Raw genomic sequence first — 139,330 nt, forward strand, 5'->3', positions numbered from 1 at the left:
GATAAAACTGAAGAAACTTTGTTTTCATCTTTAATGACGAGAAATATTGCTAAAGAAAGAGTATCAAAAGATGTCATTTGAAAAGCACTAGCAAAGAAATTTAATATTGTTCGTATATTATCGACATTTTCCCATTCTTTGTATTCCGTATCAAATAATTTTATTGCTTCGCTTAAATCATATTTAGCTATTGGTGAACTTCCTGGAAAATATGAAAAGAAATTAATTGATTTATTGTAAGATAAAACAAATCCTTTTATCAGTTGTTTTTCTTGGATTGATGCCTTTATAAACTCTTCTCCATCAACAGATTCAGGCGAATTTTCTATTAAATTGGTAAATGCATTACAATTCATTTTTAATAAAATATTTGTTTTCATTTTTTGTGGAATTAATGGAAATATTTTATTCCAATCAATTAACAAATCATTAAAGAATATTTTTAAATGTTCGTTTATAAGATTTGGTAAAACTTTTTCGAAGATTAAAACTATTAGATTTAATTGAACATTTTCTTCAAGAAAGTTCATAAAAACTTGTGGATCAGAATATATAAATGATAATTGAAATGTTTCACATAAAAGATAAAGAAAATATTCTTTTTTCTGATATGATTTCATTAATAAATTTAAAGTTTGTTTTTGATCTAATGATTTTAATAAAAAATATCCACCAAAGTGATTTTGATTTAAAGCAAATTTGCCGAATTCTGATTCATTTTGATGACTAAAAATGATATTTCCGTCTGAAAGTAGACCGTTACATTGAATTTTAAGTATCGTTTTATGTAAACTAATGAAAATAAATCCATCAGATTTCATGAAGATAAATGGAGGCGAATCAATTTGGAATGCATATTTAACATCGTTACAAATGTTTTGGTTTAATGCAGGTGTTATTAAATCCCCATTATCACAATATAAAGCAGGCAAATCTTTATCAAACAAAAAAGCGTTTTGTATTTTTTCATGTGTTTTTTCATGGTTAAATACAATATAATATTTCCCACATTTTAATAAATCAGGAAGAATTTCTTTTGGTATTAATTTAGTTATTGAATAATGATAAGAATCAGATGTAATCATTTGATTATCATAAACTGAAATAGTATTTGGGAAATAAGGGAAATGTGTTGTTAACATTAAATCTAAATTATTGATATCAAATATTGTAAGTTTCGCTTTATGATTATTATCTTTAGAAAAAACAACAACAAATTCATTTAATATACAAATATTTTGTACTTTAATTTCTTTAATAGCGGATGTTTTTCCATCCTTATATATAACTATAAAGTTATTTGGCGTTGATATTACTGTAATTTTCAAATTAGAGTTATGCGCAATGTTTGTAATTGGATAAAACTTTCCTTTAGAATTAAATATTGTTTTGGAATAAAATGCATCTATAACTTGATGTGATGTATATATAAAATGTGATTTGATTTGCGATATTCCTATAAATCGTATTGAACTTTGATCTCGATATATAATTCGATTTGTAAATGGTTCATAACAAAATGAAAATCCTTTTTGAGCATTCGAATTTGTTACTTTATAGATTGAGTTATTATCGTAATATGTAATTATTTCTCCTGATTCATTTATAACTATTAAGAATTCTTGATCAGAAATCCATACCATAAACATTATTGATTTGTTTTGTGTTGGTTTGCATAATTCATAAGGTGCAATTTTCTTTGGACTACAATTTATTAAAATTGCTGAACTATCTTCTTTTCCAACACAAAGAAGATGTCTCCTTGAACTATATGATAATTTACATGCATTACTAAGAGGAATACATTTAATTAAAGGCTTGAAATTCCGTTGAAATGAATCAAAGTCCAAAGAAAGAAAATATGGCTTATCATTAATTATGCATGATATAGTAGAAGGTGCAGAAAATGTTGCGCAACGAATAACTGATGGTTCATCAAAAATTTTGGTATGGTATTTGACACTTCCATCTGGAGAAATAAAAAATATCTCTGAATTTGTGGTACACAAACCAATATGATTAAAGGCGACAAATGTGGAGGAAACAATACGTGAAATGTTGGTTTCATGGATTTTATCTATTTCAAATTTATCATTGATTTTTGTAGTAAATATGATTCCAGATGCTGTTCCAAATGCAATATTTTCTTGATCAAACCATTGGACCCATGCATTTGGACCAAATTCATGTAATGATTCTTGTGTTTTTTTAATTTCTGTAATTTGTTTTAATGAATATGATAAAGAATCACGAAATAATACAGAATCGCAAGTTAAACATGCTAAAATTGGAATGCAAGGATTTGGGGCAAATGAAATAACTTGGGTGTTTTTTTCAATTTCGAAATCTTCGAATGGGAAAATTCCGCTCATTCGGATTTCGATTGTATCGTCTGCGACCACTGTCACTTTTTAAATAAAACATTTTTAACAAAAAATCGCTTTTATTCTTCGACTTGATTTTCTTCTTCATCTTTTGGTTCTTCTTGATCCTTTCCCAAAAGATGTTCAATTATTCTTTGCCTTTGATTATTTATAATGTTCATTAAATAATCAACATTTTCTCTAAATTTCCTATCTTCTTTTTCCAATTTTTTGTTCAAATCATGAATTTCGTCTTGTAATTTCTCTTCACTTTCTTTAGCTTGTTCAATAGTATCTTTTGGATCAACTTTGTTTTTTCTATTTTGAATTATTTGTTTTTCAATTTCCAATTTTCTAACTTTTTGTTGATATGCATTCCACTTATCTCGAAGCGAATTGTTTGTATCTTTGTTTCGCTTGATAATAGTGGAAAGTTGTGAAGCATAATTTTTAGATGCTCGATTATCAATTTCTTTAAATCTTTCTCTGCAGTCTTTTGTATTTCCTTTCTCATACTGAATTTCATTTTGGATCCTGTCATATTCGCAGTAGCTTATTTTGATCTCTTCTTCCATTTCTTGGTAAAAAGCAGTTCTATCATCTATTTCTGCTTCTCCAATTTCTTCTTGAAGATTTGACAATGTATTTCTTGCACTTTCGACACTTCTATGTAATTGTGCAACTCTTGATTTACTTGTTGAATTAGTTTTAATTTTGTTAGGTTTAGAAGTAGAATCAATAGCTTCATTTTTTAAAGAAATTTTGTCTTTTAATCTACTTCGTTGTGTTTTTAAAAGTTTTATTTGGTTTTGATTTTGTAATGTTTTCATTCTTAATTCATGAATGTCAGCTGGATGAACTTCTTTTTGAGGACTTCGCCCTTTTGTTGTAGTTATAGGTCTTGTTGTTGTGGTATTAATTCTTCCCTTTTTAGGGCTCGAAGGTTTGTTGTTCATCTGGGTATTTCTTTTAAATAACGTTTTTTTTTAGTTGTGTCAATTAATTTGAATGTAAATTAATATGCCAATTTTGGATGAGCTGGGTTCCAATAGAAATCACCAGAAAAATATGTGTTTGCCCAGAAGATGGAATCAAAAAATTCTTCCAAAAGCCACAAATTTTAGAGGCTAATTATGTTATTCAGTCAGATGGTATTCAAATTACAATTAACAAAAAAACTACTTTTTATTCATTTTCTCAACATTTAAAAATTAGACCAACTGAATTTGATGTATCCAGCTCAGGAGGGTATTTATTTATTTTAATAGAAGGTGAAGTTTGTTTAATTTATATATCAGCACAAAATACAGATTTTTCATATCCATTTCCAAATCATCACATTAATCACTCTTGTTTTTTTGAAATGGGACAAATTACATTTCTAGCATCATCCACTAATGATGGTCATATAATATTTTTAAATACAGACACTCGTAAAACAGAAATCATGAAATTTAGTTATCAGATTACTTTCTTTCGTATTGATTCCTCAGAAGACAAACAAATTTTATTAATTGAAAATGGGTTTGATGTTCCACAAAGTTATGAATTACAATTTTGTAGTAACGAAATCCATGCCATTCAAATCCAAACTGAAATACCTAATAACTGGGAAGTCTATATTACCAAAGGGAGTTCAAATTTCATCATCAAATCTGACGGTTTTTGGCATGATGAAACCTTTCGTCAATTTAATCAGAAACTTAAAGAAGAGCCCACAGCAGCACATTTTTCTGTGTCAGGGAGTTTCTTATGTCTCATTTTTTCGCAAAATAAAGAAATGCATTTATTCACGATTACACAAAACCAAATATTTGATGACGTAATCACGTACTCTGATCGCTATTTTCTTGATTCCTATTTCATGAATGATGAAACGCAAATTATTTGTATGACCAATATGAACGAATTAATATTTTATTCCGTTTTACCACTAAAACTTTTACAAATTTTTGTGTTTAACATTGAATATCCATCGAAACGATTTTTTATTGATGAAAACGAGAGTAATATTTTGATTGTTGATGATAAATCGAATTCGCATTATTATTATTTACCGGAAGTAAATGGATATGAAGCGAATGTTCCAATTGTTTTAGAAGAATTTCAAGAAGAAGAAAAAGAAAATGAAATTGATGGAAATGAAGAAGACGAAAACATTAAAACGAAATCCGAAATAAAATCAGTTGAAACAATCGAAAACGCAATTGATTATTATGAAGAAAACTTAGAAATGTTAAAACAACGAAAGGAATCTTTGGACGAACGTAAGGAAATATTTATGAAAAGATATAAATCATTAAAAATGAAAAACAAAAAATTAAATGAGAAATCGTTGGAACTACAAAAAATGTATCATTTGCTTTTCGTGAGAATAAATAAATTGATGGAATTGGTCGATCGTGCAGACGACGCGAAAATTATGCGAATGAATTTATGCGCGTGCATGAAAAATGTGGAAAATTTGAAGTTCCCAAAAATGGAATTTAATGCGTGCGTGGACGTAAGTAAATTTAGAGAAAAGAATTTCGTGGAAAGAATTGAAAAGGTTAAAACAAATATTGAAAAGTTGGAAATGATGAACGAATCAAAATAATGTTTGTAAATACATTTTATAAAGAATATATAAAATTTGATATGTTGTGTGAAAAGAAAAAAAAAATAGTTTTAAAATGATTTTAAAAGATAAAAACTTGAAAAATTTATCGAAATAACAATGAAACGATCGTTTGGAATTCAAAAATAGCGGTTTTAAGAAGGTTTTATTTTGCTCTTTATAACTGTTCATAAAGAAGTGGTATAATCGCATCAGGATCGCATGGCCTGCCGTAGTTTTTTTTATGACCGACAAAGTATTCATACATAATGTTACGAAGTTTCATTGGATATTTAAGTTCTGGTCTCATTAATCTTTTTATCATTGGTTGAGATTCATATATTTTTTTCAATTCATTACAATCATTCATAAAGTGCTCATGGTTGTATTCGTCAATTGCTTTGGAAAAGAAGCAAAGTGCAAGTGTAAGATATGAAACTTTAAAATCAGATCCATATGGACACCTCTGTGGATGCTGTGAAATAAATGTTACGGCTTTATCTATTTCATCAATTGGAATTAGTTCATTTTTGAAAACAGTAAAAAGAAGCTTGAAATGCCAGAAGTTAAGGTTACTTCCAGAGAGAACTTGACTGCAAAGTATCGAGGCAAGATTTTTCCCATTAGGGCCTGAGAATTCTGGGATTGCTGATTCAATTATTGGATCAAAATTATTTTTAGAGAGAGGAAGCTTTTGGAGAAGGCTTTGAATGAACTCATCTGGTGTTTGATTATTTGAAGTGTTCATGTTGAAAAGCAATAATATATTAAAAATGTGATTAAAATTTTCTGACAAGTTTTCAATTAACCGTAGTAATGACGGTTTATCTCAAAGTTTCTATCGTTTCTTGATTTCTTTTAAAGATATTTTTCACAGCATCAAGAAATAAAAATAATGAAATTAAGTAGCTTTTTTATTGTTGTTGTTCTCCTCTTCGGGATCTTTAAATTCCCATAAATATATGCTTTTGGCAAGATTCGAATAATTATCACCAGCTCTTCTAAACACACCTTTCTTTACGAGAGCAAAATGTCCTGTTGCATCACTAAATCCGCAGTCTTCAAAATAAACTATTCCTCTTGTAGTTTTTGTAATAGCAAGAATTTTCTTTGGTGCAGAAATTTTCTGTGTTAAATAAGCTTTCATTGTAGCACAACGAATGATATATCGCTTTCCATTTTTATCTTTAAAATCACTTGTTTGAGTAATCGTGTGTCCTCCAGACATAAGTGCATGTGAAAGTCGTACACAACAAAAGTTTGTTAATGATGTAAGGTTTCCTCCAAGTGTTGTACCTGGATTATCATCATCGTAAATAGTATCAGCCCACATCTTGTCAAAATCCATCTTGTTCGAAAATGAAATGATGTGATTTTTTGCCATGTTAAGAAAAAGTTTTGTTTTAATTTTTGCCTACACTTTTTTGAAGGGAGAAATTCCATAAGTAATTTATCATATGACAATTAGGTATTATTCATTTATTCGCCATTTGTCAGAGACAAGAGTATTAATATAAAATAATACCAAAATCTATTTCGAGAAAGTTTATCATAACATTATTTTTTTATCAAAATAATTTTTTATGTAAAAGAAAATAAAGACTTCAGTAGAAAAAACTCATTCCCTCAACCTGTTGTTTTTTGAGGAAAAAATGCAGGTGTAAAACACTTTTCATAGAGTCAGTCCGACAAAGCTATCGTTATAGATAACCGTTCTTGAAAAACATAAATATCCTCACAAGAACATATTATTTAATAATTATTACATACTCCAAATTATTTAGAACGAATTGAATAAAGAAATTATTAATATATTAAAAATATATTTAGAACAATTAAAAAAATAGCTAAAAATGAGACATTTTCAAAAATGGGTGCCGAAGTGGCGCCGGTTGTGATGGTATTGAATATCTGAACGATATCGACCCAAGCATAAAAATTAAAAATCGATCATTTCGAATTCAAAATCGATATAAACCATTGAATCAAAAATCAAAAAAATATCAATATCTGTATCTATAAATGATTTTAAAATGAGAAAATTATATTTTTACCTATAAAATATATAATATTTAATTATTATAAAATATAAAAGCTTTTTATAGAGGAAACCTTTGTCGGACTGACTCTCTTTTCATTCCATTGTTTTTTTTGAATATCAACTTTTTGAATGTTATAACGTCTGAACAAACATGATAAATTCACAAGAAAAATATGCTTTCACTGATCTTTTTTCCCTACCTTATGATGTCTTTTAACCCAAGTTATCAGAAAACACTTACTTTAGCAAATGAAGATTTTTTGGAAATTTCGAGTATGAAATATGCAATGTTATCTGAAAGAAAACCTCGAGAACTTTTCATCACAGATGATGTTATTTCTATTCCGTTTAGTTTTTTTAAATATTGGGATTCATTAGAAACAGTACATATTAGTAAATCTGTCAAACGCATCGAAAGTATGTCATTTAGTTCTTGCAGTAAAATAGAATCCATTACTTTTGACAACGATTCTCAATTAGAATCAATTGAAAATTCAGCTTTTGAGAGTTGCCAATGTTTAACTCAAATCATATTGCCTCAATCTCTTATTTCGATTGGCTCTTATTCATTTCGTTTTTGTATTACATTGCAAAACGTCACAATTCCTGATTCTGTTCTATCTATTGGGAAAGAAGCATTTTCTAATTGTTATCAACTAAAATTTGTTAATTTTGGTTCAAACGTACAAACTATTGCTGATTCACCATTTGAATCATGTAACGCATTATTAAATATTTCTGTTCCACAAGAAAATCAAAAATTTACAAATTGTAATAATGATGGAATTCTATATGATAAAAACATAACAGAAATCATATGTTATCCAATTGGAAAAGAAAACGAAATAATCACAATACCAAATAGTGTAATATCAATTGGAATTTCATCATTTCATGGAAGTAAAAGAATTAAATCAGTTCAACTTAACGAAAATGTTTTAACAATTAAAGACTCAGCTTTTGCTTATTGTATCCAATTGGAAAATATTACAATTCCGAATTCTCTTGTTTCAATTGGAAGTGATTCATTTTATTTTTGCAACAAGTTAATTATAACAAATTTAGGAGAAAACTTAGAAAGAATTGGAGAAAATGCATTTTATAATTGCCAAAATCTAAAAAATATTACAATTCCTAATTCATGTTATTTCTTGGGTAAAAATTGTTTTGAGAAATGTTTAAATCTGAAATTCATTAATCTGAATAAAAATATTGAAAAAATTTTCTGTGATAAAAATGGTATAATTGAGAAAAATGCATTTTTTTCTTGTGGTATAATAAATATTGAAATTCCAAATTCAATAACAACAATTGATGAAAATGCTTTTAATTATTGTGGTTTAAAAGAGATTATATTTCCCGATTCTGTTATATCAATAGGTAAATATGCTTTTTATGATTGTGTTGATTTAGAAAATGTATTTTTTGGTAAAAGTTTTAAAAATTTTGAGATTTCTTCATTCTTTGCTTGCTCGAAATTAACACATATTTCTGTATCAAATGAAAATCCTTATTTTAAAGATATAAATGGAATTCTCTTTGATAAAAATTGCGTAAATTTAATATATTTCCCACAAAACTTAAATAAAACAATGTACCGAATACCAAATCCAACTATTTCGATTGGAAACTTTTCATTTCATTCACAAACACGTTTAAATTATATTGAAATCCCGAATTTTGTTATGTATATTGGAAATAATGCATTTTCTAAATGTATAAACTTAGAATCGATAAAACTTAGTGAAAACATTAAAGCAATTGAGGAATCGACATTTGATTACTGTATAAAATTACGAAATATTTCAATTCCTAATTCAGTGATTGAAATAAAAAAATATGCTTTTTCAGGATGTAAAAATTTGGAAAAAATTGTTCTGAGTGAAAATCTTCAAATAATTTATGAAAATGCATTTAACCCCGTTAATGATATCATCGATTTCATTATGATATCGAATACGAAACTTACGAAAATAATATTTCCGAATTCATTAGTTTCACTTGGAAAATATTCGTTTTGTCATTACGATAATTTGGAAACAATAATTTTCGGTAATAATCTCCAAGTGATTAATGATTTTGCATTTTATTTTTGTTTGAAAGTTGAAAATATTTCTTTTCCAATTTCATTGAGTTCGATCGGTGATAGTTCCTTTTACATGTGTAATAACTTAAAATATGTTAAATTTGAGAAGAATTTAATAAAAATCGGTCGCGATGCGTTTTACAACTGTAATAATTTGATGCATATTCATTTTAATGGGTATCAAGAACCAACAATTGGCGCTAATGCATTTGGTAATGTTCCTGCAAAATATGTGATAACAAATGAAAATTATAAAAATGAAACATTTGCTGGATTTAATGTAACAAAAAATAAAATATGAATTTCTTTATAATTAGCAATAGAAACATAAAAGGAATAAATTCTTTAATTATGAATAAAACATTTTTTGTAATGTCGAATTTCAATAATGAATTCAAATCTTTTTAATATGTTTTTAACATCTAAGGGACATCGTCAACGATCCTTCTTATAGATAAAAATTTATATCCATGAGAAATAAAATCTAATTCCAACACCAAAATGTTTATGTCCAATTACTTTGTGTGAATATTGAACCAACCGATCAAAATACTATGAAATAAACGGTCTCGATTCAATCGGCATAATGAAACTTCATTACTTCGAAATTAATTTCGCCAAGATCGTATTCATTTAACGAACGCTCCTTACGAAAACAAACAAAATAATTCACTCATTTAATAATTATTATTCACTTCAGTGATCGCGGGGTGCCCTTAAAGTAATCCTTTTTCTCTACTTTCTTTTCCTCCTTCTTTTCCTGCTGAGGGTTCTTCTTTTCCTCCACCACAGGTCTCATTGTTGGCTTTGGTATTACCTTTGGCAGCACAGGAGCTCCTGATAATGTTCTAGCGCTTCCAGAGAATGGATTCTTCTTTTCTTCCTTTGGCTCTGGTTGTGGCTTAACAGGCTGTGGTGCTGGTGTTGGCGTTGGTTGTGACTGTGACTGTGGTTGTTTTTTACCTTTCTTGACTTTGATTATATGGCCAGGTCCGTATGCGTTAAATTTCTCTTCAGGGTTCTTAGGCTTTGTCTTTTTTTCCTTAGGCTTTGGCGGGAGGATCTCGCGGCCGTCCTCAATGCGCGTTACAGTGAATTTGTTTCCTCTTCTTCTCTCTGCTTCGCGCTTCTCAAAAGTGGAGTGTATCGGCGTCGGTTTTGTTGTGAATGTTTCGCCGCGAAGTGTTCGGCCGACTTGGACCTTCTGGTTGAGCTCTTCGTCGGATGAGTCAGTGTCTGGCTCGTTCCACTTGTGGTCAAATTGATTCACTGGTGTAGCAAAGTCACAAATGACATCTGCATGAAGAATTTGAACTGCACTTTTAGGCTCTGTTTTAAGAACTTTAAGTCGATAGATTTTGTTGTTAAACTCAATGTTAAGAATTGTCCCTTGTGTTAAACATGGATGTTGACGTAATGAATATTCTAAAATGACGCGGGGATTGGGTAAATTAAGAAAGGCATCATCTTGTGGTTGGAAAAGTGCACGCGTGGCTGGTACTAATGATGTTAAAGAGACACGAACAGTGTTATCTTCATTGACTTGAAGATATTCCATCATCCAAAATGGTATAAAAACTGTGCCTTGTTGTGCAGTAAACGAATCAACACCAGCATATACTGAAATTCCTAGAGCTGTATTTCTGATTGCAAAAAACATAACTGAAATATGTTGATTTCTTTGCATAATAGTATCTAAAACAGACTCAGGTAGAAGAATACGAGCAGATTGTTCGAGTTCTGGCCTAATAGATAAAACGCATTTACATCTGAAGTTATCGTTGAATGTCATTTCGAGTGATTGGTCGCGGTTTGGATTTGGGGCGCCCTGATTTAAACGTATTTATTTAACGGTCAACTAATAATATTTTGGCTCAAAAGAGAATTGACATACTTTGTTCGATTTATCCAAACCAAAGGAAATATGTTTTGCTTAAGAAATGGAATTAAACTTGGTTGGAAAGATTCGAAAATCAGCGGTAATACAATAGAATGGGAAAACTTAAATAATCATAAAATTGCTGAAAATCAAAGACTTGAAGATTGTATATCAATTTTCCAAAGTCTTAATAATTTAGCAGCTTCAAATCCAAAAAGCCTAACAAAAACAGCAATTTCTCATCATTGTCGACAATATTTATATATTTATCAACAAAAAGATACAAAATCATTGCAAACACAATTATTATATCTATATTTAAATGCAATACTATTAACAAACGATCCCACAACAAACCTTAGGGAAATGGTTAAAATTTATCTTCAAATGATGATTACTGATTTAAAAAACGTCGATATGAATACATTGGCAATTCTAATCATTTTCAACGAAGAAGAAAAGTTTAAGGAAGCTTATCGACGTAAACTTGGCACCTCATTTGTTGCCAACAAAATCTTCAAGATCAATTCCTTAAATTTTGATTCACCAAAAACGAATCTAGAACTTTGGCAAATCGATCTTTATCGAACCCTTGAGCTCCGTAGTATTACAAGCTTTGACAAATCCTTCATTAAGTTTCTATTAGAAGGTCAATACAAAAACGATGACTGGTTAATCCAACATTTAGTGCGCCAATATTTTCTCACAGAGATCACACTTCAAACGTTCACATCTTTTGTCAAGCCCAATGATCCACGTTCTTTAATCTTTAAATCACAATCAACCGGACTCATTCAAACCATTAACCAAACGACTAAATTCGACTACTTATTCAGTATGTGTTTTGCTAACTTACTATATCTCACACCGGGCATCAGTGCCGACTTCGATGACATCAAACAATATCTGCATCTGACAAATTCTTTATGCGACGAACTTCCCGAAAGTAACAAAAGCGTATCATATTTCTATTGGTCCGTTGTTACTGTTGCTCAACATAAGTTTACAGACAACGACAAAATCGGATATATTCAGGAACTTGTTACGCGTATATTACATTATCATATTCCTGCGCAGAAATTCTTTTTGGAACCGGAACAATTTGCAAACGAAAACTTCATTAACTTTTGGAACGATGTTAAGGATAAATATAAACCATATCTATGTACAAAAGTGACAAATGTAAATGAAATATCCGGAAATGAGCCAATTGAAGTTATTCCGTATTTGTTGAACCAAATGTTTTTGAAATTCGATTTCGAACAAAGAAAAAATATATTGTCAAAGTTGAAAAATAAGTTGAAAGATTTGGACTTTAACAATAAGGAACTAAATGGAAACGTCATCGTGGCAATGATAGAAACTGCAATGAGCTGTAACGAGTTCAGTGATCTTGAAGAAATGCTCGAGGAATGGTCGTTTGTGTGTATTGAAGAAAATGGAACTGTTCCCGAATATGTCGATTACATATGGAATGAATAAAAGTAAATATTATCTAAATGTCACTTGAATTTAATGCAAAAGTTTTGATATATTTCAAGTGGTTCCCAACGATAGAATTGAATGAATGAAAAATCATCGGATTTATATTCAAAAACTGAAGTTTCCCAAACTTTCTGCAACTACTTTGTGTTGTTACGTATTTCTTAATATAGTGAAATTAAACATAAATATTTATTATCCATTATTTTTGAAAATGATGGAATTACATTTACAAGTAATTTATCAGAATTGTTGTGTAACATTATAAATGTTTATTGTAATTCCATCAAATTTAAACATTTCACTTTTTGTTAAGTTTATGTTTATCGTTGTTAATATTAAACGTTTTTGTTCGGGGAGGTCTGTGGTATTGTCGTTCAAAACGATGAAAGAACGTAAATCATAGAATTTACCAACCGAAAACGCCAACATTTCAGAGCAAAAGGCCATAAATGCTGCTGTCTTTTCTACTCCAACTTTCTTATTCTGAACCTCTATACAATGTTACAAATGCCACTTGCCTTAAGATTAATGGAGCATTTACCTTAAAGAAAGGTGTTGACAAGAATGCAACAGGCGCAGTAGCATATGCGGTATACAACAATTCTATTCATGCTGTTGGTTGGTACAAGATGCACATAACAGGAATTGAAGGCAACGATGATGCAGACATTATGTATTGCACTGGATTCCTTGAAGGTTATCTTGCACACGAAGGAATTTACAATCATTACAACCTCATCAAAGATATCAAAGGTTATCCACGTGGACAAATTTATCCACCAAAAATCCATGATTTTATCGAGGCAAATTATAATTACACAAAACTCTCAGTTGAGGCCTACTTAGAAAGCCCATACTGGCAAAAAGTTGGTTTAATCTTACAACAATTCCATGGTATTGTAGCTGGTTATGATTTTGCAATTTCTGAATCAGGTCATCCAGAACAAAAGATGTCCCTTTTCGATCATTGGTTCTTCCAATCAGCCGGCGATATGTTTGACATTGCAGCCATTTTCAAGGATGATAAACCAGCCAAAGAATTCCGTGAACATTGTACTGGTTTAGTCAAACTTACACCAGGATATGATGATATCTATTTCGCTCATGATGCATGGAGTGACTACAGAGAACTTCATGGAGAACTTAAGGAATATAATCTTCATCTTAGTGAGAATGCAGGATTCAAAGCACATCGTGTTATAATGTCAACACGTATTGGAAAGATCTCTTCATATGATGACTTTTATATCAATGATGCCGGACTTTTTGTCATCGAGACAACATTGAATAATTACAATGATGAACTTTATAAAGTCTGTGTACCACAAAGCTTATTCACATGGGTTCGTGCATACCTTTCCGTGTGGTCATGTGATAATGGTAAAGAATGGGCAGAAACATTCATCAAACACAATTCCGGCACATATAACAACCAATATGTTATTGTTGATTCTAAGCAACTTACATTTGGCGTTAAGCCAACCAAAGACCTCTTATGGATCATTGAGCAATTCCCAGGCACCTATCGTATGAGTGATGTCACCGAGCAATTAGTGAACGATAGCTACTTCCCCTCCATTAACGTTCCCTGGCATGAAGACTTGTACAACCTTGCAGGGTACCCCGAATACGTTAAGTCACTTGGCATTTACGGTCCCTATCGTTCCTATTATGAGTCACCCCGTTATCTCTTAATGAAACGTGAAGTTCCTCGTATCAACGACTTTGACACATTCAAAGCCTTTATGCGTTATAACAATTACAAACGTGATAACTTTTCACAAGGTGACCCAGCACAACAAATAGCATCACGTTATGACCTTAGACCATTACCATCAACACCATATGGTAATCGTAACAACTTTGGAGGATTAGATTCCAAATGCTTACGTCTTAAAGAAGCTATTTCTAAGATGAGAATGCATGCACTCGCATCACCTCCAAATGATGAAAAGAATGGCATTCCAGCTTGGAACTTTACACAATGGAACTTAGAAAACACACCAATTAACTTCGATGGACTTCCAGCATTTTGGAACTTCACTTGGGAACAATTCGAATCAGACGAATTTGATATCTGCGCTCGTAAAGATGGAAAAGAAGATAATAAGAAGGACTGTTTCGCTAGGAATAAGTTATGCGGATTCTGTTATGAAACAAAGAAATGTTACGCAGGTTCTAAAGATAGTCCATTCATGGAGAAATGCGGTGGTGGTTGGTTGACCGAAACTAAAACGCCATCATGGGCATGGCCAGTGATTATTATAGTAACAGTTATTGCGGTATTAGTTTGTGCTGCTATTGGTGTGGGACACTACATGTACATCCGCAAACAAAAATTATAAAACCCATATTCACAACTTTATTTTGCTTGATGTGTTTTGAAGACGTTTACGATATCGTAAAGTTACTTAACATCACTTTAACTGTTGTTTGAATATATTTTTTGATTGTTCATCTTCATGTTGATGCGGCTTAAAGAGCTCTTCCCAATATTGTGTACCTATCATATGTATATGTAATTTGATAAGATCACCACTGTTGAATGCGTATGGGTTCTTATTCAGGATAATTTCATTATCTCCTGTGTATGAAGACGGTATATTTTATATCTGACTTCTTAATTGAGGTATCACCGTTGGTTCATTTGTTATATCCCCTTATTAAATCCATTTTACGTATTTTTATTGCTTCATCAATCTTTTACAACAAGCATTAGTATCTTTGTAATCGCAAGTCGTTGGTGACGAAAGAACAATTTCAATTACTTCTGTAGATATTCATCAAGTAACTACGTAATTAGCACCAAAACTGGGCATGCTCCTTCTAGATTTTATTTCAAGAGTATTCATGAACAAAAGTACACCAAACTGAATCCAAATTTATATATTATTTTTGAAATATGTTTTAATCTACTAAAGGAAATTTAATCTCATTAATTTATTTATTAAAAATACTATTTTATTAAAATATATTTTAATAATATTAAAACATTACTTTATTTTTAAAGAAAATGATTGATTGCACAGAAAAAACAAGAAAATTCAGCAATATAACAAAATCAAAACATCTTATTCACCCTAATGATATGTAACAGAACTAAAGCAAACGAACCCATAGCTACAGCATGTAAAAATTTAGATTTAAACCAAGTATCAAATACACAGTTATTTACTCAGAACCAATTTCCTCGTACACAAACGAGTGCATGTTGTGTATTGTTGTTCCGCCCACGATAACGTTCATATCGTTACTTGCGTATGCGATTCTTCCTTCTTCATAAGTTGCGCCGCCCACATAAAACACAATAACTCTCTGTAACTCAGAGTTAGGCGGAAGTTCTTTTATACTTTGGAACATTTGTGCGTCCATTTGTCCTTTCGAAAGCTTTTGCAACATTGTATACAACTGAGGCGTATATTGCATGAACTTGTTCTGTGATTCATCGAGTCCTATTAAGTTCTTAGCCTTCGACAAAATTGATTTCGTAGAAAACATTTGTTCTGTTTTTGGAAATTGTTCAATGAATTTATCAATTAATGAAACAAGAATTTCTCCATTTGGTCGATTATATAATGCTGATTTAATGCTATCAATATCAGCGCCTTTAGAATTAGAATATCGGAGGCAATAAAGAATGGATATCCTTAATGCGTTATCATTAGTAACGTTCATATCGTTGATGTAGGAAATAACCGCCGAGTGATGTGATGTGATGTTGTTTTCAACCGCTATGGACTGTTCCAGCGGCGCAAACTGGAACAAGTTCTCGTTCTTAATGCGATTGGAAATCTCGCCGAGGATTTCGGCATGCTTGGAAGCTAGTGCTTGCTTCTGTTGATACAGTGGATAGTTATGAATAAACTTTTTGAGTGCATCAACATCTTTGATGTCTTGAACATCCGTATGTTGAGCTTGGACACTTTGTACAAGATTCTTTTGGGCTTCCCCAAGTTCGCCATAGTTGGAATAGAGATTTTCAGCAAAAAAGCTGTCGCTTGATTCATCAACAACGACCGACTTGTTACCTGAAATGGTGATGATGTTGTTGTTTATGCCAAGAAACTCGTGAATGAGAGATTGATAGGTCCAAGCATGGAGAAGAGGTGTAAGAGGATCTGTACGACGATCAATTAAAAGTAAGAGAGAGTTTCCAGTCATGGTTTGGAAGAGATCTTTATTATCATCGATCTTCCTTGAAAGAAATTCACCAACTAATTTACACGCATTGGAGTTTGTATCAAATTTGATTGCTGCCCTTGTTTTGAAAGCGCATAAAACTGAAAAAAGTCCATCAACAATACGTGTTATAACTGGATTGTCGGTATTACTATTAAGCTTGTTAAGGCAAGATTTGACGCCAAGAGAAAAGAGCTTTTTGTTGAGAGCAAATACATCTAAAAATATTTCATGAACAACATTGACTTTTGTGGAATGATCAGCAAAGGAAATTTGTCTAATATATTCTTTGGACACTGTATTTGTAAAAAATATGTAATATGAACTAAAGTGTGGGCAGTTTAGCTCACTACAAAGATCGTGTATGTTTTGCTGAGTTGGTCTAACAAGAACAACGCATTGAAGAATTGACAAAGCTTTGTCGACTGGTTTTGATACCCGTTTTTGAAGTGACTCAATTAGAACAACATCGTGTTGTAATAATTCTGATTGTGTATAAACAAGACTTACCATATGTGAAGTCTCTTCATCCAAAAGAAGGACTTTCATATCATTGATATTCGTGAGAACGACTTCAACGTAATTCCTGAGATTTGCAACAATATCCATCTCTGCCTTTTAGTCAAAAATTTCACACACCATGTGAAAATAAAAATAAAGTATTCAATTACAAAAGGAAAAAATCTTTTAATGTTTTCCATTGTTTTTGCTATATTTCGATAAAATTAATCAAATTCATATGTTCCATATTGAACAAGGAATAGTAAAAATAATAAAAATTAATAAACTTCTAAAATAAGGAAACAATGATATACAGATTCAAATTACTTTTTATAAAAAGAAAATTGATTTGTTACATTATGTTATTTAATTTTATTTGAAATCAAAAGACATATTTAAACCAAATCCATTCAAATAAGACTTTCCGCTTGTGAAAACGTGCGAAGCAGAAAATTTCATCTTCAAGAAATTCGAATAATTCACATCGAAGCTCGCCGAAACCAATTTGTTTGTGCCCAACACTATATGCAGCTTTGATGAATCATCGATTTCAAAGCTTGCGGCAACTTTCGCAACTAACTCATTTACATTTTTCACCCTTTCGTTTCCAAGTAAAATTCCAAATTCGTTTTTGTTTTTTGTCAAATAAGAAAGTGAAATATATGCAGATTTGCTCGGATATGTAAATAATGCTGTTGTACTTAAGCCCTTCCATTGGTACTCCATGAGGATGTTTGATTTGTTAATCGCATGTTGATGTTTATTGTAGAAAATGTTGGCGGAGATTAATGGACGTGTCTTTAAAATTCCTTCAAGGATGAAATAACTTAAATGTTTGAATGTATCTAATCGAAGTGTTAATAAACGATTCATAAAACTCGTGGATGTTTGGTAATCAAAAAATGATTTGTCAAATACATCACCTGAAAATGGCAGAGCTTTAAATATGACACTACCTTTGAGATGAATAGCTGATTTAGGTGGATACCAACGAGTAATGGATGAAATGCGGATTGGACAAAGATCATCATTTGATATTGCAACTATGAACTCATTATTAGAAAATAGTTTCTGCGAACAAAAAACTAAACTACATGGTCCATCACTTGATGCAACTGCTTCCATTATGCTTTTGCCAAAGTCAATGCATGTAGAAAGATTAAATCGTGATTCTTTTTTTCCTAATCTCTGAAACACAGAAAAAACTTTACATCTTTCAATGTTAAAATTAACATGGACTTCTTGTTCTATTTCATCATGGAAAAATGAGAATAAACCATCAACCTTCTTTTGAACTTCGAGCATGTTGTTTAGGGTGGGACAAAAGCAGATCGTTTTCAACAGAATTATTGTATCGTTAATTTCTCAAAAATGATAATATTATTGTTTATAGTTGATATAACATGATATTTCCATATGACGTCATGAAGAAAATAAATTTTTATTTTCTATAATCAAAATATCATGAAATTTCTGAAGAGAAAAAAAAGTTTCTAAAACCCAACAAAAAATGAATACTTAAAAATGCCCATCATTCAAACATTGAATTGAATTCAGCTATGGAAATTACTAAGTAAAGTTCTTTTCCTTAGAATTAATCATAATAATGGGTAGTAATCAAAGTCAATTAATAATAAATTACAGTGAAAACATCCAAATATTACAGAACATAGAAAAAATTATTTTTGATTTAAACTAAAATAATATCATTGAATCAGTCAGATCTTCAATAAGTTACTATTCACCAGAATTTTCATATTTTTTATATTTATTATTTGTAGAATTGTGTATTCATATTTTGTTTCAAAAGGTAGTGAAAAATTATGTTTTGATTATTTATTAGAAATTAAGAGGAAAGAAATGGAAATTCATAATGATTATTTTAACAATATCATATGCATATTATTTAATATCTCTATATGGTAAAGAATCAGATTATCTTCTTGATCAAATGATTAAAAATGAATTGATTGATCCAACATTTTACGAAAATCAAACATCAAATAATTTTAAGTTTTATTTTCCTTCTAAAAGAATTTATGAAATCTTGAAGAATTTTAAACTACATAAAGAATTAATTCCAGAAGGAGCTTGTTCAAATGAAATTGCCAAAATAATTCAAAATGATGAAATAGAAAAACTTCAAGAAATATCATCACAAACAAATTTTAATTTTAATCAAAACATAACACCATCACTTTATGAAAGATTCAATTTTTTAAATATTCACAATGTTTCATTAATTGATTATTCAGCATTTTTTGGATCTATTAAAATATTTAAATATCTACTTATGAATGGTGCAAATTTAATGAAACAGCAATTAAATTCCATCGAAATAATATCTTTAAATATATTTATGAAAATAAAATTATTAAAATTGATGATTTAGAAAAATTAAAAATTTAAAAATTTAGGAAAGTTCGGAATTGAAAATAAAACTATTAATTTGAAAAATTTAGGTATGAAATGTATTGATTATGATAATTATTAAATACTTTTATTTTGAATAAACGAAGGGTTGATTGTTAGTGAATTTTTAATTATTAACGCTATCCAAAATGGAAATCTTTTTCTTGTTCAATATCTTCTTGGAATTATATCTATCTCAATCAATATTGATTTTATCCATACAGTTTATGGGAATGAAGAACTTTTTAATTTTCTTGTTAATAATCGATATATTGATATCAGCAAAAAAAATATTTTTTTATTTTAATTAAACTTTATTTAAGCAATTTCTGATTTCAAAATTATATATGAACAGTCACTTTTAAGTGTTACTAAAAATGGCAACACTGAAGTAGTTGATTTTCTTCTTAAACAAAAAGGAAGCAACGTTAATACGAAAGATATTTGTGTGATATATTTAAAATCTATTATAATGCATTTGGGTTTTATAATAATTTTTGAAAATTATTTAAATAAAATCAAACTCCACTTATGTGGGCTTCTTCAAGAGGTTATACAGAAATAGTTAAATTACTTCTTAAACAAAAAGGAATTGAAATCAATGCTAAAAATATCAATTCGTTTTTATCGAAATTTATTATTTTTATTGAATATTTCAAAATAATATTTGGAAATTATCCAAATTATTAGAAACAGCGCTTATGTTTGCATCTAAACATGGACATTGTGAAATAGTTACATTACTTAATGAACATAAATAAATAAAAACATTAATTTCTTTTTAGAATTAATTATTAATATTCTTTGAAATTAGAGCACATGATTCAACTATAATTATTTTTTTCAAGATTTTTTTTTATCAAAGTTTATTTTAAAATGAAATTACATATCAAATTTAATATTTACTACAAAATTTATTTATATTAAATGATTCGAAATTGCTTTAATTTCAAGTCCATTTTGTATTGTCGATAAATCCAATGCATTTCTAAAGTCTTCTGGATGCAAATATTCATTTTCATTATTATCTTGTTCACATATAACAAGCGAACCTTTTTCCCTTTTAATGTTCCGATGTTTCTTCACTATTTCGTTCAAAACTGTTTTATATGAATCAGTCGGCGAAAATGTTTCAGCAAAATTTGTGTCGCGATACTTAAACACAAGTGTTACGTTTTCATTCGTTCGACGTTTCCCATAAACAATTGATCCGACTGGATAATTGCGATTTAAATCAAAAGGACAGTTTCGAATTATAAATTTCGTATATTCGTTCGATAAATATGCGCGAAGAACATCAGTGTTAACAACACCAAAATAAAGAGGTGGATCATTTTCAACAAGGAAAAGTGAGTTCCCTTTACCTTGGCTAAGTCGTGGAAGTACAAAAAAAATAATTTCGAAATTATCACGATAAAATTCAGTGATGTATGAATTGGGATTTATTGGACCAAACAGTTGTTGAATGTGTGGGAAGGCGATATAGATCTCTTTGTCTGTCGAGAAATTTTGTAATAATGAAGATATTGACGAGTTTTGAATTTTTGGCGTAATTTCAATTTCTTTACCTGAGGTATAAATAGAGTCGCCTTTAATGTCCTCTTGGGAAACAATTTTTAATATAGACTTTTGGCCAGGGATGGAATTTGGAGTAAAAGTGAAAGATTGATTTGAATTGATGAGAATAGTAATGGCTGGAACATTACCAAAAAAGTTCACAGGCAGGTTATTAAATCGAGCATATGGTTTTTCATTTGAAAAAGAAACATTTGTGTTTAAATTTATACTTAAGAATTGAAATGTAATTGCCAAGAAAACTTGCTCTACCAATGACTCATAGTTTAAAAGGTAAAGAAAAATTGTTTTATCATTAGTAGAATAAATCATTATGAAACACAATCCATTATATTGAAAAGTATCTGATAAAATGATTGTTGATGAAAAAAGACGTTGAAGGTTTTTAGGTAAAGTAAATTTATATTGCCTTGGAGTTTGAAAAAAAGCACTTAAAAAATTTTTTACGTAATTACGTATATAGTTCATCTGTATTAGGCACCCCGTTTATTAACCCTCCCCACAAATGGCGCTTTTAATTGTGTAAACTGGGCAATTTCATAGAATTTTCTATGGTCGTTGAGAGCTTTTTGTGAATTTTACTCCGCCTCATTAGGAATGTGCAACTGCTTAAAGAGCGGAACACAACTTCAAGATATTGATTTAACTTCAATGACTCAAAATTCTCAACAAATTTTTGAATTATTTAAGAACGATGTTTTTATAGTGATATTCAATCCAGAATGGGAATCAATTTATGAATCTGCAACAACACCTGAAATTCTCAACGAATACAAATCACAAATGAGCACAGTATCTAGACATATTGAAAGTAGTGAAGAATCAATCCGTCAACTTAATTCAGGATGGAGAATTGATGGATTAACTTCATATAACCTTACATGTCATTCAAGTCGCATTTACGTTCATGTATTAGATGACAAATATCGACTTGTTGTTATAAATCGTTATGCAGACAGCTCAACACTGGAAGATGATCCTAATTTTGAAAGAACATTAAAGTTGATTGTTGAGAATGTGCACCAATCGATATTTGCCCTTTCTGGCGTAGAGATATGATTTTTTTATATGTTTATAAATGCTTTCTTTCCACTAATTTTTGTGTTCAAGCTGAGAAATAAAACCGTTACAATAACGTTCTCTATTTTCAATACTTTATATGGCAGAAATGACAAAATTTCCATCAAACAATGAATGAATGCAATAGTTTTTATCTTTTTAAAATCCTAATAGTATTGGGAAATTAGTGAATTTGTTTTTAACATTAACACTAAGTCAAATCTTTTTCTTTCATTTAACACACAAATTGCACAATAATTAACTATCTTAATGACAAATTATTTTGTATATTTCTCAAATAAATTATTTTTACAAGATGAAAATGATAAATTCAAACAAATTTTTATGTCGTTTGTTAATTTTACTAAAGAATATGATAAGCAGATCCCACTTATTTTTAATATTTTCATAAGACATAAAATTTCGATTAAAATTAAATCATTTCAAACATTTCATTCTTTAAACGAGATAAAATCATTTTGTTATTCGAATAAAATAACACAATTTAAAAAATTCAATTCTTTCATCTGAAAGTTAAAACAGAAAGGATATTTAATTTAATTTTTAATTTTTTATTTATCAAATTTTAATGTAAAATCTCTGAAATCGCGCCAAAGCCCAATGTTACGCCACTTGCTCTAATAATAAATCTTCCGAATGTTTTACTATTTGTGTGTACTTCCATTGGGATTGGCTCGTCCAATCTAAACACGACGTCCGCCAAACTGTTTTGTGGCACGAAGCTTGGGGACTTCCTTAAGATTTCTTTTGTTTTTTTATTGATCAGACTTTTAATCTCTATAATATGTAATGGGATATCCACAGCATGTCTATGGAATATCAATGAAGCGCCTTTGAGTAATGGCACCTCCATATTAAATGTATTAATTCTAGCAACAAAATTAGTTGCAACAGGAATAATTTTCTCTGGTGCAGTTAATGCAGATCCAATCGTGATTACATCAGATGTTAATTGTGTCTGCAAAACAATTTCTACAATTGTGCCAGCAGTAGCAAATTGGACTAATTTGCCATTAACATAAAGTTTTTCAACTTTAATAAAGTTGTCAATTGGAAACGCGCGAACGATATCGCCGATACACACAAATCCAGATTCAATACGTCCGACGACCGTTAACTTATTCCCATCGGTTACTTCAGAAACACATAACAAAAATGGCAAAGTTAAGTCAAATTGTGGCGGTTGTAACGAATCAATGGCTTCGTAGACAGTTGGGCCTTTATACCATGGAACAAATTTCGTGGATAATGTCTTCAAATTGATTCCTTTCAAGGCAGATGTTGGAATGAATTGTAACGCTTTCCATCCCAATGTCCTTAAGAATGTGGTCATTTTCGATTTGATGGCTTCGAATTTGGACTCGTCAAAATCAATATAATCCATTTTGTTAACAATGATGATTAATGATGTTAACCCTAAAGCTCGACATAACAACAAATGTTCTTTCGCTTGGCCTGTTTCGATGTTAGGATTTGATGCATCGATTACTAATAGTGCTGCATCGGCTTGCGAGGCACCAGCAATCATATTAGGTACAAAATCTTTGTGGCCAGGAGCATCTAAGATTGTGACAATTAATTGATTGGTTTGAAATTCGGTCATTGCAACATCTATTGTAACACCACGCTTTCGTTCTTCTTCATCTTCTGCCATTATCCATGCAAAACGATCTTCCGCTTTACCCATTTCTTCACTTGCATTTGTTATCTTAGTAAGTTGTCCATGAGTCACATTACCGCATAAGTATAACAAGTGGCCCATAAGTGTCGATTTACCGGCATCAACATGGCCTACAATTACCAAATTAATTCGTTTCTTCATTGATGAGATGGCAGCTAAAACAGATTCAGGGGTTCGTTTGCAAGTGGAGTGTTGCTTAGGTGGCTTAGCTAGGTTAAACTGGGAAACGGAGCGTGGTGGAAATGAAGGTTGCAATAATGACTTCTTTGGCTGCTTTGTATTAACAGGTTGTTTACGTTGTTTGTTTTTGCGTTTGAGTACAAAAGTACCAAAATCACCTTCTAAAGCATATGTAATAAATTGTTTCATATCATAATTAAGTTCACGTAAAGAATCAATCATTTGTTCCCTATCGCATTTGGAATAGTCATATTTCTTATCAAGCTCAGCAAAACACTTATTTAACATTTCTTCATCTTCAGGATAATATTCTTCTTCTTCCTCAAAATTTGAATCATCATAATTACCGCCTTGTTCATTATCATGATCACCGTCATCATCTTGACTTAAAAGACCGGGTGCAAAAAAGTCATTTAAGGTAACAGAACGTCGTGGTCGATAAGGTTCATAATCATCATCGTCATCGAAAGGATCGTCATTATCATAATCGTAATCATCCAAGTCATCTTCATCATAAAGTTGTTTTCTTTGTGCTTTCATTTATTTTCGCTAAGGGACTCGTATGGATCACCAGGGCGCCCCAACAGTCGTTAAATTTGTGCACTTTACAAAATTTCCATCACAAAAGGTTTACTCACCAAAAACCGACAGCCATTTTTTGGTCGATAGAGTTTCTGTATGACGATAACACTTTTCTGGCCGAAACGATCGTTTAATCATTGAATTACTTATCGGTTTTAAAACACATCAAAAAATTCAATTCGTATTTCGGTTATTTTAGAGCGCAAACATTCAGTTTGTGGAGGACATTATCTTCTCTATTTCTTCTATTGTCTTAGGACAATTGCAGCTGAGAACCTCAGATCCATCCTCAGTCACTAAAAGGTCATCTTCTATTCTTATACCGCCCACAGTATCAGCATAATGCAATGCCTTATCAAAGTTAACGCAAGCGTAATTTGGATTATTTCTTTCTCTTTCCAACCTTACCTTATGGAAATAAATTCCAGGCTCAGCAGTTATCACCATTCCTGGTCTTAATAATGTTGAAGCCTTCCATTTATCTTTTTCGGTTGTATTATAAACCAAATCATGTACATTACATCCAACATTATGAGTTAAACTATGCGGGCAAAACAGGCGTGCTACAGTAAGCATTTTCTCTTTGTCAAGTCCTTCACTTGAAGCAATCCCAAGTGATTCCAAAATTGCCATTATAGACTTAAACATTTCTCCGTTAAGTTGTTGAAATGTAAGTCCAGGCTTCACCATACGAATGAGCTCGATTTGCTTCTCAAGGAGCAAGTTGTACACAAGCGCTTGATCAGGTGAGAATTTGCCGCTGGCAGGGAATGTGCGAGTGATGTCACCCGCGTAGTGGTTCTCAAAAAGTCCGCAATCGACGAGAACCAAGTCGCCGTCTTTGATAAGACCGTCGTTAGCGGTGTAATGGAGATAGACAGCATGTTGACCTGAGCCAACAATAGTTTTGAAGGAAACATTTCGACATCCAAGACGTGCGCCATAATACTCAAACATTGTCTCAATATCATACTCGTGAAGGCCAGGCTTGCAATTCTTCATGGATTCAACGAGAGCTTTGCCTGTCTTTTCAGCAGCAGTTCGGATATTTGAAATTTCATGTGGAAGTTTTTCGATACGAGCCATGCCAGCAGCTTGAACAAAGATCTCGTTGTCGCATTTCATGGAGTTCTTGTTCGATGCTGATGAACTGTATAATTTGATTTTCTTTTGAACATAAGACATGACATCATCGAGATATTGTTTGGTAAATCTGACTTCATTGACACCGGTTTGGTCAATGATGCTTTGATTGGTTGGAATTGGACCTGTCCAAATTTCATAATGTTCGTCATAAGATGGAATATATAAAATTGTATGTCCGCTTTCGATGTCAATAGTTATTGCAGAGTCTGGATTACTCCATCCTGAGACCCAGTAGAAAAGAGCTTCTTGGAGAAAAGGTAATTCAGAATTTGAGTAAGGTTCTTTTGGTTGGTCAGGAGATTCATAAAATATAATTCCACTTGTGACATTGAAGTTCGTGCGGAACATTTCTAGTAATTTACTTCGGTGCTGTGTGAAACAAGATCCGTCCATCATCTCTAAATATGACAGATGTTATCGGAACGGTTAATATTTTGCCACTAAACGGTCGGCAATGATATAGACAAACTTTTTGAGAAAAATATTCAAAAAAGTGACTTTTAAGTTGAACAAATTTATTTTTCAGGAAAAACTTTCATAGTTTTTTTCTTTATGTTGAATAGCTGATATACAATAAAGTGTGTGAAGAATATTCTTTTAGTGATATATTGAAGAAAAAAAACGATTGATCTGCTTATTATCGAAATATTATTATTAAAAAAATATATTATGAGATTAATCTCTTGTTTTATTTGAAATTTATTTTAATAATTTTGGTTTTCAAAATAATATTTGGAAATTATTTAATACAGCACTTATGTATGCATCTGAAAATGGTTATATAGAAATAGTTAAATTACTTCTTATGATTTCCCCCAAATCATCACAAAGAAGCAATTGAGATCTCTATGCCCACATGTATTCATACATTGTATTTAATAAGTTACATATTCTTGTTTTTCCATCTATTATGCATAAACAAAACCACAGCCAATATTGTAATCAGACACAATAATAATATTTTTACTTTAATATTTTATCATTATCAAAAGCATTTGAATTATTTTAGTTAAAACATCTTAGTTACATTGGTTAATTACTTTAGTAAAATACTAAAGGTTGGAGAAAGGTTTTTGTATTGGAGAAGGGAAGTTGCTATTAGGCTTTCAAGAGACAAGTCTAAGGTTGGCCAAAAGGAACAACCAAAAAAAAAATTATGTTATTTGAATTGAAAACTTCCAATCAATTATAATTTAACCACCACTTATATAACCTAGTAATGCTATTGCATGTTCTTGCTATAGTAGACCAAACCAAACCAATATCTACTTATTATTGTTAGATCTAACAATAAATGATTTCTATCATGATTCTAAATTTTATGTTTTTGATGAATTGATTGCTTTCTGTTGTTGGTCAATTGACTGAGTCAACGACTGATATATTACAGATATGTGTGTATGTATATAATTTAAAAAATAGTAACAAACATTTCTAAACATTTATTAAATATCTATTTTTATGTTGATGATAAATAAAAGACTCTGATTATTTCCTTCATGAGAGTTTTTTATTCACTGTTAAACGTTAATTTGGCTGACTATGCTAACTTACAGTTTTATAAAATTCATATGGTTATTACTTATGGAAATTTCATTTTTACTCATCAAACATCTATTTTTGCATTGGGTATTTCTAAATCCAAACAGCTCGAACGCCCACGAAGTTACTGTTTCCAAGGCACTCACGAAAAGTGAAAAAATCGGTTGCGCCTTCGGCCGACAAAGAATTCTTTTAAAAAGTTCAACCGCTTCATTCAATCCACAGATTATTTTATCGTCCCCACAAAACCTGTGGTCTTGATTGGGCAACTTTTTCAAGTACTTTTTCTTTTTCCACACAAAAAAGTGACGTAACCGCCTAACATTGTACAGGAACAGCTGACCAAGATGTCCTTCGATTACATGTTTAAGCTTCTTGTCGTTGGAGAATCCGGCGTGGGCAAAACGTGCATGCTTTTGCGTTTCGCAGATGACTCATTTGAAGATAATTTCTTGTCAACAATTGGCGTCGATTTTAAAGTGAAAGAAATTGTTGTAGATAACCAGAAAGTTAAGCTTCAAATCTGGGATAGCGCAGGTCAAGAAAGATTTAGAAACATTACAGCAAGTTATTATAGAAACAGTTCTGCCATTATCATAGTATACGATATAACAAGCCATGAATCATTCAGCAAAGTTTCAGAGTGGATCGAGGAAGTTCGCGGTTTTGTTCCAAATTCACCTCTTCTTCTTGTTGGAAACAAATGTGATTTAGAAGATAAAAGGCAAGTTTCATATGAAGAAGGAGAAGCATTTGCAAAGAAAAACAATATAATGTTCTTAGAAACATCAGCAAAGACACGTCATAACATTGATGCAACATTCCAAGAGATTGCTCGTCAATTAATTAAGGACGCCGCAAACAAGCCAAAGTTTGAAACAGCGAATAAAATTAATATTGACTCCAAGTCATCTAAGCAAAAGGGAAAGTGCTGTCACTAAAGCGTTAATTTATGATTTTTCGGTTTTTAACATTAAATTTAAATTTTGACCTTTTATGAAATACTTCAGTTTTATATTTAGAAATTTTAATGTTTCCTTCGCGTCCTCTTGTTAAATTAGACGAAACAACAGCTGCTATGAATCTTTCATGGGTTAACATTCATTCAAATGATTGGCTAAATGTTATACGTGGAACAAGAATTTTAGGACTTGCAAGACAACTTGAATGTTTAGCTAAATACTCTATAGATATGTTTAAAGATCTTACTACATTAATGAATGAAACAACGAAAAAATATGATAATATAGTGAAAAAGATAGATGTTGTTACTGGATTGCTTAAAAATGCAAAAGTTGATCCTAAAAACTTAGGGAAAAATGAAAGTAGAACTCAACCAGAAAGCAAAGATACAAATCAATTTAGTATAAAAAGAACAATAATGTCAGAAGCAATGATCCAAACAGCTTTACCTCCACCTGATTTTTCTGGATTTAATAAAATTGAAAATGATTACTTAAAGGCAACAGGAAAAGCTACAAATAATGTAGATTTCAACAAATATTTTTCTGATCCAGGTTTCTTCAAACGTCAGTATGTATTTGAGTTATTTGAGCAGTATCAAAAAGAAAAAGAAGAAATCAAAAAAGAAATACGTGCTACACGTGCTAAAAAGAAACAAGAGTCAACAAAAACATATACCAAAAAATCAAATGTTAAAAGAACAAAAAAACCAAATGCTCAAGTAAAATATGAGCCTTCCCATAATGTCAACAAAGAAGATATAAAACCTTCTCAACCTAAAGTTAAACAAGAAGAAAAACCTCAACCAACAAAAGCACAAGATGAGAAAAAAGGAAAATTGAAGTTTATTAAAATTTTCCATAAGAAAACACAACAACAGACACATACACCACGACACCGTCAACGTACAGTTAGAATTCCAGAACCAAGTCAAGAAAATACACATGACTCTGAGACAACTTCAATAGCAGCTCCTCCTCCACCTCCACCTCCTCCCCCACCAGAACCTTTAAAATCCACACCCACAACTTCTTCTCCACCAATAACAACAAGTAAGCAAACAATTTCTCACCTTGATTTAATCAAAGCAGGGAATTTTGGTTTGAAGAGTGTGGATAAAACTGAAAAAAGACCTGCACCAATTAAAAAGTTTGATGAAGTTGATCCAAATACTTTATCGGTACAAGAAATCCTCCAACAAGCAGCTATCATTCGAGAAGCTGTAGCATGTTCAGATTCATCTTCTGAGAATGAGGAATCAGAATCATCAACAACATGGTAAATCAAGCTTACGTTTTTTCTTTAAAACTAAAAGGTTTTCCTTTTATTAATTGACAATATCTTTTCTAAAAGATTAATCAAAATATTTTATAAATTTCATTAATATCCAATTGTTTAGAGCATTTTAAAGTACATCATTAATATTCTAAACTTATCATTTATATGATATGAAACAAAAGAAAATATTCTAATTCGAACAACTTTGATAATTTATACATAAAGAACAAAATTACAATAGACATTAACTGGCATTTTATTCCTCAATAATTCTATTTCTTGTTCTTGACCTTGATGCCATTGCAGCACATAACTTAAACATTGGCGTGAACAAATTGTGAGATTTATCCCACACCGTTGGGGGGTCCTGTTTTTCACTGTGCACGTAATCGGCCTGTAGACCGTTAGCCTGACTTTTTTCGATATCGACCAAATACGTTGGCTGAAACTTTGACTGTGCAGCAATTTCCTGAACTCTTAATCTTTGAGTTCTTGAAGGCAACAAATTTGCGAACAGCGCTTGTATGAACAACACAGGCATAGTTGCTGCCGAAGTAATCATTATGACAACTATCCAATGTAAAGGGTTCGAATAAGTTCTCCATAAAGCAGAATAAATACTTCTACAAATGGACAAATTATTCACCAAATTTGCTAACAAAGTAAATATCAAATAAATTAACCAATTACCCCAAATGAAGACGAAGTTCATCGACGTATAAAACTTAGTATCAATAGTCACAGTAATTAAAACAATTAAAATCACAGAAGTAAATTGTATTTGTTGGAATTCACTTAATGACATCGGAGATCCATCGAAATCAGTGATCGAATCGATTGGAAATGAATAGTTCGCAAACACAATGATAATGATCGCTTGATATATGGCACGTATTACCCACCAGAAGAATGTTCTCGGGTTACAAAATCCTCTTAAACTTGAGTCCTTATAAAGATATGGATGTAAATACACTGTCGTCTCATCAATATCCTTATCGAATATGAAGAAGATGACAGGTAATATAGTAAAGATCGCATTATAACACATTAAGTTAAAATCATTAAGTAAACCTGCGCCTGAAAATCCATTCCAAAACAAATATCCAATTTGTATCAATGCAATAATGATAGACTTATAAAAACAAAACTGTGTGAGCCATGATGTTCGATAATATGATAATCGTCCATGTATTAACAATAACTTTGGTAATGAATTGAAACGATTAATTGCAAAGTCGGATGCAATCGATGCTTGTCGTCCTTCTTTACCAATGATCCCAATGCCAATATGTGCTGTACGAATCATCGTGACATCATTACCTCCGTCACCTATAGCTAATGTAACTTTTCCTAACGATTGAATCGCTTCGACATATCTCGCTTTTTGTTTTGGTGTAGTACGAGCACATATTACACACTTCGCTTTGCTCGCTGTCTCTGCAAACTCTTTCTTAAGTGGGCCTAAGAATTGTTCCGTTAATGGCGATGAGCCTTCTAAGACTAAATAAAAGGTTCGATTAGGTTTCGCATATTCATTAACTTCATTCAACAATTCAAGTGGATCAGCTTCAATGTTCGGATTCGTTAAGAAGATAAGTTCGCCATCATTAGAAATAAGACGTGTGGAACGCGCAATCTTAATGGATGTGTTCATTAAGTCGCCAGTGACCATCCAAACATGAATTCCGGCTTCGCGTAACATTTCAATCGTTTGTGGTACATCATCTTGAAGACGATCTTCAATACCTGCGCAGCCAATGAGTCGTAAATTTCCTTCAAATTCAGTGTAGATTTGATTCTCCATCTCTTCTCTGTTCTGAATGTTTTGTTGCGCGGTGTGAAGTCGTGATTTAAAGTCATCATACTCTGTTTCTGAGATCTCTTTATAGGCCATAGCCATAACACGTAAACCTAATGATGAAAATGAATCAACTTGTGGAACAAATTCTTCATATTTTTCAGTACAAAAGTTGGTGATAACTTCATGTGCTCCTTTGGAATATAAATAGATTTGATTGGTGTCTTGATCACGAACTATGACAGACATTCGCTTACGATTGAAAGTAAATGGTAAGACACCAAGCTTTTCAAAGGTCTTCTTGGAAAATTCTAAACTTTGTGATTCAATTTCAATTGTATGTTCAGTAATATTGATTTGGAATCCTAACCTATTAAGACCTTCAAGAAAACATACTTCTTCAGGTGATTGACCTTCATATATAAAACCATTTGGTGCATCTTCTTCTAAAATTTGCTTTAAGGAATGACATAAAGCAAGATTAAGAACTAATTGCCTGGTCCATCCATATTGTAGAACTGCTTCCTCATCTAATATGGATGGTTTTCCATCTGGTTGTTTAGGCAAAGGTTGCCCTTTCTCCGAGAGACCGTTTAACTGGAAGAGCTGTGTAAAGCTCTCATCTTCAAATATATCTTCGGCTTTTTCAGAATGCCCATAGAAATTTTTGTGAACGGCAACTTTTTTAAGACGCATTTCATTTTCTGTCATCGTGCCGGTTTTATCACTGAAAATGTATTCAATTGAACCTAAATCTTCGATACAACTTGAGTTATTAACTAAAGGGCGGATCTTACGTTGAAAATCATACATGGTAATATCATTTCTGATCCATGTAGCATAAACACATTTACAAATATCAAGAATAACTTTAAATGATATTGGAATTAAAATTGATGTAAGTAAATATGTTCGGAAATATAAAATATACTTTTCAGTTCCTGCGCTTATATCAAGGCGTAGGTATGGCGCTGTGGTTTTCATTTGATCCATTTTCCAGTTACCAATTGATCCCCAAATAATTGGAAGAAGAACTTGGAAAACAAAAAGACAAATGATACACTTGTCAAGGAACTTTTCAATCTGTGTCCATTTTGTTGGTGGTTTGGTTGAGTTTTTACCAAGTTTTGTAAGATTTCCATTATAACAAACCATTCCATAAATAAAATCAGCATTACGAAGAAATGTACCGGCTTGGATAAGCTGATTCTCATTCATTGCAATTGCACTACTTGGACCATCTTTTTCAAGGAAAATTGTGCTGTCAAAATAATATATTTCTGGATTAGGTGCACTACACTCAATAACAACATTTGTTGTTTTGAGGCCTTCTAGCCCAAGGTTCTGTGTTAATGGTTTTGCTGATCTTTCTTTAAGATTTGTTTCTCCATCAAGATTTGATGTTTCAATACAACATTTTCCATCTTCACGTGATGTATATAAAACTGCAATATCGGCGGGTGATTCTTGATTACGATTTAACATTATAATATCACCAGGATAAAGTTGTTCTGAAATTATTTCAACTTCTTGACCATCACGAATAGTTCTAAAAGGTCGTTGATTAAACCTTTTATCTTGCATATGTTGACCATAGTCATCAATACCTTCACGAATGAAAGTAATTGCGAAAATAATAACAATTGGTGCCCAGGTTGTGATTGGATTTGTTGGAGATACTTCTTCCCAAAGCTGTAAACAGCCAATTAATATGAAATAGAAGTTCATAAAACGCCTAATATGTGTCCATATGATAAGAGGAAGAAAAGTAAAAACATTATACTTGCTATTTACAACCTTGTTATTTCCGTAATGCTTGTTTGATTCTGATGAGTTTGAGCGAATGATACGATTCTCTGTTTCTTCGTGTTTGCAGCAACTCATCCCTTTTTGAAGACGGAAAACGGCTCTATTCAATTTGTTTGATTTACTCCGCTTGAAATAAGAGGAAAAAAATGTCAGCAAATTCCGGCTTTAAAGAAGTGTTTGAAAAAATATAAAGTCAAATGAAATATTACTCATACTTTAATTGGATTCTGTAACATGAATTTAGAAAATATTTTCTGATGGAAATTTCTTTTTCGCTTAAACCACAAAAGAGGGAAAACCCACGCAAAATTTGAAATGGTCAGCTTTTAATTCAGAAGAAAACCTCCATTTTCACCAAAATAAATCTTTGAATAAATTCAAATTCTGTGTGTTTTTAGATAACGGCAGAAGGGTGCCCTGTGAGCCACGTTGAAAATTGGCAAAACAACAATAAACTTTTTCAATAGATTCAAAAAATTGTATCATATAACGGTCGTTTATGTAGCTACATCGACAGTTTGTCAAACTCAAATTTACATCATGTTGAGTCAAAAAGCAGTTTTGATACATGTCAAAAAGTTCTATCGTAGAATTACACGAAGCTTTTTAGTGCACCCTAACGGATGATGAAGGTTTCATAAAATAATTCAAATGGCACTTTTTTGTTATAATCTGTAACATGTCAACTTATGACTGGAGTCAAGCCGAAAAGGTCGATGTAATAGTTGTTGGAAGTGGTCCAGCAGGAAGCACAGCTGCACTTTATATCGCCCGTGCTGGTTATAGTCCAATTGTTCTTCATGGTGAAGTCCCAGGAGGCCAACTTACCACAACAACAGAAATCGAAAACTTCCCTGGCTGGACAGGTACTGGACCAGATCTTGTCATGAAAATTGAAGAACAAGCTACAGCTGCTGGTGCCGAATATCGATTTGAGCATATTACTGAATGTGATCTTCTTACAACTCCAAAGAAGATATCAACTGATTGCGATACTCACTATCTTGCTAACGTTGTTATTATTGCCACTGGTGCAAGTGCAATGTATCTTGGTTTACCAAATGAGGAAAGATTAAAGATGCATGGAGTCTCTGGATGTGCTACTTGTGATGGACCCTTATATCGTGGCAAAGATGTTGTCGTTGTAGGAGGTGGTGATGCTGCAGTCGAAGAAGCATTATTCTTATCACACATAGCTAAGTCTGTTAAACTTATTCACCGTCGTGACCAACTTCGTGCATCTCTCCCAATGAAGAAGAAGATCGAAGCATCAACTGTTCAAATCGTTTGGGATACAATTATTACCGATGTTCTCGGACAAGATCATGTCACTGGCCTTAAGGTCAAGAACGTGAAGACGAACGAGGAGAAAGAAATTGAGTGCGAAGCTTTATTCGTCGCAATCGGTCACACACCAGCAACAAAACCATTCCGTGGCCAATTAGAATGTGATCAACAAGGATACATTATAACACACGGTACACCTGCAACAAACATTCCTGGCGTATTTGCAGCTGGTGATTGTGCTGATCGTGTGTATCGCCAAGCAATCACATCAGCAGGAACTGGATGCCAGGCAGCATTGCTTGCAGAAAGGTACTTACAGGAAATTGCTAAATAAAAAGAAACAATTCCCTATAAAATATTTTCCTTATCGTATACAATATTTACAATTTATGAGAAAGTTCTATTTGCAAATATACATTTGCGGAATTATCGAATACAAATATATTTACTTATGGTATTGAAGAACATTTGATTGATTAAATGTGTGTAAAGTTTCAACTAATTGTATACATGAAATCATTCAAATTAATTTAAGTGTTAACAAAGATATTGATATATTCGCTTTCAAATTAGAAATTTAAATTTAATAATTATTAAATTCTTTTTTTAGATTTTCAAATAAAAGTGCTGTTTTTATAATATAATGTGTTGTATAAAAGTGGCATTTTATTTTTGTTTACATAGAATATTTTATTAATCATAAATTTGAATATGGGTTTTTGAATGAATTGAGTCGATTCGGTTTGTGTTTCATAAGCTCATTCAATCAAAATGTTTAAACCGAAACCAATGATGTTTTTTGTGTCGATATCTGGTCAATGTATTCAAAAACATAAATTGAGAATTTCATATGATTTTATTCATTGTTTCATAAGTTTCATTCAAGTTCAGACGATACTTCATCTCAATCACAATTTCAATATAGAAATCACAACTCTTTGACTTATGTTACATATGTTTTATTGGAATCTCTACAGTAAGACAAAATCCATTAAATTTTATTATGTATTGAAGAAAAAAAAATCTCAAAATTCCTTACATTCATTTATATGTCCATGAATGCAATATAAGAATATTCAACTTGTTTCGAGCTTCGCTATCATCACAGATGAACAGGTTTTAGAATTAAATACTTTACACAAATAAATATTCAATAATCTGCACAGCCAATTCTGGATTCGAAAATTCAATTTCAATGCATGTAATAATGTTTATTTAATATATTATTCAGCGAAAGTATATGGGGCATTAACACCTCGTCTTGATTCTGGCATTCTCAACAAGTGGTATCTGTTTGAGAGTATCTTATTATTTGAAAATGAAGGAGGAACGCCAATTCTTTGGCTTAGCGGTTTTTCTGTATTGCTTCGTGAGCTGCACATAGCAGAGTAACTGTATTTTTTAATACTTTCAAATATAGGATAACGAAGTAATTTTGTAATTGGTTCTCTCCTAGCCGGATTTATCGTAGTCATAGCCCGAATCAACCTACAAAACTCTGAATCTGCACTAGGTGGAAATGTAATAACTCCTGATTTGATAGCAAACTCTAGTTCATCCATACCACGAACCGCCCATGGAAGTCTTCCAAATGCCAAGAAATAAAATGTTATTCCAAGTGACCAAATGTCGGCCAAAAATGGATCTGTATTCTGTCTGCTGATTATCTCTGGTGCCATAAAAGGAAGTGATCCTGCAAAGCTTTTCAGGCTTTTTCCTTTTTTAATCTTTTTACTTAGACCAAAGTCAGCAAGCTTTGGTCTTCCATAATTATCTAATAGTATGTTTGCTGGACTTATATCTCTATGCGCAATGTTTTGTTCGTGACAGTGTAGAAGCGCTTTCAGTATTTGGTAGCAATATGAATACAATTTTGGTGGTCTTATCGGACCTTCCTTTTCGATCAAATCTCTAAGTGATCCGCCTCTGCAATATTCCAGAACAATGTATAAGCTTGTATGTGTTGAATCAAAGAAGAACTCGTACATTGAAATAATGTTTGGATGACAAAGCCTAATAAGTGTTGTTGCTTCATTTTTTGTTGTGTTAAATTCTGATTCTTCTTGTTTGATTATTTTGACGCAAAAATCTTGATTGTATTTTTCTGATCTAACAAGAAATACTGAACCAAAGCCACCAACTCCTACAAATCTTTTAAAACGGTAGTTATGTTCTGGTAAAATTTCTTGTATTTCTGCAAGATTAATTTTAGGAACTGAACGAAGGAGCATGAGAATCTTTTGGTAGATTTTGGGTGTTTACAAGCTTTTAATTGTATTTCAATGCATTGAAAATATTTTCTGAATTACTTTTTGAATCCGTTGTATTCTATACCAAATTTTGGAATGACCAAATACAGGTAAAAACATCAATACGAATGCTTTTACATTTCCAATTAATTATGCACTATGTTGACACAAATAATTCATATGGAATGGGTTGGAATCAGATACATATTTGACAAAAAATTTGTTTTTAATCGGACCTTCGATCAAATTAAACCGAAATTTTGAATGGTTGTAAATGTAAAAATTGTGTTGTGTTAATTAAAGCCGGTCCGAAAAAAATTGGCCTAAAACTTACGATGAAAGAAATTTTTAACATTTATTTTGATGTTTGCATTCATATCAAAGGTTCTTCTATCCATACCTTGGTGTAATTTGTTTTAATTGCAATTAGAAGAAGAAAAAAAAAAGACAAAAACCATTGATTGTAACGTCAGCGTCATAATGACTTTTTGAATATATTTATCATCAATCCATATCAGAAAACTGTAGTCAAAAAATAATTCAATATTTATCACCAAAGTAACGCTTTTTTTGCGAACTTTACACATGTTGTAAAACACGTTGTAAAATGGATTTGTTTGTTTTCAAAATTGATTTTTTTTTCTCTTTTAATTTAAAAAAATAACAATCGCACTGACCCTATCAATGCACATTATTTCACCATCACTCTATCCAATTTTTTGATTTTATGAATTGAAAATATCATAATTTGATCTAAAATTTGCAAATTAGAAGCTCATAGATTCAAAAAAACATTCAAAAGCTTCTATGAATAAACAAAAAAGACATAATTGTTTCATTTTTATCTGCTAAAAATATTTTTTTGGACTGTACAGTCATTCAAAAACAACGTTAATTTTAATGGACATGTCAGATTCTCCATAATTGGTCGTTATTAAATGGATTGTGGGAACTCTGTTCGACCATTTAAGTTTATGATCGCAATTTTTAAACGTTCTTTAAAAGTCTGATTTCTATCGTGGCCTTTGGGAAAAAATGACCGAAATCGAAGTAAAACTTACCATCACCGAAGAAGGATACCAAAAATTTCTTGATTTATTCAATGGAAACTATGAAAGAAATGAACTTTGGAATATATTTTTAAATACAAAAGATGGAAAATTATCATCATCAAGAAAAGTTTTACGTCTTCGTCGCATAACTACAAAGGAAGTCAAAAAATATGTTGTCACTTTAAAAGGACAAGGATTTATGGTTAATGGCATTGCAAATCGACCAGAAATTGAAACAGATATTCCAAACGAAATAGCAGAATCAATAATTAAATCACCGCAAAAGCTCTTTCACTCACTGCCTGAAATCATTAAAGAGCAAATTAAGGAATGCGAAAATAGTGATTTTTACATTTATGGAGATTTTCATGATGTTAGAAATGTTGTTTCTTACCAAGGACTTACTGTAGAAGCAGATGAAATGATACTTCCTAATGACAAAAAAGTTTTTGAATTAGAGATAGAAAACGAAAATCCAATTCAAGCCAAAGAAACAATTTCAAAGTTTCTAAATGAAAACAATATAAGATATATAGACTCACCAATGGGAAAGTTCTCACGGCTTAGTAGATTACCCGAAGATCAGCGTTTTTCAAATGAAATGAAAAATCAAACACTACCAAAAAATGAATAAATTGTCACTACGCTCTCCTTTTTTAGAACATATGAAAAGAACTCTTTATATGAAATCATTTTTTGATTCCTTTTAAATCAAGATGATATTATTCTTAAGAAAATTAATTTACTGCTTTAATCTTTATGAAATTACCATCATGCGTTTTTTGCTGATGATTTGAACTAAATATTTGTTTTTAGTATTGGCATTTTATGCTGGATTTATAAATTGATAAACTATGTTTCAATGAGTGGAATACATATTAAAAGTATAGTTTTTACTTCACATGGTGAAAGAAAATTGTTTTTAAATATTTTTTGATTTAATTTCTAGATGCTATGACCAAATCAATAGACCGTTTATCAAAAAAACGCATTCAAAATTTGAGAACAAAAGGCGCCAAAACCAGTAAAAAGTGACATATCACACCCACTTCAGCAAATGAAAGCTATCCTTGATTTCTTTGCAAAAATACTTGGTTTCGAAAAGGATCCGAATGATTTTACTTCTAGTGAGTCTGAAGATAGAGATTTTCCTGATCCACACCCAAATCGTACTTTGAGAATGGAACAACTTCAATATTACTTCAGTGGAAATAATCTTGAAAATGATGAAGTTTTTAGAACCGAAATCGAGAAGAACCCAGAAGGATATGTTTCTTACGATTTCTTGCTGAAATGCAATCGTCTTCGTCAACTTAAGTCCACACCAAAGAAATTATTCGTTGCAGGTTGTGCTTCAGCTTATTTAGATGCTGATGAACAGAAAGGAATCAAATCGAAAAAACCATTTGTTTCAGATCCACGCAGAGCTTATCGAACTATACGTGTTTCTGGCTTTCGCCCATATGTGCCTCTCAGCGAGCAAGAAGAATTTTTCACAAGCATACCTGATTTTGCCGGCTTAATCGAGTACATTGGTCTTGAGCGTAGATATGATAAAGACACAGATAGATTGGTATATACAGGAACAACTACCATCGAGTTTAAAGAAGAAGGAATTGCTCAGAGTGTTCTTGAAAGGGGAATTCAATACAATTCCAAAGATGGTTTAAAGATCGAACTTTTATCAGATTTTATCAACAGAACCAAGAAAAACCTTAACAACAGAAATAACAAGCAAAGATCTCCAAGACGAAAATAAAATCAATTTTTAAGGATTAACTCTTAAATTTAAAAAGACAAATTTTTGAACTTTTCACTATAATTTTAAACAAATTTTTTTTGGTGATCCAGCTTTTAAAAGTAACAAGGAAACAGATTAAAGTTGTTTGCTGCCAAAGAAACCGATTTATGTTGTGAAAAATTTCTATCGTTCATAGAATTTCCTATCGGCTTTAAAACTTTAAATGAAAACAAGAATTTCTGTTTTTATTCATATTGATTATTAATTAAAGCAGCAATATCTTTGTCTTCTGTCTTCCCAAAGCATTTTTCAAACATTTCTCTGTCATTCATAATACATTGAGCCAAGAAAAATCTGATGTTTGATACATTGTCATTACACAATTTGAGGAATTCTTCATTGAGCGATTCTGGAAAATTACATTTGGCAATTATCTTCGCAAGTACAAGTCTTATTTGCCAGTTATCTTGCATGAGTTTCTTTGCTTCAATAGCATTAGTTTTGTCATCATCGATAAGTGATTCCCATAGATCAACTGAATAATTTCTTACAGCTGCAACCAAATCTTCGGAAAAATATATTGCAATATCACACAGCTTTGAGTGGAGAGTGTCAACAAACAGTATGGCCTGTTGGAGAAGAGAAATTTTAATTCTCCAGTTTGGGGCACCCCGCGGATCCAAAAAGTGCAGAAAGAAATTTTTGTTCGAAAAAACAAGTGAAAACTTGTGTAAATGTTGCACAAAGATTGGAGAAAACCTTACATCAAGGCAACAGTTAAGGAGGAGATCATGCTCAGACTCATTAACAACTCGTGATAAGTTGATAAGAGCTGCAGCGGAAGATTCAGCTTCATATTTCATCCCTTCTCGGAAATCAGCTAGGACAGTTTGAAAGCCATTGGCTTTTACAATGGGTTTAATGTTTCTGAACGCAGATTTTGCAGTTTCTGGATCATAAAAGAGAACTTGATAAAGATCATAACGGTCTGGACACATTTGGGAAATTATAGTTGCTGTCTCTCTTCGTATTTTTGGGTTTCGATCTTTAATAGAACTTCGGACAACATATTCAATAAAATCAAGACTAAAGTTTGAGTTCGGAAGAGCCTTGAGAAAGTCAATCCTTACTTGAGGAACACGGTCGAGTAATAAGGCGCGACAATAACTTGTTATTTTGTCGCAATGAAGAACATATTGTGATAATGTTGCTGCTAACGAACGAATTTGGGCTTCGTTACCAGATGAATCTTTAGCAATTATGTCAAATAAAACATCATCTCTGTATCTTGATGGAATAGAACAAATGGTGCTTGAAATTAATTTTGTTAATTTTTTTACAGCAAATGCCGAATTGTTAAATTGAAATGCATCGTGGAGGGCAGGCAATATTTCATTGGTAACTAAATTTAATCCATCTTGATCCAAATTATCAATAAAAATACGTGTTAATTTAGGAAGCTCGTCAATGGCCTCAAAGTTTAGCTTTGATATCTGTTGTTTTATGGATGGTATCAAATTATTAATTACGAAGGCTAATGAAAATGAAGTGATTTTTTCATTATTTCCAATAAATGGTTGGCACATACGAGGAAAGAAATCAGGATCTGGTATTTGCGATATAAGAATTGGAGGAGGTGACATTATTTTGGTATTTGGGACTTCAAGCATCAAAAAAATATCGCAACTTTTCAATGCAATTAACCGCTTTGAAATGCTTTCAAAAATTGTGGGTTTTAAACCCACTTAAACGAATCACAAAAAGTGAGTCCAAATAAACGGTTTCGTTTTACCTTCGAATTGAAGTACACAAATGTGATCCAGCTTAATATTACTTCAAACACAAAACAAAAGCATTCTGTAGATGTATAAATATTGTGTTAAGGTATGGTTAAAATCCCTCTTATTTATTTTTGGCATGCAATTTTTCATTCAATCTGGTTCATGATTTTCAAGTTGATTTTTAAACTTAATTTTAAAGAAGATGCCTTATCTAAGCAATCATTATGCGATGAGAAAGTAAAAAATTTTATAAAAATAGAGTTATTCAAAGAAATAGAGTAATATTTCATCTTTTAAACAAACTCAATATGTTTACCTTGAGAATCTCTGTTTTATCTGTGACTATACTCTGTGGGTGGGAAAAAAATTTAAAAAAACGTTTTAATTCATTTCAATTTACTCTATTCCAGATTTAAAAATATTTTTCATTATGTAAGGATGTTATATTACGTCAGAGTATCATTTTAAAAATTATTTTCAAGCGTACCTAATTCATTGGCACCTTGAAACCTGGGCCAATAAAAGAAATGCATTTCCATGTAATGTTGATTAGTTAATTTTGTTTTTAACTTTGGTTGCTAATAACACTTAATTACTTACTAATATTGTATTATTAAGAGCAGTTTGAAAATAAGTCCGCATTGTTCCAATTTCTTTCCGTGTTTCTACGTTTTCGTTATGTAATTCATTTCTCCATGATTTTAGTTGTTGATCTGTGAAATTTTGACTTTCTTTTTTAAAATAGTCTAATTGTTTGGTAAATTCATTGCGCATATCAGATAGGAATTTTTTCAGATCATTAGATTTAAATTTAAGAATTTCTGTATTAATTTCTTTTTTAACTTTACCATTTTCATCTTTAACTTTACCAATTTCATCTTTAACTTTCTTAATTTCATCTTTAACTTTCTTAATTTCATCTTTAACTTTACCAATTTCATCTTTAACTTTCTTAATTTCATCTTTAACTTTCTTAATTTCATCTTTAACTTTACCAATTTCTGTATTAACTGTTTCATTAATATCATCTTTAACTTTCCCAATTTCTGTATTAACTGTTGTAATCATTTCTCTTTTAACTTTATCAATTTCTGTGTTAACTGTTTCATTAATACCATCTTTAATTTTCCTAATTTCATCTTTAACTTTACCAATTTCTGTGTTAACTGTTTCATTAATATCATCTTTAACTTTACCAATTTCATCTTTAACTTTCTTAATTTCATCTTTAACTTTACCAATTTCATCTTTAACTTTACCAATTTCATCTTTAACTTTACCAATTTCATCTTTAACTTTACCAATTTCTGTATTAACTGTTTCATTAATATCATCTTTAACTTTATCAATTTCATCTTTAACTTTACCAATTTCATCTTTAACTTTACTAATTTCATCTTTAACTTTACCAATTTCTGTATTAACTGTTTCATTAATTTCATCTTTAACTTTACCAATTTCATCTTTAACTTTACCAATTTCATCTTTAACTTTACCAATTTCATCTTTAACTTTACCAATTTCATCTTTAACTTTACCAATTTCATCTTTAACTTTACCAATTTCATCTTTAACTTTACCAATTTCATCTTTAACTTTACCAATTTCATCTTTAACTTTACCAATTTCATCTTTAACTTTACCAATTTCTGTATTAACTGTTTCATTAATATCATCTTTAACTTTACCAATTTCATCTTTAACTTTACCAATTTCATCTTTAACTTTCTTAATTTCATCTTTAACTTTACCAATTTCTGTATTAACTGTTTCATTAATTTCATCTTTAACTTTACCGATTTCTGTATTAACTGTTGTAATCATTTCTCTTTTAACTTTACCAATTTCTGTGTTAACTGTTGAATTAATTTCATCTTTAAATTTACCATTTTCATCTTTAATTTTCTTAATTTTATCTTTAACTTTACCAATTTCTGTTTGTAATTCATTTCTCATTTGATTTATTGCTTTGCTTTTATCATTTTCCTTTTTAACTTTGATCACATTTATTTCATTCTTTAATTTTCTTAAGAATTCCTTAATTTCATTCATTACATCAATCACATAACTTTTGAGATCATCTTCTTCATATCCAAGCGGATCTTTTTTCTGATTCTTTTTATTTCCCCATTTTATTAAAGGTTCATATTTTTCTTCCAGATTTTTATACTCTTCGAACATTTTTAATCCTATTTCATTTCTTAACAGATATTCAATTTCAATAATATTATTTTTAAATTCGTTTTTATGCTTTTGATAGTATTCAAATGCATTTTTACGGTTTTCACCTCTTAGATATATATTATTAATTTCATTTTTTATATTTTGAATATTTGTATCATATTCATTAATTTTACTGAGTACCATTTTTTTATCTACTATTTGACTGAAATCATTTAAATATTTTATGTATTTTTCAATTTCCTTTTTTTCATCCATATAAATGTATTCATCACAATCGTTTTTCTTAATTCTTTTTGAAACATCTTCTAATATTTGGTCGGAATTTATTATACATTCATCGTATTTTTCCAATTGTTCTTCCATTAAAATTAAATCTTTTATTTCTATTTTATTAAAACCATAATAAGGTGTATAAGTAATTCCTTCAGATTGAGTAACTTCTATCATTTGTGAAATATTAAGTTTTATTTCAACTTTTTTTGCTGGATTTTCTGCATGAATAATTCCAATCGTTTTGTTGTTCATCATAAGTTTAAATTGGACAGATGTTCCTTTAAATTCAATTTCTTTCTTTGATGGAATTTCACTTCCTTCTTTAAATAATACTTCTCTTTTTTCTGTTCCATTATCATTATAATCAATTAAAATATCAATATTTTCATGTTTAAGATCATTACGAATTCTTTGGTAAATATCTTTAACTTCAAATAGACTATTTAATGGATTATTTGGTGTTAGCATAGCTGCAATAATGGCTGCTCCTTTTGCAATGTATTCATCACAATGAGGATAATTAGTAATAAATTTAAAAGATTCATTCCCATTTGTTTGAAAGAAATTCTGAATTTTGTTAATAAAAGCATTAACACGAATTCCTGAACCAACCATTACAGCACAATCAATGTTTTTCGTTGTAATAAATGCTTTGTGAATTGCTCTTTGTATTGGCTCAATGATTTTTGATGCAAGAGTATCAGTTTCTCTTGTAAATTCATCTTTTTTCCCTGTTAAACTATACGTACTTGAAAAACATTGAATTTCAACACCAAAATTTGGAGAACCGAAATATTTTGTTTTGGATTCAAGTGCTGCTCGATGAATGTACAAATTTGTTTCAGGCGTGAAATTAATATTTTCCTTTCTCTCATCTGCTATCTTTTTAATTTTCGTTTTAAAATTGTTTTCAATAAATTCTGTTACTGCAGAACCACTAAAACGTGCATCACATACTGAACTTAAAATTCGTATTGTAACTTTTTCGGAATATTTATATTCTGTGACACAAACATTCATTGATGTGTCCCCAATGTCAATGAAAATAACATTTTTAGGAGTATTTTTTAACTCATGATGATTTTCATATGCATAATTTACGGAAGCACATGTGGTAGTATTAACTAAGCAGACTGAATTTAGCTTCGATATCGAAGCAACGTCAAAAAGTGCTTGTCTTTGATAAATATCCCACCATGGTAAAACAGTGAGATAATATTTTGAAAATTTCATAGATGAAGTTTGAATGTTTGTGGAAGTATATGATAAAAAAGTTTTGAGTAAATAGGAAATGCATTGCTCAGGTTGAAGAATGATCGGATCGTATTTTCCATCAGTAATTTTTATCACAGTTTTACCACCAATTTCAACGAGATCAAATAATACATTTTTAGATATATTTTCCCTTTCGGTGGTGTTATATTTTGCTGTGATTAATTTATTGAGATCATAAATTGTTGTCTTTTGTCTACAATGTTGGTCACGATAAGGGATATCACCAATTAAACGCTTGGGACTGAAGTATGACACATAAGCTTGAGTTTTTGAGTTTGACTGATTTTCTGCTATCTTGATAAGACTTATTCCTTGATTGTTTTTAACAGAAACATAGCCTGAAATAGTTGAATTTCCGAGATCTATTCCAATAAGATTATTTTCTTCACAGCTTTGTGATGACATTTAAAAATGATTCATCAAAAAATGCCAAAAAAAAAATTGAGAACACTGTGTTCTCAGTTATCAAAAAGTGGACCAAACAAGGCCAGATCGATAGCACTTTTTATTTACAATACCATTCCATGGAAATTCGGACTTTTTGAACATTTTTATATATCTCATAAAAAATATTCTAACTTTTGAAGTTTTTTCAGCTAAATTAAATTTGCCTATATTTCATATTAGCGTGGTTCCGACCAATTATTATCACAAAAAAAATAGCGAAGTAGAGTTAAGAATTTTACTTAACGTTCATTCTTTTTGACTCTGGAGAGCGAAATATTTCATTTATTTATTGATGAGATCACCGCCAAAGCTGCTGCTTAGATCTTTAAGTTTTTTATCTTCTTTCTATGTCCAAGCACAATATTTTCTTCCAGATTGATTTATTTTATGTCTTCCTCATATATGATATTAAGAAGATGGGTTCGGCGTAATGTACTACGTGCTGCATGCAGCACCATTATTTTTATTATGTTTTCTCCCAGAAATTTTTAATTTAATCGTGATGGCTTCAAAAAGTGGATCTTTCTCAATTAAGTGAATAAACCTTTCAATTGAGTATAATAAACCATTTAAATTTTCATAAAAAGTGCCATCAAGCTATATAATATCTCGAAAATTAGTTGGTGTTTATAATGAGTAAACGTATGTATACATAACAATACTTTCAGAGTTTACTCATTTAGGGTCGATTCCAGGTAGGATCAAAATCAACTTTTTCAATACTTTCGAAATAAAGCTTGATCAAAAACGATTCCCCACCATTTCAAATCAAATTATACAAATATTGAATAGGAATTGATACTTTTTTGTTAACACTTATTTGATGTGTTTACTTACGATCATGTCACATATATGAATTGCAGACTCTTAGTATCCGTTGGGCTCTCCTTGGCGCTTAATTATTTCGTTCAGCCTATTTGGCATCGAATCGACAAGGTTCTTAATCAAGTTTTCATCAATTGTATTCCAAACCTCGAATATTACATTAATCAATTCATCAATAGATTGGGGCTGTAACTCTTCCACTCTTTTCTTCCGTATTGACCACAAGTTCTATATGACATTCAAGTCAGGAGAATTTGCTGGCCAGTTCTCAAGAACATTGCATCGACTTTTCAAATATTCCATAATTTTTTTGCTTGTGTGTGAACTTGCTCCATCTTGGAGTAATGTCCAGCATCCTTCACCATAAACGTTATTCATTCCTCGTATCAAGTCAGAACGTTCGATGCATTTGTGAATGTATACTTCATAATCAATGTTCCCTCTAATTGCTATAAGCCGTGTTTTATAATTATAACTTATTCCACCAAATATCATAACCTTTGGGATGAACTTAGTTTTTTTCCGAAAAACATCCGAACGAATTTCACCTCTTCTTCTCCACAACCAACGATGGTTGTTGTCTAAGTAAAAACAGGATTCATCAACATATGAAACATTTTTCCAGTTTGTATTTTGTTGAATGTGATATTGAGAAAAACTGATTCGCTTTTGTTTTTGATCATTGGTAAGCAAGAACGTTTCCTTTGGCGGGAAGTAATTAATATCCAATCTAAACGTTCAACAAAATTTTAATAATCGTTTGTTCTTTAAAAACAAATTTTTTGCATTTTCTTTATGTATCGACCATTCCCAAAATATGTTTTAAGGCAGCCTTTTAGTGAACACACTACTATTAATGATTTAAAGAAACAAGAATTCAAAATGAATGATGAAATTATCGACCCTTTATCTCAACATTCTAGTCATTTTCAAGCCCAACATCAAGTTATAAAAGGAAACACATGCGATAAAGAGGCAAGAAAAAAAAGACAAAAAAATATTCAATCATCAAATAATATAAAAATTTCCACAATCCACGGATCCCCTATTGTTTCGACATCTATTGGTCATGTACGTTCACCAATTTTCTCGCAATATACACAACCAACCAACTATGATCCAATTCCTTTTAATTGGATTTCACTCAAAGGAAGTCCAACCAAACTAGTGCGTCCTAGGGTTACATATAAAACAAATTATCAAAAAATTGAAGAAAAAATTCCATGTAAACAAGAAATCTTACAATATAAAAGAAAATACCAAACATTGGAAAACCATAAACAAGCAATACTTGCCTCGAGTCAACTTCACTCATCATGAGTATCTGAAAAATACTTTTCAAATATTTTTAGAAAATTTAATAATGATTATCGAACCATAAAAAATAATTTTTGGTGAGAAATGACATATGCTTAATTGGAAGCAGTCAATTTCTCGTTTTTTGGCATATAATTTTTTTGTCATTGATTTATTGCATATCTGAATTTCTATTTCAATCACGACAATAGCAATAAACAAATATATATTTATTCATATAAACAAAATTACATATTATTTCATTGATTTAAATGAACCATTTCTGGTTGCAATTGTTCGCATCCAATCAGTCCACAGTTGGGACATCTCTCCGCTAAAGACGTGTCCTCTTGGACCAATAGGTACATATCCTCCTATAAACATTGATGGTTTAATTGATTTCAGGACGATTTCCGCCTCATTTGCCCCAACTTTTCTTGCTTGCATTGCTTTTGCTTGTGCTCTAAAACAATGTGCGAAAGCAAAGACATATTTCACATCTATCCCTCTTTGTTTTAAGACCCTAAACAATCCAAAATTCCTCATCATAAAAATTAACATTGTTTTGTTCTTTTCAAACTGCTCCGATAGGATTTGAGTAAAACCGTCGACCATAATTTGAATCAATTTTTCGGTTTGACTGTTCCTGCTTTCAATTAGCATCTGGAAAAAATGAAAAATCCTGTTGCATACAAAATATGAGAAAGAATGAACATGTGCCGAAATGTTATTAAAAATACAAGCAATTGATGGAAGTAATGGTGTTGATATGGTGAAATCATTCCCAATAACATTGGTAATTATCTCAATGAGTAAATCAGCATATGTCCCTCTATGAACAGGATGCCGGCATTGAAACGAACCAACAAAAGGTTCATTTAATGATTCCGAAATCGCTTCGTTTGATGTGAGCATCACCAAAGACGATAGAACAATTGAATGGAAATACGATAGAATTTGTTTCTCGTTAAGAAGCTGAAGAGGAAAAAGGAGCGAAACAATAAATTCTCGGCCATTTTGGAGAGAGGCTAAGGCACCCGTATGACAGAGGAGTGATTGATATAAAAAAATAACGAGTTCATGAAAGATTCCAGGTGATTGACAATCAACTAAATTAATTTGTTGCTCTGTTGGAGGTTTCAATAATAAATTAAAAACTGGTAGAAAACATGTGAATTCAAGTTCGTTAAATGAAATTTGCCAATTTGGACAAAACGCAATTCCATTTGATAATACAATTATACATATTCTATAGAGTTCATCTTGACTCTTGCTATGAAGAAGAATATGAAATAAAGGTGATGGGTTAGATTCATTAAGATAAATATAGTTGATGTTAGGATAATTATTAATTTCATGTTGTGTTCCATTTAAAACAAAAATTAGAACAGTTGATAGCATCGCAAATTTTATGTGATAACAAATATCATTTTGTTTGTCTGAATTTAAAATTTGTGGATGATTTAATATTTGAAATGATGAAATAAAAAAACAAAATGGAAAAGTTTTAAATTTTTTTAAAGGAGACTCCCATTCAGCCCAATTTTTGGAACAAAATGGTTGAAAATGTTGAAAAAGCAAAAAAGAATTATAACATGAAATCAGTAAATCTTTGGGAATTTCTGAATCAAAACTTATTTGCAATATTTTAATTATTGAGTTCATCATATGATGTATTAAAGCTTTAATATTTGATGGTCTTTTTTTTATTATATTGTGAATGATTGGATGAGAAAGAATTTGATGAGTCAGAATCTGATCACAAAGAATGCTAGAATAGATAGGGTCATCGTCATCGATTTTATTTGAGAGGATATCAAAAAAAGTATTTGGGATTTGCTGCTCTGTTGAGCTATTTCCTCCCATTAAAAACGCTTCACATATCAAATTTCAATTAACATGTCTTAAAAAGTGACCACATAATGACACAAGGGTTTGAGTTTGTTGATCACCCAGCCGACATTCAAGTTCATTCATGGGGCACAAAGTTTGAAGGTGCATTGGAATCACAAGCTATTGCTTTGTTTGAAACAATGTTTGATACATCAAAGTTTAAAGATGATATACAAAAAACAATCTCAATACAAGCAAATGATTTGTACGCATTAGTCTTTCAATTTTTAGATGAATGGCTTTTTATTTTTGATACAGAAGATTTTGTATTGAAAAGTGTAAAAATCACCAAATGTGATTTGGAAAATTTCAAAATAGAAGCGACCGCAAATGGTGAAGAATATGATCAGGAAAGACATGCTGATTTTAGAAGAACTGAAGTTAAGGCAATTACATATGGAAGCATGAAAGTTGACATTCAAAAAGATAAAACTGAAATATATGTCATATTTGATTTATAGGCTGGTTTCAACAATAAAGCAAAGCAGATATTTGGTGTTAATTTTTTTAATTCAATTTTTATATTTATAAATTAAAAAAAAAAATAATCAAAACTTTAATGTATATTTTTAAAAATTAATGAAAAATATTTATTTTTGTTGAAATGAGATGTTTTTTATATTTAACTTAAAATTGCTATAACTGATGAAAAAAAAAATTAGGGGTACCCGGAACCGTTTACTAATCTTTGGTCAAGGAAAAATCTTGTTCAATTCTTAAATCTAGAACAAATGCTTTATACAGATAACTCTCCTTTCCAATTCTACAGTGATGAATGGTTTGAAAAAAACATAAAAGTTCGTCAAGTTGACGAACAAATTATATCATTTGTAAGTCCAAATTATGAAAAACTTCAACAATCATTAACAGGAAAAGCTCTTGAACTTCTTGATCTCCCAGGTGATTACCCTCGACTTATAGCAGATGTAGGTTGTGGCCTTTCAGTATCAGGAGAAGTAATTAATAATTCAGGAAATTTTTGGGTAGGAGTTGATATTCTTCGATCTATGTTTTTCTCTCCATATCTTGAACACATTATGCGTCCCATGGACTCACCAAATTCATATGTCAGATGTGATATTGGAGAAGGTATGCCTTTTAGACCTGGTGTATACGATGGTGCCATTGGCATTGATGTACTCCAATGGCTATTTTCAGTTTTTCCAGGATGTGATCCTGTTCCAAAACGCATTCGTACATTCTTCGAAACACTTCATGGATGCCTTGCATGTGGTGCCCGTGCAGTTTTTAATTTCCATCCTAAATCTCCAGAACAAGCTGAAATGCTTAGTACCATTGCTACAAAATGCGGTTTCGGCGGTGGAATTCATATTGAGAACCCAAATTCTAATGCAGCTAAAGAGCATTGGCTCATTCTCGAGGTTGGTGGTGTTACTCCTGACGGCCTTGATGCTGTTTTACAACAAAACAGTGGATGTCAAAATGTAAAAGCTTTTCGACCCAGGAAATCAGGCAAAAAAGGATTTAATAGAAAAGAATGGATCTTAAAGAAGAAAGAAAGACAAAGGCTTCTAGGTAAGAAGGTTGCAAATGATTCTAAATATACAGGAAGATCGAGAAGAAGATGGTTCTAATACTAAATAAAAGCTATTTAATAACAGACGATAACGTTTTTTCTGATAAAAACGATTAATGATTATTGAATTTTCTATCGGTTGTATTCGTGGTACTTTTCGTAAAGGAAGATTTTAGATGTCACTTTTTTGTGGTCGTTCTAATGAATCTTGGATTTTCCCTTCTAACTAAATTAGGATTATCTCAAGAAGAAGCAGACTTACATAAAAATGATAAACCTTCAGATGCTATAACTATTTATGCAAAAGATCAAACCGGTATTGGATATACTGAAAATAAGTATGATTTTGTTTTAGAGACAGATGCTGCCTTTGCTAAGCTTCAGGCTTCGCGTGTCGGTATTAAAAAAACAAACGATGCTCCAAAGATGGAAACGAATCCACCTCAACAAAGATACTGGATTCCTTCTAGACTTAAAAAGAAACCACTACATTCTTTATCGGCTGAAGATCTCGCCGTTATTTTAGCAAAGCCAGAACCAGTAGAAGTACCAGTTGATGCAATAAAATCGGATGAAAGTCAAGAGCACCACAGAAGGAGAAGAAGACATCACAAAAAAGAAACGGACAGTGGTGAGGGTGTAAAAAATCAAGAATAGAATAATGATAATAAATAAATTTTGAATAGATTTATTATAATTTGTTTTGTAACACAACGTAAACGCTTGGTAAATGAAATATAAAATCATATTTGATATATCTCGCCAAGTATTCTGTTTATAAACAAATAATGCACAAGGTAAAAAGTGACACGAAAATTACAAAACCCAACGGTTATTAATTTCATAGAAAAAAAACAGTGGCTGCAATCCTGCTGCAGGAGGGAAGTAACAGTTTGCTCACGCCCAGAATCCACGCACCGTAGAATCTGGAAATCTATTCGCTGTTCCGTTTACCGGCCTCACGCATTGCGATTTGCTTTAATCGTATCTCTCCCTAGCTTGCCTTCGCAAGAGTACATGATACATCAGATTTACCTGGTGGGAGGGCACTCAACACAAAGCTAATTACCTATCACCACAGCAGTTACAACGCCTGAATTCTAAGGGTAGCGTACGCTTTACAGACTGGGGTTACACCAATCCACCCATTATTTCTTTCTGTAGATAAGTTTGATACTACATATTAATTTTTGTTCACATTGACTAATTAAGAATGTAAAGTATTTAAAAAAGCGGGTGGATAAAAAAAATTAAAACGCATTATTCTTTATTAACACCCTCTAAATCTTCTGAAAGTGATTTAAAAGCAATGTTCCATTGGTTTAAATTGCGGTAAAAAAATTCTGTTTCAGCACTTCGAAGATTTGACAGAAGGATTCTTAGATTTTTTGCTTCTTCAAGAACAGCGTCTGTGCCTATATTGGCTTTGTTGGCTTTTGCGTTATTAAATTTTTTACGTGACTCTGTGACTTGATTTCTCAAATTAATTAAATTTTGGAAATAATATTTTGTTTCTTTGGAAAATAGATTTTGTCCAAAGGATTTAAAAATTTTAACGTATTGATTTAGATCAACTGGAAATTCTTGGTTATCATAACTTTCGTTTCCTGTTGGTTTAACTGGCCAGTTTTTTACGCTTTCGTCAATTGATGATAGTGATGAAGCAAGTGACTCCAAAGCTTCTTTCACTGCCTTTTGTTGCTTCATGAGGTCAGTCATATGGTTTTTGCTCAAGAATTGAAAAAAAATTGGGAACTCATTTAAAAATTGCGAGTAATTAAATTCAAAAAGTTCCTTTACAGTTTTTTCGTTGGAGGTTTTCTGCCAGAAGTTCGATCACATTTATTTAAATAAAATATTGCTTAATATTAATCTAAACTTCATGCGGCTGTTAAAAATGAACTTTAATTGTCCTTCATTTCTTTTACTAATAATCAATAAACCATTTACCATTTAGCATACTTGAAATAAAAACAATAATCTGACAAACATAGTTAACATCAATTCACTCTTACCGTTATTTTTTCACAGACGATATATTTTCATGATAACCGTTTATTTGGGAATCCGGAATCCGTTAGAATCATTGAAAATTTTTGTATGAATTTTACGACAATTATGAAAAAGTTGTATTCTAAAAACAGCAAATTTTAAAAAAGGACCAAATCTAATAGATTGTTAAAAGAAAAATTTGTATCAGATATATTAATAATAAAATCATTTCCTTTTTTATGAAATCATTAAGAAATACATTCTTATATGAAATATTTTAAATAATTAAATGTTTTATTTTTTTATTGAGTATTAGAGGTGTAGTAAAAATTTATTGATAATTTCATTCCATAAATAATTAATAATTATTATAATATGATTTCAAAAAATCTAAAAATGAATGAACTATCTCTCAAAATTAAAATATTATTTTATCTTATTATATTTATTAATAAGTTATATAAATAAATAATTTTCCAGATCATAAAAAATATTTCTTGCTATATTGATGTTTATCTCATTATTAATATTTTTATAAAAACTCTTACCACTCTCGAGCGTTACAAATTAAACGAAACCTCATTTCGCTTTACGATTGTTGTTTAGTTAGATGGCATTTTTTTCGTCAAAGCCTCGACGCACTCATAGCTCAGTCGGTTAGAGCGTTGAGCTTATGCCTCAAAGGTCCTGGGTTCGAGTCCCCGTGGGTGCATTTTTTTTAATAAATAAAACGTTAAGTATATTGTATATAAAGAAAGTCTCAATGTGGTTATCAGCAATAAAAGTAACCAACCACTTCACCTACTGACATTTGTGAAAATATTTTATCGCAAATTTGTAATATGTGCGAAGTCGAACATTTTTCTATTTTCGAGAATGATGGATATGAATAAAAGATTAATGCCGCTTCACAACACATCATAAAGTGATGCAGATTCCCAGATGCTATTGTTGAACCCCAAAGTCTTTCAAGTGTTTCTTCCTGATGATTTTCGATATCCCAACATATAAGACGAAACTAAGAAATTCAACTCGAAAGCCATTCGCTGCAACGCGCATCATTCTTTAAGATGATTTGGAAAACATGTGGTAAGTCTTCGTTAGGTTATCTTCGATTAATGGACTGCAAATTTGTAATCTTCGATCTTATCAATTAATACAATAACAAATGGTAATGCAATGATCATTAAGCCCTTGCGTATAGCATATGTTATAATTATAAAGACTGTGTACGCCTTTAATATTAATTAATGGTTCTTTGATACGTAATTCATCAAATGGAGGTGAGACATTTGTACGTCGAACATCCATTTGAATTGTTTGAAATGCTAAGCGAAGCCGTTTGGCTAATTGATATGATGTAAGTGATTGCCATTGAGATTAAAGATTATTATAATCAATAACTCGAAGTTGTTTGGCATGACTAACATCTTTCTCAAATGGAAGAACACCAAGAAGTTGGCTTTTATGGCCGCGCACGAAGATTTCGCTCAATGCCTTTGTGGGACACTTGAAGTCGAATATCAGAGAGTTTAATGGTCGTGCCGATTATGGTATTGTGGAACCATTGTAACGGGCGACCTCTCAAAAAGTGGGCCGTTAATGTTGGAACGAGCTGAAATTGCGTTTTACGACATTTCGTCAAGAGTGAAATAGACTCAAAAGAGGCAACAGAATGGAACAGTGAATTCTTATTTTGATTTTCAATAGGCCTGCATGATGATAATGTACGAATTCTGTACTTTCAATTCATGTGTCACTTTCGGCTGCTAAGATGTCCACTTTTTTAACGTTTGCCAAATTTATGCAAACAGAAGCGATACTTAAACAATTACACGATCGTGATATCAAACAGCAAGGAACTGAAACAATGCATGATGCTGTCATACTTTCCAATGAGCTGCAAAAAATCTTAAAAGAAATTGATTCGATGGAAAAAAACAAAATTAATGTAAGCCAAGAAATTCAATCACTTGAAAGTAAAGGCATTTGTTTTTTCGATGAAATGGACCCATCCAAATTGAATGAACAGTTAGTTAATCTCTATCGAAATAAAAATGAGTTAGATAACCAAAACAATGAATATAGAAAACTCATACAAACTCTCACTGAAAAAGAAGGGGAGCTTCGCTCTACTATAACTGAGCAAGAAGAACTTGAAAAAACATTAACAATATCAATCCAATCTAAACAAGAAAATCGTGTTATGCTTGAGCAAAAGCATGATGAAATCATGCAAGAAATTGCAGAAGTCAACAAACAAATTTCAGCACGTTCACAAGACATCGAGACTTCAAAAACATCAATTTCTGAATATAAACGTAGGATTCAATGTTCCTTAAATTACATCCAGCAAGCTGAGGAAACATCAACTCATCACTTAATGGCTACTTTCATGACGTCAATCAGCGCTCACACAAAGCCGATCACAGGCGTCTCATTTTCAAACGATTTCAAGTCAATTTTGACGGTTGGCGAAGATGCCAAGGTAATTCAATGGGAACTCCCTTCACTTGGCGAAGGCTCCTCAACCACTCTTCGTGGTGTTTCTAACGGCATCAGAATTGGCACTGGCGATTCTACTTTAGCATGTTTGCCAGGAGCCGATAGAGTTGTTCGTATTATTGATCTGAGTACCTGGAGAACAGCTGCTGAACTTAGCAGTCATACTGATCAATGCACTGATGCACAATGGATGTCAAAGAATCAACTAATTACATCTTCAAAAGATCGAACAATCAAATTATTTGATCTTACAAAGAACTGTTGTACAGTTACAATTATGACAATTAGTGCAGTGTTTTCACTTTGTCCAACGAATAGCCCTTCAGTATATGCAGCAGCTTGTTTTGATGGAAGCATTAGATTAATCGATACAAGGATTAAAAAGGTTTGCCAACAGATAAAAGGAGTTCACAAAAAGACAACAGCATGCGTACTCATTAATCCAACAAAGACAAGCCTATATTCGATTGGTTTGGATAGTGAAATTTGCGAAACAAGTCTTTCAGCAGCGTCACCAATTCGTAGAATGACGAGCCCTGAACTTACAGTTAAAAGCCCAATGACCAAAATCTCCATGGATCCATTTGGTGGCTTTATTGCAGCAGGATCGAACAACGGATCTGTTTTATTATTCGACATAACACAAAATTCGCCAAAACCAGTAATACTAAAACATCACAAAGCGGCCGTTACATGTTCTGCTTTTGCAGGAAATTTACTTGTCACTGCAGACAGAGATCACATCATTGCGTTTTGGAACTGAAGTGGCAAAAAGCCGTTAAACTGTAGCTTTTTGAATGTAATTTTTTTATTTCGTATTCAATTTTTGAATGAGCATGTTAAAAAAAGCGAAAAATAAGAATCGCTTCAATTTGGTATTTATTTGAGCGAAACTCCGTTGCATGCATTTTTGTTCAACAGAATGACATAAAGCTACACTAAATTGATCATGAAATGCATTTATTTTAGTTCTTTTATTTTTCATCGATTGATTCCCGTGTACACTATCGGCAAAAGTGAGGGTACACTGAGTTCAGACTTTACTGCTAAACATCTTTATGAATTTCATAATCGAAAGCACGAGCTGAGTTAATTTTTTTTTGTTGATCATCAAATCTGTAAATAAAATTGTATATGATAACCGTTTATTTATTAGGGACGTTTATTTTCGTTTGTTGAAAAAAGTGCCGATTATTTTGGAATGGAGCACCAAATCCGCCAATTTCACATTAAAGATAAACCACCTGTTCAATATCCTGACTCAAGCGGATCCCTTCCTAGTGAGTATTCATATCGAATTTGTTACCATGAAGAAATTCTATATTTCATAATATCAGGAAAATTATATTTTTTAAATCTGAAAGAACAAAAAAATCAAAAATATAAATGGGAAGTCAATGATATTGTTCCATTTTCTACTCGATATGGCCAATCTATGACTGCCACGCCACAAGGTATCGTTTTCTTTGGAGGATATGAAACTCCAGATGTTTGCTTAAATGACCTTTGGATATTTAATAAGGATGCAAAGTTACAATGGTCATATATTACATGTTCAATTCCACCTCGAGCATTCCATGCAGCAACTGCTGATAATTCAGGTCATCTTGTTATATCAGGCGGTAAGATTCAAGATCAGCTATATGATGATATTTATATCTTAAATCTTGAAACGCAAGTCCTGCAAAAACTCGATTTTAGCATCAAGCTTCCATTTTACAACCATTCAATTTCCTTCATATCAAAAAGTGAAATTTGTTTACTCGGCGGTTTTGACAGTGCCAAGAAACATAATTACCAAATATTAAACATAAACATTGAAAACAAAGAAATTAAATCACTTGAAAGTGAGTATCATAATAACGATTTGAATTTTTCGAATTGTTCATATTGTTTTGATCTCTTATTTGCATCACCAGGTGTTAAAGAAGTCCAAAAGAACCCATTAATTTCCGAAGTTAATGACATTATGATGTTTCAACTTAGTCATAGTGCATGGATTCCATTAGACTTAAGTAAGTTTCATGATTTTGATCCATATTTTGTCTTTCAAAACAACCAACAAAAAAATTGCATTTTTATAATTAATCGATCATTATCCACATTAATATGTTATGAAATCTTTTCCGATCCAAACTTTACATTTTCTGTTGATCATCTTGAATATATATCATTTTTACGTAAGTCGTTAATTTATGCGAATCACAAATTTTCGAAAGCGGACACACAATTTAATGATGAAATTCGTGATGAAAAACGTAATATATCAAACACACGATTACGTATTAAGAAGTTAATTCTTGATAATAAACTTCTTTCATCAACAGATGTCGATAACTTTTTCCAAGAAGAAGAAAATTTTGAAGCGTTAAAAGGAATTGAATCACATTCATTAAAGATAAGTCAACGAATTCAACTTAAAAAAGACAAAAACGAAATAATTAAAAACGATGATGAAGAAAACGCGACAGACTTCCACAAAACAGTTTTATTAATGTTAACGAAGAAACATGAATATAAAGAATCGATTTCCAACTTAACTAAAGAAGCAGAAACTTTATCCGAACAAATCGATAAAATTTCATTAATTACTGAATCGAAAAATCCACGAAAGACGAATACAATTAAAACGAAAGAAATATTTTGTGATTCACGACAACTATCGAATAAGTTACGTATTATGAATGAAGAAATTCGACAATTACGTTCGCAATATAATCAAAAATATTCCGAATATATAAAAACTAAAGAAAGTATCTTAAGTAGTTATGGACAATTATTTCAAGTCCAACAATATATTAATAATACATCGAATTTAATATACGACTTAAAGTTAAAATATTTCAAAATATTTAAGAAACTATTTAAACTTCGAGAGAAAGAATCAAATATTAAAATTATCGATGACGCCATGAAAGAACTTTCAGTGGATAATGTAATCATTCCGATAAAAACTAAAAAGACAATTTCGTTAATCGATGAAAAACGAAAAATTATTCGCGAAATCTCTGATTCTATTGAAGTTTTAATGTCAACTTCAAAAGGTTGTGATGGATTCTCTATGGATAGAGTAAACAAGTCGATTCAAGCATTGGAAACTTGGACAATTTCGGCAATTAAAGTGTTGCCAACAAGAAATACAAATAAGCCATTGGTGATGCATAGAATGAAGATAAGGAATACAAGCAGATTGGGAAATAGACCAGAAAGAGTGACGCCGCCACCTGAGGCAAGAAATATGAGAACGACTGTGATAAACAGAAGAAATTCTTCGCTCAGTTTCTCGCAGATGTCAAATGGAATTAAAAGATGGGACTTGTTCGCAAGCGATATCGAAAAGGTACTCGATAGAATAGAAGAAGAACTGCATCAGAAATTGTTGTAAATCAAATTATATAAAAACTGTACTTAGTAAGTGTTTTCGTTTGATTTGAGTATTCGATGTAATTACATTTAGTTTTGAAAATATTTATGGAATTGTGATAAAAAAGTTTTGATCGATATCGACTGACATTTCATTCATTATCGAATAACTTTGATCATGATAACTAAGAATAAGATGTATACTTCGATTAATGCAAAATATATTATTAAGCATATCAATAAGATTTTGTTCAATATTTTCTATTAATTGATTCCACGTATATCGTACAAATATATTAAAATTAAAAGAAGTTCCAATCAAGTCGATTCCAATTAAAGATTTAACTTTTTTCAATAACAATTCAGAATAATCCCAAAAAAAAATTTTCCAAAGCCTCCCTTCTACAATGTAACATATAGTTTTCATGGATAATAATTCTGCAACAAAATATAAAACTGTTTAAAATATTTTTTTAGTAAATCACTCAAAACAAATTGGACAGAACAAAAAGTTACCTAAATTGAATTTTTGAAAGTGTTTTGAATTTTTCTGTATAAATTTTGGGACAGTTCACATCTTTACTCAAGAAAACGATTATTTCTAATTGAATGCCGTGAAACATGACACTTTTCTTGAAAACATCACTTGATATGACACTTTTTCTTTGAACGGCCATTTCAACAAAAATGCACAAACTTGAAACGCCTTGGACATTTTATTATTATCAAAGACCACCGTTAAATGGCAATCAAAGCTATGAAGAAAGTATTCACAAGATTGGTAAATTTTCAACAGTTGAAGAATTTTGGTCATATTATTCTCACATTATAAATCCTGGTAAACTTGCGCACACGCTTGCTTTACATCTTTTCAGAAACGATTCTCGTGCAATGTGGGAAGATGAAGAAAATTCAAAAGGTGGATTTTTTTTGATACGTTTTCCAAAAGGCAGTATTAACTATATTTGGGAAATACTTGTACTCAATCTCATAGGTGAACAATTTCCTTCTGATGTTGTTGGTGTTGTAATTTCGAAGAAACAAAAGTTTGATTTAATTCATTTATGGCATCAAACATCTTCTGACGAAAAACTTAAAATGGAAATTGTAACCACTCTTTGGAAGACATTAGAACTTCCACAAAGAATGCAAATTGATTATTATTCATTTCAAGATGTTTTATCAAATCAAACAAGCACAAAAGGGATAAAATATATCATTGAACAAGAAGGTCCTGTGATGTATAAATCTGAATAAAACAACATGTGATTATTTTTTGTTGTAAATTTCATCCGCTCTAATTTATTTCGACCGTTAAGAAAATAAAGTTTTGTAAATTGACAAATGAAGACTGCCAAACTAGAAAACCCACTTGCATTAGCAATTATTGAGACATACAAATTACAACCAAAGGTTCCTGATCTAATTAAAATTCTTCGTGCAATTGAAGCAGATTTAGATGAACTTGATATTCAAAATACAGATGTAAATGATTTGGCAGTCTACATTCATCAATTATATCCTATAAACAATCTTACATGTCATGGATATCTTATTAAAATTATAACGGAACTTGAATTAAATTCAAATGAATCTATAATTGAAAAGTATCATTTTGATTATTTAATTGCACAATCATTAGACCAACGTCCACCTGATCCCCAACCTAAAGTTGATGAAGAGAAAAATGCGTGTTTTCGTATAGTTTCATTACTTCTTAAATATCGTAAGTATTTGCCACATTCTATATTACGTGCTCTTGTATCTCTATACCAAACACCCAAACATATGTATCGACCATTAATCATTGCATATTTATCAGAAGCATGTTTTGTATGTCCAAGTCAAATTATCTCCATTCCAGATATTCCACAACTTCTCATCGAAAACTTAATGGAGACGGGCAATCCGATGATATCTTCTTTACTATCATATTCAGTTGAACATTTTTCACCTTTCATATTTCAAAAACATTTTTTTTCACATCTCACGACACCATTTTGTTCATTAACAGACAACAACGAAATTAATAACAATTCGATCACAGCCATTACATCCATCTTAATTACATGGCCAGGTTTATTACACATTGGCTTCAAAGAACAAATTTTTGATGATTTATTACAATGTATAACACATCGTTCAGATTCCATTGTCACAATACTTAAATCGTTATTAAAACTTAATAATATTAGCAACACAAATAATAATTCTAATGTTGATCAACATAAACAAAAGAACATCTTATTTAGTTATCATGGCTTATTATTACATTATTTAATTAAAATTGGATTAATACCCAAATTACATAAAACAGCTATAACTAATGAATCATCTTCTACATTATTAGGTCAATTATTACCATATATTTCTAATGAGAAATCATCAGTTGATTTATTACCGATGGTATTTCATGAGAATAAAATTATTGAACAAAATTGTAATTCATTAGCGTTTAAATTATCACAATATGTCGCACAACAACCACGAACACAACAAATTAATGTTGGTTCTAATCAACAAGTGATTACAGTTTGTGGTTGTTCTATCCAAAGTGATAATCATTTAGTATGGAATTGGATTATGTTATTAAAGTTATTATCAGTAATATTACCACATAATGAAACAGAAGCTACAACACAATCAGCGAAATTATTATACAACAAATTACTTGATTATTTTTCAGGCCCTTATTTACAATCTAAATCATTAAAATCGACTTCAACTAAATCCGATTGTTTAGTAGCGTTATGTAGTTTATTAATGAATGATTGGGGCATATCAATATTACAGAATCATAATAACTTCGTTAAAGCTTTATATAATGCTATGTCTGAAATATCAACAACAGATACACCAAATTGGTCATATTTTAGATGTGTAACTGAACTAATGAAAACTGATGAAGGGACAGTCTTTTTACAGAAGAATAAAATCGGGGAATTATTAAATCAAATCGAAGCACAATGTAATGATGTTGAACGTGTAAAAGAATTAATTTCTTATATTGATTTATCGACATATGTAGTTATTGGTGTACAAATGTATTTAAACTTCTTAAAATCAAAATCATTTGAAATCCAACAAGTTATCTTAAATTCACTTAATCATATGAAAGATATTATTCCAAACTTTCATAAAAATGTATTCCAAAAAATCATTTTAATACATTTTAAACATAATAAAGAAATTAAAGGCGACTTAAAATTATTAACAGATATTTTAATTACTAATAAAAAATGCTTAAAAATTACTGCAAAAGATTCGGAAATGCATCAAATATTACAAAAGAGATCACATCAAGTCTATTCATTATTGTTTAGTATAGAAGAAGGGTTTAAACATGGTAATGTTAATAATGAAATCCAATGGTGGATTGATACAGGAAATTATTCATATGTTAAAATATTTGATGATGAATTAGAAAAAGCATTTAAGACAGATGAATTAGTTAATATACCAATACATTTATTTGGGCAATTATGTAAAACTAATATTGGAAGAGAGAAGTTAATCCCTTATATTCCTTCATTAATCGAACAATTAGAACATAAATCGAAAACTGAGAAACGTTCCATTATATATTCACTTGGACAATTTGGTTCTAATATTGAAGCACTTGAATTAATGAAACCATTAAAAGTATTGGAGACATTAATGTCGATCATTAACACGACTAAATCATATGTAATTAAAGGCACAATCATTACAACGTTTTCATTAATGGCACAAAATAAATATCTTTCGGATATCATCGAGAAGAACAATTGGATATCATTTAAGTTTGGTAATGATTCAGTTATTATACCAAATGATATATCGATATTATATAACAAACATGATGAACTTAATCCAATATTAGAAGATATGAATGATGACATTAATGAATATGAAGAAATTACTTCATTAATTAGACAAGTATCAAGTCCAATATCACAAAAACAAGCAAAAAACGATTTATATTCAAAATATCAAAATGATCATAAGTTATTCGAACAAACTAAATTAGCAATTTATGCAAACGAAATGATGAGTAAGTTCACAATATCACCAGATAATAGATCCTTCTTAATTAGATTGTTCACAAGAGCAACTTTGTTGTCATTAAAAGATGGCGAAAATATAAAGAAAAATGTGAACGAAGAAAAGGCTGCAGAAATAAGAGCAAAGTTGTTCTTCTGCTTGAATAATAACGCAATCGATTTGCCATTGACAATGATAAATGTAATGAAGTGTAACGTGAACGAAATTAAAAATAAGAAGTTGTGCCCAAACTGTCCGGAAGTACTACTAAGTGAAGAAGAATTTCAGAATGTGACGGGATTAAATAAAAAGGAATTTTACGAATTGAAGCCAAAGAAAATGGATAAAATTCGTAGTAAAATTATGAGCGAAAATTAAATTAAAAAAATCGATTTTTTTTTAAATAAATTTTTAAAAAAAATTCAAATTTCTTCTTTAATGAATAATATTTCCTAAAATAGAAAGAAACAATCACTAGGGCAGGTAAATTTTCAAAAATATAAAATTTCACTTTCTCACGAGTTTATATGAAAATAAGAGATAAAATGTATATATATAACACTATTTTTGTTCATTAAAGATTTAAGTATAGTTTCATTTTTATTAGATTCAATCATATTTTATTCTAATTAAAATGAAAACTGAAAAGTAACTTACTACTCATGCATCAGAATTACCTATAGAAGAAAATTATACTATTTAGATATTGAAGAATATGAAAGAGATTTAACTAACGTTAATTAAAATAATGGTTGTACATTTAGGTATTCACAACGTTGGTTAGAATCTCCATCACAAAATAAAGTTGTTGGAATGCGACATCTCACATAATTGCATTAAAATAAAACAGCAGTTGTTCTCAGTATACTGTTTTTTCCCTTGTTTCGATGAAAATCTGGTCAAAATTGTTTGTTTATTTCAAATTAATTGATAGGTTGACTATGCTTCGTTCATCAGGATAAAGGTGTTCCCATGCCCATATAACTACCTGAGCCGAATATTTCTTTATTAGTTGCATTTATAAAATTATATAATTTTTCTACAATTCTCATAGGTTAATTCTTTTGATTAAAACATCATATTACATCTGATTTATTCAGATCATATGGACATTTCTTTCTATTATCATCAATATTTATTTCTAACATGTTTTTCTGTTCTTTTCAGAAAAACACCAAATCAAGTTACTCACCAATTATGATGTTTCAGGTGAATGTAAAATATTTCTTTACTTTACGTGATCGGTAAAAGGCCTAGCCCCAAAAAACTTATGAGAGCATCTATTTCAAGGCGTGATGTATACAAAAAAACTGCCGTAAAAGATGGATGGAGGGCGAGGTCAGCTTATAAGCTAATTATGATTGATGAAAAACTTGATATTTTTTCTCATTGCCTTCGAGTTGTTGATCTTTGTTGTGCTCCTGGTTCTTGGTCACAAGTTGCAGCAAAGCTGATTCCACCATCACCTGATAGACGCATTATTGCAATAGATCTCAGAGATATTCAACCAATAGATGGTGTAATTCAATTACATGGTGATATTACCTGCGAATCCACAGCAAAGAGAGTCATTGATCTTATGGATGGTAATTTAGCAGATCTTGTTATGGCAGATGGGGCACCTGATATAACTGGTCGAATTGAATATGATGAATATGTTCAACATGGTCTTGTGAGGGCATCACTCGCTATAGCTACGATGATGCTCAGAGAAGGTGGGTACTTCATTTCCAAAATATTCAGAACAAAATCATTATCTTCGGTATATGCACAACTCGGTTGTTTCTTTTCTGAAATAGTCCTTTGTAAATCGCGTGCATCAAGACTATCTTCTGTTGAAGCATTTGTTGTGTGCAAAGGGTTTAAACTTCCAGACCAATATATTCCAACATTGATCACAACAAGGCTTCCATCAGGACCAGTTCCGAACGTTCCTTTTGTTCCATGTGGAGACGTAAATGGATACGATTCAGAGAGAACATATTTACTAAGTGATGATGAGGAATGAAACTCATTCCAAAATGCGATATAATATTATGGCGTTGATCTTTATTAATAAAATCTGTTCATTTTATTATGTAATTACCGCAAATTTAAATCTGAAAATCAGTAATTACTGATTAGCCAAAAAACTACGAGCCGCATTTAGCATATCAAGGTATTCCTTGTCTGGTTTGGGAGACACACCATAGTGTGGACTTGTATTGGTAAGTTCATGTGGCATCTGAATTCCATAAAAAGTTTCAAGAATAAAATATACATCATTAACTTCTAGAGATGGATTTTTCTTTTTGCTTGCAAGTTCTAGTGATTTTTTAATGACACTTTGAATGAAATCAAGTGCAACATCTTTCAATAAGTTTTCTGCTTTTGGAACTACTTCAAAATCACTGTTGATTTTAGTTTGTATATTTTTAACAAAATCTGGTGTGAAAGTTTTAATCCTTGATAAAGAGTCTACATTTTTTCTGTTGTTCATTTTTTATCCTTACAATAGGGTGCCCTGTTTTGACTTCACAAATGTAAATCTTCAATTTCGAATTTTTTCATATACGAAATTATTTCACATATTATTTAAATAATTTAGCAAATATATATACTTATTCTTTCTATGTTTTTAAGTAATGTATCTTTTAGCTTTAAAACAGTTTTTTTACTTACATTTGTGTCATTTCGTTCCACATTTTCTCCATTTTGTTTAACCATTTATTTTCCACCAATTCTTTTGCAGTCAGTCTTTGTTCGGGATTTTTACACAATAACTTCTTTAAAATTTTCTTTAGTTTCTCTGGTACAACTCTTTCTTCCGTAAATATTAACTCGTGCTGCATCACGTTATTTACAACTCGAATATGAGGTGGTAGCGATGGATTTTCTTCGAACTTCTCTAAGTTAAATGGATATTTCCCGTACAATAAACAGTACACTGTGATTCCGAGTGACCACATATCCGTCGGCTTTGGGCGAAATGAATTCTGTGATATTTCAGGAGCCATGAAGACTGAGGTCCCAATCTTTTCGCTTAGAAGTTGGTTCGAATCATTTAACACAACACTTACTGAAAAATCACTTAATACAAAACCGTGATCAAAAAGCAAAATATTTTGTGGCTTGATATCATGATGAATAATGTTTTTGGAATGCATGTATGATAGTGCACTGCCAATTTGAAGTAAAAACTCAACACACATTCGAATCGTGATTTGTGGAAATGAATTATTGGAAAGAGAACCATATGGAGCAAGTGGCATAATGGCTGCTGTGGTTTTGTCTGTAGGTTTTTGGAGTGTAACACAGTTTAAATATTTAAGAATATGGGGATGATCTAATAATGCAGAAATTTCTACTTCTTTAGGAACAATTGACACATTGTGATTGTTGAAGACTTTGACAGCAACTGGTGTGTCGGTGTGAATATCAATTCCTGAATAGACAAAGGCTTCAGAACCTCGTCCAATGATATCATTGATGATATATCCTTTGATTTCAATTTGATCTTGAATCTGAATGGGCTTGTTGTCGCTGGTGCTGTGGAATTTTGAGTTGTTTGATAAGGTTGAAGCAAAAGCATCAGAATAACAATTAACAGGATTTTCTATGATTTTTAGAAAAGGATGACGGATCAAGCTGTCTTTGTCTGAGGTACCATTTATTATATCATTATCATTCGATTTTGATGAAGAATTCCCCAAAACTCAAAAATAGTATTAACCGTTTTGATTTGTATTAGATAAACTATTGAAAGCCTTACCAAGAAATTTGTTCAAGCCCTATTGCACACAAGTGGATGCAACATAATTTTCATTTGATCTCACAGCTTTTATTACAACTTGTAACAACAATAATGTGGGCAGAATGATTTAATTATCATTAAAAAAAAAATTCATACTATTTGATGTATATGCTGATAAAAAATTGTAAGCTTTTGCTTTATGATAGAAATAAATTAAATTTTTTCATTAGTACAGAAGTTTATAAAAATGAGAAATTTGGTATTTTAAAAACATTTCTAAATTTAGCACTTTTTGCATAAATATATTTTGAGAAGGTTTGTCTGACTTCAATCATGCAAGTTTTAGCACCAGAATTGTTTCACAGAGAATATTTAGAGTCAGGTAAACGTCTTGATCATCGCCAAATAACAGATGGTCGTGCTGTTACAATAACACATAAATGCTTGGATGATTTTCCTAGTTCTTCATTGGTATCTCTTGGAAAAACAATTGTTGTCACAGCAGTTTCTATAAAACCACAACCAATTTCACCATCACTGACAGTTAATGTTCAACGATCAGTTGTTTCAACAGTCAAAGGGAAATCATCATGTGATAAGACACTTACTGCAATGCTTTTAGCAATTGCTCCAAAGATTTTATCACCCGCAGATTTAGAAATTGCACGTCCAGATCCACATGATATTTATATGACTGCAGTTAAAGTATGGAGTTTTAATCTAGATATTCATCAGACAATCATTAGCGATGATGGTGCTGTTGAGGTAGCATTAATTCTTGGTTTCGAGGAAGCACTCTCATGCCTTGAGCTTCCAATTTATACATTAGATTCAGAATGTCAATTGGTTCAAACACCAGAAACAAGACAACTACCGCTTCTTCCAATCACTGGAATGAGGTTTGGCCTGTTGAATGATATGCTCTTTTTCGATCCAACAAATGATGAAGAAAAGATCATCGATGGATGCTGCACAATCATAATGTCCAAAGAGGACGAGCCAAAAATTCTAAAGCTTTCTACTACTGGTACATTCTGCCTTACAGAGGAGCTGATTGCGAATATGGTCAATGCTTGTTGCAAATAAACTGTTGAAAGATAATTATTTCATTAATGAGTTCACCTTATAGATATTTACGTTAATATCATTGAACTTTGGTGTTTTAATGTTAACTTTTTTCGTCAATATATCTATATCTAATTTCTGGTTTTGGAATATTAATTTCATTTTCTGAATAACAAAAGTTTGGAATTCCGAATATTCGGATATTAAAGTTCTTATTGATCTAATTTATATTGGAGTTTGGAATATTAATTGTTTCTTCTGTAAGCTTTTAATTTGGTATAGTAATATTATCTTCTATATTTTGAAAATTGGGTTTGGGTTTTGGGATATTAACTTCAAATACTTGTTTGAAATATTTAGGGAATAAAATATTGTTATTTACTTCATTAATATTAAATTTTGGGATTTTAATATATTGATCTTCTTGTATGAAACTGATTTTAGGGATTGGTAACTTGTTAATTTCTTCGCTTATTTCTGTTTTTGGTAATTGAACATTTTCCTCATATTTTTCGATGTTCAACTCTGTGATTATAATATCATTTTCTTCTGTTATTTTATTAAATTGTGGTATTATAACATCTTATAATATCTTAAAGTTGAGAATTTAAATGTTGACGTCTTGCATATTTAAGTTGGGATTAGGTTTATTATTAGTTTCTTCATTATCTCCTATTACTGTTCCTAAAGTTGGGAACTTGGTGCTTTTTGGAAGAAGAGGAAAAAACCATCTAGAAAACAACATTTTTATAATAATTTACTGTAATAAACATTCGAGTTAGCATGATATGTCAAGTGTAATCCATATTCATCCCAATGTGCAAGGAAGTCGACGAACACCCAAAGAAGGAAACAAAGAAGTAGAAGCCAGCCCCACCTCAGCCAGCTGAAACACCTAAACCACCTGAACCCGCCCAACCACAGAACCAACTAAAGAAGAACCTCCAACTTCTTCCTCCTCTTCTTCTTCATCTTCTCATTCATCTCCTCCAGCTCCAGAACCAGCCCCACTAAACCCTACTCCTGATACCTCAACAGGAAGCGATAGTGATTATTACACATCCTCTTATGGATCATACACCGATGACTACACTGATTCATACGGTGATTGCTCATAAAGCTAAAAAGTTTAAACTTGCAACGTCATTTCTTTAAAAATGAAAAAAAATCCGCGCTGCTGGAATCGAACCGGCGACCCTTTGATGACTACTTTTCTACAGTCAAATGCTCTACCACTGAGCTAAGAGCGGCGCTGTTAATAAAATTATTATAGTTTAATAATCAATCGTCTTCTTAAATTTGAATTTTAATTCTTAAAAACTCAAAATGTGTCATTAACATTCTCCAATAAATGAAAACATCATGATGAAAACATTGTTAGATTTAGTTGTAATTTCTTTTTATTTGCTGAATTCGGCTGATTTAACGATATCGATGAAACTTGGTGTGAGTGATGCACCACCAACGAGGAAACCATCAACATCTGGTTGTGCTGCAAGTTCATTGCAGTTGTCAGCCTTTACAGATCCTCCATAAAGAATTTGGATTTTTTCTGCAACTTCAGCATTAACCTTTGAAGCGATAAGGTCGCGGATAACCTTGCACATTTCTTGAGCATCCTTTGTTGATGCAACAACACCTGTTCCGATAGCCCAGATTGGTTCATAAGCGATAACAACCTGATCCCATTTGCCAGCTGGAACTGCCTTGATAAGGTTTTCTATTTGAGCAGCAACAAATTCTGATGCCTTACCTGCTTTACGTTCTTCAAGATGTTCGCCACAGCAATAGATTATCTTGAGACCTTCATTGATAGCAGCTGCAGCTTTTGCCCCTAACATCTCTTCATCTTCCTTAAAGATATCACGACGCTCTGAGTGACCAAGAATTGTCCAAGGAACACTAAATGACTTAAGCATTGGTGCTGTAACTTCACCTGTGAAAGCGCCATTTGGCTTTGAATAAATGTTTTCAGCTGAAACGCCCCAGTCCTTGCGAAGCTTGTCCTTAAGCAATGGAAGGAAAATTGCTGGTGAAGCAATAACAACTTCAACTGGTACTTTGATTTCAGCAGCATTAAGGATTTCGATGAGTTTTGTTGCTTCTTCGATTGTCTTTGGATTTGCCTTCCAGTTACCACCAACAAAGAATGTTCTTCCCATCCTTTAAAGTGCCACTTTCTCTGGTTGGCCAGGTGGTATATGCCGATAGGAATGTTTGAATTAAATTTAATCCGACTTTCCTCTTACTCATTTTTTTTTCAAACAGCAATGGTTTTGTGTTTCCATCTTTCAACTGAAGACAGAATAAAAAGGCTGTTGTGAATTAATTTTTAATTATTGAAAAAATCAAAAGTATGACATATTGATGATCATCACATTTATTTTATTCATTATCTGGTAATAATACAAAACAATCCCTAGTGATAAGTCATTGTTTTAAGTTGATTTCATCTTTTTAAAGATGAGTAATAGGGAGTTGTGCAAAAGTCACATAATAAAGCTTTATTGTTGTATTCTCGTTGTAATGGTTTTTTGAATGAATTTACGTTATTCATAAAAATTCGATAAATATTCACAATGTGAAACATCCGAGCCTTTTGAGTGATGGACCAGCGTTATATCAGACCAACAGCATTCAATTGCTTATAAAGTACACAATTCAAAGCAACATTCAGAGAAGTTTATTGAACAAACGCATTACCCTAAATGTCCAGCTCCAGCGAATATTCAAGCAATGATGAACTTAAACCTCTCGAGTCACCTGAAGAGAATGACGAAGATCCAAAAGTTGTTCACATACCAACAATTGGTGAACAATGCAAAAATTATTGGAAACAATTTATTGACCCATCTGTATGGCGTGGGGCTCCAATTTGCCTTGCCATTGGTGCTGGTTTCTGGGGTTTAAGTTTTATACCAAATTATGATGCATGTAAATTATCTCCGTCCATTTTTGCTCTGATATTTGGCGTTATCCTGGGTGCCATTCCGCCAGTTCAACGATTTTACAATCATCCTTATTTTAAAAATGGAGTTGCTTTTTCAAAACAAATGTTCATGCGCCTTTCCGTAATTCTCTATGGATTTAAGACCAAATTAAATGATATTGCTGAAGTTGGATGGGGTGGCGCCATATCAGCTATTCTCATGGTCTTTGTCACATTTTTTTTAGGCATTGGATTAGGCATATTATTGAAAATCAAGTTTACGCAAAGCTCAGTCATATCCACTGGTTATTCCATCTGTGGCATTGCTGCAGTTTTAAGCTCAGCCGGTATATTTGATTCATCATCAACTGAGATCTCACTTGCCAGTATCCTTGTTATCATCGGAGGCTTTTTGGACATCATCATTTATCCATCCATTTATTCCGCTCATCCATCATTTTTTACTGATCGCACATTTGGCCAAACCGCCGGGATTTCCATCAAAGAAATTGCGCACACGGTCAGTATAGGCTTATCCTGTTCGGATACAGTTAGCAAATATGCCATGATTGTTAAGATGTTCAAAGTATTATTATTGCCATTTCTCCTCATCTTAATTTCGATTGTTGGACCGATGATAAAACGAAAAATCCAACACGAGGAAAAAGAGGTCATTGATGACGCGCCAAATTCCTGTGTTCGATTTTTTGGCAAAGTATCGATTCCCGTTTTTGCGTTTATTTTCATACTGATGACAATTGTCAACACGTACGCAAATGTAACTGACGAAGCGCGAAAAATTATCGATCACATTGTGGTTATCGCTTTGAGCGCTTCGATGTTTTGCGTTGGATTAACAACGGACCTAAAGCAATTGGCAAAGGCAACGAACTGGCGGCCATTCGTTATGTTCATTATTATGTACGTTTGGGTGTTTTTGTTTGGATGGCTGTTGATTTACGTGTTTAAGAATGTATAAAATAAAGTGTTTATATAGAGTTAATAAAATTAAATTCAAATTTTATTTGATAAAATGTAATGATGAACACAACGAATGAATAAAAGAAGTGTTGAGACACATTGCAAATGATTATGCGATTCAATACACGGATCATTTAGATCGAACATTTGTTACGCTTACTCATGTTCTCGCTTGTGCACGAGAAATTTCATAGTATTGAAATTATTCTTACTCGAAAATGGTACATAATATTATTAAATGAATTATAAAATAATCACATATTTATTATTGACATTCATTATGACTCTTTTTGTTTCCTTTTCAAGATAACTCCCAAGGAAGAACACTTGATGTTACTGATTCAAGTAAGTTCACTCAGAATATAAAACAAGACTATCTGTGTTAATATTAAAGTTGCCATGGTTGAAATATTAAAAAAATTCGCTCTGAAACAATCATTATTTCTTTTATAATGATGATAGCATTATTTATGATAAAATCTTTTTTCATATTATCAAAAAGGAAATCAAATACAATTTATTGTAATTTATACCTTGTGTATTATATACCTTATGTCATTACATCGAAGAATATTCTTTCATTTTATGTTCAACAATATGATATATTATATATGCTGTTCCATCGATTGGTAAGCAATGTTTTTATCATTGTGCAAAATATCATTATATCAAATTGAATTTATTTATCAAATTCTAATAAAAAATATTTTCATTTTTCATTGCATTTGGTAAAGGATGCATTTACTTAATCATTTCTCATGAAGATAAAATTAATACATAATTAAAAAACAGTACAATTATGTGTTAGCAAAGCTATAAAATCATTTATTGATTTGGAATTGAATCGTATTCCACATTTACTTCCTTTTGCTTTCTGAACGCTCTGATACATATAAAAACGCCAGCAGCGATTATTGCAGCAACTACAATTCCAACAACGACACGGACTGCTACTATTCCACTTTTAGAGATAATTCCTGTACATTTTTGATCTTCTGTATATGACCAAGAATCGCAACTTCCAAAGAGCGGACCAAGTGCATCACCTATAACACACTCTTTTGTAGATGCACACCAACCACAACTTTGTGTTGTATTGGATGATACACATTTGATACACCAAGTATTTGACATAGATATGCAATAATCGGTATTAGACTCCAAACGTGGGAAAGGTTGTGGTGTGGGTGGAATAGGCGCACCACATTTTGCATTATTGTTGTAATAATAATCAGAATAATTGCAATTGCCATCTTGAATACATTTGTTGTTTGTAGCACACCAGCCACATCCACGGTCTTTGTAGTGAATGGTACATTCTTCACATGATGTATATTGATCACAATCAGTAAATATTGGAATTGGTTGTTTTGTTGGTGATGGCATTGGAACGGGAGTTGGACCCGGTTCTGCTTCACAATCTTGGTTTGGTCCATAATATAATTGACCTGATGGACATGTTTCGTTGCCTGAAACAGTAATGCATTTCTTTGAAGAACGACACCATCCGCATTGACGATCAGCATAATGAGAAACGCAAAGTGAACAACCATCAGATGTGTAAAGAAGGTCGCAATCAGAGGCAAAAGCAATTGCAACAAGGTGGAACAGCAGCATTCTTAATTTGGGTTCAATTACAACGGTTTTGCTCAACGATGCTTCTTATCGTTTATATAAACGGTCGATAAAACGATGTAAAAGACGATCAAATCTGTCTTAAACATCGGAGCCCACCGACTAAACTTTTCAAGAATTGGTTCTTTTTCTGGATACACTTGTTTGATAAAACTTGTCCTGAAGTTTACCACATATTTAACGCTGTAACAATCTTTATGAAACAATTTTAAACTAAAGACATTTTAATAGACAGCTGTTGAGTTAAACACTTTCATAAAATTTAATGATAACTAAAATAATATATAAATTATTCTATTTATATCATTCAAAAAAAAGCAATTGATTTAAGAACTAACAAGGTATTAATTTACATTTTGAATATATCTTTTTTATGTATTTGTAAACATAAAAACATATATTAAAAAAGAAATTAAAATATTAACAGTAATTTACGAAATGACAACAATTTAAACAATACAAAATGGATATCAAACAACAAATCAATTCTGGTTAAGAAGTTGGTTTGCGTACTCATAGAGAGCGTCAAGTCTTGAGTAGAGTGATTCATTTGTTGTGCTCTGTGTAGTTCTTTGGTTTGGAGGAGGAGCAAATTGTGTTGGTAAAGTTTGGGTTTGGAATTCGGTGTTTGTCTCTTTATCGAACACAAGGCCGTTTTCCAAATTCTGTATAATGTTTCTCATATTTTCGATTTCTTCATTTTGTGCATTTAATTTTTGTTGAAGTTCTTCGATTTCAGCACTTGCATTGTCTTTGGATAGTTTTACTTTTTCTTGAAGTGTAGAAATTTCAATTTGAATTGATTTTTCTTGCTTTAATAAAGAATCACGCTCAAGTTTTTTTGCTTCAAACGATTTCTTAAGTTTGTTTTCTTTTTGGTTTGATTTGCGAAGTCCAAATTCTTGAAGTTGGGCTAATTGATTTCGAAGATCATCTTCACGTTGGCGATCTTCAGCTTCGCGTTTTTGTTCCTCTTCGATCCCTTTCCATTGGGCCTGAAGAGCATTTAAAAGTTTTGTAGATTTGATCATTTTTGTGAAAATAGAAATTGTGGCTTCACGATCTTCAATTTCTTTTTCTTTTTGGGCCATCAACTTTTGCAGTTCTTGTAGTTTAAGTTCGAGTTTATTCAGGTTCTTTGGTTTTTTAGGAGATGGTATAGTTTTTAATTTTTTCTTTAATTGATCAATTTTTGATATAGGGAAAACTATATCAAAGTGTTGTTCAGTTCTGTGAGAATTTATGGTGTTGATAATGTTTTGAAATATTGTTAATGATATTTTCTCTTCAGATTGGAACTGTGATAAATACTTTTGAAGTAATGAAATATGTGTTTCTAATAATTTTTGTTGTTCTTGCAAAGCTTTTTCTTCTTTTTTATTTTCTTTTATTTTTAATTTGGTATTATTCACATCTTGCATTAAAGAAGATTGAACTTTAGTTAAATATTTTATTTCGTTTTGATGCCTTATTTCGGTGACACTAAGTTCGTTAGTAAGACTGAAAGCTTTCCTTCTCCATTTATCTAAAATTGTTGGCGGGACGTTGCTTACATCCATTAAATTATAAACGTACATATAAGCTTTTTTGAATAATTTATCAAGAAAGTGAACAGTTAGAAGAAGCATAGCTTGCAATAATGCCCTATATTTAATAGAATTACCATTACAATATATTTGTATGAACTTTGGTTTATCTGTAAAGATCCAAGCTCTTAATAACTTTTTGCATTTCATGAAATTTTTAAAATAAAAAAGATGTATTACACTAAAAAATTAGAAAACACTAAAATATTTTATTTCTATGCATTTCTGTTGGTTTCCTTCCTAATTTCTGTTGTTAAAAAACAAAAATACATCTTCCACTAAGATACTTGCATTGTTATCCAAAAGTTTTTGGATGATTTGTTTATTTCCATTCTGGAAAGCAATATGAAGAGGAGTTCGAAACAAGACAAAAGAATTCCAAAAGAGTCAATTTCGTTTGGATTTGCACCTTTTGAAAGAAGGAAATCAACACAATCAATTCTTTCATTTGACACAGCCCAATGAAGCGGTGTTGCAAATCATAAAATAAAATTCCATTTCTTGAAATTAAACTGTATCATCAATCGGATTTATTTTTGCTTTGTTTTGAACAAGAATTTCACATATTGATACTTCGCCTCTACTTGCTGCAAGATGAAGAGCTGTAAATAATAAAATATTGAAATATGGAATTAATAAATCAAATAGCAGAGTCTTCTATATTGACTTTTGCACCATTTTGAAGTAAAATTTGGACTGTCTCAAGATTGCCATATTGAGATGCATAGTGAAGAGAAGTACGCTAAAAAATAAATAAAGATTTAATAAATCAAATTGATTACAATTTGCTTGATTTTGAAGAAGATATCGTACACATTCAGTACACCCATTCCCAGATGCAACATGAAGTAATGATACATGTCGACATGGAACTGAATTTACTGACCATAAAAAAAAGAAATAAACTGAAAAATTATATCATTTACGGTAATTTTAGAAGGAACTAACTTTCTGAGTACTGCTAAATCCCCTCTTGTGCATGCAAGAAAGGCTTTTCTTAGTTCCTCAGACATAATTTTTCACATCAAATGTCATAATTATTACATCGACCGTTTATATAAGGCCGATGTAAGTTAACGTGCTTTGACCAAAATTTTGGTGATGGATGTTGACAATACAGCTCTTATATTTATTGTAGAATATTATGAAATGCTTGTAAATGAAAAAGATAAGTTACCAAATGCTTACGCAGAAGGGGCTCCATTATTTATGTATATCAAAAATCAACCATTGAAAGTTGTTCATCAACAATATCAAAATGTTATTCCAAATGGTGTTCGAACTATTACTAATTGTTCAGGTGAGGTAATTAATGGGAAATTATATGTTCATGTGCAAAGTACACTTGCACAACCATCAATTGCCAAAGTTGATGAGTGTTTTACATGCCAACTAAAAGATTCTTGTATTCTAATTCTTCATCACTCAATTCATGTTAACCCAATAATTGAACCACTTCCCAAACTTCCTCCACCTCCACCACCAAAGCCAGTAGTCAAACCAGAGCCCAAGCCTGCACCAAAACCAAGAGACCCACCAATTGAAGTAGATTCACCAGATAAATTTATTCAAAGATTCACAATATTTGTCAAAAATCTTCCATTTCAAGTTGCTCCAAAAGAGTTCTTAGCAGTCATAGAAAAGCATGGTCACGTTTCCCACTTTATGCAAGGAAAAGGAAAGTTGCTTGCACAAATGGAAGATCCGAAAATAATTGGAAAAATTACTCATCTTCCAGAGTTTGAATGGAACGGAAGGAAACCACGAATAATGCGAATGCCAGTGAACCTTATTTGGGATTAGATCATTTTGTTAAAATTTAAGTATTTTTAGATTTATAAATTGAAATGTGATATAAAATAACTTTCACTATTTTGATTTTTATTAAATTCTTGTGAAATTCTTGTGATATGTTTAAATTTGCGGATTAATTTGGAAAGATCTGGAAAATTATTTAAAAGTACATATTAATTATTGTAAATTTTCTTTTGTTTCAAATCATATTTATATAAATTAATTTCATTAAACGGATTCAATGAATATAGAAGAAAAAGAATTAATACATTAAAGCATGGTTTTAAATTCAAAGACTATAGATCATGTTTTATATTTATAGAAGGGCCTAATCGAGTTAATATTAAAAAAAAATTATGAAAGTTTTAAAATATCACCAATACTTAAAAATAATCTTTTTATAATTTGTTTTGTATGACACGACAATTAATAATGCTTCATAAAGAGTGTATTATTACTTCCAAATGTAAATTAAAATATATTTATTCCATAGTTCTTGTTCTTAATATTGCAGCTCTATAGTCCTCCGGCAAGTAATCCAAGTCCTCCTCCTTCAGCACGCCCTTTGGCAAATATTTCACTGCCTCAGGTCCCATTGCCAATATGTGATTAATTACCAATTTTCTTCTTTCTTCGTTTAATATTCTTTGTCTTTCTTCTTCTCTCTGCTGTTCGATCTGTAACTTTCTTAGTTCTTGTTGTTTAGCTGCTTCGTACATTTCCTTCTTCTGTACGATTTGTCTAGCTAATTCTCTTCTGAACTTTTCAATTCTTATTCTGTTTTGTTCTTGCTCAACTTCTTCTAATTTTGCGATTCGTTTTTGTTCCTCTGCAATTTGTTGTCTTAATCTAAGTTCTTCTTGTCGATTTCTTCTTGCTTGTTCTGCTTTAGCTCGATAAGATTCCTCAGCAAACCTTTTACTTTCTTCAATTTGCTGTCTGATCTTTCTTGCTTCAGCTTCTTCGCGTTCTTTTAACCTTTGTAACTCTTGTTGCTCTGCAAGTTCAATACAAAGTTGTTCATATTGTTCCTTTTCATCTCGCTCACGCTTGATGTTATACGCTATACGATCTGCAATTCCTTGTCTCGCTAAGTCGCGTCGCTTTTGTTCTTCTTTGGCTCGCGCTAAGCGCTCGTCAACATCAATCGAGAATTGGATCATTCGTTGGTTCTCTTCTTCTTCGCGTCGTTTCTCTTCAGCTTTGATGCGTTGGCGCGCCTCCATAAAGTCACGCATCTCTTGCTGCGCGCGTTGTTGCTTTTGCTGATATCGCTCATGTGCAATTCGATCTTCTTCTTGTACTCGTCGAACTATTTCATCGACTTGTTTACGATCTCGTTCGGCTTCGGCTGCTTTAAGAAGTTGGCGTCGTTGCTCTTGGTATTTAAGTTGGTCTTGAATATACTTTCGATTGGCTAAGGATTCAATTCGTTTGGCTTCTTCTTCAGCATTACGCTGCTCTTCTTCACGTCTATAATGACGCATCATCTCTTCTTCGGTCTCAAGACGTTCTTGCTCTTCCATTTGCCGTCGGATTTGATGCTCTTTGATTTGATTATCTCGCGCTTGTGTGACTAATGCAAGATTGAGTTTACTTTGGAGTTCACGATATTCTGGATCGTTCTCGCGTAATACACCACGCATGGCTTGGTCGCGAATTTCTGCTTGTTGCTGGTCATGAAGTGCTTTGGCTATCGCATCTTGTTCTTGAGCAAGACGTGCACGCTCTTGACGCTCACGTTGTTGATTGTAAAGTCGCTCTGCCATCTCATATTCTTGGTTAGCTTGTCTTTGTCTAGCCATCTTTTGTTTCATGGCAGCTCGATCAGATTCTTCTTGCATACGGTTTAACATTTCTGCTCTATTGGTGAAATTGTTATTATACATCATTGCATTTTGGTTACGCGTTTGATAACGCCGCTCGTACATTTCCCTTGTAACTCTTCGAGTCATTTTTGGAAATAACGTACGAAACCGATAGAACAAATTCAAAGAGCCGATAACTGAAAATGTAAATTTACAAAAAGAAAGAAAAATCATCACAACCCTTGTCATGGCTTATTTTACATATCCACAAAAAATAAAAATCTTGAATTCTATCCAATTTCATTTCTTTTTTAAGTTGTAATTGACATTTTTAATCATTATAAAATATCACATTTTTCTGTATTTCATATTTTGATATATAAACTTATAAAAACAAATAAACACATTTATTGATATGTCAATTTTCATTTTAAAACATTCAAAAGTCAGAAAATATGGTAAATGTACAAGGAGAAAGTTCACACGGAATTAGGGCGCAAGCTATTTGTGCATCTAACAGATCATGGTACCTAATATAAAGTGTGTTATCGATGAGTTTCGTTTTGTCTATTGTTCCATATGAGTTTGCTCGAGCAATTATTTGATTCGGAGAAAAAGCTCGTTTTATCATTAAATCATGCCGTGAGTCGCGAACAACAATTGCTCCTGCAACTACACTAAATTTTTTCTTGATAAGACGTGCAGCTCGAAATGCGCTATTGGAATTCTCAAATGTTAAAGCATGGATTTCTTGTCCATTACGATCAAATTTCTCTGCCTTGAGGAAATTGGGAAATTTAGTAATTTGTTTGAGTATTTTTGAACTTTGTGGATTTTTGACAAATACTATTGATTCTTCTTCAGAAGGCGGGAAAGATAACTCCGAAATTTTTTGTTTGGAAACTAATGAGAAGGATTCAATATATTCTTCATAATTTTTGAAGAGATGTATTTCAACAGGAAGATTATTAAAAGTCATGTTTCTAAGTCTTCGAACCTGAACTTTTTTAACAGGTTGAATTGTGTGAACAAAAACCGACCCGGTAGTTTGTAGAGAATAGTTTTTGATTAATTGAATATCGAAAACTTCAACTTTTAATCCATCTTCAACATATGCAAAAACATCAGAAGACGAGACATGTAATCTTGGATCAAATTGTAATTTAAGTAATGATCCTGAATTTAATGGTGGTGTTGGAGGAGTATAAACTTCAAAGCCTTCCATTTATATTTCACATCAAATGTCATCAACAGTCGTTAACGGCTTCGACGGTTAACAACGGTTTGGTCGACCTTTTGCAATGAAGGCACAACGCTGCACAAAGGTACGCCGTATCATCGAAACAGGTCTTTTCTATGCTGAACTTAATGAACTTTTCACACGTGAATTAGCTGCTGATGGTTATGGTGGCTGCGAAGTTCGTACAACACCATCCCGTACAGAAATCATCATCAAGGCCTCCAACACAAAACTCTTTGTTGATAACAATGGTCGCCGCCTCCAAGAAATCCGCATGATGGTTTTAAAGAGATGGCACATCAAGGATGATCAACTTGAAATCTTCATCGATCGTATCCAACGCCGTGGTCTTTCTGCCCTCAACCAACTTGAATCACTTCGTTTCAAGCTTGTCAATCGTATCCCAGCTCGTCGTGCTGCTTATTCCATCATCCGTTTTGTCATGGATGCAGGTGCACGTGGTTGCGAAGTTGTTATCTCAGGTAAGATGAGGTCAGCTCGTGCTGCTGCTATGAAATTCCGTGAAGGTTATATGGTTAAGAGTGGTGATGTATCACAAAAGTATGTATTGAAGGCTGTTGGTCATATCCCAATGAAGCAAGCCGTTGTTGGTATCCGTGTTCTCATTATGTTGGCACATGATCCACAAGGCATCACTGGTCCACGTGAACCACAACCAGATGTCATCAAAGTACACGAAGCCAAAGATTAAATAAATTAATCTTTTACATAGTTTTGATGGTAAAATTTTCAAAAATAGGGAAAAGGAATAATTTTGGCTAATTTCAATTTTTTTAATTTTTTCTTTCTTTATCTTTTATTTGTCAATATCAGTGAAACATCAATTCAAAAAAGATTGTAATTCGATTCTTATGCTTTTTAATATTAATCAACAAAAAAAAAAAATGAGGAAAAAAAAATGTTTTTTTCCCCGTAATACACAGCTAAAAATAAAAAGACAAAGATAATATTTAGTTTATATATAAAAAAAATTAATTCTTGTAAAGAAGCCAACATTTTCCTGGTGTTGGTATGCGATCTATTGGCATTTGAAATGATGACAGATCTTTACCGTTCCGATTCATTGCAAGTGGATTTGAAGGAGCTTTGTTATATTGAAATACTTTATTAATTGTTAGATTTGGAAATGTATCAGGTGTGGGTGTGTTTGATTTTGCCAGTAAAAAGAAAGAACCAATTTCTGCTCCTTTCAAACGTTTGAAAATTGTTTTTGTTGGTGGAGATGGCGGATAAATATGGAGATGCCAATGGAATTTTGATCCAAAAATTAATCCCTTTTGAATCAAAGCAACAAACTCATTTTGTGTTAATGGTGCTGCTTTAAAAGCTGGTTCTAAAAAAATTGATTGAATGAATTTAAAATCCTTTTTTAAAAAAATTGCAAAAAATGTATAATTCACAACCATACGATCATCATATAATATAAGCCCAATAGGAGCAAGTTGAGTGGGTAATTTTTTAGATTCTAATGTAAATATGACTATTTTTTCAATAATAAAAAGAAGTTTATCAATATTTGTCTTATGCCGACTAGCAAAGGTAATGGTTGCAAGAGATTTTTTTAAATTTAGATAAAATGTGTCTTTTTGGTTCAAACCAATCATGTTTTCTTGTCATAGGGAACCCTCATTTTTCACAATTTTCTGAAAAGAATGTTACTTAACGTACACGAAAACCGTTAATCCAATAAAATGAACTTTTTTGTTCGGAAATTCACACATAATCACATATAATCTAGTCATAAAGCTTACTTACACATTAACTCATTTATATAGTCTAAATAGTAAAATGCTTTCCAAAACAAAATGAAGAAATTTAAAATTTTATCAGAGCTTACGAAACTTTTTAATCATGCTTATGCCAAGCTCAGCGCATTTTTGACATGAAATTTTTCCAAGCTTTCGAATTTCATTGCATTTTAGTGAACCTGTCTTTGCTTTGTATTCTTCTTCAGCTGCCTTCCAATCTGATTCTTTTATTAATGTCTTTGTAATGTAAATAACGCCACATTGTCCTCCTGGAGCCCTTCCAGTTCCAAAACGTTCGACATACTCAATGTCATCATCAGAAAATGAAAGAACATCTTGAAGTGCAATGTATATTTTTTGGGCACAGTTAGGCTTTTTTACTTTTGCAAAACAAGATGTTAAACCATGCGAAAGCATAAAGGCACTTAATTTCTTTTAACGTTCTCCGAAATTGTGGCCGAATGGCGCCATTCATCTGATTTAACACAAATTTGATAGAGTTACATTGGGGTGCCCTAATATTCATTTCTAAAGATGGAATATATTAAAAAATTTATCCCAATTGCATATATAAAAGGAATGATATATTCAATCGAGTCACACCCATTATTCGAATTGTATACAAAAACGTGCGTAACCATAGAGCCATTAATTCTTGCAATTTCTTCTTATCTCATCATAGAATTTTTCCCGCGCGTAGCATGCGAATACAGAACTATACATCCCACAGCTCGACAGAAATCTAACAAGTTCAACTTGCTAATTACTATTCTTCCATTTATTGCATGTATTCTTACCATGGGATTGATAAAACAACAAAAAATAACAGCAGTTTTATTCACATTCTCCTTCATTTCTATTGGAATTTTCTCAATTTTCCCAGTATTTGTAATAAAGAAGAACCTTTCATATGGTTCTTTATTCGGTATAATGGTTTATTTAACAGCAATGTATTACTACAACTATAAATTCATTCTTGGTTTTATCCCAGCAATAGCAATTGGATTAATTTATTTCCGTCATGAATCCAAAATTGAAGTTGCAATCAGAAGAGTGCTAAGCTTTGTTTTGCTTTTTGGATACATTGGTTTATCTTTCTCCATCACCCACAAGTCACAGCTTGCAAGTGCAATTGCTTCATATGTTGGATGTTTCTTTGCTTTTCTCTTCAGCAAGCAGCAGCCAGACAAAGAACATTTGAAAAAACAATAAATGACCATTTTATTTAACATATTTTAAACATTTTCTTATGTATTCGTCAAGTATGATATATTTTCAGTAGATATTGTACGATATTAAAACATCTGATTTGGAAAGAAAGCAACGATTCAACACTTTGATTTTTTAAATTAATTAAAAATAATAATCAAATTGTCCCTGAAAAAATTAAAGCCAGATAGGATTTGTTTAAATCCAAAGATTCTTCATCACTTTGAATATATGATATGTTGTTTTAAACTTTCCCAAAAAAAGCAAAACATTTTGGGAGCAGCCACTTTTTTTTACAAAGAGAACAAATTTCAAAAATTTTTGAAGAAAAACAAAAGGAATATTATAAATAAACCTTGGAAGGCCATGCCATCATGTCCTTCCACTCCTAAACCAGAAAATTCCATAAGGATTGTATGCTATTCTGATACACATGGAAAATACAATACTATTCCACCTGAATTTTCAAATATTGAAGGAGATATTGCTTTATTTGCAGGAGATATGTCAAACAAATTGCATGAAAATGATTTGCGTTCTTTTCAAAAATGGTTTTTAGCACTTCCTTGTCAATATAAAATTTTTATTGCAGGAAATCATGAATTTTTGCCACGCGAAAAAATCCTAAATGATCCAAATCCATTCCTTAAGCCTGTAGTAAGTACTGTTCCATATATAATTAATGATCCGAATATTATTTATCTTGAAAATTCGCATACAAAAATTCTTGGAATCAAAATATTCGGATCTCCCTTATCCATGTCATTCTATAGAAGAGATCCAGAGTCAGTCCGATTCAAATATATGGATTTGATTGAAGCTGATACAGATATATTTCTTGTTCATGGGCCCCCATATCAAATACTTGATCGTACATATAAAAACATCTGCGCTGGTTCCAAAATTCTAAAAAATAAAATTGATAAAATTAAACCATCGTTAGTTGTTTTTGGACATATTCATGAAGCATATGGAGTATTAAATATAGGTCAAACATTATATGTAAACGCATCTTTGTGTAATAAAAAGAAAAGAATTATTAATCCGCCAGTTGTTGTTGATATGATTCCAACAAATAGAGAAATAAATTGATAGAGCTTTTAATATAAAGGATAGTTTAATCAGAGCAATGTAAGCGAAAAGAAATCACAAAAAATGAACCTTAATTAAATCAAACCAAATGTATATATATACCTTAATAAATATAATTTTGCGCTAAATTTTTTCATAATGGGATCGACGGATTAATTTCCATCCATAAGAAACCCCTTCCACCCATATTTTTTTACTCAAAATATAATGCATACTACCACTTCATATTGAAATTAAGCTTAGTGATATTTTAACAAATTTATAAAATGATAAACTGGCCATGATCTTGAGATTATTCACATGGTCCAAAAAACGTAAACACAAATAGCCAAGTTGATATTTTAATTAAACTTTGAGAATGCAATTTTAGTTAATGTTTTTATTAAAGTTTGAGAATTTTGGAGATTTTGTGTATTTTATTTATCCAAAAAAGCAGGGGCGCATAGGGATTTTTCAGGTGACTGTTAATTAAACACTTCTATCGTTATTTGGGGGTGGCCCCATTTAGAGTATACTCTATGGAGAACGTTTATTGTCCCACCTGACCATTTATAAATGGAGATACCAATTAACAAGCAAGAAACTGATATTACACCCACTCCACTCGAACGTATTGGAGCACATTCACATATCCGTGGTTTAGGTCTTTCAGATATATTGGCACCACGTCAAGATTCGGAAGGTCTTGTTGGACAAAACAATGCAAGAAAAGCTTTAGGCGTTGTTTTAAGAATGATCAAAAGCGGGAAAATTGCAGGACGTGTAATTCTTCTAGCTGGACCACCAGGGACAGGTAAAACGGCGTTAGCGCATGCATTATCCAAATCACTTGGTCCTGATACACCATTCACATCTATTACAGGTAGTGAAGTTTTTTCACTTGAAATGAACAAAACCGAAGCCCTTACACAAGCATTACGTCAATCGATTGGTGTCAAAATACATGAAGTTACAGAAGTTTGTGAAGGTGAAGTTGTAGAAATTGAAATCCAACCACCGTCCGGGGAAAAAGCGCAACGTACTGGTAGCATCACATTAAAGACCACTGATATGGAATCTGTATTTGATTTAGGACCACGTATGATTGATCAAATTACACGCCTCAAAATCGAAATAGGTGACGTCATATCCATTGACACATCAACAGGTAATATGACCCGACTTGGTCGTTCATTTGCACATGCGCAAGATTTTGATGCAACAGGTCCTCGAATGCAATTTGTGCACACCCCAGATGGAGAACTTAAAACCAAGAAAGAGACTGTCCACACTCTTACGCTCCACGAGATTGATGTTGTCAATTCCCGAAACCAAGGCTTCCTGGCACTTTTTTCGGGTGACACGGGTGAAATCAAACCGGAAATTCGTGATCATGTCGACAAGCAAGTCGAGCAATGGCAAGACGAGAAGCGAGCCGAACTTATTCCAGGCGTTCTATTCATCGATGAAGTCCATATGCTCGATATCGAATGTTTCTCATTTCTTAACAGAGCTATGGAAAGTCCATCAGCGCCAATTATCATCATGGCAAGTAATAGAGGTAATACTAAAGTCCGCGGAACAAATGAAATCGGACCGCATGGAATTCCTTATGATATGTTACAAAGGACTTTAATTATACCAACAAACACATATACAGAAAAAGAGTTAAAGAAGATTCTCATCAAAAGATGTGAAGAAGAAGACGTGACAATGTCGAAAGAAGCATTAAAGACATTAACAGTTTATGCGAAGTTAAGATCTTTAAGATATGCAATGCAATTAATTACAACTTCGTCGTTGATTGCTGCAAGACATAAAAATAAGGAAGTGATGACAGACGACGTAAATAAGGCAGCTGCTTTGTTCATCGATAAGAGTCAATCGTCGGAATTCTTGGCACAAAGTTCGACATATATAACTGCTGATTAATTAATTAAACGTAAAATTTTGTCACTTTTGTTTGATGTGAATGTAAAATCTATAAAATTTGAAAACAAATTTATGTTTAAACATTATAATATAATGTGACTGATTCTTCATGTTTCGAGACACAATATTTTACTGTAAGTTATATGTTACGAACTAAAACTCTTGCTATAACTTATTCGAATGAATATGATGAAAGAAATAATTATAAATGAATCCGAATATGTTATTATTGAGGGTGGTGCTGAGGAAATAACATAAAATGTTTTAATTCATGTAAATAATTAAAATCAATGAAATAGGTTAAGTTACAACTGTTGAAAATAATGTATTTTTTTAATGTTTTAATTAGCGACAGTTTTCATGAGAAAATGTAACAGCAATTGGATGTTTTGTATTTCTGTTATGCTATCATTAATAAATATTACAATTTAAAAATCGTTAACATCAATTGGTTTAAATCCTTTTGGAATTCTTCATAATAAATATTATACAATAATTAAATGTTATCCAATTGGAATTTCTAATGATAGGTTTGTAATAACAATTTCAGTTACTATAATTACATATTATGGATTTTATTCATGTTCAAGCTTAGCAACAGATTTCATTAAAGATGCAACAACAATTGGAAATAATACATTTTCTTGTTGTAATAATTTAACATGTATTTATTATACAGGTTATGAATCATCAACTGACATAAGTTAGAATGCCTTTGTTAATGTAAATAAGCAATATGCGATAACATCATATTTATATCAATATACAACATTTGATTCGCTTACTGTATCGAAATGTGTGTTAGTTGAAGAATGTTCTTTATATGTCTGACTAACACATACATTGACTAAATCAAATACATTTACAGAATCATTACATGTTGTTGTAACATCTATTCAAACCTTGATTTATACACAAACAATTACACAAATAGTTCTTTCCAAAATTATTTTCACAAATGTTATTACTCCTTCGATGTTTAACTCATTTTATTCTTATATTGAAACGAAATTTATTTCATATGTTCATATCATATATTACATGTTATTCTGCTTTTTATGCAATTATTAATATTGAAAAATATAATGTACAGGAAAATTACTAAAATAATGTTTACATGATGCAAATGCTTCACTATTTATATTTTCAACTGATTCTCCAATTATTACTGATGTTAATAAAGGCCATTCTCTGAATACATCACTTACAAGCTCTCCAACATTAATAATTATAACACGTTCTGTAGCATTTATATACTCTTTTTAAAGATCATTGAATCAGATATTGTGAGTATTTTTGTCTCTGCTTCATATGATTGCTTTGTATTAACAAAAAATATAATCAATAAAATTGGAATAACTTTGATTTTTTGATGAATGCTTTTTTGATTAAAATAAATTTTGGAAAAGAAAGTAAAAACAAAAAATATAAATACAAACAAAGTCATGTTTGCACATGCCGAAGTAATTAATGCAAATTTAGGAGTTAAATGTATATAATATATTTTAATAATTTATTATTTCAAAATAATATTTGGAAATTATATAAATTATTTTGGAAAGCACTTATGTTTGCATCTTATAATGGTCATACAGAAATAGTTAAATTACTTCTTGAACAAAAAGGAATTGATATTAATGATAAAGATATTTATTTGTTTTCCTTAATATTTATTTTAATAATTTGGAAATTCAAAATAATATTTGGAAATTATTTAAAATATTTAGAACAGCAATTATGTTTGCATCTGGATATGGTTATACAGAAATAGTTAAATTACTTCTTGAACAAGAAGGAATTGATATTAATGCTAAAGATATTTATTTGATTTATTTATTATTTATTATAATAATTTAATATTTCAAAACAATATTTGGAAATTATTTAAATTATTTAACACAGCAATTATAGTTGCTTCTGGATGTGGTCATACAGAAATAGTTAAATTACTTTTGCAGCAAAATGGAATTGATATTAACGCTAAAAATGTTTATTTATTTTGTTTATATTTTATTTTAATAATTTTATATTTCAAAATAATATTTGAAAATTCTTCAAATTATTTTGGACAGCACTTATGATTGCATCTGAAAATGGTCATACAGAAATAGTTAAATTACTTCTTGAACAAGAAGGAATTGATATTAATGCTAAAACTATTTATTTGTTTTTATTAAAATTTATTTTAATAATTTAATATTTCAAAATAATATTTGGAAATTATTTGTGTTGTTTGATACAGCGCTTCAACGTGCAACTGCAAAAGGATTTATAGAAATAGTTAAATTACTTCTTGAACAAAAAGGAATTGAAACTAATCATAAAGATATTGAACTTGATTCGATTTCTGATAAATCATTTCAAACTAATGAAAATAATACTAATTTTGGATTTAATGGATTTGGAGTTAAATCATTTCAAACGAATGAAAATGATGCTAATCTTGAATTTAATGGATATGGAGTTAAATCATTTCAAACTAATGAAAATAATACTAATTTTGGATTTAATGGAGACGTAAGTCCATCATCATTAAACGCAAATACAAATTCCAAAGATACTCACTAAAATCTTAAATTACAAAAAGAATTGAAATAAAATATATTTTAATTCAAGCATCATTTTTCATCAACATTATTAAATAAACATATATTATAAAATGCTTACAAACTAAAATAAAATGCTTCATTTAAAATAATAAACAAACACACTCAGTCAATTTTGACCTAAACATTGTGCTAAAAACGATTAAATTTCTCTCATTTTGAGTAACTATGGTAATTTCAAAAAGTTTTAAGTAAACGTCTTCTCCAAATCAGGATGGGAAATTCTTATTTCGTTTATACAAATGGAATCAGCGATAATTGGATAAGTTCTTGCCACATATCTTCAATTTCATTTTTTCAACCTATTTATTCTTCATTCCAACTTTTATTTCATTTTGACTCGTTTAATTGGATTCTTTTTGAACTTCTAATTATTTTGCCACTATTTTTCAGACTTTATGGATCAGGAACTCAGCAAAAGCTGTCAAGATTTTATACAGATACTAGATTTCATTTACTTAATTTCATGTTTTTATTTGCAATGACAGAAGTAATCTGTTCATTGTTGCAACTGGTACTCCCACAGCCAGCAATCTGTGTTACATGGGATGGATTAGATTATTCTCCATACCGATCACAATGGCAAACTCCATCTTTTGACATAGCTATTATAGCAATTTTAGCCTGTATTTTTGGACATGGTCAGGTAGGTGTCTGGAGGATTGCCTCAATAATCGTTGGAATCTTTTTTGTATTTCTTTTTGTGTCATCAATTTTCTCAGGCACATCAACATTTTCACGTGCATTATTTAGCAGCTCAATTGGCCTATGGCTTTTTTACACATTTCGCTTCTTACCACCATTATTTGTGCCAATTTCAGGAATGTTAATAATTATATTTTGTTCAATTTATTTCATTATTTACATCTCACAGCATGAAATATATGATGAAGATGTTCAATCCAGTGCTATTCCTGGAATTAGAGGCTGTGTTTTATTAGTTGTAAATTTATATCTTTATCTTCGATTTGCACTAAGATTAGAAAAGTTTAACTGGATGAAAACGCATTGGGGCAACAGAGATAGTTCTGATGGCGGCACTGAAGGCGTTGTAATTCCAACTGTATTAACAGGCGCGGAAAGCGATGCATTTGGAACGAGGCTAAGGACAGATATTCTTGACAGTGCAATTGCATTCGTTATAATACTAGCTTGGAATGGTTTTGTTGTTTATTATTTCCATCACGTTTTGTTTAAAGAGGCTTAACATAATATATTTTTAAAAAATTAATATTTCGTTTTATATTAAATTTTTTTATGAAAAGAAATGTGTCGAATGAGTTAAATCACAGGGAAAAATAATTTCCGCATTAGAAAAAATTGGAGGAACAGCGGTTAATTTCTCAATTTTTCTTTACAATTGTCTCAAAAAGTTAACTGTTCGAGCAGTTCATTTTCATCCATGTGGATCAAAAAGAAAAACAGCAGAGAGTTCAACATCCCATTTGAAGATGCAATAAAGAAAGATAATTATGAGGCATTAGTTAGTTTAATAAAAGAAAATGAAATCGATGATATCAATAAACTTGGAAAAGTTTATGTTCACCCTGAATCACATTTTTACATTTCCATTGGAAGCTATGCATTTTGCTTTAAAGCTGAAAAATGTTTGGAACAAATACAAAAACTTGGATATAATTTTACAAACGATGATGCTGAATATGCTTTAAGAAGTGGCTCCCTAGATTTCATCAAAAAGTATTGTCAAAATATTATTTTTAATGATCCTCATCAATCATTTCAATCAGCAGCTGCATCTAGTGGCTCAATAGAAATTCTTAAGTACATGTACACCAATGGTGTAACCTTTGAAAAAGGGCATTTTTCGATCCCAATTCTTAATTGTGCCCAAAATGGAAACATTGATTGCTTCAAATTCCTTGCAGAAATCACTAATTTTGGTAACCTTGACACTTCTACCTTTACTAAAGTTGCTGAGGCAGCTGCCAAATGTAAGAAATCACAAATTATTGATTTTATATATGATACTTATCCCGATGAAATTCATCGAAACATCATCAGACCGATGATTCTTACCTGTGATGCCGTTGAATCATATATCAAAGAGTATGGGACAAGTGAAATTCCATTAGACCAATTTCAAAAATTAGCCAAATCGAACTCAGTTAACATCATTAAATATGCGTATGATAACAACGTAACTGTTCCCACTCTTTCCCTTGAAGATATATCACGTTCTTATTGTTGGAAATGTATTACATTTCTTGTGAAAGGACGGGAAAAAGAAGCCTTCAATTATCTCATGCAAAAAGGGAACTTCACAACTTGTGGTCCATTGTTAGATGTTATTGAACTTACTCCCAAAGAATGTGGGGAACTTCTTCAATATATTTCTCCTGATCATTTTGCACCATATAACAAAGACGTCACTAATTTTAATGGCAAATTCTTTTCGAAAGAATTTGATATTGAAGGGAGTGATTTGTTTTTATATTTATTATCACATTGCAACAAAATCTCCGATTCATTTATCGAAGAACAACATTTATTTGAACGATATCCACATTCCCCAAAAGAATATTATGATAATTCCAAGTCACATTTTAACATCATCAGACAAATGATTAAATATGGGTTAAAAGTCAATGATTTAATAACACAAGATTTAATAATAGAAATAGTACAAACGTCAGTAACACAATATCAAATCGAACAAATAGTTAAAGAGATGGATGATCCTAAACAATGTTTGATTTGGACAATCGAAGCGTCAGATAATAATACCGCTGCTACTTATCGCGAAATAATTCACGCATTTCTAAATGTTAGACCTGAATTACGTGATGACATCGATGTTATTAAGGCAGTACAAACTTGTGTTCCTGGTTGGGATTCGACTCCATTATTTATAGAGTTCAAAGTCGGAATATGTCCTTCTTTAATAGAATACTTTCAACGTGAACATGAAACGTCGTATGAACTCGACGATGTATTTATGAAGTTAAATAACGACGAAAAGATACAAATTCTATTTAGCGCAACTTTCTTCGGTAACAAAATGTTGAAATTCGCGCAGCCTTCAATGAGATTTGATGGGGAATCATTGATACATAACTTCTTAAGAAGAAATTTGATATATTCAATCGATGAATTAATTTGTAATGGCGGCGATTTGTCTTTTGCTGAAAATGAAGGCGAAGACCCGGTGATATTCCAGTTGTTAAGGCATAAAAAGGCAGACGTGTGGCTGCATGAGATAAAAGCGAGAAATGACTTGCTGGAAATTATGAACAGAGAAGGAAAAACAGTCAACGAAATAGTGCAAAAAATAAGTAAATAACGTTATTTGGATGTCGTCTCATGTGACATTGTAATGATATGTTTTGTGTTTGTGAAAGATGTAATGAAGTGTAAGAAGAACTTTCCAAACGACGGTATTGCTCTTCAGGGGAAAATAGTTTTTTCTATTCAGGATGATGAAAAATAGAGTTCTCATGTAGAGACAAACCGTGGACCAGGTGGCCCATTACATGTGAGATGTGTAAACATTTTTTTAGTGCTTTTTTGTATGAAGAAATGAAGAAATTATTTATTTATGTGAACAAAAACATTCAAGATTTGAATATATACGTGAAGCAGCAATTCAATTTCACCGAAATGATATCTTTCGTTATATTTATGAAAATAAACTTGACAATTATTATAAAGATAATACAAAAAATTTATGAGATTTAGAAAGGTTTGGGAAATTTATGTTTTTTATATTATGAAATTTTATCATTTTTGATTGAGGAAGGAATGGTTTTCAAAAAATCTATCATTCAAGCAGTAAAAATCGGGAATATTTGTTCCTCATCAAATATTTTCGAAAGGAAAATGGAATTCCAAAAGATATTATTGTTTATTCTGCCGAATCTGGAAATATTGAACTTGTTAAATATATACTGAAAAAAAATAAAGTTAATATAAACACAACAAACATTTTGTTGTTTTTTATTTATTGTTTATTTTAATATTTTGGTATTTCAAAATAATACTTGAAACGGCACTTTTCGTGGCATCTAAAAATGGTAATATAGAAATAGTTAATGCAAAAAAATTTAATTGTTTTATTAACTTGTTTTAAACATTCTTGGAAATAAAAAGATTGATATATATGCGAAAGAAAATTATTTCCCTTATATAACGTTTATTTCACTTATTATATTTTTTTTAATTTTAATATTATATCAAAAATATGTTTAAAGTTTATTTAGATCTTTTGAAACCTTTATAAAAGCATCTAAAAATAGTCATTGAGAAATAGTTAAATTACTTATTGAGCAAAAATGAATCGATGTTAATGCTAAAAATATTTATTAGATTGATTCCATATTTATTTTAATAATTTTTGAATTCTAAATATTATTTGGAAATCATTTATTTTATTTTATACGGCGCTTATTTATGCAACTGAAGAAACTCAGATAGAAATAGTTAAATTACTTCTTGAAAGAGAAGGAGTGGATGTTAACGCTAAAGATATTTATTTGTTTTGTTTAAAGTTTGTTTCAATAATTTAATGTTTCAAAACAATATTTGGACATAATTTACTTTAAATAAAACAGAACTTATGTATGCATCTAAAAAAGGCCAAATGGAAATAGTTAAATTAATAAAGGGGAAAAAGTTTGAATCATGCACGTGTTGGTAATGTTACATCATATGTTGTTATTAAGAGAAACTCATTATAACCCTAACATGAAAGCTAAATATATACGATTTTTTTGAAGAATTTCACATTCAAGAAAGCTAAGGGAGAAAATGTTAAGTCACAAACAGGAAAAGAGCCAGTCCATCAAACAAAACTCAGTAGTGAAGAAATCTCGTTAGAGCAACAAACATAGAAGGGATTGTTCTAGGAGGAAAATGAATTTTGAATGAGTCTATAATTAATAAATTGGACAATTTAAAATAATAATACCTCACTAAATTCTTGTTTTATTAAAACCAAATTTTTAAACTCTCATGAATCTAATATATCATTGTAGATTTTATTGTACAATAAAGTAAAATTGCCATTTGGTGTCAGACGGCCGTTAGTGGTTGCGACATGTGACATGAAAGCCGATATTTGGTCAAATAAAAGATGGTTTGGTTGGAACAACTCCTTTTGAACATTTTAGATTCAGGGGAAGTTCCAGAACACATTGCTATAATTATGGACGGCAACAGACGGTACGCACGTAAAATGATGCTTGATAGTGTTGGAAAAGGCCATAAGGAAGGAGCAAAGAAATTAAAACAGATTATAGAATGGCTCTCTAAACTTCATGGCGTTAAGATGCTAACAGTATATGCATTTTCTCTTCTTAATTTTAATCGAAGCAAAAGCGAAGTAAATCAATTAATGGATTTGGCAGTGGAAACTTTCAAAGAAATTGCAGATCAACCAGATATTCTTCACAAACACAATTGTAAAATCAATTTCATTGGTCAAATTGAATTAATGGATGAACGCGTTTTAGAACAAATTCGAAGATTAAATGATATATCACCAAAAAATCCAGAATTCATTCTTAACATTTGTGCTTGTTACACATCTCATGATGAAATTGAACATGCACGTGACAAATGTTTTGAAGATGGTACAGATCCTACATATGACGAAGTCTTTTCTCGCCTACAGCTCCCAAAGAAGCCTGACCTATTGATCCGTACGAGTGGCGTCTCCAGAATGTCGAACTTTCTGCTCATGCAGTGCTCAAACACTCCGATTTACATCACCAATCAACTTTGGCCAGAGCTATCGTTGTTTACACTTTTCAAAATTTTGATTGAATATCAATTGCGCAATCTTTTGCCGTAAAGCGTCACTTGTGTGATTTGCTTTATTGGCTTTATTTCATCGTTTAATAAATATACAATATTTCGTAATTTTGATCATTAAATGAGAATTTTAATGCAAAAAATTGAATGCAAAATAATCGTTTTATAATTCAATGTGCTCTTAAACGGTTTCATTTTTTGGAAGATTTCATTCTCAAAAGACATTTTATAAAAGAAATGAGAAACCTTTGATTAACAATCCATATAAAACAATTTTTTTTTTACTTTTTGTTGAATTTATTTTATTATTTAAAATAATAATATTAGTATTTAGATTTTGCATTGTAAGTAAGTTAAGGGCACACAAAAGAGCCAGAAAATCCGATGGAAAAGAATTCTTGTGGATCGAAATAATCGGTATTTGGAGGTGGAGTTTGGCATGGTGCCAACCAATCACGCTTGAATTCCCCTTGCTCCCCATTGCACCCCATGCGACTCCAATTGTTGCAGTTGAGTTCTAATGAATAACTAATAGGAACTGAAGATGAAGTTTGAGTCAAGAATAAAGATGTTTGGGGAGTTCCCTGCTGGATTAAGCTATACTTGGCCCATGAAATGTGACGGAATAAATCAGTTCTTCTTGATAATTCATTGGAAATTTTCTTCCTTGTAATCTTTTTAGTTCTATCAATTGTAGATAAACAAAGCAGCCATTGGATTTCTTCAGCTGTTGCGCTTTTATCAATCACATTAAACGCATGACATATTGCTGAAATAATGTTATCAAAATTCCATTTTTCTGGAATAGGTTGCTCAGCAAACCACCATTGCTGACTTGGCAGAATTGAAAATTCTGTTTTATGTTGAAAAAGAAATTCTGAAATTAATTTTGGTGTTGCTCCAGTAATATCACCTTTCTCAACAATTTCAGCAGTAAGCAAAGGACCGTTCTGTGATAGAACTTGGGTAATACTTGATAATAATGCTCCATCTGAAAGAAAAAGTGGATTTGAAGGTCTCAAACCCCACATGCATGAGCTTGGATGACCGGCACGAACAAAATTTTCTGAGCATGTAAGTGTTGAGTTGATTCTTCTTTTGGAAAACGAAGAACATGGAATTGGACCAGAATTAGAATTTACAAAAAGACTAGGGTCTGACAGAGCTTGACATATACAATCAAGTGAAAGAAGAGGTGTTCCTTCCTTTTTGAAAATATATGTGATTGCTTCGGGAAGTGATTGGAAGAATTCACTCATCTGAAAAATTGCAGTTAAATCCGCCTGAAATCTATTCAAAAAGTTTATTGAAAATTTGGTGTAAAACGCCTAAAAAGTTGTTTAAGTCAGTTTTTTTTCTGAAGTCTGAGCCTCCTGTAACAAAAGTGGAAATCCCCACATATAATAAGTAAAGTACTCAAAATCAAAAAATTTGAGAAACTGTAAATTTCATCGGATTACCGTTAGCAATCGACATCATAATCTTTTACAATTCGGTTGGAATGTATCACTCTAAGTTCACAGTAAAATTATTAATGATTTTAGTAATCAATTAAACATTGATATCAACTGATATTTTATCTGTACCTAACTGGATTTTTTTGGTAATTATCAATACTTTTATTTTTTTTTCGAATGAAAATTTAAATTTAAATTTTAAAATTGTTGTAGATTTAATTTCAAAAATATTAATTATATTTTTAAAAATACCTGTTTTCTTTACTGAACACTTTGAATGAGCGTATTGCTGAAGCGTGTTTTACCTTAATCAAAATACTAACTAATTTCGATTTCTAACATTAGATATTTTTTTCTATGCTTTTATTGATATCAGCAGAAGAACAAAATTCTTTTTATCTTAGAAGCTAAAAAAATATTTATTTTCTTTGGAAATTTTATTATTTTCATGAAAGATGAATGTCATACCTATTCTATACAAAAGTGACATGTCACGAAAAAAGCAAAAATGAATCAAAAATGTAAACAATAGAAAAGGTGCATCGTTTTCAAAAACTGATGTCATCTGGCGAAAAAAGCCTTCTTGACAAACTTATAATTCCACAAACTTATGACCTTGAAACAGAATCTCTTACTGTTACATCAATGGTAGTTAACGTGAAAGCTTCGACTCCAGATCCACTTCGAGCCGGAAAAAGAATAGAATCACAATGGACAAAACTTACAGTTCAGCCAGAAACAACGCTTAAAAACCTTATCAGCCAGTTTCAAAAAACCAACTCAGATTTTGTTGGTTATGAATTTCTAGTAAAGTATAATAATAGACTTTTCAAAAGTGGAACAGTTCAAGAATGTGGAATAACCAACAAAAGCAACATCGAGCTTGTTTCCTTATCATCTGAACAATCAGCCCTTAAAAATCAAGGTTTCATTCTTAGTTATTGGAGTCTTGTGCCAATGATGCTTGCACTATCTTTCCTTATTGGTTCACTTGTTGGTACATATAACATATATCTTAGGGGTGTATTTTTCCTTATTGGTAGCATCATGCTTATTCCGTCAGTTGTATGCTTTGTTATTGGAATCAGCGAAGTATTTCCAGCATTATTCAAAGTCTCTTTTGTGAACTACATCTGGTTCGGCCCGTGCTGTGATTGTTGTTATCATAACAAAGATGCCGATGACTTTGAAGAAGACGAAGAAATTATTGATGTCCAAGTGTAAAAAACAAATGGTACCAGTCGAACCTTTTTTATTTCTTCAATAAACAATTATCCCAAAATAAATAAATATTTGGTTTTCTTTAACGGTTTCGGGCACCACAACACTTCATCAGTGAATATTCACTTAATGAAAATCATAAAGCGTATGTAAACACTATAAAAGTGTAATTATTCCTTTAAAGCAAAATAAAAAAAGATAAAATTGTTAATATTAACATAAAAGAAAGTAAAATCAAAAAGAAAAGAATTTTACTTGTAAAATATTCAAATTGTCTTATCGTCAATAAGAAATTATGATTTATGGTTTTTAGTCGAATGCGTGGCCAGCTGAGCCAAGAACTTCTCTGTTCTTACGAGCGTACATTTCTGTAAGCTTTGTACGTGCTTCACCGAGGTATTGACGTGGGTCGAACCATTCTGGATGTTCAACGAATAAGCGACGGATTGTACCTGTCATAACCATACGGCCATCAGAATCAATGTTGATCTTGCAAACAGCAGAGCGTGATGCTTCACGAAGTTGATCTTCTGGGATACCAACTGCATCTGGCATCTTACCACCATACTTGTTAACCATTTCAACATATTCTTGTGGGATGGAGGATGATCCGTGGAGAACGATTGGGAATCCTGGAAGCTTCTTCTCGACTTCGTGGAGGATATCGAGACGGATTTGTGGTTTTGTGCCTGGTGGGAATTTGTAAGCACCATGGGATGTACCAATGGCAATAGCAAGTGAGTCAACGCCTGTCTTGGAAACAAAGTCTTGAACTTCTTCTGGGCGTGTGTATGTGTGATGTTCAGCTTTGACATCATCTTCAACACCAGCAAGGATACCAAGTTCACCTTCGACGGTGACATAGTCCTTTTGTGAGTGTGCGAATTCGACAACCTTCTTTGTAAGGGCAACATTTTCATCATATGGAAGATGAGAACCATCAATCATAACGGATGAGAAGCCCTTTTCAATGCAGCTCTTGCAAAGCTCGAATGAATCACCATGGTCAAGATGAAGAACAATTGGGATAAGCTTATGTTCTGGATGGATTTCACGTGCAAATTCAACAGCACCTTGTGCCATGTAACGGAGCATTGTTGCGTTAGCATATTTACGTGCGCCAGCAGAGATTTGAAGGATAACTGGGGATTCTGTTTGAACGCATGCTGTGATAACGGCTTGTAATTGTTCCATTTGTGAAAAGTTGTATCCTGGAATAGCATATCCACCATGGACAGCCTTAGCGAAGATATCTTTTGAGTTAACAAGACCGAGTTCTTTGTAAGAAACAGCCATTACAAAAAGTGAAATGACCACTCACGTTCCAAAATTCGGAGCGGCCAACAAGTAACGGCTTAAAAGTGACACGTAGCATAATCTCAAAAAAATTCATTAACCTTTTCATGCATGAACAATAATAATAATATATGCATATAAACAATCCTTGTCTATACATTCTACATAATTCCTAAATTTATCAATTTCTGAAATTGGGATAATATATTAATATATTACAATGTATCGAAAAAGTAACACATTATGAAACCTTTCTATTCTCGCAAAATTAAAAAAGTTATCACATGGTTAATACTTAATTGGTCTTGAAATGAATAAAATATTCTTATTTCATTATGGTTGGAACTAATTCTATTAATAAACTATTCAATTTTCACAGAAACTGTTCCAACATTGTCGATATTCAATATCGGCTTTTTAGATCACATGTCTTCCACCAACCAGTTCCATAAAACCGTTAATTCCTTGAAAATTGACTGGCTTGGCCTTTCGGATGACTGCTGTTTACAAGATCGATTGCGCTTCACCAATCTCAGATAAGGTTTTCTCTCTTCAAGACTTTGTTGAATACCTTCAGAAAAAGATGAAGGTCAATAAGCTTGTTAATAACCTTAAGAACAAAGTTACAATCGAAGCTGATGCCAAGGAAAGTAAGATTGCTATCACATGCAATGTTAAATACTCAAAGCGTGCTGTCCGTTATTATGCCCGTAAGTTCCTTCAGAAGCAAGGATTCCACGAACGTTATAGGGTTATCTCAACAGCTAAGGATACATATGAACTCCGTACATATGGTCCAACATCCAAAGAGTAAATAATCAATTCTTGAATTTTATTTATTTCAATCTGTGAACATATTTATCTAATTAACAATGTTAGTTCATTTTTATTCTAATAATTACTAATAAATTTGCCAATTAATTCAGCTGAATTATTAAGTTAAAATATTTTCATTAGTAAAAAATATAGGTAATTCAAGAACTCCATATTTTGGGGGCACCTGTTTTTACAACGATTAAAAATTTCTGAAGTTTTTTTTTTTTTTACAACAGAAGAGCGTTCCTCCGATAACTAAATTCATGATGATTTTTCCCATCTTTTTTTTAGCTTGTCGAAGTCAAATATTAATTAACGCAAATGATATTGCTCAAGAAATTGAAGGGATAAATTTAACTGAAGCTATTAATAAATCTGGGATTGATAAACTTGAAATTTTCAAACTCAAATTTATTTCTGGAACAATTTTAGAATCCGACCTGCAAAGCTTTACTCAGGAGTTTCCTAATTGCGATATGATTGAAGTTTTAAGAGATGTTAAATTTGAAAATAATTCTATTCCAAATAATTCTTTTAATTCGCATGCAAAACTTCGATCTTTTGTTGTACAATCTTATGTGCCCATTATAATAGGCGAAAAAGCATTCAAAGAGTGTCAAAATCTTCGCATTTTTTCTGTTGAAAACACAGTAGAAATTGGATTTGAAGCCTTTTGTAACATTTACGATCCAACGCATACTTTATCATTTACATTTGATTCTGTTAAAATTGGTGAATCAGCATTTCGTTATTCCACATTTCAATCCATTCAACTTAGTGGCCAAAATACAACCATTTCCGACAATGCGTTTCGAGGCTGTGAAATTCAATATCTCTATATTAATGATGTTACCACGTTTTCCAATTATTCATTTTCAGATTCCACAATATTTAATGCCAGTTTTCCATCACTTACCAAAGCCGCAACAAACACATTTTCTGGGTCAAGTTTTTTTGAAGTTAATTGTGGATTATCAACATTAACAACAGAGTTTATATCTGTACTTCGGTCAGATGTTACCAAAATTAATCTTCCGAAACTTATCAATACAACGGACAGCATGTTTAGTTTTTTCACCAATCTTGAATATATTAGTATTCCTGAAGTTGATTATATTAGTCGATCCTGTTTTTATTGTTGTGTTCGTCTTGAAAAAGTCGATTTAGGGCATGCGAAAATCATTGATGATAATGCATTTGAATTCTGTTCAGCACTTAATAAAATAAATATTGAAGAAATCGAACAAATTGGTTCATACTCATTTAAAGACTGTGTATCATTTGAAACATTAAACCTTACAAGTGTATGGAAGATTGGCGATTGTGCATTTGAAAACACTGCTTCGTTACGTGAAATTGAAGCGCCTAATCTAACTCAAGCAGGACAAAGTTTGTTTTCTCGATGCACAAAGCTTGAACGTATTGAATTCAAATCTTTAACAACATGTGAAAGTAATGTATTCACAGGAATTGAAAACTGTTTATTAAGTGTTGAATTATATTCTATTATTAATATTGGTTATGGCTTTTTTAGAGATTTTATTGCATTAAGAACAGTGATTTTCAATTCTGTTCAAGAAATTTCAGCTTATTCATTTGATTCTTGTAAAAATCTTTCTTATGTTGAGTTTCCGAATGTACAAAAAATTTTTCAATGTGCTTTTACTGAATGTTATTCATTAGTAAATATCACTTTTCCAAACTTAGTGACGATTCTTAATGAAGTATTTCAAAATTGCATTAATTTAGAGGTGTTAGATATTCCAAATGTAATCGAAATTGGTTCAAGTGCATTTGAAAACTGTCGAAAGTTATGGTATTTAAATGCACCTAAACTTGAAACTGTTGGTGAATATTTCTTAAGTGATATTAATATATCAAATGAATATTTGTTTTGTAGTAATTTGAAATCTATTAATGTCTTTGGGTTTTCTAACAATAAAAGAATCAAAGAAATCGTTTTAGATAAAGTTGAAAAAGCTGATATCAATTTATTTTATGGTTGTACTAATTTAGAAACAATTAAATTACCAAATATTCATGAATTAGGTGATTCATCATTTGAATCATGTGAAAGTCTTAAAGAAATTGAATTTAATTATCTTACATCATTAGGTCAAAAATGTTTTATTAATTGTATTAATTTGATTTCTGCTAGTTTAAATTCAATTACTTCTTTTCCTGAATATACATTTTCGAATTGTATAAACCTTTTAAATGTTAGCTTAATAAATTGTGAGGAAATTGGTTCATATGCTTTTACGAATTGTACTTCATTAAAAGTTATAAATTTGCCAAGTTTAACATCGGTAAGTTCATTTGTATTTTGTGATTGTACTTCATTAGAAGAAATTCATGCATTAAACTGTCACCAAATTAATGCTTTTAGCTTTACTAATTGCCAAAACATAAAAATATTCGATTTCCCTAATTTAACATACTTAGGCTTGAATATGGCTGAATTTAAATATATTACTGAACTTAATTATGAAAAGCTGGACGATATTGGCGATTCACCTTTTAAAGATTTTTATAGTTTAACAAAAGTTACTTTCCCTTTGCTTCAAAGAGCAAGTGTACAAGCATTTTGTAATTGTATATCATTAACAGAAGCTTATTTACCTTCTGTTCAAACTATTTCTCAAAATGCTTTTTATAATTGTACTTTATTAACAAATTTAACTTTAGGTAATGTTATTTCGATTTATAGTTATGCATTTGCTTATTGTAATTCATTAAATTATCTTGATTTAAATAGCCTTAATGAAATACCTTCTGGTGAAAAAGGAGTTTTTGAAAATTGTACAAATTTAAGGATTTTATTAATGAATAATTTAACAATTGTTTCAAATGAATCTGACTTGTTTTTGAACTGTTTAAATCTTTATAGAATTGAATTAGGTTCCCAACAACCGCAAACTTTCGGTGAAAAAGTTTTCGAAAACACAAAAATTCAGAAGGAGAACGTTAACGGACTTAATGTTATTCCAATTCATTTATGTTTACCTTATACAAAAGATTATGATAATTATGAAGTTAATGGCATATGGAAAGGAATTTATTCATATCCACCTGATAATTATTTTGATTTATGTGTTAATTCATTAGAAAGAGCTGAAAAAGAAAACAGTAAAATATATTTAATTGTTGGATTAGTTTTAGGTGGATGTGTAATTATAGGTCTTTTAATCACTATATACGTATTAAGGAAAAGAAAGAATTCTCGAGACTTTAATTTAGTTATTGAAGTAGATGATGATTCAAATGAAACAGAATAAAAATAAATAAACAGTAAAATTGTAGTCACTTTTACTTGTCAAAAATTTGTATTTTAAACTATTGAAAAATTTAAATAAACCGTCACTGTCTGATGACTGAGGGGAGCTTTAGCGCAATAAAGAAGACTTATAAAGAAATAGTGACAGCAGAAAGCAAAGGAAATGACGCATCCAGAATAGGCCCCTTAGTTACATCGTTTTTTAGCAAGGTTGCAAAATATTTGGAATCTTTAATGAACAGTGATGGTATTATTGATGTTAAAGGAATGAAATTATCAAAGGTTAATCGATTGGCTGAATTTTGCGATCATCTTATTGAACAAGGTTATTCAAATTTCATTAAAGATGTTGATCCAAATATAATTATAAGTACAATTCAATTTTTAACTAATGATGGGTTTGACAAAAAAATCCAAGTAAATCTTAAAGATACAACCTATCGTTTAATTAATTTCATTATTTCTAATGAAGATTTCATGAATTCAGATCGAGCAAAAAGCTTTGTTCAAAGCTTTTTAAAGAAAGAAATTAAACCCATTGAAACAAAAGGTACTCCTAACAATGAAATTAAACTTTTTACATTTTTATTATCATTAACAAAAGAAGAGTTTTCATTTTGGTTAAATCCTCTTTCTGATTACTTTAATAATCCAGATCGAAACCAACCATTTCCACCCGAAATTAATTTTATTTCAAAAGCAGCAGAAAATAAGTTTAATATATTTTCCAAATCGCATGTAGCTCTATCATTTACTGAAGAGATTATCCGTCTTTTTGATGTTTCAGAGTTTTCACATCTAAAAATCTGTTTGTCAGAATTATGTAATCAAATAATCACGCCAGATGATATTTTAATTCAAGCGATTACATTATTTCATCGTCTTGTAATATTATCCAACGAGAAAGACATAGTACATGTTTCATGTATCCGAAAAATTTTCCAACGTTGTACTTCAAATTCCATCAAAAACGGAGTATTGAAATTTCTGTCACTTTTGCAACAATTGAACCGCAACAGCGAACGTTATAAGATGAATCAAGGAATATTATTTTTATATACTTTAATGTTATTATATGATTCCCGATGTGAAGATCGAAAGATTTGGAAGATGATCATCACGAAAGATACAGCGCATCAATATTTTATACCGATAATGAAATTTTCTATTTTTGTAGCAGTTGAAACTTTTACTGAAATCTTTTATATTAATAATGAAGAGTTACAACAAATTGCGGCATCACAAACGGATAAAAAGTCCACCAAAAACACAATGGGTAAAGTTGTAGCGAAATTTATTTCGAACATAAATTCATTCTTTAAGACACCATGGAAATATTCATTAACTATTAATCCATTAGAAAAGACGAAAATTAAATCATTTCAAAACGTTAATAATGATAAATATGAATTTTATTCTAATTTAGATTTCGATTCATATAATTTAAAATCATTTTCACTTAAATGTCTTAAAGCAGGCTTTGGTATGTATTCACCATTAATGTATTCGATCTTAATTTTAACATATTTTGATTTACTTGAAGGAATGCCACCCAAAGTACGCATAGGTAATCCCAACTGTATATTACAATTATTTTTAGGAGAAGGATTGAAAATTTTATCATTATATGAATATAGTGATGAAATAGCATTAACATTTTATACTGTTTCAATTTTATTTTCTAATGTAACAGTTCGAATGAAATTATCAAATGATATCTTTGCTAAATGGACTGAAATCATTGGACATTATTCATTTTGTAATGATGAACGGAAATTATTTAGAGATCAATCATTTAATGCCATTTGTGATTCGATTGAGTTAATGTTACCTGGATGTGAATTATTAATACCTATTTTTATTAATTATATTAATATTTTTGTTGTTTCACAAGTATATGAATATGAACCACAAGTACAAAAGATTTCAAGTACATTTGCATCTGCTATTATTATATCGAATTCTGAAATTGGTTTTTCGAATGAATTAATTAAACATTTAAAGAATCGAAAACAATCAAAAGATTCGCCATATTATAATCAATTAATATCAGTTGATAATAAATCGATCATCGAAACTATAATAGAATTCTCAAATCGATTATTATCTACATCGAAACAAATACATGTATTTAATGCTATATTACGTATAGTTATTGAACTTAAAGAGAATAAAGAATTAACAACATATTTATCAAGTTTAATACGATATTTACAACATGATAATATATATGATTTATATTCATTAATACAATTCGCACCTAATTTCACTAATTTCTTACCTGATTTCGTTAGTGACTTAATTAAAAATGGTTATTTGGATTTAGCTTTGGAATTCTTAATAGGAACAAGTTATTGCGTCGATTATCATAAAGATAAAATCGATGAATTATTTTGCGAGAAATGTACACCGGAATTATTAACACGATTTTTAGGTGATTATAAACGTTATCCATTTCCAAATGGTATTAATTTCCATCAATCGAATTATGATTTATTTAATGTTAATGGTAATGAAGAGAAAAGAGATTTATTTACATTTGTAAGTTCACGAGGAGATTTAATCATCGGATTACAAACTAAACAAGAAGAAAATCAATTATCATTAATGACGGCATTAGGTAATTCATCATTAAATATAAAGAATTATGTCCATGAGAAACAATTTATACCTCATTCATCACCAACATTTCCTGAAGTGAATAATACGATTTCATTAAAATTCGAGCCTTTACAACTTGAAGAATATGAAATCCCATTTAATAAAGATTGTATCTTTCATGAAGATGAAGAAGAAAAAGTATTTGAATTAAAGTTACCAGAAACTATAAAAACATTTCCAATACCTTCCGCTATTGAACAATTAGGTTTATTTGATGATAATAGTAAATCATTAACAATGGATGCGCAATGTTATCGAGAATCTAAAGCATTAATTAATACATCTTATCGATATAAACATAAAATTGCGTTATTATATGTAGCAAAGAATCAACGTGAACAACAACAAATTTTAGGTAATAATTATTTTAGCCCACAATTTTTATCATTTGCTACTAAATTGGGTTATTTAATTGATATGAAAACACATTGTTGTACAACAGGAGGTTTAGATGCTAAAAGTTTTTCGACTGGAGAAGTTTCATTATTTTATGCTGATTCAATACATGAAGTAATGTTTCATGTTCCATCTTTATTAACATCTGATTTAAAGAATGATCCACAATTTATATATAAGAAAAGACATATCGGTAATGATAGCGTACATATTATATGGTGTGAAGATAACGAAGAATATAAAGTGAAAACAATTATTTCACATTTTAATGACGCACATATTGTTATATATCCTTTGGCATGTGGAATGTATCATGTTAAAGTGAGCACAAAAACTGATGTAAATTATTTCGGTCCTTTAATGGGAAGATGTATAGTGTCCGAAAGAAATTTGGTCGGATTGGTCAGAGCAACTGCAATTATGGCGGACCAAGTGATATATATGAAGAAACAAAACGAAAGCGAAATGAAAGCAACACATGCGCCCGCAGTAACTTTGAATAGTAATATCTTTGGAACTTTGCCCGCTTTTATTTCCGCGTTGGAATTCGACGCTAAATTACCGGTGATACAAAAGAATGAGAATTAATTTATAATGTTTTGATGCAAGTGCAAGTACATCAAAAAGGGGCCGCAGCCAAATAAACTCAGAAAAACTTAAAAAAAACGTGCGCACTCAAATTTTGTTTGCTTTTTAACGGTTGTTAAACCCCAAAATGTACTTTTATTTCAATTTTCTGAACTTATATCGTAAATATTGAATTTTTAATGTAACTTATTTCGAAATTATATCAAAAAGTTAATGAAGTTCTGAGCGTTGATAGGATAATTCAATGTTTCGGTTCTGAAACTTTTGATCGTTTTCGATCCCACCACCCACAAAATAAACACTTTTTCTCTGATCAATGCTTTTCTGTTGTTTCCCAATAACAATAATATCAATAATTAAAAGTAACATGGGAAATGAAAAATGTTATTCAATAACAAGTAAAAAAAGAATTACTAAAAATGATTTCGAACTTGCTTATTATAATTGTATTTCAATAGAAGAAGATATCCAAAAAATTGAAGATAATGCATTTAAAGAATGGGAAACTCTTGTTGAAGTAAAGATCCAATCTTCAATTACATCAATTGGTTCAAATGCGTTTTGTCAATGTTCTTCATTAAAATACATATCTATACCAGATTCAGTCACATCAATTGGAGACTATGCATTTTGTTCATGTCAATCCTTAACAACTATTGAAATCCCAGCGAATGTTAAAAATATTGGTAAATCAGCATTTCAATTCTGTTCAGAATTAACAGATGTTATCATGAAACCAAGTACTATTACATCCATAGGATCATCAGCATTTAATTTCTGTGTTTTATTAAAAAGTATTAAAATACCAAATGGAATAACAACACTTGAAAGCTCCACATTTCAATATTGTACTAAATTATCAGATATTATAATTCCAGAATCAGTTATTACAATTGGTGATTTTGTATTTGAAAATTGTGATAATTTAGCAAATGTTCAAATTGGTGAATCAACTAAATCAATTGGTTCACAAGCATTTTCAACTTGTTCTAATTTAAAGCAAATTACGATTCCTAATTCAGTTACAACAATTGGAACTCATATATTTAGTTATTGTTTTAATTTATATCATATTGAACTTAGTAATTCTTTAAATGAAATAACAAATTTTTCATTTATAGATTGTTTTTGTTTACAAAGTATTGAAATTAGTGATTCTGTTTTATTTATTGGATATAAAGCATTTTATGGATGTTCTTCTTTAGTTAATATTAAAATTGGTAAATCAGTTAAATCAATTGGGGAAAATGCATTTGGTAAATGTGAAAAATTATTAACAATTGAAGTATCACCTGAAAACATGAATTATAAAAATCATGAATCTGATGGTGTATTATATGATATTAATATCAATGAATTAATACAATTTCCAATGGCTAAAAAGAATTCATTTACAGTACCGAATACAATTGAAACTATAAAAAGTTATTCATTTTTATATTCTCAAATTTCAAGTATAGTCATTGGAAATTCAGTTAAAACAATTGAATCAAATGCATTTTTTTCATGTCCTGTTCTAGAAATAATTACATTTGGTTATAACATTGAAACAATTGGTGATTATGCATTTGAATATTGTCCTTTCTTGACTGAAATTGTTATTCGAGGTACAGTTAAATCAATTGGTTTTTTGGCATTTAGAGGTTGTGATAGTTTAATAAAATTTAAAGTTTCACAATCGAATGAAATTTATAGTAATTATGAAGATGATGGAATAATTTATGATAAAAACATTAATAAAATTCTTTATTTCCCACCTCGTAAAGATACAATTACAATACCAAATTCTGTTACAATTATTAATAGTTATTCATTTTATGAATGTTATTGTTTAAAGAATATTATTCTTAATGATAATATAAAAGAAATTGGAGAATATTCATTTTATAATTGTAAAGGTTTAACTAAAATTACAATTCCTAATTCGATAACTGAAATTAAACCATTTACATTTACATCTTGTACAAGTTTAAAGAGTATTACATTAAGTAATAACCTTCAAACATTAAGTAAAAACTCATTTGCTTGTTGTTCAGAATTATTAATGATAACATTACCAAATACAATTAAAACAATTGAAGACTTTGTATTTACTAATTGTACAAAGTTAACAGGAATAAATATACCTAATTCACTTGAAACTATTGGTAATAATGTATTTCAACATTGTGAAAGTTTACAAATAATAACAATACCTAATTTAATTAAATCAATTGGTAATTATGTATTTCAAGATTGTATTTCATTAGCAAAAGTTACAATTCCTGATTCAGTTACATCAATTGGAGAATATACATTTTCTGATTGTAAGGATTTAGAAGATGTAACAATAAGTGATTCTATTACAACAATTGGTAAATATGCATTTTATAATTGTCGGAAACTGAAACATATTAAAATCCCAAATAATATTCAAACAATTAATGATTATACATTTTATTATTGTAGGGAAATAACAGAAATTATAATTCCTAATTCAGTTATAACAATTAATAATAATGTATTTGATTCATGTGAATTTTTAACTAATGTTACAATTGGTGAATCAGTTACATCAATTGGTGATTTTGTATTTCAAAGTTGTCTTCATTTAGAAAGTATTACAATTCCTAATTCAGTTAAAACTATTGGAAACTTTGCATTTAGTAATAATTATATAAAAAGTATTAATTTAGGTAATTCGATTACTAATATTGGAATTTATGCATTTCAATATTGTACAGAATTAAAGAGTATTATAATTCCAGATAAAGTTACAACAATTGGATATGGTACATTTTATGAATGTTTCGAATTAACTAATGTTACATTATCAAATTCATTAACATTAATACATTGCCATTCATTTTATAAATGTGAAAAATTAGAATCTATTACACTTCCAAATACATTACAAAAAATTGGTGGAGAAGCATTTTATAAAACAAGCTTATTCATAATATTTATACCAGAATCAGTAATATTAATAGGTAATAATGCATTTTATGAATGTACTTATTTAATGTCTATTAATGTATCAACAAATAATAAATATTATCAAAATTATCAAAATGATGGAGTCCTTTATGATTATGAATTTAAAGAAATTCTTTATTATCCACCTTTAAAGATCGGACAATATTCAATGCCTGAAACAATACAAAAAATTCGATATTATTCATTTTATAAATCACAAATTGATGAATTAACAATTAGTAAATCTTGTTCATTAATTGAAAATCATGCATTTTATTACTCTAGATTAGTGAATATTATACTTCCAAATTTAATTACAATAATTAAACAATATACATTTTCAAGGTGTACTAAATTAAAGAGTATTACATTAAGTAACTCGATAAAAGTGATTGAAGAACATGCATTTGATTCATGTAATACTTTAAGTAGTATAATATTACCTGATTCCGTTGAAGATCTTGAAGAACGTTCATTTTATAGTTGTTCATTATTAAAGAGTATTACATTAAGTAAAACATTAAAGACAATTTCGAAATATACATTTATGAATTGTTATTCATTAGTTAACATTATACTTCCTGATTTAATTACACTCATTGATGATAGTGCATTTTACAGATGTAGCAAATTAGAAGAAATTACACTTAGTAAATCACTTGAAATTATTGGTGATTCAGTATTTTTTGAATGTATTTCATTAAAATCAATTGAATTACCAAACACAACAAAATCATTAGGTAAATCAACTTTTACAAATTGTTTCAACTTACAACAAATAATAATTCCGAATTCAGTTAAACATTTTGGTGATTCGTCATTATTCTATGGATGTAATAAGTTAACAAGTTTCGATGGAACTTATTTCACTGAAATCAATGAATATACATTCAAAAACATTTCATTTAGCACATTTAATTTGGGAAGTATTCATTTAGGTAAATCAGTAATAACAATTGGCGATAGAGCATTTTCTTATTGGCGTCAATTAACAAATATAACATTTTCTGACTCAGTTAAAACAATGGGAATGTATTCATTTTCTTATTGTTCATCATTAAAATCTTTTGTTATACCAAATTCAGTTGTAACACTTGGTAAATGTTCATTTTATGGATGTTATAACTTATTATCAATTGAAATTGGTAATTCAGTTACATCTATAGGTAATTCATCATTTTTATATTGTTCTTACTTAAAAGAAGTAACAATTGGTGAATCAGTTCAAACAATTGAAAGTTATTCATTCCACGGCACGTCAATTGTTAATTTAACAATTCCAAACTCAGTCAAAGTCATTGAGAACAATGCATTTTCTTCATGCTTCAGCTTGAAGTATTTAGATTTAGGTAATTCGCTTGAAGAAATTGGTGAAAATGCATTTTATACTTGCGGCGTTTTTGAGTTGTTCATTCCGAATTCAGTTGTCACTATTTCACGTTATGCATTTCAATTTTCGGATCTCGTTAAGTTAACAATTTCGGGCTCTGTGAAGACAATTGATAGTTACGCATTTTTTAATTGTGCTTTCTTGGAATACGTGTTCTATAATGGTACAACAGCGCCCGAATTAGGCGTCGGAGTGTTCGATGGTGTTCACAACTTGGAAATTATTGTGCCAGATGAATTCGTCGGTGATCACTTTGGACAATATAAAATTAAACGAATAAGCGATGTAAATAAGAAAAGCAACACAACTATGATAATTGTGGCCGTAGTGTGCGCAGTGTGCGGCGTGGCTCTGATAGCCCTTGTCGCGTTTTGCGTCTACTTGAGAAGGATGAAAACGAAAGAAGGATACAGCGCTTTGGATAGCAGATTGCAGTCCGAGGTGGAAAACTACGAAGCTATGGTAAATAACTATGAGCAGCTTAAGTAAAATGATCAATACCAATTTGATATATTATTTCGGAAAAAATTTATAGAGAATGAATAGCGGTGACGTTGAATTGGTTTGGATTATATTAATAATTTTTGAGTTCATCATAGATATTAATATGTTTATTATGATTTTGGTAGTTGATATTGAATTACATGTTAAAATAAATAATGAGAATGAAATTTTTGATATTTAAAATTCTTGATATGAATGACTCAAAACTTATAGGGTGTTCGGTTATTTCGCGCAATTTTTATGAATATGAGATTTTAATTAAAATTAGTGATTTTTTATTTATCACTGATGAAATAGGATCCAATTGATTTTTTTGGTGCTCTGCTTGAATACGGAACAAAAGTTGTTCATCTATAGGTCTACCATATCTATATGGTTTCTCATCAACTCTAAAATTTAATTTGACCATTCTGATCCATTTATACATTGCTGAGTCCTTTAACGCACTCTCGCCGAACTTCTTGTTTAATTTTTTTTTATTTTCTTTGTCGGGAGCCCTTTTTTAACGAGTTCTTCAATGAAGTAAAGCTATTCCATATGCTTAACGTACAATTTTTAACATACAAAAAAATATAGTTATGGTTAAATTTCAATTTCATAATGGATAATTTCAACATCAACCATATCAGTAAAAAGCTATCTAAAAATACTTGCAATTTCATTTGGATTATGTTCTTCATCAATTCGTTTTTTGTGAAGTTCTCAATTGTCCATTGAAAGTTCATCAATATTATCTTTGATTTCATCTGAGATATATATATATAATTATATCTTCGATGTTTTTCTTGATAAATGAATGAAACAAAATGATTCTATTTTGCTAACGATATTTACTTCAAGAAATTATATTATAAGAAGATAATATGTTTAATGTGTAGATTTGCTAATAAGAAAGTTTGTAAATATATTGAATATTCTTAAATAGCTTAATTTATTTCTAATTTATCAACTTCTTTTGAAATGTTTAAGTTTATATCAGAATCAGTTGATCGTATGGTGAATAATGAATACATTATTAAATTACATGTAATAAATCAATTTTTACATCGAAATATTTTAAAAATGATTCTAAATAAAATTTTATTAAAAACAATTAACTTACATATTCTTCTTCTTCAATTTCGAAGTACATTCGAAGGGTATTACAAAGCTGATGAGTTCTTTCACTTAACCCATCGCAAGCTTCTAAATTTTGCATTAATCCGCATTCTACGAAAACATTTTTTGCATCATCCAATTTCGTTACAATCAAAATTATTCCTTTTATCACATTTTTAATTATATCACAATCATCACACAGAAGTAAATCAACATAATCAGGAGCGATTCCTTCTTTTAACAAATAATCACATTGTTCAGGTGTTGCGCCTTTAATTGTAGCATTTATTAATCTCATAAAATCTATTTTATAAGCAAATGGCATTCCATTTCTCATTTGTTCTAAACAAATACCAATAGCTTGAATGTAATCATCACTAAGTAAAAAATGTGGCATTGCTATTATCCAATTTGTTAAAATTTGCACAGTCATAAGTGTTATGCTATGCCATGTTTTTTGAGATTTAAGAAGAATTAAAAGAAAAGAAAAATGGTCATCTGAACAAAATAATCCTTGTAAAAGAAATTGAAGACGTTGAACAACTTCTTCATTAGCTTTATGTTGTTCTCTAAGAAGAATATTTGTTATTTCCAAATAAGAATCAAAGAAGCAAAGCATTGAATTCACAAATTTTGCGTCACTTTTTGCGTAAGGAGAAGATGATATTATTATATCGAAGAGTTCCAAAAGGATTTGTTGTTGAACAATAATTATAATGGCGTCATTACTATTCTTACTCTTAATTAATATCTGAAGAATAAGGGATATATAATTTATGTTTTCTGGAATAAGATAACCATTTTCATTTTGATTTAGGAGAAATTTACAAAATGAAACAAGTGGCTCAATTGGATAAAAAGCTGGTTCCCGAGAAAGAAGACAATACATAACAAATAGGCCATTGGTGGTTGAGCTTTTAAGATCAGTTTCAATGATTTGTGGGATATTCGGAAATGGAATGTAATTTTGCATTTCTAAAAATTGATTATCATCAAAAATAGAAATGAGGTTACCTATTGCAAGCAAAGAGCAGGATACAAGTTCACTCTCTGATTGTATGTGCTGTGATAAAATATTAAATATTTCAGGTCGACAAAATGTTGATGAATATTTTGAAGTGGATATATAACAAATAATAGCAAAACATTCTACAACTTGGAGATTATAAAAATTATTGTTTTCAATGAGTAGTTCAATTATGAAGTTGACAAAATTTGTTTCGAAAATTATAGTGAGGATTTGTGGATAACCATGTGAAATTTTTTTTGTAATAGCTGGAAGTGTTTCTGATATCAATTCTACATTTGGACTTGATTGATTCATAAATAATGAAATTTTTTCTTGTAATTTATAACATGATTTGTTAATTTTGAGTGAATCTGCATCAGATATTTCTTCGTTAGTTCCTTGACCTATTTTACCTTTAAAATGATGTAATGGTTTTAAATTTTTGTAGTTAATGTTCATTCTATTAAAAGAACGTTTAAAATTTTTCTTCTTAAGTATTTCATTAGAAAAAACCAAATACCATCAAGCATTAAATCATTCATGAAATCTTTGTGTATAAAACTTATTTTTTTTTTAATGTGTTTTGTAAAAGATTCATATTGATATCAAAAACGCATTTATTAAAATATGTTTAAAACAAAGTCCTTTTCAGACATTAATATTTCTTATATGCAAAGATACCTTAAAAAATTCATTAAGATGAAATAAATTGATATCACAAAAAAAATCGCATTCAAACAAACATAAGTCAATTTTGACGGTTTTGGTCTTCCTTTTCTCTTCAAATGCCTCTTTTCCACAACCAACCACAAGAACCAAAGAAGATTGAGACAACAATCCATATACAAAAGCTTGTTTATAACTCACGCCGTAAGCTCAAGGCTCAAAATGCAATTAAGCAAATCGTTAAGACAGGTCAAACATTAATGGGAACCAAAGATGTTAAAATCGATCAAGAACTTAACAGCCGTATTTGGTACAGGAGCAGGGCAAATCCACCAGCACGTGTCCGTGTTCTTTTCGAAAGGAAGGCAGATGATAATGGCAAAATGTTCACAACTGCATCATATGTTGATGTTCCAACATTCAAAGGTCTTCAAACAGAAAAGAAGGAATAAACCATTTCAATTTTGATTCTTTTTTTTAATGCAAATTAATTTCACCACAATAACTTCCATTTGGCAAACAACAAATTGAACTTAATGACGGTCAACAACAATTATTTGTAAGAAGAATTCGAAAATTTAACAAATAATTTGACGAAATTGAAAAAATTATAAAATAATTTCCAGAAATTTATTATTACTTTTTATCGATTATTAAATCAATAACAATAATGAGATTAAAGTTTTTAATGAAAAAAGAAATTTTCATTTTCAGGGTACCCTGTTCGACGGTTTTTTACGGTTTTTGGTCGACCTTTTGTTCAATGTCTGAAGCTCCAAAACAGCAGCAAGGCGAACAACGTCGTGGTGGAATGCGTGGCCGCCAACAGCGCGAACGCCCACAACGCAATGCCCAAAACAGAGGTGGAAAAGACAAATGGCAACCGAAGACCAAATTAGGTCGTTTAGTTGCATCTGGTCGTATCACATCTATCGAACAAATCTATCTTCACGCCATGCCAATCAAAGAACCAGAAATTATCGATGCACTCTTAGGCGATAACTTAAAGGATGAAGTCATGAAGATTATGCCAGTTCAGAAGCAAACACGTGCAGGTCAACGTACTCGTTTTAAGGCAGTAGTTGCAGTCGGTGACTATGATGGACATGTTGGTCTTGGTATCAAGACATCAGCAGAAGTTGCAAATGCTATCAAAGGAGCCTTAATCTATGCTAAGCTTTCTATTCTTCCAGTACGTCGTGGCTATTGGGGTAACAAAATCGGTCAACCACATACAGTTCCAAATACAGTTACAGGCAAATGTGGTTCAGTTCGTGTAAGACTCATTCCAGCCCCACGTGGTTCAGGAATCGTTGCAGGTTCAGTTGCCAAGAAGCTCTTAGCCATGGCAGGTTTTGAAGATCTCTTCACATCATCAATTGGTAACACTAAGACATCAGCCAACTTCCTCGTTGCTACATACAAAGCAATTGAAGCAACTTATTCATTCTTAACCCCAGATCAATGGGAGCAGAAAGAACCAGAAGCACATCCATTTGTACAATATAGCGATATTCTTGCGAAGGACAACGAGTTCAAAGTTACAAAGGTGAACATTAACTTGGAGTAAATAACTCCTTTTGCTTCCATTCTCTTATTTTTGAAACCGTTTATTTGTCACTTTTCTTTACAACAGGTGTCAAAAAAAATGTTAAACGATCCCTAAACGTACATCTATATCAATGCCAACTCACTTCTGTAATAAAAGTGTCGCAGAGCTGAACTCCTAAAGTAAATGGAAATTCCTTTCGAAAAATTCTATGAATTAGTTGGCCAAAATTTAGCTGGTTTAAATGGTCAAAACCAAAGCGAAGAAAACATTGCTTTCCTTCTTAATTTTTCTTCAAGAATTGAATTCCTTCCAATATTACGAAACTTTTTAGGAAGGTGCTTAAACTCGGATGGCCATGTCTTGTTCATTCTAAATGCGATGAAAGAAGTCATAAAAAGAAGAGGATGTGTTATGCCATCAGTTGTATTACTTGATCATTACCAATTCCTTAGAGATTTCATATTCAATTCGTCGACAGCATTTGTGCAAAGGATTCCGCTTCTAAGGATCGCTTCGGATGCTATAGCAGTTACAATTCGACATATCTATGAACAAAGTCAAGGAAATCAGCCAGTGATCAACAACATAATCGAATTTTTCAACGGCGATGATGAAAAACGTCTTGTTGCGCTTAACATATTAATTTCCGTTGTAGATATTTTCCAATTTCGTTTACCACATCTTTCAATTACTGATCAATTTCACATCAACAGACTCTTCAAAGATACATACGCGGGGTATTTCTTTTCTCTTTCATGTCAATTAATGAATGGATCACTTGAAACAATTTTGGCATCACTTGAGCTCATGAATTCTTGTCTTAAAATGTATATTCCTGAAGAAGAGAAACTTGAAAATCGTGTTTCTTATCCACCTAAATTCGAAACCTTTTATACAGAAGAATTCATGAAACGAATTTTTGAATTAATTAATGAGCAACAAACATCAAATCTTTCGTTATCACTTTTGTGTAAACTATTGATGGGTGCCAATGTTATAAATCCAGATCAAAAAATTGGTTTTTTAGAGTTTTGTATTAATAATTTAATTGGAATTTATCATCAAGAGAACATTGATCATCTTTTATTATGTAAAGTTACATATATTTTGGAAATGTTACTTAATAATAGTACAAATAATCGATTTAATTTTTTGCAATCACAATTTGCTGAACCATTTTTTAAAACTATCATTGAATATTCATTTCATATCTTTACGTTATGTGATCCAAATTTGACTCGATATTTGTTATTATTTTGGATAAAAGTATCGAATTGGAAAGATATTCAAGATGAATTTATCCAAAATGTATTCATTGGTTATATCCAAAGAACATTAGATTCAATAAAACAAAATCCAGGTTCTTGGATAACATTATTTCATAGTCCGAATGAACTTGATTCATTTGAGACTTCATTATGGTTAACTCATCCACGTTTTTATCAAATGTTATATGATATAATCATAGGACAAATCCAAGGTAATGTTGATAATGTATTATGTGAAGCATTTTTAGTACGATTAGTTTCATCACATTTACTTAAACGTACTAATATTATCGAGTCAAACGTTCTCTATAATCAAGTCATCGAATTCATTCGAATTTCAAATGCTTCAGTTCATTCATTAATTTTATCAAATGTTGAAGTTGCATTCATCTTCGAAATGGCAGTCAACGAGTTTATATATAACTTCCAAAAGACTCAATTCGCTCATGTCCGAGTTTCAAGTACAAGTTATGAAGAAACAAATGCACGAAAAGAATATGAACAAAATTGTTTGAATATATTCATCGAAAGAATGATCATTGATGTTAATGAATTTTCAAGTATTAAAGGTTGTGGTCTCTTAGTAATGAAAACATTAATGTGTATGAAAGCATTAGTCGACAAAACAGAAATTCGAGATTATATATCGAATTTGTTGGAAAGTTTAACAAATCATCAAATTATTATCTCTTATAATGAACAAGATCCTAATGAAATCAAAAAGCCACGTTCATTATTACAACAAATTTATATGTCATTAATTAATACACGTGAACAACTTATACAATTTTTGATTTCTTATGATCAACGATTTAATGAATTAAAAAGTAATTCAATTGATAACCCAAAAGAAGTCTTTGAGTTATATCGAGATTTAAGAGGTGTTGTTCAAGGTGCTTATCAAGGGAAAGATAAAGTCACCAAAATATTTACTGTTTTTAATTGGTTTTCACAAGCACATTTCGAAGACACTATAACTATCATTCAAAGACATTCGAATAACGCGTTAATAGTTAATGCTATTTGTCATTTTTGGATTTCTTTGTTCCCTGATAAATATCCAGAAAATATTATTAAGCCAACAAGTGGATTTGGTATTAATATGTTTAAATCAAGTTTAGCTATTATAGGTATAGTTATTAATAATTGTGCTAAGAATTTGGATATATTTTATATATTATTTAAGGTCATAAAATGTTGTTTATCTACAAAATATGCAAACTTCGGTGTAATGAAGTTTTATAATGATGAATCTTTAATGCAAATGATTAATTTGTTCTTCCAAATGTTAAGTTCAATTAATTTCGACGTAATTCGAGGAATTAAAAAAATCCAAAAAAATATTTTAAGTTCTATGGAGGCAATAAATGATTTAATTGATATAGAAATAATCCTACAAAATGAACAAATGGTGAATATTATTTCCGATCTTACATGTAAATGTATCATGTTAAATGATAAGGAATTGTTTGACCTTTCTTTTAATGTTATTATTCCTATCGCTAGAATGAATGTTTCAATATTTAGAAAACATTTCATAGCAATATTAAATGACTTCGTTAACTCCGATGAAAAATTGAATATGAAAGCTGGTGAATTATTATTAATTTGCTTCTTAAATGAAAACGAATTTTGCATAAAAATTTTCGAGGATATTTGTAACGCGTTCGAACCAATGTTTAGAGAAAATATTAAGGAAATTTTAACAAAATTGTTCTTTGGATTCGAGATGCCAATAACTGAACAAAAGTTAAAACAATTTGAGGTAAATTTGGGCGATTTCATTAATACTATGAAGAGATATAGGATTAACTTCATAGATTATCCAATATTAACAAAGTATTTGCAATAGATATATATTGATAATTTTGTTGATTTGTAATAAAAATAAATTTTTTTTAAAAAAAAAAATTAAAAGAAACGATTTTATAAAATTATTAAAACATCAAAAAACGATAAATTACATCAAAACTTTTTGTGATAAATTCGATCACTTTTTCGTAAAGTATTCAAAAATGTCATTATTTTCCAAAATAAAAAAATGTTTCAAAAGAAAGAAGTTTTACTTTGGCATTTTGTACTCTAAGTGCATGTGATTGATTGGTTGAAGGCCTCTGCAAGCTCTAAGGATGTTTTCAATGCAAGCTCTTTGTTGGAATAATGAATTAATGACTGGTGTACCAGGTGGGACTTGTGGAGCCTTTAACAAGAACGAAAGAACTGACATAACACTGTGGAAGTGTTCAAAGTCTTTCATTGTTTCATCTTTGATGTAAATTCTTGTACATAATTCCATTAAAACAACAAGATCTAACATTAATGGTGCAGCAAGTAACGAATCTTCACATGTATTATGGCATGAAATTATATTTTCACCACCGCAAAAGATCTTTGAATCATATTCATCAAGAGCACGTTTGGAATCTCCTACGCTTTTAACATATTTAATGACAACAATGTGGTCTGGGTGTTCTCCTGGTGCATATAAGATTGGGTTAAGTGTGACCATATCATCAATAACAGATGCTTTTGAAATTTGCTTCGACCTAAAGCAAGCTTCGAATGATAAGTTAAGTCCGTCGTTATTACCTAAATGGTTATATGAGGTAACTGCTGTAAGTTTAAGACCTGATGAAATCAAGAAATCAGATACGACTGTCTTAAACTTAGTTTGGCCAGTCTTGAAATCATCGCCCATGATAATTGCTTTCTTTTGGACAGCATATTGGATAAGACCTGGAACAAAAGTATTTTGTGGTGATCCATTGATATATGGGAAACCTTCTTCAATGGCTGCTAACGCATATAATGTTGATGGCGAAATTTCTGGATGTCCTTCTGCGACAGCTTTAAGAAGATTTTCTGGTGTATCATGAACTCCAGGTGTGATCTCGGAATAACGTTCAGTGTTAGCAGACCAAAGGATAATAACTTGTTCAAGCTTGTTTTGCTCCTTGAAATCACGCATTTGTTGACGAAGTTGATTAAGAACTTCTTGTTTGGTGCCTTTTAAGGTATTGTTAGCACGCTCTTTTTGGTTAGGAGCAACAAATGAAAGATCAAAGGCTGCTGGAAGTGGTTTCATGGCCTTTAATTCATCTTCGATTTGATGAATAAGACCTGGTTCCATAACATGGGCACGTTTAACAGCAGTGAGCATGTCTGCATCACTGATATCCCAACCTGAAATGACCAAATCATTAGGTGATACCATTGGAAGAAGATCTTTGAATGCAGCAACAACTTGCTTTCCATTTTGATCATCTCCTAAGTAAGTTGTGGAACATTGAGTTAATGAACCATAATAGTTTGCTGATTGTAAGCCACGTTTTGTTTCCCAAGTTAATTTATGTCTATTTGCTAAAACGCCAGCTGTTAAAGTGGTACCATTGTTACCACCAAGACCGATAATCATGACACCAGTTTTTGGAACCTTAGTTATTGTCTTAAATTGGAATTTCTTTGTGACTGGTTCAATAACAGCTTTACCGTCAGCTGTTGTTGTAACTTTTTGGGTTTGGTAATCATAATTAGAAATGATTGCATCGCCTTCTTGTGATACGTTGGGTGTTTGGACTGAAAACTCAGAAGCAAGCATCAAGTGAGGTTAGAAACATTCGTTCCACTGAAAAAAATAGCTTTTTGTGTGAGATAAATCGCCGGGTGATCTGAAATTTGTGTTCAAAACCGTTATTTATAGTTTAAACCGTTTCAACCGGGGCGTCGGGCCAAAAACACCTGTGATTTGCTGGCGTAAACTTTTTAAAAAGTCGTTTCTTGATCGGAAAAGTGCTAAGTGGTCATCTTCATTTTGAAGGTTTTCATATTTATAAAAAATCGCTTAAAAATTTGTTTATACTTTAATTCATCATAAAGAAATTAACATGTATTAAATTATTTTTATTTTAAATATAATTTAAAAATTTTTAATTAAATATTTACTAAATGATAGAAGATTAAAATCAATGAATTCATTTTTTGTCCGAATGTGTGTGTGCAACTCGTAACGTACTTGCACTGCCTGATTTGTGAGTGGATATTCGCTTGCTTACTTCTTCAAGAAGTAAGGTAACTATTTCTGTGTTTCCATTATATGATGCATACATAAGAGCTGTTTGAAATAATTTAAATAATTTCCAAATATCATTTTGAAATATCAAACTGTTAAAATAAATTCTATCTTTAGCATAAATATCAATTTCTTTTTGTTCAAGAAGTAATTTAACTATTTCTGTTCGACCATTTGAAGATGCTAAAATAAGTGCTGTATTAAATAATTTAAATAATTTCCAGATAATATTTCAAAATATTAAATCAAAAAAAGAAATATCAAATAAAACAAATAAATATTTTTAGCATTAATGTCAATACCTTCTTGTTCTAGAAGTAATTTGACTATTTCTGTGTAATCATTTGAAGATGCTATAATAAGTGCTGTTTCAAATATTTTAAATAAATTCCATATTTTACTTTGAAATATAAAATTATTAAGAAATACATAATACTAGACAAATAAATATTTTTAGCATTAATATCAATTCCTTCTTGTTCCAGAAGTAATTTAACTATTTCTGTATAACCATTATAAGATGCACACAGAAGTGCAGTATTAAATAATTTAAACAATTTTCTAATAATATTGTGAAACATAAAATTAATATTAAAGAAATTTCGAATTAAACAAAAAAATATCTTTAGCATTAATGTCAATTCCTATTTGTTCTAAATTATATTTCACAAGTTCAATATTTCCTGATCTTGAAGAAAAAACTAAAACATTTTTTGTGATTTGATGTGTTTGGAGATATTTTTTAACAAGATATAAATTACCTGTTCTTGCTGATTCATTAATAAAACAATCAGAGTTTTTAAGCGATTTTTTCCTTTCCAAAAATGAAAGTATATCATAATTCCCGCTTCTAATACAAGCTCCTATCAAAAATTCGTATTCTGAAGGTCCTCCAAAGAATGAAAATGAATCCATAAAACCCAATTTTTTTTTATAAATATAATAAAAGATATCATTTCGGTGAAATTTAATTGCTGCTTCATATGCTCCAAAAAAAGTTGAATGATTTTGTTCACATAAATGAATAATTTCTTCATTTCCACCTGCAACTGCATATTTACCTGCATTTCCTATTTGCGAGCCATGAAAAAGTAAAAATTTAAAACATTTAACTGATCTAAAAAATGCTGCATAATCAATTAAAGAAGTATCAAAGTGAACAAAATCATATCTTTCATAAAGGGACGATTTAATAAATTGACTAAATTCAAAACCATTTTGAGATGATATTTCTTGAAGTTTTTCTATTTCATCATTTCGAATTATTTGTGCAATTTCATTTGGATTACCTTCTTCAATTAGTTTTTTGTGAAGTTCCCAATTGTTTTTTGAAAGTTCTTCATAATTTTCGAAGAAAGTTTGATCATATGTATAAATATCGATTATTCTGTTTTCTTTTTCTGTTTTGTAGTGTGCAAAATATTTTGTTGGAATGTTTTTGATTATATTTATACCAATCAATTTTCTTTGAATCATTTTTTCAATTAGATAATATCCTTCTTGAATATTAATTTTAGATATATAATCACTAAATACCCTAAGAATATTGTAATTTTCATCCATTTCCCCCATATTTTGAATAGACTGTAAATAACATAAAGAGATATCCGCGTCATTTCTTTGGGCATAAAATGCAGCAAAAACCAAAATGCTTATAGAGAGATTGAATGAATAAGGGAAATTTGTATCAATCAAATTCAGTGTTTGTTGAACTGAATTTTCGATATTTCCCTGGTTTAAGTTAAATATAATTTCTTTAAGAGCAAATAATGGTTTCATAAAAATGTTCTCTTTATCAGAAGATTCTTCTACAATTAAAGGATTTGTGTTATTCATCAATGTGCTTCAGTAACTTTTTGTTATGGTTTTGAAAAGCTTTTCCTGAAGACTTCCTTAAGACGTAGTCAACCAACGATCCTCCTTACATAATTTCTTTTAAATATAAAATTATATGCACAATCAATAATATTGATCAAGCTGCCCTAAAAAACCTTCTAACACAATTATAGAGCAAAATATTTATATTTTTAATTTTTAGAATTTAATTGAAAAAGTTATCCTTGTAAAAAAAATGAATACTCGGCTTATTAAAAAAGTGCATGAAATTATGAGTGATGAGGTTGATAGATTTTTACTCATTTTAAGTTTAGATTAAGTAATTATTTTTGTAGAATATCATGATTTAATATTTTGTCCTATTTTGGAAATCTAAATTGAGTAACACTTAATTTCCAATTGTATTTCTGTTTTATTTGATTTTTTCCAAAATATTTCACTTCTTATCAAACTCAACAATAAATTATTTTCCCCTTCATCAAATTCAAAATTTATTTGTTCAACATCTCGAACCAAATTTTATATTGCACTTTCTTTGCGAAAAATACCTGCCCTGAGATTGAAAATTTTTCATTATTCCATCCTTTTGAATGGCGTTTTATATGATAAAGAAATTACACAAATTTTTATTCCAATCTAATACGGGAATATTTACGTTTGAATCAAGCCGACGTATAAATAATTATTTTCTGAAATTGGTCAATAGTGGTTTTCCTTAGAACCAAACGAGAAATAATGAAAATGAAGAAGAAAAGAAAATAAAATTAATAAATTCAATGGGTTCAAAATGTATCCAATATAATAACTTTCATGTCTTTTTGTTTGTCGAAAATGAAGGAATTAATATTTATGATATTCAATTAGTGGAAGATGTTTTCACAAGTGGTAACTTATTCATTGTTAGATATCTTTATGAAGGAAAATTATTACCAAATAATGCAATAGCTTATTCTGTTTCTTTGAATAATAATGAATTTGTGAAATATGTTTTATCTAAGAAAGATATTAATTTTAATATTTATGATATTCGTTTTTGCTTTTTTAATGTTTGTTAAGAATATTTAGTAGATTTTCTTGTGCTTTTATAAAACACCTTTATATTGTGCTTGTGATTTAAATTACTTTGAAATTGTTAAATTACTTCTTAAACAAAAAGGAATTGATATTAATTTACAAAATAATATTTGTTTTAATGATTTGGAATTTTTAAATAATTTTTGGTGATTATTTAAATTATTTGATACAAGCATCCAAAAAAGGTTATATAGAAATCGTTAAATTATTTCTTTAACATAAAGGAATTAATATTTTCCAAAAAAATGCTAAAGGAAAATCTGCATTCACATGTGCATTTAATAATAATCAGATTGAAATGGTTAAATTACTTCTTACATGTAAAAATATTGATATAAATATTGAAAATGTTTTATGTTTTTATTTACTCTTTGTTATATAAATTCGGTATTTTATCGCAAATTTATGTGCAGCTAAAAATGATTTATTTGGTTTCGATTTAAAATATCTTCAAGTAAGTTCATTGAATAATTATCAAATGACATCGATGTTAAACAAAAATATAAATTATTTTGCGAATTTAGAGTTTATTTTATTTATTAAATATCGAAATAGCGAATTTTGAAGAAGTTAAATAGAATCAATTTGAAATCTTTATGTTAATTCTTGATAAGAAAGAAGTTGATATTAATGTAAATTCTGTTCATTTATTATTATTAATATAAAATATTTTCATATCAAAATAATATTTGGAATTATTTTTATATATTTTTCACACCATTAATGGCTCCTTGTTCAGAAGGAAGAAGAGATATTATAGTTAAACTTTTACTTGAACATGAAGGAATTGATGTTAATCTTCGTGCTATTTATTATATTTATTATATGTTTATTAATAAAAAATGGAAATTATATATAAAATTTGGAAATTAATCAATTGTTTTGCTACTTCTATATTAACATGTTTTAATGATCATTTGGAAACTGTTAAATTATTACTCGAACATAAAGAAATCGATATAAATCAAAAAAAAAAAAATAATTATTATAATTTTTCGAAATTACTATAAAAAATTTATTAAATTTGTTTATGAATTCTTTAATGGGGGCATCACAAAATGGTTGTCTTGAAATCGTAGAATTACTTCTTCAACAAAAAGACACAAAAATAAATGAAGTAAATCTTTATGGTAAATCAGCAATTATGCTCGCAAACTCAAATCAAAAAAATTTAAAAATATTGTGGAGTTACTTAAGAAGCAAAAAGATATTATATACAACGAAAAACTTTTAGCCACAGAAACAAGGCCATTACCTCCAGGGTTTGGTACAATGAACCCTAAAATGAAAATTCCCCAACCAAATCCATCAAATTTTTTGGAACAGGTGAGTTTGTTTGGTAACTTGTAAATAAATAAAATTTACAAAAATGAACAATTACTATAATGATTTTTTTTTTTTGATATTAGAGCTCAATATGTTATGACATTGGAATCATATAATGGTAATTTAGATGTTATTAAGGAACAATTCTTGATCAATCTCTTCCACCATCACAATAGAATACATTTACGTGGTCGAATTCATTTTCACAGTCGAATATATTTTTACAATCAAATACATTTGCTGAGTATAATACATTTACGAAATCTAATTCATTTTCTCAATCAAACTCATTCACATCATAATTTCAATTTGGTGCTTCACTCAGTTTTTCATATATTCTCACTATACATTCATCCAACATGAGTTCATTTACACAAATTTTTCACTCACAGTATTTATCAAATTCAACAGTGATATTTTATCAGTATTCGGTCAATAGCATAACAACAATCATTAGCTTTTAAGGCTATTGCACAATTGTATTTCCATCTTTGTTTCTCTAAGCGATTTACCTGTTTTGGATAGAGGAGTGCTAATTGGTATACAATGTGGATCAATAGCTATAGTTCTGATTATTGGAGTTATAATTTGGTTGTTCAGAATAGGTAAAAAAGATAATACATACACTGGAATGAACGAAAGACTTAGTGACTCATTTGGCTCCGATATACATAAGCAATACGAACAACATGAAATTTAAAAAACTGTAGGAGAAATGGCAAAGGAAGATGATGATCAATGGATGTAAAATAAATATTATTTAATAAAGTACAATTTGTTTTTATTCGTATCTTTGATATTTTAATACAATTTATAAATTAATTTATCAGGAAAAAATATTCCCCAATATTGAGTCTCGAACCAAATGACATCGCTAAGCTATAAATTTCATTCACACAAATGACTGAAGAGAATTATTACTATAATAAAAGAACCTAGACGAAAGAAAACAGCCGAGAAAAAACAAACGTGCACAAGCCTTCACTTCGGCTTGCATTTTCCAAAGAATTACAACTATATGCATATGCCAATAACACATTTGCAAATGGGAAAGGTGGCGCTTATCTCAATTGGGAAGATAATGAAAAAGATGTTTATAAAATATTTTTGAAAATGAAAGACTATCAGTTGGATCCACTCAGTTCGCGCAAGAATGGGACAGCCATAGTTTTAAATATTTATCCATCAGAAAATAAACTTGGCGGGAATGCGCATTTAGATGAAGCAGTTAAAATTGATAATGTTACAATGAAATTTATTAAAGATCAAACGGAATTCAAATATCCAAAATCAGCTTCTTTAAAAGTATGGATGGAAGGTAGGTTCGTTGAATCAATTAACTACTCAGACCCCACGGGTATTGATCCCGAGCCTAAAGAGCTAATTATTAATGTAACATTAAACTCAGTTGATGAATTTGAAACGTAAGAATAAAATTTTATTTATCAATTTGATGTTGTTGTATTTGGATTTTGGGATTATAGGAGTTTTTTCTATATCAACAGAAAAATCAAAAGGCATTGTAGAAAAATATACAAAAATAGATATGGCTTTAATGCTTCCTATGGGAATCAAATATTATAAATATAAAATTAACGAAAATTCTAAATGTAATCTAGAAACTTTTGTAAACATAGCATATAATGATACTATTAAATTTACTACAGAAGATATTGTTTATCATCGATATATTCATGTTGCTCCAGTTGACAAAGCAGATAACATAGGGAAAATATTTAGTGTACGACTTAATTTCTCTACGAATACATTTTTACAATCGAATACATTTACCAATTCTTTTCCATTTGGTTTAATATTAACAATTCATTTATTTTTTATGGCTCATATTCAATTACAGAAACAATCATACAGAAAACATTTTATTTAAGTACTTTTTCATTTTATATGATTGATTCAAAGGCAACTTATATTTATACCAACATTATTTATTATAATCATACGGTTATATACAATTCAACAATTTATAATTTTTATTCAAATTTCTTTACATTAATTAATTAATCCATTAAAAAAACAAAATAACGAAAATAAGTATACAAATATGATAATTGTTATCGTAGTTTGTGTAATTATACCAAACCATAATTTTTATACCAAACCATAATTTTGATAGTATTTTAATTTTGATAGTAATTGTCATTATTATTATTATTTATCTAATTCGCCGCAATAAAAATAATAAAATGATTAGTTCAGGAGATGAATGTGATACGAAAACAAAGAGTCAAAACAATATGAAATAGGAAATTCAATAAATAATTTTGAGTCTGTGCTTAGTACAAACTATGTCGAATATGATCCATTTTCAAAGGATTTTAAAGAAGATGTTCGGACAAGAAATGTTTTGATACAATTTTGACATTTACACACAAAAGTTGAGTGACTATTCAATTAAAACTTTCTTTTCATAAAAAGTTGGTTGTTTTTTGTCGTTTTCCCTTAAATCCGATTCAAATGTCAAGTCCTCACTTGTGAGCAAGTAAATGATATATTTTCATGTCACCTAATGCTTCATGTGAGTACCTTGGCATCCAAAATAATTTCGATTAAAACTCACATGTCACATCGAAAAACAGTTGTTACACACATTTATAATGAAAAATTAGAGGTTTTTCGTTACAACCAAACCAGATTTATATTGGAAACGCATATACCAAATCGATGAAATATAATGGATATCCTCAATTAATGATAACATTAATCCACATTAACGCTATCATCCTCCTCATAAATTTCAACAAACATGTTTTAATTTCAGATAAATATTATTTCTATTCTCTCACTGAAAATAAAACAATGAACAAGCATGCGCATAACAAAAGCATTAATTACATGCCAAGTAACAATAGAGAACACATAATAAGTATATATTCACAAAAAAATCAAATAGCAAACAACACGAATCATTATTTACTGCAATTCGTTACACTCAACAATTCTCTGAATAACAATAGGATAGGTTCTAAGCATTTCGTTTCTTCAAATTTAATAATTTCGTATTTTTATTCCAAAGTAACTTCAATCTTTCATGTCCTGCATAATATTTATCATTTTAGTGAAAGTTTTCAATGTAATTTATCAAAGAATTGCAGCAATAATATTCTAAAAAATCTACCAAATATATTTAATGCATTAATTACTTCTATATATTCAAATATAACTTTGTTCGTATTTATATTTTTTGTTTTTACTTTCTTATCCAAAATTTATTTAAATCAGAAAAGCATTCATCAAAAAAACGAAGTTATTCCTATTTTAATGATTATATTTTTTGTTAATACAAAGCAATCATATGATGAAGAGACAAAAACACTCACAATATCTGATTTCATTGATTATTCAAAAGATTATATGAATGTTACTGAGCACGTTATAATTATTAATGTTGGCGAGCTTGAAAGTAATGCATTCAGAGAATGGCCTTTATTAACAACAGTAATAATTGGAGAAACAGTTGGAAATATTGGTAGTAGAGCATTTGCATCATGTAAACAATTAAAATATGTCCAATTTCCAGATAAGTTAAAGAGTGGAATTGGAGGTGGTGCATTTGCAGAATGTATTTCATTAAATAATATTACAATTCGATGTAATACCATTAGTGATAATGCATTTTATAAATGTACAGGACTTGAAACGATAACATTATATGAAGGCGTCCGAAGTATTGGGTCAGATGCATTCAGAGGATGTACAAACCTTGTGAATATTTATATACCAAGTTCTGTTACTTCAATTGGGAATGCATTTTTAGAATGTACAAATCTTCAATTTATTAATGTCTCAGAAGAAAATATTGGATATTCGAATTATGAAAATGATGGTGTTTTATATAATAAAGAAATTACATATATTATTAGTTATCCGAATATGAAAAGTAAAACATTTACAATTCCTAATTCAGTCATTTCTATTATGAATTATTCTTTTGCAAGTTGTAATAATTTAGAAAGAATTTTTATTGATGAAAATGTTCAATATATTAATTCATGTGCATTTACTAATTGAACATCACTTCAATGTATTTATTTTAATGGAGAAACTTCACCAGAAATACAAAATGATGCATTTGTTAATATAAATGCGACAAGAGTTATGACAACAGAAACATATCAAAATGAAACATTTGGAAATATGAATATTACTAAGGGAACAACACTTGACGAATGTCTCCCGCCAACACGCACATTCACATTGACACAAAGTGATACATTCACTAACTCATATACATTTACTAACATAAATACATTTACGAAATCAAAAAATAATTTTGATTCAAATACTTATGTTAATACATTTTCGATGAATTTTACATTCGTTAATACTATTACTTTAACTTATTCTTTATCGTTTATAAAAACTTTATCGATTTATTATTATACGTACTTAAAATCTTATTCAGTTACTTTCATTGAATCTGAAACTAAATATATTTATAGCGATTTCATATATTATAATTATACAATTATATATTATCTAGAATATTTTACTTATTATTCGAATTTCTTTTATATTTCTTATATCGAAGATGTAATAATAAACAATAATGATAATAATACATTAATTATCATTATAATTGTTGTTGTAATTGTAATAATTATTGTATTTGTAATGATAATAATAATATTTATGATTAAATATCAAAATAAGAAGCGAAAGCAAAATGAAGAAGAAATGAATGTTTCAGATGAAAATAATAATAAAATTAATGAAATAGATAATACATTTTCAGTTGGGATTAATAATTCAAATATTGAAGAAGATCCATTTGCAGACGATTTCAAAGAAGAAAAATTTATTAGTCAAATATAAATAAACATATTTTAGGTACATAATATTTTAATTTGTTTATTAATTTAATAAATACGAACATTTTTGTTATTTATTACAAATTTTATGTTTCTTCTATTATATGATTATTATAGTAAATCCAATTTATCCAAATCATAAACACTAAAAGTAAATGATAAATTATATTAAAGAAAAAATTGGAAATTTAGAAATATTATGGTAAAAATGCATTATTTTTTCAAAAATCAAAACAAAGATATTTCAATTTCAAATAAGTGATCGTCTTGAGTAGTTCTGCTTTTATCTGTGATAAATTAAGTTTGAACAAAAAGTAAATTATTATGAAAATAACAAATATATTGTTAATTCATCGTAAAATTAACGCATTTTTAACATATTTATGAAGTTTAAAATCATTATGTAAAAGTTTATCATAATTTTCTTGTTGTTTTCCTAAAATGGTGAGCGTTCATCAATCAAACAATGTTTAAAATAAAAAGTTTTTTTTAGTATAGACCATTGTCAGCTGGATGTATGAAAGCTTACAATTTTACTTGAAAAATGAAAGAAAAAAGTTGTATGCATCCACCGCCACTTCATAGGACTTTTAGATACGATTTAAAATAAAGCGTGATTTCGAAATTTCCATTTTGATCTTTATATTCTTTTTCTCAATTTGAAAACAGGTTTCCTTAAGAGCAAATAATGGTTTCATAAAAATGTTCTCTTTATCAGAAGATTCTTCTACAATTAAAGGATTTGTGTTATTCATCAATGTGCTTCAGTAACTTTTTGTTATGGTTTTGAAAAGCTTTTCCTGAAGACTTCCTTAAGACGTAGTCAACCAACGATCCTCCTTACATAATTTCTTTTAAATATAAAATTATATGCACAATCAATAATATTGATCAAGCTGCCCTAAAAAACCTTCTAACACAATTATAGAGCAAAATATTTATATTTTTAATTTTTAGAATTTAATTGAAAAAGTTATCCTTGTAAAAAAAATGAATACTCGGCTTATTAAAAAAGTGCATGAAATTATGAGTGATGAGGTTTGTAGATTTTTTTTTTAATTTCATTTTTGTTGTCCCATAATGAGAAAACACAAAATATTTCATTATATTAAAAAGTTAATTTATTAATATTATACGTTTTATATTTTATTAAATTTTCTCTTTATTGCTTCCATTATTTTTATGTAAAATGGAAATATTAAACCTAATACAAGGGATCCCAATGTTACCAACGTCTGCATTCCAAACAAAATGAACACAGCCACGATATGACTCGAAGTGAATTTTGCGATTTTCTGGTCAATTCGACTTGTGTATTTGACTGCATCTCTGTATGGATTAAACCATTTTTCCTTAAAGCAATCGATTGTACCATTAATATCTTTCACGACAATTGCATCGAAATCATTTTCTTCGATAATTTCTTCAATTTGTTGACAAAAACGTACAATTGTTTTAACGAAATTTTGTATTTCATTTAATTCATTTCCAATTTTTATATATTCTTCATAACTATCAATAAGTCTTTCGATGTCATCAATGTTTGGATTAATGTTTTGTGTCTCGAAAAACGAATAAACATTTTCATAATCAAATGGTCGAACATTCATAAGTTGTAACATTTTCCCGTTTGCAATGTTTTGGAATGGTTTTTGCGCATTATGGAATTCATGTGTCTTAAGTTTATATTCTTTTTGTAATTGTTTCATGTGTTGTTGAATGTTATCATTTAATGATCCCCAATTTGATATTTTATGTTCTTTTACATATTGTTGAATATGTTTTTGAAGTTTTTGATGAAGTTTTGTTATTGTTGAACTCGAAATGGAAAATATCGTTTGTTCTTCATTACATGTGTTAGGAATAATTCGGACGCCATATTTAACAATTGTTATGTTCGAATATTGTCCTATTCCATCATTAGCTTGTTTCATATATTTATATATTATTTCTTTATGTTCATTAATGTCTTCAATGTTAATTTCGTTATGATATGTTATCGAATTACATTGTTCAATAAATGATTTGTAATATTCTTTAGTGTAATTAAAGATATAATATGAAGAAAAATGTTTGTTAGAATGTATAAGTTTAAGATCAATTTTATTAAATAAATTTGTCGAAAGTGGATATGATTTAGGAATATATTCTTCGACATCATCAATATGAATATATTTGTCATTAGGTTGAGTGAAATATATTATTAAAAACCCATTTCGATGAATGATTTTGTGCACTTTTTTGGAGATAACAAAAAATTCTCTGAGTTTTTGATAGCCTTCTTTACTTTTAGCAAGTGTTTCATTCTCACTTTGAAGCTTATCAAAGATACTTGGCTCTTTAAATAAATAAGAAAATTCTGCTATATTATCTGGATTATCAAATTCTGACGAAATGAAATTGTTATATATTGACTTTGCAATTGAATAATCTGTGCAAAGTTTGTATTGGACAAGTGATTGAGTTAATATATTTTCTGTTTGCTCAACAAATTTATTTCCATCATCAGGTTCAAAAATAGCTTTAAATCTGTTTTTTTGTTATATTTAATAAATAAACTGGAATGGCTGGTAATCCAATATTATATTGTTTGTAAAATTCAATAGGAACTTTTTTATCTAATAAAAGTTTAGAATTAATAATTCCATCATTAGAAATAATAGAAAGATTATCATTGGATATAACAGTTATTTCGAGTAAAGATAGAAGAAACATTGTTCTTTTCTCCTTCTTGAGGTCGAATTACGCGAAAATTTTGGTGCATTGAATTTTGTGCGAAAACCGTTTTAAGCATCGGCACAAATTAAAAACCTCCGAATTACATTGAAAAGTGATTTATAAAAAAGTGTCTTCTTAAAAAACATTTATTACAAATTAATTTACAGGAAATTCGACTGGTATAATAGAGTTTGAAAGTGTAATTGTAGGGTTATAGTTCTTTTTCATATTTGGATAAATTATTGTCATTATTTGATGTTGAAGTGATTCTAAAGTTTCTTTTTCTTTTTCGTCAAAAGAAGTTACTGAATAAAGAGATGAAAGTGCATCCAAAATCCCAATATAACATTCTTCTTCTTCATCCCAATTCACATTTGTAGAAAGTTGATATAAGAACAAAGGCAAAGCATTATAACTTGGAACATAACCATTTAAAGCTAAAGGAAGTGAATAAAGTTTTCCTTCATGAATTGAAATGGAAAAATAATCCGATAATAGTGGCGCTCTTGTTTCTAATTGTTTTACAAGTTCTTCATCATTTTCATTTCCACTTGTAATAATTTGAAGTGTTTCTAATATTGGAATTGGTGGATTAAATCTATATTGCGGAAGATTAGCAAACATATTTAAGAATTGTTGATAAAAGAAATCTTTAAGAAGTGCGTAAAGATTTATCATATATAATGATTTCCCACTTTGAAGTAATAATATTCGTAATCCAATGAAACCTGTGAACGTTGAATCATGAAAGAATCGCTTAAGTCCTTCATCAAAATCAAGTGAAACTTTTTCTCGAAGGTTTTTAACACTTGAAAGTTGAACTGTTCGAAATGCTCGTTGAATAACAGTCTTAGCACCACCTGTGAGGACTTGTTCAATAGTTTGCGTATGTGGATCTAATGGAATTTTAGGTTTAATTGGTTCATATTTAAGGTCACTAAATAAACTAGATTTTGTTATTGTTGATTTTTGTGATTTTGCTTTTTTGGGTGATTGTGAATACATTACTTTTGGAATAATTTCTTCTGACTTTGTTTCTGCTTCATCATCTTCTATAAAATCCTCATTATTTGGTTCGGTTTTATTTGGTGAAGGAGGCATACTACTAAGAGGACTTTCATTTGATGAAATATTTGCATTTTCATAATCATTTTGAATTGGAGAATGCATCGTTATATTAAAATCATTTCCATTATTATGTTCATAACTCTCATTATCATTTTTAATGAAACTTTCATTTGTGTTTTCGTGATAATTTTCAATATTTTGATCTTGAATTTCATTGTGATTATTATTAATTTCTGCATCTTCTTGGAAATCTAAAATAGATTTTTGTCCTTTTGGTATTTGCTGTGACGAATATTTTTGTGATCTTCTTTGTGTATTTAACATTTCTACTTCTCTAACATTTGATCTACTTTCTAGTTCTTCCTTAACTCTTTTACAAATTGAATCAACGATTTCTTTTTCATTTAGAAATCGAACTTCTTTTTTCGATGGATGAATATTTACATCTACTTCATTAGATGGTAAATTTAATACGATAAAGAAAAATCCATGTAAACCTTTCGCTAGAACATCATTATAAACTAATTCTAATCCTCTTTTTATTTGTTTACAGGAAACAAGTCTTCCATTTATAAAAATAGCAGAAGTATTTGGTGCTCGTGCATTACCTGGATGACTTAAAAATGCTTCAACATCAACTTTTGAATCAATTCCAAATGAAACACTAAAAAATGCACCTTCATCTTCAATACAATATAAATTACGAATAACATTTTCAAATGTGGAGTTTCCATATGTTTTAACAAGTTCTTTTCCATTAGATGAAAAGCCAAATGCTATATACGGATAAACTATTGCATAACATCGAATCATTTGTGCTATCTTTTTAACTTCAACTGAATTCTTTGGATGTGAATTAAGTCTAATACTATTATTATAGAATAAATCACGTACTTCAATAACAGTTCCATCTGTAGCATGTATCTGCTCAATTGGTTCTGATAATTCACCATCAAGATAATGTGCAATAAAACCTGTTTCAGAATTTTCTGTTTTTGTTATGATTGAAAGATGTGAACAACACGTCATCGAAAAAAGAGCTTCACCTCTAAATCCGAACGTTTGTATTTTCGATAAATCTGAAAAATCTCTGAGCTTGGAAGTAGTATGTCTTCGACATGCAAGAGGAAGTTCAGATTCTCTAATACCACATCCATTATCTGCGACTGAAATTAATGTATAACCTCCATTTTGTACTTTAATTGTGATTGAATCAGAACCAGCATCAATTGCATTTTCAAGTAATTCTTTAACAACATTAAGAGGTTGATGAATTACTTCTCCAGCTGCAATTCTTTGAATAACATCGTCATCAAGTTTAAGGATTTTTGGAGATTCTTCTTCCATTTATTTAGGCGCCATAAATTTTTTTGTTTATCTTAAAATTGCGGGAAACTAAAGAATACTGTTTTTTGAAGAAAACCTAACAAGAAGAGAGGAATTAAGCTAAATAAAAAATATTTATTTATTCTTCCTTCTTCTTTGTTTGTCCAAGAAGAACTTTATGGATATGTGGAACAACACCTGCTGATGCAATTGTAATATTAGAAAGAAGTTGATTTAATTCTTCATCATTACGAATTGCAAGCATAATATGACGTGGTGAAATTCTAGTCTTCTTGTTATCACGAGCTGCATTTCCTGCAAGTTCTAAAACTTCAACTGTAAGATATTCAAGAACTGCTGCCATGAAAACTGGAGCGCCTGCACCAACACGATCTCCGTAACGACCTTCACGAAGGAAACGATGAAGACGACCAACTGGGAATTGAAGTCCTGCACGACTTGATCTTGTCTTTGGATGAGCACGTTCTCCATCAACTGCTGTCTTTGTAGCTGTTTTCTTAACACCTTTCTTGGCTGGCATTTTAAAAAATGAGATGAAAAATTAATACCGCCATTTTAGACAAGTTTTTTATGCATAATAATTTTTATATTCAAAAATGTATGGCTCAAATAGGCAAAAGACTGAATAATTTTGTTGCAGCTTTACAAAACGTCCCTTTGAATTTTTTCCACTTTTTGATGATGTTTTTTCAAAGTGTTCAAACTGGATAAATATAGAAAAAGTTGTTTATTCTGATCGGTAAGTTTCACAATCGCTTGTGGGAAAATGAATTTGAATACTTTACAATCAATGTTCAAAGCAAAATGAGTTCGAACAACAGGACAATGCCAAAGAACATATATGATCTTGCTAGGATGTTTCCTAGTTTTGTAAGGGACGCCAATGATTTCAAATGTGATAAGCAAATTGGCAAGGGTGGCTTTGGAGTTGTATGGGTTGGAACTGATACAAAAACTGGTCAACGAGTAGCAGTCAAAGAAATTCTTGGGAAAGCCCTTGAAGGGAACAATCTTACAAGTTACATAAGAGAAATTTATACACTATTAATTACCAATCATCCATTTATTGTTCATATGGTTGGTTTTTCAATAGATAGGCCCTATTCTATTATCACCAAATACATGGGTGGTGGTTCACTTCGTGATCTTGTTTACTTTCAATCTAATCGAACACGTCGTCAAGTTTCACCAACACATTTAACCTGCATTATGTTATGTATTGCCTCTGCCATGGAAGAAATTCATGACAAAGGTCTTATACATCGTGATTTAAAATCAAGTAACATCTTACTTGATGAAAAATTATTACCAAGAATCATTGATTTTGGTATAGCTCGAACATGTAGCTCACGTATGTCCATGCGCTGTGGCACACGCGTTTATATGGCACCTGAAGTTGCATCAGGTCATGTCTATGATAACAAAGCCGATGTCTATTCCTTTGGTCTAGTTGTCTATGAGATGTGTGAAGGTCTTCCTCCATTTCGTAATTACGATTCTGAAGGATTCTTTGATCAATTAATTAGTGCGACATGCATTTTAGAATATAGCAAAAACACACCAAAAGAACTTAAAAAGCTAATTGAACAATGCACTAACTTCAAACCATATGACCGGCCATCATTTAGTGAGATTGTTGAAATGATTGTTTCCGGTAAAGTGGTTTTCCCAAAAACCGATAAAAAGAAAGTCCAAAAAATGTATCAAAAGATCAAAGCTGAAATGGAGAAACGCTCTGGCATACAGAAAGTTAACTCTGAGACATATATTGATGTTGAGTCATTAATTCAAAGATTACAAGAAGACTCTAGCGAAGGTAAAACATTATCACCATCTGGATCATCACAGACATTATTTATCGAGAAATTAAGTGATCCGCATTACAACAAGTATAAGGAGACAGTGAAGAACTTATATTCGCAACTTGATCAAAAGGATTCTAAACGAAGCGAATTATTACGTGCGTTAGTTAAAGCCACACAAGATGAAACGGCCACATATAATCAATTAGAGTTTATTGTTAAATATATCCGAAAAATCCTTAAGAAATATCCCGAAGAAATCCCGGAGATAGTTAAGTTAAACTTTTATCAACATATGCCATTAACTACACCAATACTTAAGAGCGAAGGACTAAAATTATTTACGCAATTACTTCATAAGTTTAAAGATGTAATCTCATCATCATATTCACCACAAATCAGGAAACTTATTGAATATAATCCTCGAGCGATGTTATATTTATTATATTCTATTATCAAAGATCCTCCTGTGTTTAAAGAAGAATTTTGCCGTATTATTAATGAATATTATTTACAATCGGATATGTATTTAAAGTCGAATTTATCCTCGCAATATATAATTATTATGTATTATGTTGTTGTAAATGTTGAAGAATTTATTGATTATACGTCTAAAGATGTCTTTAATTTATTCATTAAAAATATTAATCATAATAATCAACAAACATCGAAAATGGCGATACGTTCATTAAGTTATTTATATCAAAATTACTTTAACATTGATTATGAAAACTTATTAATGAAATTATCGAATCCTTTATTAAAGAATGACATCATATCATTATTACTTCAAGCTCAAATATCAAAAGGTTCTCCACGTATAGCTGCGGCACTTGTTGAGTTAGCTAAGGAATCACAAAAAGGATTTCATATCTTAATGAATTATGTTGACTTAAATGAATCCAATGCAATGTCTTTATTAAGTGTTAATGATTGGATGATTTATCCATTGCCAAAGATTTCGAACAACTTTAAATTAATTTTATTAATAGTATTATATCCACAAGTTCGTGCTACAATACCACAACTTAATAATTTACCGAAATTGTTGGACTTGTTAATACAATCAAATAATGTCTTCATATTAAGTTCAATGACGACTTTGTTAAGAAGATTAAAGTTAACTCCTCAAACAATTAATATGATGAAGTTAAATGGATTCTTCCCTAAATATTTCGACGCTGTTAATAAAATTAATGACGTATATCTATATGAAAACGCTCTGATATTGATAGATTACTTGTCCCGTATCGCAAACGCGCCCGAAATGTTGAGCTTCATCCCAATAATTAAACACGTGCTAAGAAAATACCCGAACTTGACAATATTCGCAGTGACTTTGGTGGTGGTAATGAGCGCTTGGCCTGAAAATAGGCAAACACTGAAAAATGAGTTCGGAAATTATTTCTTGGAATTAATGAAATATCCGCAGTACGCACAATACGGTAAAAAGTTCTTCAAAAACGTAGGCGGGTAATAATAAAAAGTGTCTGAATAAAATCTCGTTAAAGATTGAACATGAAGTAATTTAACTATTTTTGTGTAACCATATTCAGCTGAACAAATAAGTTCTGTTCTAAACATTATTATATCGTCGGTAACTTTATTGTTTTGTAGAAAGTGAAGTTTCCAAGAATTCTTGCTGATGTATTAATAATAGCACTATAGTGGACGAAAAAACCTCCATCTGCCAGAAAAAGTCCCGTCCACCAAATTTCAGCCAGTGGCAAAAAATCTCAATTGTATTGCAAAAAGTGATGTCACATTTTACTTCCATTCAATTTTAAAGTTCACTTATTCAAATGAAAATGTTTTTTAAAACTTTTGCAAAATCAAAATAATTTTTTTGAATTTATGTTTTAATAAAAATTTCAAATCTCAACCTTAGTTATTCTGCTATTAATTCAGGCGAAACATTTGTTTTAATCAAATCAGTACTACAGCTTTATCCAACACACACACAGCACATCTCCACTGCGCTTCGCTCGGAGTGTGATATCGCTTTTCAGGTTCAAGATCGCTTCGCTCGATAAAATAAAAAAATAATATTTATTTATTTATTTATTTATTTATTTATTTATTTATTTATTTATTTATTTATTTATTTATTTATTTATTTATTTATTTATTTATTTATTTATTTATTTATTTATTTATTTATTTATTTATTTATTTATTTATTTATTTATTTATTTATTTATTTATTTATTTATTTATTTATTTATTTATTTATTTATTTATTTATTTATTTATTTATTTATTTATTTATTTATTTATTTATTTATTTATTTATTTATTTATTTATTTATTTATTTATTTATTTATTTATTTATTTATTTATTTATTTATTTATTTATTTATTTATTTATTTATTTATTTATTTATTTATTTATTTATTTATTTATTTATTTATTTTAATCTCCGCTTCCAATTTTCAGTTTCTACTCAATTTGGTACTTGGGACCAAATATTATCGGAGACTTTAAATATTATAGATATTAACACTAAATCTTTAATGTTTATGATTGGTCCCACGGTATCACAGTCCCACAGTCCCAAGCACTTCCTTTTATAAAATGTCGGAGCTCTACTTTCTACATCTATTGTGTTATTCTAATTTAACGTATAATAATAAAAACTGAGTTGAAAAGTAGAAAGTAGACTTCTGACACTTCGCTCTTCAATACCTCTATTACTTTGGGACTTTGGTACCTATCGTTGAATATATAGAACTCAGCTTTATTTATAGTGTTAATGAACCTCCGAAAATTCTCAGGTCCCAAGTCCCAAATTCGTAAAAATCTCAAAATTGTTCTACTTTCTACTTCGGAGAGAGTAGGAAATATGTGTTCCTACTTTTTGTAAATCTTGGGGCCACATAAAATATACACCATATCATAGTATTTCTACAAAAACACCATATAAAATTTTAAGTATATAATGCTTTTACATTAGCTGGTAAATCTTCATTACATATCAAATTTCACGTGAAATCGGAGATCTCCGATAGCTTCAGCTGTCGCGGTAATATAGAATGTGATACTATTAATGGTATTGATTTCGATGAATTATCCGTGATAA

At 30.3% G+C, this 139,330-nt stretch overlaps 46 protein-coding genes across 46 annotated transcripts; 25 read left to right on the forward strand and 21 right to left on the reverse strand.

Annotated features, from left to right (window-relative positions):
• Window positions 1-5,137: 5,137 nt before the first annotated feature.
• Window positions 5,138-5,707, reverse strand: GO595_005417 (uncharacterized protein; the record flags this gene model as incomplete). The annotated part of the gene is made up of 1 exon (XM_067918658.1): window positions 5,138-5,707. One exon carries the CDS (start codon window positions 5,705-5,707, stop codon window positions 5,138-5,140), a length of 570 nt encoding a protein of 189 aa, XP_067774367.1.
• Window positions 5,708-5,860: 153 nt separating this feature from the next.
• On the reverse strand, window positions 5,861-6,343 carry GO595_005418 (uncharacterized protein; the record flags this gene model as incomplete). The annotated part of the gene is made up of 1 exon (XM_067918659.1): window positions 5,861-6,343. The coding sequence occupies one exon, from the start codon at window positions 6,341-6,343 to the stop codon at window positions 5,861-5,863; it is 483 nt and encodes a 160-aa protein (XP_067774368.1).
• Window positions 6,344-9,777: 3,434 nt separating this feature from the next.
• GO595_005419 (ubiquitin fusion degradation protein) lies at window positions 9,778-10,878 on the reverse strand (the record flags this gene model as incomplete). Its single annotated transcript, XM_067918660.1, has 1 exon — window positions 9,778-10,878. The coding sequence occupies one exon, from the start codon at window positions 10,876-10,878 to the stop codon at window positions 9,778-9,780; it is 1,101 nt and encodes a 366-aa protein (XP_067774369.1).
• A 474-nt stretch (window positions 10,879-11,352) lies between these two features.
• On the forward strand, window positions 11,353-12,447 carry GO595_005420 (uncharacterized protein; the record flags this gene model as incomplete). The annotated part of the gene is made up of 1 exon (XM_067918661.1): window positions 11,353-12,447. One exon carries the CDS (start codon window positions 11,353-11,355, stop codon window positions 12,445-12,447), a length of 1,095 nt encoding a protein of 364 aa, XP_067774370.1.
• A 452-nt stretch (window positions 12,448-12,899) lies between these two features.
• Window positions 12,900-14,795, forward strand: GO595_005421 (Laminin A family protein; the record flags this gene model as incomplete). The annotated part of the gene is made up of 1 exon (XM_067918662.1): window positions 12,900-14,795. One exon carries the CDS (start codon window positions 12,900-12,902, stop codon window positions 14,793-14,795), a length of 1,896 nt encoding a protein of 631 aa, XP_067774371.1.
• Window positions 14,796-15,621: 826 nt separating this feature from the next.
• Window positions 15,622-18,435, reverse strand: GO595_005422 (Vacuolar protein sorting-associated protein 45; the record flags this gene model as incomplete). The annotated part of the gene is made up of 2 exons (XM_067918663.1): window positions 15,622-17,240; window positions 17,832-18,435. The coding sequence occupies 2 exons, from the start codon at window positions 18,433-18,435 to the stop codon at window positions 15,622-15,624; spliced, it is 2,223 nt and encodes a 740-aa protein (XP_067774372.1).
• A 3,279-nt stretch (window positions 18,436-21,714) lies between these two features.
• Window positions 21,715-22,176, forward strand: GO595_005423 (uncharacterized protein; the record flags this gene model as incomplete). Its single annotated transcript, XM_067918664.1, has 1 exon — window positions 21,715-22,176. One exon carries the CDS (start codon window positions 21,715-21,717, stop codon window positions 22,174-22,176), a length of 462 nt encoding a protein of 153 aa, XP_067774373.1.
• Window positions 22,177-22,762: 586 nt separating this feature from the next.
• Window positions 22,763-24,598, reverse strand: GO595_005424 (HBS1-like protein; the record flags this gene model as incomplete). Its single annotated transcript, XM_067918666.1, has 1 exon — window positions 22,763-24,598. The coding sequence occupies one exon, from the start codon at window positions 24,596-24,598 to the stop codon at window positions 22,763-22,765; it is 1,836 nt and encodes a 611-aa protein (XP_067774374.1).
• Window positions 24,599-24,850: 252 nt separating this feature from the next.
• Window positions 24,851-26,182, reverse strand: GO595_005425 (Clan MG, family M24, aminopeptidase P-like metallopeptidase; the record flags this gene model as incomplete). Its single annotated transcript, XM_067918667.1, has 1 exon — window positions 24,851-26,182. One exon carries the CDS (start codon window positions 26,180-26,182, stop codon window positions 24,851-24,853), a length of 1,332 nt encoding a protein of 443 aa, XP_067774375.1.
• A 1,493-nt stretch (window positions 26,183-27,675) lies between these two features.
• GO595_005426 (Ras-related protein RIC1) lies at window positions 27,676-28,269 on the forward strand (the record flags this gene model as incomplete). The annotated part of the gene is made up of 1 exon (XM_067918668.1): window positions 27,676-28,269. The coding sequence occupies one exon, from the start codon at window positions 27,676-27,678 to the stop codon at window positions 28,267-28,269; it is 594 nt and encodes a 197-aa protein (XP_067774376.1).
• Window positions 28,270-28,358: 89 nt separating this feature from the next.
• Window positions 28,359-29,573, forward strand: GO595_005427 (WH2 motif family protein; the record flags this gene model as incomplete). Its single annotated transcript, XM_067918669.1, has 1 exon — window positions 28,359-29,573. One exon carries the CDS (start codon window positions 28,359-28,361, stop codon window positions 29,571-29,573), a length of 1,215 nt encoding a protein of 404 aa, XP_067774377.1.
• A 252-nt stretch (window positions 29,574-29,825) lies between these two features.
• GO595_005428 (Phospholipid-transporting ATPase 2) lies at window positions 29,826-33,251 on the reverse strand (the record flags this gene model as incomplete). The annotated part of the gene is made up of 1 exon (XM_067918670.1): window positions 29,826-33,251. One exon carries the CDS (start codon window positions 33,249-33,251, stop codon window positions 29,826-29,828), a length of 3,426 nt encoding a protein of 1,141 aa, XP_067774378.1.
• A 604-nt stretch (window positions 33,252-33,855) lies between these two features.
• Window positions 33,856-34,797, forward strand: GO595_005429 (thioredoxin-disulfide reductase; the record flags this gene model as incomplete). Its single annotated transcript, XM_067918671.1, has 1 exon — window positions 33,856-34,797. The coding sequence occupies one exon, from the start codon at window positions 33,856-33,858 to the stop codon at window positions 34,795-34,797; it is 942 nt and encodes a 313-aa protein (XP_067774379.1).
• Window positions 34,798-35,686: 889 nt separating this feature from the next.
• GO595_005430 (CAMK family protein kinase) lies at window positions 35,687-36,694 on the reverse strand (the record flags this gene model as incomplete). Its single annotated transcript, XM_067918672.1, has 1 exon — window positions 35,687-36,694. The coding sequence occupies one exon, from the start codon at window positions 36,692-36,694 to the stop codon at window positions 35,687-35,689; it is 1,008 nt and encodes a 335-aa protein (XP_067774380.1).
• A 2,127-nt stretch (window positions 36,695-38,821) lies between these two features.
• On the forward strand, window positions 38,822-39,523 carry GO595_005431 (La domain containing protein; the record flags this gene model as incomplete). Its single annotated transcript, XM_067918673.1, has 1 exon — window positions 38,822-39,523. The coding sequence occupies one exon, from the start codon at window positions 38,822-38,824 to the stop codon at window positions 39,521-39,523; it is 702 nt and encodes a 233-aa protein (XP_067774381.1).
• A 227-nt stretch (window positions 39,524-39,750) lies between these two features.
• GO595_005432 (uncharacterized protein) lies at window positions 39,751-41,175 on the reverse strand (the record flags this gene model as incomplete). The annotated part of the gene is made up of 1 exon (XM_067918674.1): window positions 39,751-41,175. The coding sequence occupies one exon, from the start codon at window positions 41,173-41,175 to the stop codon at window positions 39,751-39,753; it is 1,425 nt and encodes a 474-aa protein (XP_067774382.1).
• Window positions 41,176-41,874: 699 nt separating this feature from the next.
• Window positions 41,875-43,242, reverse strand: GO595_005433 (E3 ubiquitin-protein ligase TRIM38-like; the record flags this gene model as incomplete). The annotated part of the gene is made up of 1 exon (XM_067918675.1): window positions 41,875-43,242. The coding sequence occupies one exon, from the start codon at window positions 43,240-43,242 to the stop codon at window positions 41,875-41,877; it is 1,368 nt and encodes a 455-aa protein (XP_067774383.1).
• Window positions 43,243-50,210: 6,968 nt separating this feature from the next.
• On the forward strand, window positions 50,211-51,074 carry GO595_005434 (putative 18S rRNA (guanine-N(7))-methyltransferase; the record flags this gene model as incomplete). Its single annotated transcript, XM_067918677.1, has 1 exon — window positions 50,211-51,074. One exon carries the CDS (start codon window positions 50,211-50,213, stop codon window positions 51,072-51,074), a length of 864 nt encoding a protein of 287 aa, XP_067774384.1.
• A 143-nt stretch (window positions 51,075-51,217) lies between these two features.
• On the forward strand, window positions 51,218-51,673 carry GO595_005435 (uncharacterized protein; the record flags this gene model as incomplete). The annotated part of the gene is made up of 1 exon (XM_067918678.1): window positions 51,218-51,673. One exon carries the CDS (start codon window positions 51,218-51,220, stop codon window positions 51,671-51,673), a length of 456 nt encoding a protein of 151 aa, XP_067774385.1.
• Window positions 51,674-54,782: 3,109 nt separating this feature from the next.
• On the forward strand, window positions 54,783-56,276 carry GO595_005436 (autophagy-related protein 16-1; the record flags this gene model as incomplete). Its single annotated transcript, XM_067918679.1, has 1 exon — window positions 54,783-56,276. The coding sequence occupies one exon, from the start codon at window positions 54,783-54,785 to the stop codon at window positions 56,274-56,276; it is 1,494 nt and encodes a 497-aa protein (XP_067774386.1).
• A 672-nt stretch (window positions 56,277-56,948) lies between these two features.
• Window positions 56,949-58,898, forward strand: GO595_005437 (Kelch motif family protein; the record flags this gene model as incomplete). Its single annotated transcript, XM_067918680.1, has 1 exon — window positions 56,949-58,898. The coding sequence occupies one exon, from the start codon at window positions 56,949-56,951 to the stop codon at window positions 58,896-58,898; it is 1,950 nt and encodes a 649-aa protein (XP_067774387.1).
• A 5,271-nt stretch (window positions 58,899-64,169) lies between these two features.
• GO595_005438 (FtsJ-domain-containing protein) lies at window positions 64,170-64,907 on the forward strand (the record flags this gene model as incomplete). Its single annotated transcript, XM_067918681.1, has 1 exon — window positions 64,170-64,907. One exon carries the CDS (start codon window positions 64,170-64,172, stop codon window positions 64,905-64,907), a length of 738 nt encoding a protein of 245 aa, XP_067774388.1.
• Window positions 64,908-66,965: 2,058 nt separating this feature from the next.
• On the forward strand, window positions 66,966-67,718 carry GO595_005439 (exosome complex component RRP45; the record flags this gene model as incomplete). Its single annotated transcript, XM_067918682.1, has 1 exon — window positions 66,966-67,718. The coding sequence occupies one exon, from the start codon at window positions 66,966-66,968 to the stop codon at window positions 67,716-67,718; it is 753 nt and encodes a 250-aa protein (XP_067774389.1).
• A 1,379-nt stretch (window positions 67,719-69,097) lies between these two features.
• GO595_005440 (Triosephosphate isomerase, cytosolic) lies at window positions 69,098-69,859 on the reverse strand (the record flags this gene model as incomplete). Its single annotated transcript, XM_067918683.1, has 1 exon — window positions 69,098-69,859. The coding sequence occupies one exon, from the start codon at window positions 69,857-69,859 to the stop codon at window positions 69,098-69,100; it is 762 nt and encodes a 253-aa protein (XP_067774390.1).
• A 546-nt stretch (window positions 69,860-70,405) lies between these two features.
• On the forward strand, window positions 70,406-71,605 carry GO595_005441 (YeiH family protein; the record flags this gene model as incomplete). Its single annotated transcript, XM_067918684.1, has 1 exon — window positions 70,406-71,605. One exon carries the CDS (start codon window positions 70,406-70,408, stop codon window positions 71,603-71,605), a length of 1,200 nt encoding a protein of 399 aa, XP_067774391.1.
• Window positions 71,606-72,432: 827 nt separating this feature from the next.
• GO595_005442 (Plexin repeat family protein) lies at window positions 72,433-73,224 on the reverse strand (the record flags this gene model as incomplete). Its single annotated transcript, XM_067918685.1, has 1 exon — window positions 72,433-73,224. One exon carries the CDS (start codon window positions 73,222-73,224, stop codon window positions 72,433-72,435), a length of 792 nt encoding a protein of 263 aa, XP_067774392.1.
• A 500-nt stretch (window positions 73,225-73,724) lies between these two features.
• GO595_005443 (uncharacterized protein) lies at window positions 73,725-74,333 on the reverse strand (the record flags this gene model as incomplete). Its single annotated transcript, XM_067918686.1, has 1 exon — window positions 73,725-74,333. The coding sequence occupies one exon, from the start codon at window positions 74,331-74,333 to the stop codon at window positions 73,725-73,727; it is 609 nt and encodes a 202-aa protein (XP_067774393.1).
• Window positions 74,334-75,929: 1,596 nt separating this feature from the next.
• On the forward strand, window positions 75,930-76,631 carry GO595_005444 (uncharacterized protein; the record flags this gene model as incomplete). The annotated part of the gene is made up of 1 exon (XM_067918688.1): window positions 75,930-76,631. The coding sequence occupies one exon, from the start codon at window positions 75,930-75,932 to the stop codon at window positions 76,629-76,631; it is 702 nt and encodes a 233-aa protein (XP_067774394.1).
• Window positions 76,632-77,104: 473 nt separating this feature from the next.
• On the reverse strand, window positions 77,105-78,577 carry GO595_005445 (meiosis-specific nuclear structural protein 1; the record flags this gene model as incomplete). Its single annotated transcript, XM_067918689.1, has 1 exon — window positions 77,105-78,577. One exon carries the CDS (start codon window positions 78,575-78,577, stop codon window positions 77,105-77,107), a length of 1,473 nt encoding a protein of 490 aa, XP_067774395.1.
• A 292-nt stretch (window positions 78,578-78,869) lies between these two features.
• GO595_005446 (uncharacterized protein) lies at window positions 78,870-79,655 on the reverse strand (the record flags this gene model as incomplete). The annotated part of the gene is made up of 1 exon (XM_067918690.1): window positions 78,870-79,655. The coding sequence occupies one exon, from the start codon at window positions 79,653-79,655 to the stop codon at window positions 78,870-78,872; it is 786 nt and encodes a 261-aa protein (XP_067774396.1).
• Window positions 79,656-79,731: 76 nt separating this feature from the next.
• GO595_005447 (ribosomal protein S3) lies at window positions 79,732-80,382 on the forward strand (the record flags this gene model as incomplete). Its single annotated transcript, XM_067918691.1, has 1 exon — window positions 79,732-80,382. The coding sequence occupies one exon, from the start codon at window positions 79,732-79,734 to the stop codon at window positions 80,380-80,382; it is 651 nt and encodes a 216-aa protein (XP_067774397.1).
• A 1,135-nt stretch (window positions 80,383-81,517) lies between these two features.
• GO595_005448 (redox-active protein) lies at window positions 81,518-81,856 on the reverse strand (the record flags this gene model as incomplete). The annotated part of the gene is made up of 1 exon (XM_067918692.1): window positions 81,518-81,856. One exon carries the CDS (start codon window positions 81,854-81,856, stop codon window positions 81,518-81,520), a length of 339 nt encoding a protein of 112 aa, XP_067774398.1.
• A 2,439-nt stretch (window positions 81,857-84,295) lies between these two features.
• On the forward strand, window positions 84,296-85,651 carry GO595_005449 (RuvB-like 2; the record flags this gene model as incomplete). The annotated part of the gene is made up of 1 exon (XM_067918693.1): window positions 84,296-85,651. The coding sequence occupies one exon, from the start codon at window positions 84,296-84,298 to the stop codon at window positions 85,649-85,651; it is 1,356 nt and encodes a 451-aa protein (XP_067774399.1).
• Window positions 85,652-89,659: 4,008 nt separating this feature from the next.
• GO595_005450 (uncharacterized protein) lies at window positions 89,660-91,558 on the forward strand (the record flags this gene model as incomplete). Its single annotated transcript, XM_067918694.1, has 1 exon — window positions 89,660-91,558. The coding sequence occupies one exon, from the start codon at window positions 89,660-89,662 to the stop codon at window positions 91,556-91,558; it is 1,899 nt and encodes a 632-aa protein (XP_067774400.1).
• Window positions 91,559-93,346: 1,788 nt separating this feature from the next.
• GO595_005451 (undecaprenyl diphosphate synthase family protein) lies at window positions 93,347-94,066 on the forward strand (the record flags this gene model as incomplete). The annotated part of the gene is made up of 1 exon (XM_067918695.1): window positions 93,347-94,066. One exon carries the CDS (start codon window positions 93,347-93,349, stop codon window positions 94,064-94,066), a length of 720 nt encoding a protein of 239 aa, XP_067774401.1.
• A 313-nt stretch (window positions 94,067-94,379) lies between these two features.
• Window positions 94,380-95,285, reverse strand: GO595_005452 (uncharacterized protein; the record flags this gene model as incomplete). Its single annotated transcript, XM_067918696.1, has 1 exon — window positions 94,380-95,285. The coding sequence occupies one exon, from the start codon at window positions 95,283-95,285 to the stop codon at window positions 94,380-94,382; it is 906 nt and encodes a 301-aa protein (XP_067774402.1).
• A 756-nt stretch (window positions 95,286-96,041) lies between these two features.
• GO595_005453 (uncharacterized protein) lies at window positions 96,042-96,707 on the forward strand (the record flags this gene model as incomplete). Its single annotated transcript, XM_067918697.1, has 1 exon — window positions 96,042-96,707. The coding sequence occupies one exon, from the start codon at window positions 96,042-96,044 to the stop codon at window positions 96,705-96,707; it is 666 nt and encodes a 221-aa protein (XP_067774403.1).
• A 306-nt stretch (window positions 96,708-97,013) lies between these two features.
• On the reverse strand, window positions 97,014-98,000 carry GO595_005454 (fructose-1,6-bisphosphate aldolase; the record flags this gene model as incomplete). Its single annotated transcript, XM_067918699.1, has 1 exon — window positions 97,014-98,000. One exon carries the CDS (start codon window positions 97,998-98,000, stop codon window positions 97,014-97,016), a length of 987 nt encoding a protein of 328 aa, XP_067774404.1.
• A 493-nt stretch (window positions 98,001-98,493) lies between these two features.
• On the forward strand, window positions 98,494-98,814 carry GO595_005455 (60S ribosomal protein L22-1; the record flags this gene model as incomplete). Its single annotated transcript, XM_067918700.1, has 1 exon — window positions 98,494-98,814. The coding sequence occupies one exon, from the start codon at window positions 98,494-98,496 to the stop codon at window positions 98,812-98,814; it is 321 nt and encodes a 106-aa protein (XP_067774405.1).
• A 10,903-nt stretch (window positions 98,815-109,717) lies between these two features.
• Window positions 109,718-110,572, forward strand: GO595_005456 (leucine-rich repeat protein; the record flags this gene model as incomplete). Its single annotated transcript, XM_067918701.1, has 1 exon — window positions 109,718-110,572. One exon carries the CDS (start codon window positions 109,718-109,720, stop codon window positions 110,570-110,572), a length of 855 nt encoding a protein of 284 aa, XP_067774406.1.
• A 2,907-nt stretch (window positions 110,573-113,479) lies between these two features.
• On the forward strand, window positions 113,480-113,812 carry GO595_005457 (ribosomal protein L31e; the record flags this gene model as incomplete). Its single annotated transcript, XM_067918702.1, has 1 exon — window positions 113,480-113,812. One exon carries the CDS (start codon window positions 113,480-113,482, stop codon window positions 113,810-113,812), a length of 333 nt encoding a protein of 110 aa, XP_067774407.1.
• A 311-nt stretch (window positions 113,813-114,123) lies between these two features.
• GO595_005458 (40S ribosomal protein S2-4) lies at window positions 114,124-114,930 on the forward strand (the record flags this gene model as incomplete). Its single annotated transcript, XM_067918703.1, has 1 exon — window positions 114,124-114,930. The coding sequence occupies one exon, from the start codon at window positions 114,124-114,126 to the stop codon at window positions 114,928-114,930; it is 807 nt and encodes a 268-aa protein (XP_067774408.1).
• A 3,312-nt stretch (window positions 114,931-118,242) lies between these two features.
• Window positions 118,243-119,778, reverse strand: GO595_005459 (Inositol-3-phosphate synthase; the record flags this gene model as incomplete). The annotated part of the gene is made up of 1 exon (XM_067918704.1): window positions 118,243-119,778. One exon carries the CDS (start codon window positions 119,776-119,778, stop codon window positions 118,243-118,245), a length of 1,536 nt encoding a protein of 511 aa, XP_067774409.1.
• Window positions 119,779-132,188: 12,410 nt separating this feature from the next.
• On the reverse strand, window positions 132,189-134,447 carry GO595_005460 (MLH1-like protein 1; the record flags this gene model as incomplete). The annotated part of the gene is made up of 1 exon (XM_067918705.1): window positions 132,189-134,447. The coding sequence occupies one exon, from the start codon at window positions 134,445-134,447 to the stop codon at window positions 132,189-132,191; it is 2,259 nt and encodes a 752-aa protein (XP_067774410.1).
• A 118-nt stretch (window positions 134,448-134,565) lies between these two features.
• Window positions 134,566-134,967, reverse strand: GO595_005461 (Histone H2A; the record flags this gene model as incomplete). The annotated part of the gene is made up of 1 exon (XM_067918706.1): window positions 134,566-134,967. The coding sequence occupies one exon, from the start codon at window positions 134,965-134,967 to the stop codon at window positions 134,566-134,568; it is 402 nt and encodes a 133-aa protein (XP_067774411.1).
• Window positions 134,968-135,251: 284 nt separating this feature from the next.
• GO595_005462 (TKL family protein kinase) lies at window positions 135,252-137,726 on the forward strand (the record flags this gene model as incomplete). The annotated part of the gene is made up of 1 exon (XM_067918707.1): window positions 135,252-137,726. The coding sequence occupies one exon, from the start codon at window positions 135,252-135,254 to the stop codon at window positions 137,724-137,726; it is 2,475 nt and encodes an 824-aa protein (XP_067774412.1).
• Between the last annotated feature and the right edge of the window lie 1,604 nt (window positions 137,727-139,330).

Source organism: Histomonas meleagridis (genome assembly GCF_020186115.1).
Source record: "Histomonas meleagridis strain 2922-C6/04-10x chromosome Unknown contig_34, whole genome shotgun sequence".
In the NCBI taxonomy this organism is placed as follows: domain Eukaryota; phylum Parabasalia; order Tritrichomonadida; family Dientamoebidae; genus Histomonas; species Histomonas meleagridis.